At 37.9% G+C, this 144179-nt stretch overlaps 2 long non-coding RNA genes across 2 annotated transcripts; both read right to left on the minus strand.

Moving 5' to 3' along the window:
- Nucleotides 1–12985: 12985 nt before the first annotated feature.
- Nucleotides 12986–104957, minus strand: LOC105499719 (uncharacterized). Its single transcript, XR_011623307.1, has 5 exons — nucleotides 104715–104957; nucleotides 41710–41804; nucleotides 36778–36917; nucleotides 14388–14588; nucleotides 12986–13077 (listed from the first exon to the last, which is right to left on the minus strand). It is a non-coding gene; the product is annotated as an uncharacterized lncRNA (long non-coding RNA).
- LOC105499718 (uncharacterized) lies at nucleotides 21819–33865 on the minus strand. The gene is made up of 3 exons (XR_011623305.1): nucleotides 33705–33865; nucleotides 24436–24485; nucleotides 21819–22024 (listed from the first exon to the last, which is right to left on the minus strand). It is a non-coding gene; the product is annotated as an uncharacterized lncRNA (long non-coding RNA).
- Nucleotides 104958–144179: the final 39222 nt, after the last annotated feature.

Here is a 144179-nt window from a genome sequence, read left to right on the forward strand (position 1 = left end):
TGAAAGTGAAAAACAATGAGCAGATACTAAGCCAACTAAATATTTAAATAGGTTAGAAATATTTACCATTTTAAACAGCTGCATACTGACACATGGGCTAAGAAAGACTAATGGGAGAGTGGTGAGCCCTGGGGGCCGCACAGGGCAGCAGGGCAGTGGGAATGCATGTTGAACCGATGCAAACACTGAGATGCTACTCATTTCTCCAGCTCTGATTCACTGTTTTACCAGAGGTCTAATCAGGCCTCTATCTGCCTCCTTCTTGAGTAGGCAAAGACATCTCAAAAGCCTTCCTTCAGCAGCTTCCTACTCCAGGTGGCCAGACGGGAATTCCAGACCCACATTGTCTCCTGGGGCACTAACACAGTGGCAAGCTTATTGGTGCTAAGGCCACCACAGTTGGTGTGACTGGTTCAGGGTACAGCATTGGAAGAGCGTTTGGTTGCTGGATGATTGGCTATGCCAGGACCCATCTCCAAAGCAGGAGCTCTTTTCCTGTGCCATCCTGGGGTTTGCTCTGACTGAGGCCACCAGTCTCTTCTGTTTGATGGTCGCTTTGCTCATCCACTTTGCCATGTGAAGCTTCATGGGGCTCACATACCCATCCTTGCTACTTCAACTCCAAGCCATGCCCAGTGCTGGGGTGTTTGAAGCTTTACTATTAAAAACCACACTCCTCTAAGCTATTTTTAAAAATGCAACAAAAATAGAAGGTCCTGAAATAGATTGAAACACAAATAGTAATTCATTTTATACTAAATGTAGCAATTCAATAAATGATACTGAGATGGTTATGTCCTTCCCACTGTACATCAGGTTCAATACCTAACATACAATAATTTGAATGTGAAAAACATTAAAGCACAAGAATACCAAAAGAAAATTTTACCTTTTTATACCTCTACAGAGGTAAGGACCATTCAAATTGACTGGAAATAACCCATAAACTACAAAAGGAAAAAATTTTAAATTTGATTTATAAATTTTGTATTACGCAAGAAAAATCTACTTTGTGGACAAAAAAAACCAACCAACCAACCAAACAAAAAATCTGTTTGCTGTTCTGTTATAGACTGTGTTAATCTCCTAAATTAAAATAAATAAATAAATAAATAAATAAATAAATAAATAAATAAAACACCTCCTGGAAAAAGTAAAGACCAACAACCAGTAGAAACTGGTCAGAGTAGACTAGTTTACAGAAAAGGAACTACAGTGACTCTTAAACATACAAAAAGATGCTCAACTTTAGCTGCAATTAAAGAAATAAAGACACAATCTAAAATGTGGTACCCTTTTCACCTGTCAAAAGGGAAAGCATTTGAAATTTTGATTAGCACTTTTGGAATCACTATCAGCAAATAAACATCCTCATTCATTACTGGTCAGGTATCCTATGGAGGACAAGTAGGCAATACTTATCTGTATTACAAATGCATATACTCTTAGACAAAGCAATACCATTTTCCAGAGCTATATTAGTACATGTGCAAATGACATGCATAGAAGATGACTCGTTATAGAATTGTCTGGAATAGCCTAAGTTCAGGTACAACCCAAATGGCCATGTACAGCACATAGGTTATACAGGTTAGGTTGCTTCCAATCAGTTAAGTACAAAGCAGCTGTAAAATAAAAATCAAGGCAACTTTCTGTCATGTCATGGATGTTAAATGAAAATGAAAGCTATGGAACAATGAGTATAATTTGCTATCTTTTATATAAAATAAGAAGGAAAATAAAGTCATGATTATTTTAAAATAACAAGCACTACACATTGCTTTTTAAAATCTTTTTATTTATATAGGTCATATTTGAATACATTTTGAAAAATTCTATTTTTTTAAATACCCTAAATATTTTTAAAATACTCATTACTATGACACATAAAGTAAGTGTGTGTTTATTTACAACCCACTCTGACAATTCCTTGTTGTAAAATTACCTTCTCCTGCCCTTCCCCACTTACATCATAGAGCACCTTGCAAAAGACTTTGTACCTACATTTGAAAGATAGTATCAATAGTAGTGATACCAATTGTAATGATTGCTAAAAGTTATAAAGTACCTGCTGTTTTTAACATTTAAATATTAAAGGTGTAAACTTGATTTAATCTTCAAAACAATCTTATGAGTTAAGTGACAGAAGAATGGGAAGGTCAGGGCATTATAGAAGTGGAGGAACTTCCACCCCAGAGCCTGTGCCCTTCATCCCCCTCCCCCTTTCTCTCCACCTCTTGGAAGCACTCAATCAACACTTGCTGAATGACTAAATAAATAAATAAATAAATAAATAAATAAATAAAAGTATTTGCATTTCAAGCGGACAAAATTGAGATGGTGTCACTTAACAGGGCTCACAGTCCTGAGGAGCCATAAAAATACAAACAATTATCAAGATGCTACCTTTCCTTCAGTTGGAGACTTTCTGGTGGAAAATAAACTGACTTAAGAACAAAGGGGATATGGATATGCATTATCTGAAAAGTTCCAGGGGATACATTAGTCATGGCTAGATCCAAGGTCACAAAGGATATAATCCTGGCTTGATCTCTCTAGCTGTCCTCCCTGCACCACCACCACCACATGCCATCAGTAGTTCACATTCTCTTTCTTTCCATGTCTCAACTCTGCTTTTCTCTAGGTTGACTTCATTCTCAGTCTCACTTAACTGTACCTAAGGATCACAAGCCACTTTCTAAAATCTAACTTTTCTTTCCTCTCTTCACTGTTTGGAAGTGAATTCGACTTCCTTGTGACTTCATTTTACATTTTATCTTTCTATCGCAGTGCCACGTGTTTGCAGAGGGAGAATAACATGTCAGTGAATTTCTACAGAGCAGTGCCAAGGAAGGACAATAAAACAACAGCAAAACCTTAAGTTCCATATAAGAAACAGAATATTAAGAGTAATGCAATTTTCGTTTTGTTTTGTTTTGAGGCAGAGTCTTGCTCTGTCACCCAGGCTGGAGTGCAGTGCTGTGATCTCAGCTCACTGCAACCTCTGCCCCCAGGTTCAAGCTATTCTACTGCTTTAGCCTCCCAAGTAGCTGGAATTATAGGTGCCCACCACCATGGCCAGCTAATTTTTGTATTTTTCGTAGAAACGAGGTTTCGCAGTGTTGGCTAGGCTGGTCTCAAACTCCTGACCTCAGGTGATCCACCCGCCTCAGCCTCCCAAAGTGCTAGGATTACAGGTGTGAGCCACCGCACCTGGCCACAAATGTTTACCAAAAAGAGAAGAAGAGGTCATTTTAAAAGCAAAGCATGTTTGTCTTAAGCAAACTTGCCAAAATCATAACTTTTAAATGTCACACCAGCAGTTTCACCTTTTCATCTCATCTGTTGAGGGTACTAAAAAAGAAAATTGTAGCAAGCTAGCTATCATCAAAAGGTAAATGGAGAGTTTGGATGCTATGAGCTTGGGTTGCCAGGTCAAAAGTTCCTCTCTTTGTGTTGTTATTTGCTTTTCTTGCTATGCCAAATTAATCTGAAATTTAAAATTAATTTAAAATCAAGTGAGAAAATATTTAGGTATAAAGACCTAATTGTGAAAACGGAATACTTCCTCCACTGAGACTGAGATTTATGGCGAATTTTCTCTTCCAAGATGAAACCTTCATTTTCCCCAACATACTTATCAGAAATTCATTTGGATGGTCTGTTTTCTTTTTCTTGTAGATGCCTGAATACTACATTATAGTGTCTTTTTCTCATTCATAGAACAGGGAATAAAACCTGAGATAAAAACACAAAGTCAATTACAAGAAACTAAAACTGTGTTTCAAGGAAGAACACTGAGTGTGACCATTGTGGTTTGTCTAGAATTTTCCTGGTTTTAGCTTTGAAAGTACTGAGTTACAGGAACTCTCTTAGTTCCTGGCAAATCATTCTGTATCTTTTAACTGGCTTGGTGTGAGATTTGAGACAAAAATCAGAAATGGTCACATAAACCCTGTATTAATATTTGATGATGGTTTAGCTACTCTAGAGGAGTGGCTGTTTTAAGACCGCACATTAATTTATAATGCCAAATTTTACACTGGGCCTCGGGAATTCTAACAAGACAATGTCCAAGAGCCCACTTTTAAATGAGTAAACATTTAAAATGAGTAAGTTAATACTCTCATATAATATTTTTAATGTTGCCGAAATTTACATAAAATACACAAAGAAGAAAGTTAAGCTTCAGTAAATGGCATGGTTTATTGACTGATATATAAAAATACCATGACAAATTTCTCTAATGTTCTTTTGGAGTTCTCTGATTTTGATGCTAAGGAGCAAACATAATGAAAAATTTGACAGCCTTCTTTTTAGAGAACGCTCTGCAAGCGAAGCAGCTCAACGACACTGACTATTCTCTGTCAACTTGATTTCAAATTGCATTGTCTAAATCTTGCCATTAGGAAAAAGAATAGATATATTCTTAATGAGTCACGCTTCATTTCTTCTGCTGTATTTGGCAGAGAGAAATCTACTTTGACTAGAGAGTAAAATAAGAGCGGACGGAATAAAAGAAAGCTTTGTATCCTATAGGAACACAGAAGAGACCGTCCCTGGGACCAATTGTCCGCATGCTTCCTGACATTTTCCAGTCTCCCTTGCAGTTAAGTGTGCAGTTAACTGAAGCCCAATGATAAGAATGCGAATTGAAGTCTGATCTGAAGCAGCTAAGAACAGATGCCAATTCTCCACTGATGCCTTGGCTGGAAGTGAAGAACTCTGAAATGGAGTCATTGGAAAACTGAAGCATCTGGATTCCTGAGACGTCACTGGAGAACCACCAAACCACTAACACCTGACTTGCCTCAGATTATGATGTGAGCAAGCAGAAAACCTTGTTCACTCAGTGGGGTTGTATTAAACTACCGAGATTCTGGGGTTTGTGTTTTTGACCTATGAAATTGCTTTCTGGAAATTATAAAAACTAAGATTTTCCATTTCAGCACCTCTAAAATTTCTACTTTGAAAGATATATTAGAAAATACATATAACATATTATATATATTATATACACACGTACGTACCTTGACTTTGACTCTATATTACCAAGTAACAGCTGAGCATTCCATACCATAATGAACTCTAGAATAGGTAGTATAATGAACCGCAAGTCAACCAAATGAGGAAATGGGCTTAGGGTGTTCAAAGGACAAGAGTATGAGACTGACAAAGATTCTCTGCTTGGTCAAACTCCTGAACCTTTCCTAGGCTCATCTATGTACTTCCTTGTAAAATCCAGTATGAGCAAAGAACCCTATCAAATTTGAAAGAATCCTTCCCACAGCCTCAATATCTGATCATCCTCAGTGTTTGATCAGCCTTCTTATCCTCTGTCATCCTCCAGGTGATGTCTAATCACCTTGACTTGTCTTCAGCAAGAATCCTGTTAGGTTAGTTTAACCAGAATTGCTCTTACCCCTGATGTTTCCTCTCAGTAATTTTCCATCACTGACCCCTACCCTGCTCCTTGGCTATAAATTCCTACTTTGCCCAAGCTGTAATCAGTTTCTAGTCCAATCTCTCTCCCCAACTGCAAAATCCCATTGCAGTGGTCTCAATATCTACCATGAAGGTCCTGAATGAAGACTGCCTTACTGTGCTTAAAAAAAAAAAAAAAAAAAAAAAAAAAAAAAAAAAAAGGTGTCATCAGCTCTTTTTCTTCTTAATAAAATTCTTACTGGGAAAACTGTGTGTTCAGAATGTTGCAACTGGATCACCCAGTTTGTGGTACAGGAACATTAAAAATCTTTTCCTTGCATGACACAGCTAGTCTGAATGTCACCCAGTTTTTGGTACAGGGACATTACAAATCTTTTCCTTGCATGACACAGCTAGTCTGAATGGCCACTTGTTTTTACCTTTTCTCCCTCAGTTCCTCTTATCCTCTACTCTAGCCTTCATTTTTCTATTCAACATTATTGACTGTCATGTTGCATTCAAATGGATATGTTGATTGTTTACTCAAATGAATATAGTGGTAGTAAAACAGGCGAAGGAGCAGCAGAGCCTCAATAGAATGTTTTCCCTTGACTATAATCCTGTCCTGGGCTCTTTACACAGTCAGTCACTGCAGCTGTGGTGTTAAGGACAGATTCACACAACATGCAGTCAAGCCTGTGCTCCACTACTTACTAGCTCTGTGACCTTAGAAAAGTTACTCAACTACTTTAAATCCGAATTTTTAATCTGTAAAATAAAAACAATGAGATCTACCTCTAAGCTGTTTTAAGAGATATAAACAAGATAATGCTTGTGGAAGTGTGTCAAGCAATACTTGGCACACAGTGAGTTCTAAGTAAATATGTGTTGAATGTTCATGAATTCATACAAAGAGAAACCATAAAACAATCGAAGTATGCACATTATTTATAAGAGTTATGCACAGTGGTGTGCTGGTAAACATGAACAATTTGCTCTCCTGGGGTTGGGGACAATTTCAAGCAACAAGGGAAAGCCATTAAATGTGGAGTTGCACATCATTATATGGTTTTTCCACCCAATAGACATTAATAACCTCAAGAACACATATAATGATAAAATAGAGAAAAGTAATGGGGGAGATATAAGTTTTGAATTTTATTACCTTCTAAAAACATAATATATTAAATTTTAAGTTTATAGAATTTAATTTGTATTAATGTCTATGTATAACAACTGGCACTTGAAAATTTAACTATCAGCTCTTCTGAGCTGGTACAAGCCCCCATTGTGTGTGTCTACTTACATTTGCTTAAATTAACAGTTTGTGAACTGCACATAATTTATTCCATTGTGTGACTCAGTCTTGGCATGATGGGAGGTCATATGCTCCAGTAGGGACGATGAGCTGAATCCCAGCTCTAAGACATATTAGCTCTGGGACCTTAGACAAGTGACACCATTTCCAAAGCTCATTTTATTTATTATTAGAGTTGAAGATTGGGGCTAAAAATAATACTTAACCCATAAAATTTTTATACATTGAAATAATTCATGTAAAAAACCTGACATGGTGCTTAACATGACATGAATTCAGTAATGTTAGTACCATCCTCCATTTCTCCCAATCTTTTTTTGACGTCACAATGTCTAGAGGTAAAACAAGCAAACCAAGGAATCAAATAACAATACCCCTTTGGGCCTGATTTTTTAAAAAGTCCTTGAACCCAGCAACCCCACCTAGATTGTGCCTTTGTGTGTTTTTGTGTCTTTGTTCTCCAGTCGAAAGCAAGTAACTAGGAATTGGTGCCACATAGAAGTAATTACCATTTACATGAAGCAGTGCTTACATCAATGTGCAGATAAGAAACAACCTTCCGTGGCTCTTTTGAAAGAACTGGGTCCTGAATTTGGGTCAAGTGAGATGTTACGTCTGGGTGGTAGATGTGTACAAAAAAACAAACAAACAAACAAACAAAGCCTTGAAAATGCTAATGGCAAAAGAGAATTCAGGACCCAAACTGAGAACGTCTTTTATACATTCATTCCTGACTTTTACTAATTTCAAGCATAAGAGATTGATATTTAACATGTATTTCTAAATTTAAAAAAATATGAATTTATGCTGTGTGGAAAAAAATCACTATTAATTGAATATTATACCCTTTTCTTCTTCATATTTTAATAAAGGGCTAATTGTAACCCTCAAAAACAACATAAAGTCGTGAGGGTTGTACATTGACATCTACTGCACCAGCTGCTCAAATATTATTAAGAATTTCTATTTAAAGAAAACCTCCAGTGCATTAATTTTAGCCTTAGCCACAGGAATGTTTTCAAAGAATGAAAATATCCTTTTCAGATGACAATTTTACCTTTGTGTTTTGTTCTCACTCTAGCTGGATGTACCCAGCTAAATGTCATCAACATGTCCCATCACCAAACTACCTGGGAGCAAGTTGCAAGCTACTTAATCCTATTTCTCTTTTAAAATATACTACCGGATACTGCCAGTTCCCAAACGCAATTTCTAAAAATATCATTGACAATAATTAAATAATACAAATAGTTGGGTACAGAAATAACTAAAATTTATAATTATATGTGATATTTTTCAATGACCCCCCATTTCTTCTTCTCCTAGTTGACTTGGTTATTTTACTGCATATTGTTCAGCACCAAACTTTGAACCTGGGAAATTGGAAAAGTTAAAATTCCAAAGAGTCAATATTTCAATTTATTAATAACACTTTTCTAAAAATTTGATTAAAACTGCGCTTTACAATATTTTCTAAAACTGGGTATTGGAGAGCTTAATAGTTTCTTTCTAGCCAGAGTTATGAAAAAGTTGCTCAAGGTAGGTTTAGTTTTTAACAAGTTACCCCCTCTATGCCTGTGCACCTGCATCTGTATATCTGCGCCTGTCCTTGTGCCTGTCCTGGTGTAGGTGTTAGAGCATGTCGGTGTGTCTGGACTCCTGACTCTGAGAGTGGACGATGTGTTTTGGATTCAAGGATGAAGAGGAAACCCGACAGACCATGACTCATTTTGAATCTCACGGGCCAGAAATAGTGATGTCAACTCAAAAGAGACATTTGCGGCATTCCTATTATAGTCTAGTCCTACTTCTGGATTCTGAATCCTGGGTCACAAAGATGAATAAAATTTGTGCATATTGAAAACAAATAAGCACATACATGTATTTTTAATACAATCTACTCTTCTACTTATATTAACAAAAAGAAATGTACACGCTTTTGTTGTGGTGACACATACTAAGGCGATGAGGGGGCCCTTTTATTTTTAAAGGACACTTGCCTGTTGAGTAAGTGAACAATTCTCTCTAAATTAATTCACTAAAGAAAGGAAATAATTTGTTTTGCTAGTGTTAACAGAGCAGAAGGGGGAATAGAAAGGATCAGAAGATGAATTTCCTAGTGCATCAGAAGTTGAGTACCAATGTTCTTTGACACACACACACACACACACACACACACACACACAAGGGCACAAAGGATGTGGAAAGGAGAGAGGAAGACCAAGCCTGCAGAGCCTCTTAGAGGAGTTTTCATTTGTCATAAAAGTAAAAATTCCTCTCAGAGGAGTTTCCATTTGTCATAAAAGTAAAGTAAGAGCTCAACAAGCAAAGAAGGGGAAAAGAGGGTAAAGAACTTCCCAGACAGAGGGACAAAGCCCCAAGCAAAACTGAATTAAGTGCAGAGTCCTTAGGAGACAGAGAGTGGTCTGCAACACTGGAAATAAGGTGTGCATGGGGAAACTGGAAGGAGAAGGCTGGAAGAATGATTGCACGCACTTGGTTGCTTCGTTGAACACGGGGCCGGAGGTTAGATTTGATTCCTGAAATCTGTGGGAGGTTTGAGGAATGGCACAGTTAGGTCTGTGCTCCCGTGTTGCATGGACAGCAGTGTGGAGAATGGGTGGACAGGCAAGAGGCTGCAGTGAGGGAAGTGGGGTACGAAGTCCTTTGGAACCTGAAGTGAGGTTATGCCCATGGGATTATCGAAAATAAGTCTTTTGAGAAAATATGTGTTAAAATTGACAGAGGTTGGAGATCTTTTGGATGTGGATGTGTGAACAAAAGCCAAGATGGGGACCAAGCCAAGATGCTGCAGGGGCCTCTGGCTCAAATGGATGCTGCTGGCCTTAGTCCAGATGGGGAGCTAGAAGAAGCAGGTGTATGGGGAGAAAGTTGGGTTTGGTTTTGATGATAAAGCAGTTTAAACACAACAGCATCCATGAGGTGGAAAAATAGATGTAAGGTCATGCTGTGCAAGTCAGCAGCCACTAGCACACTGAGCATTGAAATATGCCTATTCTGTGCTGAGATGTGTGTAAGAGTAAAATATACACCAGATTATAAAGGCTTGGTGTAGATAAAAGAATGTACAATACCTCTTTCATCATTCATGGTGATTACATATGGAAATGATAACGTTTTGGATGTAATGGGCTACATCATAAATGTTAATCAAATTAAATTCACCTTTTATTTTTACTTGTCTAATGTGGCTACTAGAAACTATTAAATTTGCACATATATCTCATATTTCTATTGGACAGTGCTGATGTAAGTGGCACTACTAAGACTAGAATCCATCTTGGCCATGCTATAAAACCTATACGTTTTTATTTTGTTTATTAAAACTTTTTTTTTCTTTTTTTTCGAGACGGAGTCCCACTCTGTCGCCCAGGCTGGAGTGCAGCGGCGCAATCTTGGCTCACTACAACCTCTGCCTCCCAGGTTCACGCCATTCTCCTGCCTCAGCCTCTCCAGTAGCTGGGACTACAGGCGCCCGCCACCACACCCGGCTAACTTTTTTTGTATTTTTAGTAGAGACGGGGTTTCACCGTGTTGGCCAGGATGGTCTCGATCTCCTGACCTCATGATCCACCCACTTAGGCCTCCCAAATTGCTGGGATTACAGGCATGAGCCACCACACTGGGCCAAACCATAGAGGACTTTCAATGCTAGACTTAAAGAAATAGAACTTAACTTCTAGATTATCAACTCTCCCCACCCCACCCCCAACCCCCACCCCTAGAAAGCATTTGGCAATCTCTGGAGATATTTTTGCTTGTCACAACTGGATGAGAGGGGTTTGCTTGTGGCACCTAGGGGTAGAGACAAAAGATGCTGCTAAATAAACAGCCTACATAGCACAGTCCCCTAAAGCAAAAAAAAAAAAAAAAAAAAAAAAAAAAACAACAACAACAACAAAAAACAAATTCTGGTCCAGAGTGCCAATAGTGTTATGGTTGAGAAACCTGGCTCTAGGTGATGAGGGGTGATTCCAGATTGATGATCCACAAGTAGATTGCATTTCTTTACATTCTCAACTATATGTAATATATGTGCATTTTAATCAAGAGAGCTGAACAATTTACACTGTGTCCTCCACTCTTGCATAGTCCATGGCTACAAATATGCCTATTTCCTTTTTTTTTTTTTTTTTCGTTATGTCGATTTTTTTTTGGCTGTTTTTTTTATTTTATTTTATTTTGTTTTACTTTAAGTTCTGAGATACATGTGCAGAACCTGCTGGTTTGTTATATAGGTATACATGTGCCTATTTGATACATGTGCCATGGTGGTTTGCTGTACCTATCAACCCATCATCTAGGTTTCAAGCCCCACATACATTAGGTATTTGTGCTAATGCTCTCCCTCCCCTTGCCCTCAACCCACCAACAGGCCCTGGTGTGTGATGTTCCCCTCCCTGTGTCCATGTGTTCTCACTGTCCTACTCCCACTTATGAATGAAAATATGCAGTGTTTGGTTTTCTGTTCCTGTATTAATTTGTTGAGAATGATGGTTTCCAGCTTCATCATGTCCCTGCAAAGAACATGAACTCATTCTTTTTTATAGCTGCATAGTATGCCATGGTATATATGTGCCACATTTTCTTTATCCAGTCTATCATTGATGGGCATTTGGGTTGATTCCAAGTCTTTGCTATTGTAAATAGTGCTGCAATAAACATATGTGTGCATGTGTCTTTATAGTAGAGTGATTTATAATCCTTTGGGTATATACCCAGTAATGGGATTGCTGGGTCAAATGGTATTTCTGGTTCTAGATCCTTGAGGAATCACCACACTGTCTTCCACAATGGTTGAACTAATTTATACTCCCAATAGTGTAAAAGTGTTCCTATTTCTCCACAGCCTCACCAGCATCCGTTGTTTCCTGACTTTTTAATAATCACCATTCTAACTGTCGTGAGATGGTATCTCATTGTGATTTTGATTTGCATTTCTCTAATGACCAGTGATGATGAGCTTCTTTGCATGACTGTTATTCTTCAGGTTGATGCTTTGTGGAATTTTATTGAGCCTTGGAAAGAGAACACCAATAAGTGGAAAGAACCAACCTGTTCCAATAAATAGAATGCTGATTTAGAAGTGACCAAAAGTGAACTCATGAAAGTCAGGAATGTATTTGCACTAATTTGGAATTTTATTTTCAATTTTTCTCTGATATGAGAGATGTTGAAATAGTAAGAGACAGAAATTGTCCTTATTGAATTTCCATCTGGAAGTAAAAAATAATAGAAATATGAGAGTAATTCCCTCCCAATTTTGCAAATTCAAAAACAGAACCCTGGAATGAACTATTGTTTGTAAAATCACTGGCACATAGTAGGTATTTAATAAATGTAACTTATTCTCTTCGCTTTACCCATTCCAAGAAAAATGTGCCTGGGTAAAATGATTCTGACTTCTTGAAGCGGACACACATTTTACAGGATTTTTGCTTTCCAAAACTAGGCCCAGGATATCATTTTTAACTAAAAAAATTCTCCATTTCCTACTTACTTCAAGCTAAAAGTAGGAACAGGACAACAAATCAAAATGCTATCAAGAAATATGCAAAAAGCATATGTCCCACTACCTAAAACTCTATCTAGCAAAAACAGTCCAGCAAATAAAGAAGCCCTCTGAGCACTAACTGGCAGATGGAATACAGCAAAAAAATGTTCTCTTGATGAGTTTGTTCTATCTAATGGCATTCAACCTCACCTGTATGTAGGTAAATATGAGATTTTTATCTCCAACCTAGACCTCACCCCTGAATTCTGAGCTCCCATAGTCCCCTGACTTGTTGGCATGTCTAGTTCAATGGCCACATGATATTGCAAACCTACTATGTACAAACCAAACTGCTAATTTCCATCCCCAAACATGCTTCTCTAGTGGCTACCCCATTTCAATTGATGGAAATTCCAACCTTCTAACTCTTTAAGCCGTAATCCTTCACTGCATTAACTTCAAAACTATATCCAGGAACTAATCCTTATTGTTATCACCTCATTCTCATCCTTCCTACTCTACGATATCTCTCTCCTCTGCATCACTGCAATCACTGTCTGAATCAGGGGTGTCCAATCTTTTGGATTCCCTGGGCCACATTGGAACAAAAAGATTTGTCTTGGGCCACACATAAAATACACTAACACTAACAACAGCTGATGCGCTATAAAATATAAATATATATATATATATCTCTCTCACAAAAAATCTCATATTTTAAGAAAGTTTATGAATTTGTGTTGAGCCACATTCAAAACCATCCTGAGATTCCACGCTTGCTCCTGAGTCCATTCCCGTCACAGCCACCCGGATAATGTTTCTAAAACATAAGTTAGAGTAAGTTACTCCCACCATGGTCATTATATTTCACTCAGCATAAAAGTTAAAGTTCTTGAAACAGCCTTCGATGGCCAACATCAGGAACCTCAAATTTGTTTGTAAAGGGCCAGAGAGCAAATATATTAGGCTTTGTGGACCAGATGGTCTGTGTTTCAACTATTTAACTTAAAGTAGCTAATGAGAAAAGTGTAAATGAATGCTGGGGGCTATGTTCCAATAAAGCTTTATTTACAAAACCAGGCAGCAGGCCAGATGTGGTCAGTTGGACGTAGTTTGCTGACTCCTGCTTAATATTCTCGTTTCCTGCTTTATTTTTCCTCATTACACTTAATACCACCTGGCATACTGCTTATTTACTGGTTTATGTCTTTTCTAATTAGAAAATAAGATACAGGAAAGAAGACACATCATCTCTTTATGCAGTATCCTCAGTATGTGAAACAATGCCTGGCACATAGTAGGCATTCAAAAAATATTTGTTAAATGAATGAGTGAAGATGAAGATGCAGCCATGGAGAAAATCACTGGTCTTCTGGCCGGTATATCACTGTACATGCAAGTGGGGCAATAAAATGTACAGTCCACTGAAAATACCACCATGCATCTATGTCATTGCATTAGGGAAATATTTTCCCACACCATCATCTAGATTTCTTGATCATAAGCGTACATAAGGAAAACTATAAATTAGAATAACAGAGAATAATTTCTTATGTTACTATAAGAAACATGTTTGAAAACCACTCTCGATATCTATCATCTCATTTCATCCTGATAGTAGTCATATATATAAATATATATGTGTGTGTGTATATATATATATATATATATACACACACACATATATATATCCCTTTATCCACATTTACTAATTAAAGAGAAGACAGGGAGGTTGAAAAGCTTTCTGAGAGTCAAAGAATTAGTTACACCTCCATAGAGCCAAGGCTAGAGATTACGTCTAAGGTTGTTTCCACTGTGCAATTACTTTGCAATGAGGTATTTTTCTCTTATGGTACATTTGATTCTCAGTAGTTAAGGTTTTATGTTGTACAATAAAAGAGGAATATATTCAGGGGGAAAAAATGAGAAGAACTTTGTCCCCTGAACTACTTTGCGAAGTTGTAGGAGAGAGCAAGGCAGTTAAATTTACCCATCCTTGAAAATAATAACTCTCCCTCTAGGTTTTAATAAGAGAATTATGGGGTGCTAAATGACAATTGGCTAGTAAGAATGAAGAATTAAGGCACTATTTACTGGGAAGGTAGTAAAAACTTTAAAAAATAACCAAACCTTTAAACTTCTATGGCCTCTGTTTCTCTAGGGATTTTTCCACCGGGTTTTGGCAAGGGCACTCATAGTCTTGAAAACTCTTCTGAGAGTTCTTCCAGCCTCTTTCTTCATCATGGGTTTGGGGATCCAGTATCTGTTTTCTTAATGGCAAAGGGGCAGGCAGTGAGATTTCTGAATTCCTGTGTCTGAGGTCAGTCATATCTGAAGGGAGAAACAGAAATGTGAAACAGTTCTTTCTCAGTATGACATTCTGATGTATGGCATTTGGTGTGTTATGGCACTGCTTCTGTTGGAGATAGAATCAAGGTAAATTTAATGCAAGTATGCCTTATGTTTTCTAAACTAACAGCTGAAACATGTAACCTCTCAACACCTGAAATGCAACTTAAATATAAAAGGACATTTCAACATTTTCTGGCTTCCACATTGGGGATCCTCCCTTCTATCAGTCATCTACAACAATAAGATCAGAAAAATCTGTATAATCAACAATTCACCAGTCAAAAATTTATAATGGTATCCTAGAGAATAAACTCCTGATTTGAAATGGCTCCTTGAGCAATGGATTCAGAGAGAACTGGAGCTGCCTCTGGGCTCAGCAGCAACAGAGAGGTGGCATGGTTGTGGAAGGGGGAGGTAGAGACACAGTGCCATACGTTTGTCTTTCCAGAAGCTCTGTCTTACAATCTTAACCTTTTCTTTTTTTTTTTTAATTATTATTATTATACTTTAAGTTCTAGGGTACATGTGCATAACGTGCAGGTTTGTTACATACGTATACTTGTGCCATGTTGGCGTGCTGCACCCATCAACTCGTCAGCACCCACCAACTCGTCATTTACATCAGGTATAACTCCCAATGCCATCCCTCCCCCCTTCCCCCTCCCCATAATAGGCCCTGGTGTATGATGTTCCCCTTCCCGAGTCCAAGTGATCTCATTGTTCAGTTCCCACCTATGAGTGAGAACATGCGGTGTTTGGTTCTCTTAACCTTTTCTGTCAACATCCCCTTTCAGTTCAGGCTCTCTCCTGCTGCCAAGCCATTCTGTGGTCATGCTTCCCCTGGTCTAAAACTTCCTTGTATACATTAATTTCTCTTGCATTTTTTGGGTTTGTAGTTGCTGTGAAATGAAATCCAAATTTTTTAGCATGACATGCAAAGTCCTTTCTGGTCTGCAGCTAGCCTACCCCTCCAGGCTCATTTTGCACTGTTCTCAAGGCTGCCATTTCCCCTCCCTACATTACCATCCCACAACACAAACACACACACGCATACATCTTGCAGATTAGAGCAATGCTGAACTACTTGGCATTCCTCAAGTTTGCCTTGTTTTGAGAGAGAGATATATATATGTTTTTTTTTTCTCTTGACATCTTCTTACTTTTTTCCTCAGTCTGCATTGCCATCTCCTTCCTAAGCTATGTAGACCTTTCATCTTTGCATCCTTGAAGATTCACCTTAATGACAACTTCTCTGTAAAGTCTGTTCGATTATGCCCATCCAACGTGGGGTGCTATCATTGCATCTTACACATTCTTCTATAGCAATGCTTATCATAGTGTAATAATAAAATTTACTTGTCTGTAAGTCTTTTTCTCCCCCCCAAAAAAGCTTCTTTTTTAAGAATGAGATTCTTAATGTCTGTCTCTTCTTCATCATCAGTTAGAAGCATTTAATAAATATGGATCACTGTATAAAATTCCAAAGGGATTTTTAAAAATTAAAAATGTAGAAGCAAGGGTTTCCCCTCAGAGAGTCCAGAAGGTCGAGGCTGCGGTGAGTTGTGTTCCTGTCACTGCACTCCAGCCTGGGTGACAGAGTGAGATTCTGTCACATAAATAAATAAATAAATTTGACTAGTAAAATGTGGTTAACCACTTAAGAAGACTCAAAGAGAACTCTAAGCAGCCAAGAATATGCAGCCGCAGAAAAATCAGCTACTACCTCCAGACTTAAGGAAAGTCCGTAATAAAGAGACCAGAGACTTAGAACAGGGTTTCCCCAAGACTGAGATTCAGATCTCTTCAAAGAGGGTGCAGTCTAAGGGCTCCACCAAAGCTACCACAGACCCTAGAGCTTCTCAGAAGCTGCTCGTGATTGGGGAAAACCTGACCTGAAAATGCGGCGGAAGTTGATTTACAAAATAGGGAACCAGAATCAGTCTTCTATTGATAAAGCCAAATGTCAAGCCCACTGGCAAAGGAGAACAGTTTACAGGGTCCAGTTCCATTTTCATAAAGCAGAACAAGAAAGCACATATTTGGAGCTAAAAGACAATAAATTTAAAACTGACACAAGCGTCAGTGTAAAATTAAGATATATATATATATACACACACACACTATATATTATATATAATCATATATATGGATATATATCATATATGTGTATATATATGATATATATATGTAAAAATAAATAGAATTGATATGGGCAGAGTTTATCCATCATATTTCATCCCTGAAAGAAAATTATAAATGCTTTTGGATATTTTTATAAGTTAACAAAAATTTTAATACATAACAATGCAAAAGTAATACTAAAAAATAATACTAAATTGGCTACAGGTTTTTAAATCCCAGGAGTTGAACTTAATTTTTTAAAGTTATAGTATCAAAAATGTTACAGAAAGTTAGGTTGATATAACCTGAAATGATGAGTTTGAAGTAACTAAAATACTATAGGGATTCTCCCAGACTATTTTAGCCAGAACCTGCAATACAAACTGTTTTTCTTAGAGGAAAGTTATATCTTTTTTTCTGTTTTGGAGAAGATGGAAGGCTGAAAACAATAATGGGGAATAAAAACATATCAATTTATTTTATTTATTGACGGCTAAGCAATGATAATTTTATTTAATAGAATGAATAAAACAAATTTTGTTCATAAAAATAGATAAACTTTTCTATTAGATATTGTCTACAGGATAGAGTACTAGAAGATCATAGAATCACAGCTTAGGTTTATTCCCTTGAAATGTACATAGAATAAACTGTGTCTATTCAATATCTGTTGTGTTTTCCCTAAATTGTTCCATTACCCATGGATTTAGATTTTGTGAGTGCAGTTCGGCATATTATGTGTGTCATTTTCAGGATGTGTAATCTGGGAACATAAAATCAATTATGAAGCAAAATTGCATTACTGAATTCAGAAGACCTAAAGAATGCTAAGAAATTTGTGGAACTGACAACTTGAGAAAATTTTCTTAATGCAACTCATATTTAAAACCAGTTTCTTAAATATAAACGAAAATATTGTCTAATATTTGTTTCCAATTGACATGAAAGAGTTGAGACCTGGCAGGCTATGGATATTAGAGCACTGACATGAGGGATATTAACTGTTGGTTGTATTTTTTCCATAGAGGCTTTTATAGCAAGGGCTATAACTGACTGTGACAGGCTTAGCTTGGTTAGGTTTCTCTTCAGTTTAAAATCAACACCATGCATCTTCACTGTGCTCTTTCTTCTTTATCTTCCCAACATCAGAAAAATTCTTTCTTTCATTTGTCTTGAGTGACCTCCAGACACAGGCCACTGGTTTTTACTAAGGGATAGGACAGAACCCATTAGAAATGCTTATTTGTTTTTCTGGCAAAAATGGCACCCATGATGCTTTGCTGCTTCTCAGAGCGCTAACTAACCGCCACACATATGCCATAGGACTCATCTTGAAAGGGCAGATTGTCCTTGTTGAAAGAAAGTTGTTCTTTCCCTTTGGAGAACATCTGGGAGTAATATTCCCATGTATCAACTCTGTTAGCTCCTGTCTCACCCACACCAAGACACCTGGCTGCCAGATACACACACTGACTTGTCAGATTCCATCAATTCATCGGCAGCACAGAGAGTCTTTGGATTGGGGTGGCCCAAGGGTGTAATGCTAACCAAAGAAAATATCACATTTTATCTTTTCTCACCGAACAATAATTATCTGAGAAAGTTGGTCAGCCAACCCTTGTTATTGTTCTTTGTGTCTGGTAAACACTCACCTGACCCCCTCATCCACTTTGTTGAGCATCTACTGCAAAAGTGAACTCAGATCAAATTTCTGAAGAACTTATCACACTTTCATGAGCATCCACATGTGTTTTTCTCAAGGTAAATACAGTCAGCCTTTATGCATCTCTGTGCATGAATATTCTTGCTGTTTTTGATAAGATTCATTATATAACTTAAGAAGGATTGTCTGTATGCTTAGATAGGGTGCTGGAGATTTTTAAAGAGGCTCAGGTATTTCAGCTGTTTCCAAAGAATTCACTATGATTTAAATTCAAACCAGACTGAACTCATCAACACATTTCTTTGATGAATTATTATTTATGTGAACTGACAAAGCAGTGTGATTTTTCTATCAGTCATCAAATCTGCCCCTTCACAGTTGGCAATAAATCTTTATTCTTTTCAGTAAGAATGCTCTTAATATGCTTGCAACCTGCTGTTTGTTGTGATTTTTGAGGTGGATAATGTTAATTCATTTTTTAAAAAAATTCGATTCGAACATTATCTAGCTCTTCATTGGGTTCAAAACTAGAAAAGACACCTTTCTGCAAATTTACTCCTATGATAAATGCTCACCAAGGACTTAATCATGTTGGATTGCTTTATCTTAACAGGTACTCAAGGCTCAAACACACTGTGAAGGAAATTAAAGAAGATAAGAAAATAGGATATCTTTGCCAATGATGGAAACCAGATGTAATAGATCACCTCTCAATGAACATGACTGTACAGGACACCTGTCAAATAATCAGGCAGATGTGTCAAATATTTGCTATGTTTGTTTCCTGATAAAGTAGAAGCTTAGGGATTATATCTTTTTATCTCTTTGTACCTTATTAATCCATCATTAAAGATTTCTTAATGAACAGCTTTGTAGTTTGCTGTATTTTAGAACTAGTGAAAAGTATAAAGATTTCAAGATTGCAAAATTGTCATCTAAACTGGATAAATCTAGAGAAAGGTTTCTCAACCTTGGCACTGTTGACATATTGGGTCATATAATTCTTTGTTGTGTGAGATCATCCTGTTCATTGGAGTATCTTTAGCAGCATTCCTGCTCTCTACCCACTAAATGCAGGTAGTACCTCATCTCCCCTGGTTGTGACAAATAAAAATGTTTCCAGAAATTGCCAAATGTCTCTTAGGACATTTTCTTTCCCCTGGGCAGAAAACTCACTCTAGAACATCTGATCCAGAGTAAGATCTCCATTACACATCAAATGGAGAAAAAAAAAAAAAAAAAAAAAAACTGATGCAAGTAGGCATTCCTCCAGAAGCCGACACTGAGACAGGGATGGGAGTGCAAATAGTTTATATGGGAGATGATTTCAGGAAGTGTCAATAAGGGAATGGAGATGATACAGTGACGGGAAGAAAGCCAATAAAAAAATGTGTTGTCAAGCTGGGTACCTCAAGGGTAATTAGGGCTCACTGTTGCTTAGAATACAGTGCTAAACACTTCTCGAAATCATTCAAACTATGGGGAAGGGAACAAGAGTATTTTTATCCTAGGTCTGTCTCCAAGAGTCATTAACTTTTCCACCTTTCTAGCCTTCCCTGCAATGGGCTGCAGAGATTCTGGCAACTACAGAAAGCCTCAGGCATGGAATTTCAGAGCTTACCTTTGGAAATTGTAGGGGTTGCTTGCCTGGAAATGGTGAGAGCCTAAGGGGAAGTCACCCGCGTCTATCTTGATTACTCTTAACTCTGACTTCTTCTCCGCACTCTCATCTGTCTCTGACCTCATGCATTTTCCATGGGAAAGGGAGCAAAACTTACCTTTTTTACACTGTTCCTTTCATCTAAGCAAGTCCTTACTTTTTCTTTCCTCTTCCACTCCTCTTTCAAAATTTTATAATCTATCAAGGTCTAGCTCAAATGCCACTTATTTCCTCAAGGTTCCCTATGCTCTTACTCTAAGACGTCACCTCCTGACCCCACCTTTGAACTTCTAACCAACCTCTACTGCTTACCCTCATTCTACCTGGAATTAAAGTTACTTTTGGGCCCCTTCCCATCCACTAGATGTATGTTCCTGTAGAAAAAAGGAAGTTCCTGTAGAAAAAAGATTGAGTCTTATACAATGCCATACTTCCCAGGTGGTCTCGCATAGTGCTTTGAATATAGTAAGTGCTCAAAGTTATCAATTGGAAGAAAAAATATTTTTATCCTTCGACTCTTTATTTCTTTAGAAGAAAATTTACTTTTTGTCCAGCTCAATTCCTGGGTCAGTGTAGGGCATAGTGGGAGCACTTCGTGAACTCTGGCTTCCTCAGAAGTGGTGAAGACCACAAACTATCAGTTTGGGGAAACTCCACAATCTCTCTACAGGCATCACGAGAATAAAGATTCCTCGTACTTTTTTAATCAGTGCTAATTATTCGTTATATTATTATGGGTATTCAAAATAATATACAGATGGCCCTCTCCGAAGAATTACAAAGGATTGCCTAGGCCCTTTTGGTTATCCAGGTGTTTTCTATTTTTTTTCCACTGCCAGGGTGACTTGTGTTAAATCTGGAAAGACAGATAACTTACCAAATGCAGAGCAACTCCTGAATGCATTGATGACGACAGTAAGGTAATGATTTCTTAACTTCCTTTGCTTACTGATACTTTCCTGAATAGTTTCAGTAAAGGAGCTAGCATACCAGGGAAGATTTTCTGCAGCAGATAAACACCGAGTATATTCTACATTCTGAATCAGTGTTGGTGTTGTTGGTCAATGATTCAGGAGGAAGAAATAATTCTCCCTTCTGCTATCTAAAAATCTAAAGTTTGGAGGAACGGAGATAGCACTTTTTAAACCCGGTCAAAATCGTACAACTTGTAAGTGGCAGAGTTGGAATGTGAATCCATGCCCATCTGATTTTAGAAATGGACAATGTTGGCCGTGCTGCCCACACATAACCCTCTCCTACCAACATCTTCACCATTCTACCACTCCTTTTTTCCAACAGGCAGCCCTTGCTGACCACAGGTAAAAGTATGCATTTTGCCATCAGGGAAAACACAAAGGGCATGGATGGGCCCTAAGCTTCTAAGGACAGTCATCAGCCCTGAAAAATCCTCTAAATTACTATATTGACTACTCCTAACCATGAAAAAAGAAATAAATGTAATATTTTTCATTGATATCATTGTTCCATTAATCCAAGCTGTCAAATTATAAAATGATTTTTCCAGGAGAGTGAGTCCAGCATTATCTTCAGTTACTGGACCAGTGGTCGTGAGTCCTCAGTGGTCTGAATGGATTAAGAAAAGAGCATCAAGATGGAGACTTTCTGCCATCATGTTTTGTCATTCATGTCTAATTGGATTCATTTTATTTTCAAGTGGCTGATTACACCTATAATTATTTCCAAAGTTATTTGCATCCTCAATATAATGTAGTTAACTTGTAATTTATTTTTACATCCATAAAACTAGTTCCAAAATTGTCTTTATTGAAATATATAATTAACATGACACAAACTTGTTAATCCACTTCACCCATTATGCATGTTTGTAGCTTGATTGTAGTCTTTCAGGAAAAGAAAACTTTTTTTAACTTTGTACGAGATGGAATATGTAAATCCCCAAACAACTGCCTTTGTTCTTCACTGCTGGAACATGATTCCCTCCCCAGTTTCCTGTGATAGGAAAACAAAAAGGGATCAAACATGTGGTGTTTTGTTTTTGTTAACAGTATTAGGTCATCAGCTCTTCCTTATTTCACATATTCATACTTGGAAAAGGATGTAATTAATTATCTATTCCTAATGCTTTCTTCAAGAAGCTTCTAGAAATAGAGACTTGAGACTCTTAGAGAAATGGAAGCAGCAAGAGGAAGTTAACATTTATATGCATGGGCCATAAGAAATATATCCTTCTTTATTTCAAATTGGCAACAAAACAAGGAGAATAAGAATGTGTATATATGTAGACCACATACTGTTTTATTTAATTTATACAGAACATAGCATATCATATGCATCTCTGCTTAATATTTTAAACCTCTAATTATTTAGAATTGAAACATTCCAGAATGTAAATGTCCAAAAGGTTAGTTTTCTCCCAGCTCTCACCAATGATTCATTATCTGGAACAACTGCAAAATCTGTGTAGATCTCAGCCTAAGATCTATTTATACTACACAAACACACACACACCCCCCTATATATATATTATATACATGATGCATGTTAAATGTAATATATATGATTTATACCTAATATTAGTGATAACTCAGTTAAAATATTTAGTTAACCATAATACTGCATTTACTAAGCATTCTAGAGAACAGAATTTGGCTTCTAATAATGTTCTTCAAATTTAAATTATATTTTACTATAAGATTTATGGTATCTCTCACTTGACCAGCAGAAAACTTGAATAAGTGGGTACTTCTGTTTTAACCCAACAGACCATAAAAAACTCCTATATATGAAAGACAGGGATTGGGAAAATGGCTGGTTCGTTTGCTTGTTTGTCTGAATCTTGGATTCTTTACCTCACCTCTGTACAGAGAGGATTTGAGAAGACTGAACGATTAAAACAAAAAAGGTAAAAGGCTAAATAAAATTATAGCCCTAGAAATATATCTAAGAATAGATATTTAAGGGCACATTGGGATAAATATCACAAATATGGGAGCTCTAAATGTCTTTGTAGTTTAATGGTCAAATTTTAATTCCTTGTAGCATTCTCATTGTATTTTGTTTTTTTGTTTGTTTTGTTTTGTTTTTTGTCGGCAGCGGAAGCAACAAGAGATGAAATGTTACATCTTTTTTATAATAAGGAAAATATTGTTGTGTACTTTCCAACACCCCAATCTTGAAAGAATTTTGTTCTCTGAGTTTTAAATTGGTAAAATCCATAGCAGTGTGATCTGTCAGTTGTGACAGAAATAATATATATATATATATATATGTGTGTGTATATATATGTGTGTATATATATATGCCATTGAAGCTGGCAGTTTTATCTAGCACTGTCCTGGAAAGAAAAAGAAAAATTTGTTCTTGAATGAAAAAGCAATGCATGTTTTCTGGCTGGAATAATGTACTGAGTCCTAGGTTCTGTAAGAAATTTCTCTTTAAATTATTCATCCCTCTTGGCTCTGCTTCTTATGTTTCCTCAGCAAATCTAAATACGGCAGGAAAAGCAGACCCCAGATGGAGGACACTGGCATTCCAGATTACGAGTCAGACTCTGAGGAGCTTGATAAGAGTGAGTCAGCCTCCCTGAGTCTGATCAACTTGGGAACTCTGACGACCCTGTGATAATTTTAGTAGAAAGACATATTTCCTGCCCCTGGAGACATCCAACCCCATCCTCACCATCCACAAGTATTCTTATCATTAGAGAAAAAGAAACAAATCACTTCAGGCAAGACTGTCTTTTCTAGTGCAGATTCTGTAAGAAATTTATCAGGTAAGATTTTGCATCGGATATTCTGGCCTAAGTAGTAGATGACACCTGGAAACACAGGCAGAGGGCAGGTGGTTTTTATAGTATCCTTTGATCAGAACTGAGGGCTGCCATTAGAGCCTGGAGAAAAATACTTCAAAATAAGGCCAAGATAATGTGTTCCAAGTGGTACCATGTTTTCAGTGATCTGGACTAACACATAAATGAAACTTTGAGTGCCTAGGGAATTGCCTTCCAAAAATCCTCCAGATGGTCACTTCCTCAAGAAGAGAACCTAGAGGCAACCCAGGATTACATTCTCTATGAAGAGTCCAGAGTCTATAAGGAGAATTTAGTCTAGAGGAAGGGCCTGAGATCCTTATCCTGAGTTTGTTGGTTGAAGGAGCGTCCTATACTTTGGGATTTGGGAAAGGGGAAACTTACTCAATTTCAGATCCCTGTTTGGAAATAAAGAATCCTAACCAAGACCCTGGCCTCAAAGGTGAACTGCTCAGCTTCTACAGAGAGTGACTCAATAGACAAACTAATGGAAAAGTAGAAATTTTTTTCTAACAGTTGTATTTATTCTCTTGTAGCAAACAAGCAAATGGCTGACTCCGCCTCTGAAGATCACCACTGTGATGAGTTTTACCTGGGAAGCTTCTGGAGCAGAAGTTGCCATGAGCATCTGTTTCACTGTGCCTATGGAGACACAGCAAGGAAACGTGTTAAAGGATATTAATTTAGATGAATAAAATGTATTTAGTTGAATAAATATTCTAATTTTATATTGAAATTATTTTTATATGATTGTGTTTGATGCACTGATTTCATCAAGCAATCTCACTAGTTACTATGAACAAGCCACATTTTATTATAATGGCAGTGGACATTATAAATGAATATAAAATTCTTCCAAGTCTCTTACAGCCTTTATTTGATGATGCCCTTTGTTCAGTAGAAATGTGGTTGCTCCTGAGGGATTTAACAACATGATAACTAATGTCTTAGAAAGGTGAAAGTAATTTAAAATTATTTTATTATATAGTTCAGTTATGTTTATTATAACTATGATAAAATGCTGACAAGAATAAAATGTCAAATCACCCATAATCACAACACCCAAAGATAATATTTTGGCATGTAACTTTATCCTCCAGTTTATAAAAAATATATTTTGTAAAATATATCAAGAAAGAAAGAGAGCTTGTTGGTTTCCAGGAGTAATGGAGAGCAACGCAGCCCCCAAAGCTGGCTGTCTGATACTGACTAGCTAAGTGAACTGGCACACATTGTTCAACTTCTCTATGCCTTCACTGTCTCATCTCTAAAACAGATGCACATTGTCTGGTAGAAATGGTGTCTATCCCCAGATCCCATCTCACCAGACCAAGTATTAAGTAACTGATAAAAGGAATAAAATGTTAGTATCTCTCTAGTGCCTATTTTCTTCTTATTTATCCTACTTGTATTATTTCTCACTTCCTTTCATTCCTCCTTGTCTCCTGGATTTTTAAAATATAAATCAATTAACTAAATTTACTTTCTAATAATCAGCCATAAAACTTTGTGTAGCCCAAACTCTTTTTGCATTTAATGTAAGTTTTAACTCTCTTTTCAGGAAAAAAAAATTAATAGTGTATGGAATAATACAAGCAGGTATCTGGATAATATTTCAGGCCATTCATAGCCCATACTCAATTCCCTAAAGAAGCTAGAACCCCTATTCTGGCTTGCTTTCTTTCCTCTGTTCTCTATTTGGATTTTCTTGTCTGATACTCCTCTCAATAACGCATTAGAACCTTTCCTCTTCAGGGCCCAAGGGAGAGCTTTCCCCTTGGTCCTCTCAAGTTTCCATGAAAAAGCAACTTGCAAAAGGTAGATTAATTGGAGAAAAGGCTTACAAATGTATTTAATGTGCATACACAGGAGCCTTCAGAATAGACACCCAAAGATACAGAAGAAATTGTTCATTTTATGCTTAGGTTAAACGAAGTGTGGATGATTGTGTAGAAATATGATTGGACAGGAAGGGTATGACCTCATGCTAACAGATCGAGTGAGGAAAGCCAGCAAGGCCTGTCTGTATTCTTCTTGGCCCCTTCAAGCATGTGTTTCTTCTTTCTAGGTATGAGTCAGGACCCTCTCTGGAATGGAGGTCTTATGACCTACAGTCAAACAAGGTATATCAGATAAATTATGGCCAGTTTTTACACAGAAAGATGTGGAGAGGGAGTTAAAGTAATATTTTTAGGTTTTTATGACTGGTTTTGGGGAAAAGGGGTTCTGGTTTCTATGACCTGCCTTGTAGAAAAGGGATTCTAGTTTCTACGATAGTCCTCCAGGGAGAGTGGGACTAGGAAACAACAGGGCAAGAGGTCAGATAAAAACTTTTGCTTCTGAGGCTCCTTCTGAAGCCTTCATTTGGGGGTATTGTTTTCTGAGTCCCAACACCCCTCAGTCCACTGGTAGAACAGACTTTCCATTTGCTTCTGCAGCTTACGGTCAGCAGTTATGGGGCTAGTGGACAGGGATAGGGGTGTGGTGTTTGATATGGGAGAGAAAGGGGAATACACATCACTCAGTTGCTTCTTACAACCTGCTGGACCTGCAGATGACCAGTTCTATGTACAGTCAGTGCTAAATGTGACAAAAACACTTGTGACTCCCAAACATGTGGGGAAATGAAGAGAAAAAGATATAGTATAAAAGAACGAGAGAACAGTCTCAAAACTAGTAGAAGGTTCTGCATAATATGGGAAAGTCTTTGTGGGCTCTGGCTACCAGATGCTTGCTATTCAAAGATTTCATTACTGTGCAATTCATAGGCATCTAAAATACCAGGAAATATACTAATAGCATTTGCAGTCCATCCCAAACCAGGAAGATTTCAAGAGTGCTCCATGTGAGCTCAGCCTTTTGCTTTGTTCATAAAGCAACCTGATCGCTTGCCTAAGAGAGAAAATAGAATGCTTTTTAACCTTGCCTTGAAATTGTAAAATTTCTGTCATAAAAATAAGAAATAGTATATGAAGCCTTGGGGTCAGAACGCCCACTGGTTTTCAGGAGTTCTCAATAGAGTTATTAGGCTTTGAAGTAACAAGGTGAATGGAGATTATGGTTTCATACTAGTATTTGAATTTCCTGAGATTTGTTTGCTTGAGAAAGACATTTAAACATTCATTAAAAATGTTTAAAGAATTGAAAGAGCTGTTTTCTTGTTTGCAAATCCAGTTTTTAAAATAGAAACCTCTAAGATGGAATGGAACAGTCACTGAACTTAAAACTGCATTTTATATGTTTTTTTCTTACCTTATAAAAATACCAATCCCAGGATTCAATTTGTATAATTCTTCTGTTATACTCCAGTAACATCCTTAAATATTAGAAAATGTTTACTTTGTGGCAGAGAGGGAAGAAAAAGATAACAGATCCTCCACCACATGATAAACCATGATATTTTCCTCAGTTGTTAGTCACATTGTACTTTTGGCTATGCCCCAGAAACCACAACCCTCAATTACATTTGCTTTCAGACATGTGGAAGAAACACATGCTAAAGTAATTAACAAAATTATGACATTTACATTTTTCCCCTGTCAGTCCCTGTGATTCTTCAGCATATGATTCTATGTGAACCAAAACAATCATACATCAAGCTGACCACGTTTATCCCTATCTAGTGCTTTGAAAATGTCAAAAAGTAAAACAGAAGAAAACAGTTTTTTCATAGACTTAGCACACTCTACTCCCTGTTTGGCAACAAGAACCACATGTGATAATGGCGGAAAGGTAGCATCACGTCTTATCCCAAAGTCATTGCACTCTGCAGACAGCCAACTGAGTTTGATGACTAGTAGCTCTGAGCTGTCTCATTTGCCCTGCGTTTGCTGTTCCTCCTTCTCTGTTGATAGATTCTAGTGCTCATTAAATGGAACGTGTAGTACAACCTGAAACTAATGACCTTTAAGCAGAAAATGAAAGTAGAACATCAAATTTTCATAGTATCAGGAGATTTGTTGTAGCAATGGTAAGTGTATCTTCTAACTCTATCAGCCAATATGTAATAGAACATCTCAGAGAGCAGTAAGAGTGTTGTGCATTTGCTTATGGCCCTATAACCCAATTTACTTATAGGACTTTGATAATTGTTCACCATTGACTTCATATCTTCATAATCTCACAAGCATTCATTAATCATCTACTGTGGGCCAACCACGTAGACACTGCATGCGTAAAGATGAATAAGGCATGGCCTTTGCTCTCAGGAAGCTCACAAAACAGCGGGAATGACAGACGTATATGTTAATGATATTGCATAATGGGATAGAGTTATAACCAAGCTAGCTAAAACACTCTATGAAGCACAGATAAAGAGACTTCATCTGTGAGTCACAAAGGAAGTTGTGACCCTGACCACAGCCAAGAAATATGTCTTTAGTAATCATGCTATCTATCTTTTAGTTTGCCTTTCTAGATCTCCTCCCTACCTTTCTCCACCCTGTTCTTGACCCATGAAGCTGACCTCTAAGGACTGGACCAACAGGCTCTTTTGCCCTCTTGGCAAGAGATAAGAGGATTAGAGGAAGAGATTAAGCCATTTGTTCCCCTCTACTTCCCTGCCTAGTTTCCATGGACTGGTGGCATCTTTCTACCAAAGGCTATAGATCTTGTCAGAGCCCTTTCCACACAGCTCCCGTCTCCAGATTCCCAGTCCCACTCTTCCCTTCCCCTTTTCAGCCTAGGAGAAATAATGGTCCGTTGTTGGCTTCCTACACTCTGCCCACACCTAAATAGAAAAATGACCCTTTATTAAACTCTCTTCAGTTATCCAGTTTGAAAATTGTGTCTGCTTTTTGCCAGAACTCTGACTACTGCAGTAATCCTCTAGGAATTTAAGGTATTCAACAATTTCAGTGTTACTCATGGAGAATCCAGTTTGGGAGCGCAGAACTAGGGTCTCACCAGTCACCGAGCAAACCCATTACAAATGTCCTCAAAAGATACCCCTCCTAATAATTCCAGTCCTTACCCAGGAGAGCCACTTGACTCTAGAACAGGCCCTACCTCATCAATCCTGCCATAGGCAAGTTGAAGTAACAACAGAGTTCAGGACATGCTACACCAAAATATGGCACCCTAGCATGTGAGGAAACAGCAGAAGTAGGATATGGGAAGAATTCCACTTGTACCTTTTCCCCTGAAGTGGGCCATAAAACATCCCCTGAAAATAGGTCATAAAACTCTCATTCCAGAGGAGTCCTCTGTATTCCTGGAAAAAGGAATGTCACAGAGATATCAAGAAGCATTGGGACAAAGAGGCCTTCTTAATTTCCCCCCAGTTTACTACCATTAGATCATACTCTTTTGTTCTCTAATCATATCTCTCTGTATGACTGTCCATAAAAATATAGTTTTCCCTGTTTCTTTGGGTCTTTATTTCTGAAGGCTACCATGTCACATAAAATTTGTATTAAATAAATATATATGCTTTTCTCTTGTTAATCTGTCTTTTGTTATGGGGTCTCAGCCATAAACCTTGTGATGGGTGAGGAAAAACTACTACATTTTTTTCCTACACTAACACCCACCATTCTGCAGTGAGGTCAGGGAGTAGACAGAATTCTAAGAGACCTCCAAGCTTCCCAGCCCCTGACACACACACATTTTTCCCAGTAATTTAATCCATGCCAATCTAGTTGCTGCTATGAAAGAATTTTGGAGATGCGACTAGGGTCCCAAATAAGCTGTCTTTAAATTAGAACTATTATCTGGTGAGCCTGATATAATCTCATGAGCATTTAGAAGCCAGAGAGTTTTCTCCAGCTGATTGAAGGAGTGAAAGTCAGAAGTATATGCTCTGGCTGACCGGGAAGACCAGCAGGCATCCATACTGTGAACTGCCTATGGAGGCCACATAGTAAGGAACTGAGGGTGGGCTCTGGGAGCTGAGAGAGGTCCTTGGCCAACAACCAGCAAGAAAACAGGACCTCAGTCCTACAACTACACGGAAATGGATATGTCCAACAATCACTGATCTTAGCAGAGGACTCCAGTACTCAAATGAGAACCACAGCCCGAGCTGACTCCTTCATTCAGCCTGCTGAGACCCTGAGCAGAGAATTTGGCTATGTCATGCCAAGATTCTACCCAACAGAAACTATGAGATAATAAATTTGTGGTATTTTATAGCTACTAAGCTTGCAATAAATTGTCAAGCAGCAATAGGGAACTAATACAGGCAACAGGGTAGCTTTGCTTTGTTTTTGGGAAATGAATTAACTTAAATACACCTTTATTCAGAAAAATAAAACATGTTCCTCTCAATGAAAATACTTGGATATATTAATATATTATCCATTTATTTGTCTTATTATAGAATACTTAGTGTACTGCCTGATATTGAAAGAATCTAACAAATAGTTGCTGAATGAAATATATATAGGAATCATTTGGCATTTTCTTCATTCCTCAGATTACTAAATTCTAAAGCATCTATTATTTACTAGGCCCTGTGAATGACTGGATTACTCATTCCCATATCCACTGTCTTTCACTGGAAGAGGGTTATGCTTTCCCGTACCTTTGAAGAAAGGCTTGGCATGTGATTTACAGCAGCTAACAGTAAGCAGAAGCAATATGACCACCACCATGCAGAAGCCTTAAGAGTCCTTTTGTGCTTTGCCCCGCATTTTCCCTGCTCTCATCACTAGCATGTTTCCAGGTAGGGGATAATCTACCTGAGGTTTTGGGCCACAGTGATGCAGAGCAGAGCCCCAGTCAATCCACAACTGTGATGCAGTGTGACCAAGAAACAAACCTTTGCTGTTCCAAGGCATTGAGACATTGGGGTATTTTGGCACTATGGCATAATCTAGCCCATGTTAACTGATACAAACTCCAATAATACTGATGTCTTCAAGAGTTATTAAGAAGTATATGATCTCAGGCTGGGGGCGGTGGCTCACGCTTATAATCCCAGCACTTTGGGAGGCCCAGGCAGGCAGATCATGAGGTCTGGAGTTTGAGACCAGGCTGTCCAATATGGTGAAACCTCATCTTTACCAAAAATACAAAAATTAGCTGGGCATGGTGGTAGGCACCTGTAATCCCAGCTGCTCGGGAGGCTAAGGCAGAAGAATCACTTGAACCCGAGAGGTGGGGGTTTCAGTGAGCCGAGATCGTGCCACTGCATTCCAGCCTAGGTGACAGAGCTAGACTCTGTCCCTCCCACCAAAAAAGTATATGATCCCACTTATACGTAGAATCTTAAAAAGTCTAATACATAGAAGCAGAGAGCAGGACAGTGGTTACCAGGGGCAAGGAGGTGAGAAAAAAAGGAGAAATGTTGATCAAAGGGGAGAGTTCTTGGACCTCTGGAGATTCACTGAAAAATCAACTCACAAAAGGTAAATTGGAGAAAAGGCGTACAAATTTATTTAATGTGTATACCCGGGAGCCTTCAGAATGAAGTGCCAAAAATACAAGAAAAATTGTCAATTTGTATGCTTAGGTTAAACAAAGTATGAACAGCAGTGTGGAAATATAGTTGGACAAAAAGTTATGATCAAATGTTAATTAGATCCTTTTCTCTTGTGGGAAAACGCAGAAGGGCCTGTTTGTTTAGATTCTTCTTGGTCTCTCTTGAGTGTACATTCCTTCCTTTTTGGAGGTGGGGCAGGACTCTCTCTGGAATGGATGTCTTATGACCTCAACAAGATCGATAAAATGATCTCTTTATGGCCAGTTTTTACACAGAAAGGTGGAGGAAGGTTGAGTAATATTTTTAGGTTTCATGGCTGTCTTGGGGGGAAAAAAAGAGATTCTGGTTTCTGTGACCTGCGTGGGGGACAAGGGGGATGCTAGTTTCTATGGCTAGCCTTGGAGGAGAATGGGACTGAGACAGTGGGCAGAAGGTCGGAGAAAAACTTTTGCTTCTGAGGCCTTCATTTTGGGGTATTGTTTTGTGGCCCTAACACCCGGTAGTACTAGGTCAGGAGGCTGATCTTATTTTATGAAATATGGACCAATTGACATCTTAACATCAAAGACCTCATAATCTTGCTTTTCTCATTCAGTGTTTTAATACAATTCAATACAGACAGCCTGGTTTCTTTACATTGCCCTCAAAACTTCCACCTGAGTTCATTTATTTAATTTGTTTCTCTCATCTGGGATACCCTTCGTCTTTCTCCTTCATTTTAACAAAGCCTTTTTCCCAACCTCAAGTCCCTTGCATGTAACCCCCAGAGACTTTCTCTGCTCTGAATGCTCTGTGGTTGAATTGACAACTGCAGTCACAAAGCACAGAGTTATCTGCATCTACAACGTGCCAAGAGCTAGGGCTTGAAATAATGGCAGGACGATCCTTGCAAGGCTTCCCATGCTATCAGAGAGAATGAGATGGATATTTAAGAAAATAAATATCAATATATTCCATCAGCATATGCCACCTTGTCTCTATCCACAAAGCACCGTGGCATGACAGAGTGGTCTGTGTCACTCATTTGACACTTAGTATTTGTAAAAATACATACATGATGTCTTCCAACAAACACTGAGGTGTTAGTTGAGATGTGGTGATATAAAAAAGCCTCTCTTCAATAATATACAAGCTTTGTGAGGTCACACCGCTCTGTGACCCTTCTAGTTTCAAGATCAGTACATCACACACGGCCCCATGTCACAATGAAGAGTGCAGACTCTGGAGGCAGAAGTCCTCCGTCTGAATATAGCTGAGCCACATAGCCACTTACTATGTGTGTGTTCTCAAGCAAATTTCTCTGTGCCTGCGTTTTCTTATCTGTAAAATGGGGCAATAAATTTACCTACCTCATAGAGGATTCGAGAAAATCGAATGAGATAATGTAAGTAAAGCACTTTGCACACTGTTTGGCACATGGCAAGTCAATAAATGTTAAGATATTTTTGTATTATCTCAACATATCTAATGCAAGTGACTGGCAGTCCAATGATATAGTTTCACCGCCTCTAAGGAGTTAGGGGCGCAGCTGTAAGTAACACTTTCTGCATGATGGATCCTCTCTGAGTTAAGTAAAATAAAATAGAAATTTCATGCCTAAAATCTCGTCTTAAATATTATATTTTTAAAAGCTTCATTCCCTGTTGCCCGAGGGACCTATTGCAGGATTCGGGTATAAGCTATCCCCACTCTGACCAGTGGGCTGGAAACTTTCAACTGGACACATCTTCAGTCTTGGCTCTGCTGGCGTGAGCAAGGCAGGGTTAGGGACAGGACAACCACACATCCTGATTCGCCCAAGACCCTTACAGGTTAGGCTTGCTGTCCCAGTGGAACAAGCACTTCCACTTGTTTCTTAGACAAGTCTTGGTTTGGACAATAAATTACTCAGCCACCCTAGTTATAGAGTCTGCTCTTCTGTCCCCCATCAAAGAGCAGAGTGTAAAAGGGCTGAGTTTAAACCCAGCTTTGACACGGCTGCTCGTTAGCCACAGGTCTGCGGGCAATTGCTCAATTTGGCTGATTGGTAAATATCTTAGTCCATTCAGGCTGCCCCCCAAAACCACCATAGACTGAGTGGCTTATAAAAAACAGAAACTTATTTCTGATAGTTTTGGAAACTAGGAAGCCCAAAATCAACACGCCAGCAGATTCAGGGCTGGTGAGGGTCCACTTTCTGGTTTACAGATGACGTCTTCCAGCCATGTCCTCACATAGTGGAAGAGGAAAGGCTTTCTGGAGCCTCATTCATGAGGGCACTAATCCCATTCATGGGACCTCTGCCCTAATGGCCTAATCACCTCCCAAAGGTCCTACTGCCTAATACCGTAACATTGGTGATCAGATTTCAACATATGAATTTTGGGAAGACACAAAAATTCAGACCATAGCAGTAAACTTTGCTCATTAGTAAAACGAAAATAATGGTACCTACCTACCTCACATGGCTATGAAAATCACATAAATACACAAGTAGATGTCCATATATGTGAATTATTTTGCCTTTCCTCGCTACCCTGCATGCATGAACAGAAAGCAGTCCCAAAGGTGCCTGCTTTTGAAGTTACACTACATCAGCGGGGCGCCTGCTTTTGAGGTTAGGTTGCATCTGCAGGGCGCCTGCTTTTGAGGTTAGGCTGCATCTGCAGAGCGCCAGCACTGCCGGTGCAAGGTACGCGTGTTTCCCCAGGCAGTGGGGAGGGACAAGGCCTTCCTAGGGCTGTGTCCCAGAGCGCTCGGGGGAAAGAGAGAGACCCTATGGCTCCTGATTACAGGCTTTAGCTGTAATCATTCAATTACACCCTTTTATGTTCTATTTTACTGCATCTGAAAGAGGCAGGGATATCTGGATATCTAATAGCTACATTTACTGGGAGGTGAGCTACTAAAAATAGTCCCACAATCTGTGGGCGGGTTTCCAGGAAATGCTTGACTTGTTAGAGCGAACTGCAAAGAGTCTGTTAATCAAGCCCTTCATCTGAATCACTTGCCCAAGCTGCTTGCCCAGGGCTGGAGGCTTAGCGCTTGCTCATAGCAAGTGAGATAGTATAGCAGAATCTTAAAGGAATATAGGCAATTAAAGGGGATTTGATGATAAATACTGAAACATGTATGGGGATTGTACAGGAGTGACTTTAAGCCATTTTAAAGTATCACATCACTAAAACCACAAGGACCAAATGTAATTCATTATTTTAAGTCTCTCTGGATGAGATTTTCTCTAGAATTCCAAGTCTTTAATGATGATAATGTGTTTTCATTTGTGGATCCTCTCATACCTCAAGTTGGAGAGGCAGAGGGCCCATGCCCTTTTTAAAAATCAAAACTAAATACGATGAAGTCTTTTAACTTCACGGATGGATGCTACTGACCATATTTCAGAATATTTAACATAGAAGATACTCCAGTTTTCTTACAATTCTTACAAAGGGCAGAGACAAAGCCTGATTAGAATGAATTTGCGTTGTCAGAATTTTTGAGTGTGGCATTTTCCTTGAGTTTAAGTGCTATAGCAATAAATTCTGAATATAGTTTGATGCCACTAGTTTTTCTAACTTGAAGTCAATTATTAAAAGGTCAAAAATTATTAATATATTTTAAGGAAGAATACTGTGGAAATGAAAATACAACACACACATAATAAGCACCTTTTTTTAAAAAAAGTACTTAGCGTTAAAAAATAAATGATAAAAATACAAAATTGAATTACTAATTTATTTTGAACTTTAATAAAATAAATTAAAATACAATACCATTTGGAATTAAGGGCAATTAATCATCTGCTAGAAACAAAAAAAAATTAAGGTTTTTTAAAAAAATTAATTGAACCGTTAATTCAGGGTGCACTTTAAGACATCTTGTAAAGAATTTTTCATGCTCCATCTTTGACAAAACAAATGGTGGATTTAGGTAAAGGGATACAAATGGCAGTAAATCCGTAACAAATGTTTCATCAGGAGGAAATAAACACCTTTACATGTAGTAGACAACACTATTTTGAAGTGGGAATTGATTCCACCTTATACTTCAGTTTTGTTTCAAATTGTTTATTTCTGTTAAGAGATAGGAGGGAGTTCCCGACAAAAATCTTTCAATCGGCTGTCAATGAGTCACCTGTGGTCAGGTTCACAGACAAAAGACTTTTTATTGACTGAGCTGGGTCAGGTTTCCAGACTTTTCCTACCCTTTTTCATACCATGAAGACAAAACAAGGCAGAGGAGGCGTGCTGTGGGGCTGCCCGTCATCTCAAGTTTTTGAAATAGGGGCAGCCATCGAGAAAGTTGCTTCAAGGATGGGATCTTTTTCCGGGTTTGCTATGAACACTTTGATATTCTGGTTCAATCTTTGTATGTTCAGGGCACAGCATTCTCTTTCTGCAAGTGATGTCATATTTGGAGGCATAGTTGTAAGTGAACAGGGCCAAGCCCGGGACTGTTCTGTCTTTGTTCCAGTTCTGCCCTCAGTAGCCATGTGGCATTAGCCATGTCTTTCAACCTTCATATCTGTCAAATGATCGGTGATCAGGCCTCTTCTCAGGTCCCTTCCTACTAATTACTGATTCTATCTATATTTCCTGTTGTTTATAATCAATATATAATGTGTGTGTGTGTGTGTGTGTGTGTGTGTGTGTGTGTATAGTTTAGGTTAGAGAATTACTCATATATTGGTAAAAATTAAGAACTATATTATTTATAATAACGCAGTTTCAAAATTCAAAACAAACTTTTTACTTGATTCTTGGTCTTGTGCTAGTTTAAAAAATCACCTTTTACCAGGTTTTTTGAGGCTCCAGTCTTAATTTTAATCACAAAGAAAGTGGTAATTTGTTAGACCAAATAACAGAAAATAGTAAAAATAGTTTAAAAAAAAAATGTGAGGAGAAACAAAAGGCAGACCAGGGTCAAGAAAGTCATTTTTTTTTCTTAAGCAACATCATGATATGTGGTAAATAAGGAAGTGTGTTCATACACACTGTGTATGTGTGTATATGTAGAAAAGGAGGTGGTGGGTTGCTAAAGGAGAGTTGAAAAGATGATTAAAGGTCAGATGTCAACCATTTGGCTGTGGTTTTTATGTACCTTTTACATTTATTGCTCCCCCATAAAAGTAAAATGTGACTAGTTAAATAAGTGTTGCTAAAGCAGGATATTGAAGTTGTAATAATGGTAAAGCATTGCAAAGAAACCTTAGAAAAATTCAAGTCATTTCACATATTAATTTCTTAAAATTGATTTTTTTCTTTCATGTTTCTAAGAAAAAATTCACTTATAAATAATTAGGACTTCTACATTTAGAGCCTATATATATAGTGGCTTAAAAAAATCAGTTTGAAATAGAAAACTGTCCTCATATCCTTCGGTATGCAGAAGCTTTGCTTTGGAAGGGAAATCTGCGGCTGAGCATGCTGTGATTTTAGTTTTATGTTTTAAGTTATTGTAATAAAATACCAGACACTGATATTCACACAGTTTAAAAAATCAACCTAAGACCTTTGCTCACATCTGTCATACCTCTTCTCCTGGGGAAAGACAACGTGGCAGGGCCTTGCTTCAAGAGTCCAGAGAACTGGCTTCTTGTTCCTGGTCTACCACTTACTGAGCTGCTGCAAATTTGATCCTTTCTTAGTCTTCCTGGTTTCTAATTACCATGTCTGTAAAACAGGAATAAACAAACTTCACTAAAAACAGGGGACCTGATCAAATGTCTCTTGACTTCACTTAGGATCCAGTGAATGTGTCAACTCATGACTAAAAATGCACTGAAAGGGGGAAAAAAAAAGAAAAGCAAACCACTCCTGGCATTCTCTGAAGCAGTCAGCAGAGATTTCACTCTCTCACTCTCACTTTCCACCACATTCTGCTCCCTGTTTCTCCCCTATTCTCTCACCATCCCTGCCTAATTTACTGGGCTTATCAGTTAACACCAGTGGTCTACTGGCTGTGTCCTCCTGCCCCTCAACTCCCTCTCTCACACACCACTCACTCTTCCCGAAAACAGTTGAGATCATCATGTCCCTATCTCAAATCTTATGTTAGAAAATTCAGAATTGGTCTGCCACTGAAAGCCCTCCATAGTCCAGCTACAGTTTTCCTTTTTAGATCTACAGCTCTTCATTCACTGACCCACAGAAATTATTGGCTTCAAACAAGTGATATTATTAATTTGGCCTGGAATTACAGTGATCATATCCTGTTGCAGAATTTTTTCCCAAACCATCTCTCTGTCCCTCACATGCAATGAATTGGAGAGATTATCTTAGTTGGAGAGAACATCTCCAACTAAGATCATCTCAGCTATGCTTTAATTTCAGGTTCAAATCCTGCCACTGCTAAAGGTTCTCTTTCTCTCCTTCCTCTGAACTTCATTAATTAATCATGTCTTTATTATTCATCTGGCTTTTTTGCACTTACTCTTTTTGTTAATAGTTTTACTGCCCATAGACTCATGTTTCTTTCCCCAACTGGTCTATAAAGTCCTTGAAGGATGGACCCTAGGCTTGTCTTTCCCTGTCTCCCGCACATGTCGGCTATAGGACTTCCTGAGTAACATAAAAACAAAGATAAAAATGTGTCTATGTTATGCTTACATTTAAAATGAAATTGCCCATTACTATGAGTATTCCTTATTCCTTGACTAGAACTGTCATCACATGAACTATATACTCACTTGGTAAAGTGTGAAATGTACAGAAAACGGAACATGCTTGCATTATTTATTCTTAAATGTCAACAGCCTCTCAAGTTCTTACATTTGAAAAGATCAATGGCAAATGATAAGCAAAATTATTAAAGTGTTTTTTCAATATCTTTTAAATACATAAAATAGAATTCTAATATTTAGTCGCAGCATTTATTATAATTACTTTCAGTACCAAAAATTGAACACCTTCCCCTTATCTTATTTTGCCTTGGAACCAGTGTTCCAGAAAAAAAAAAAAAAAAAAGATAATGATTATGTCATAGCCAAAATATTCTTCCTGGTGATTCAGAATTAAAATGTACTACTTGCAATCTTTTATATCACTAACACCCGGAAAAGCATAAGACAAAGCCTAAGTGGTTTTAAGAATGACATTATTCAGATATGATTATTGTTGGAAATGGTCACAACTTGAGCTAATTGAAAACGGTAAGGGCTAGTTTTCATATTACCTTAATTTTCCCCATAATAAGGGGGAAGTCCTATTTCAAAGAAGTCTAAAGGTCTCTTATATTATAGAAATTAGGTTGCATGCCTAGATCATGCTTTGCTATAATTCACCTTGTTTTTACATTATGTTTTATGACCTTCAAGGGGAAAAAATAGAAAACTGTAATGAGAAACTAGAAAGGTTGAAAATGTAGGTGATTTTCCTGGCTTGTTCTCCAGTGATTTTCTGGTTGTGTACCCAAGGCCTTTAAAACTATCTAATGGAGAACATTGTCTTTATCTGAGGCTTCTTGCTAAAGAAACCACAGGGAGGGCTCCTCAGCCTCCCTTGGTGTCCCTAGCTGGAATTATCACTCTTTCTTTAAACCCAGCAGTGCTTATGCCTCTCAAAATCCCATCCTTAGAGATGGGCAACGAAGATGCCTGTGGAATTCTCCCTCCTGTATTAGTTTAAAAAGCACGTTTGCCAGATTTTCTTTAGGCTTCTTAATCATTATTGCTTTTGCATTAACATTTCTTAACGAGCTTCCACTTCATTTGTCTTTTGACACCGTCAAGTTCTGCTCCTTTGAGGCCTAAAGCTGCACTTGGAAATTTCCCAGCAGGTGCATCTTGAGCCCAGGCTGGCAGACAGCACCTGTGGAACAGTCTTTCGAGCCAAGTGCCAACAGGAACTTAGAAATTCCACATCTCAGCCCTGAAGGTATATGCGCCTGCATGGAGTGCTGGAAATGTTAGGGGCTCTCATGAAGAAGGACTGACTTCTGTGTAGAGAGATAATCCTTAAATACAGCTACCTAACATCATGCTAATTCCTCTCTTCTGATGTCACTGTCTGGAAATATCCTCAAGTCATCTTCTATGTTCCCCAAATCTCTTAAGAAGGAGGCAGGAAGTTCTTCAGACCAATTGTATAAGTTTTGGTTTAAAAGCTTGATTTTCTAGGGAGTAGTTATGAACACAAAACATGTATTTCATATTTAAGAGGCATTTGCTCTAGATAAGTTTTTGGAAACCATTTAATTTAGACCAAAATCACTTTCAGACTTTGCCATGAAGAGTCCCATTGGTGTTTGTTTAGTGATTTCCATGTGTAAATGTGGCTGTTCTGTTAGTTGTCCTCATCCTGTAATCTGCCCGGATGAGTCACTCTTAATAAGTGGCTCTCCAATGATCAGCTCCACAGTTTTCACAGTGGTTTCACAGGCCCTAAAAATGACCCCATAGGAAAAGAAGACTCTGTATGGGCTACCTCCCCCAACTGAGGAATTCACAGAACCTGTTAGCTTATTAAAGTTTTGACAATTTCAGCAGTGCAGAAATGTGATTGGCTTTGTGTAACAGTGCTTCCAAACTTATTTGGCCATGAAACTGAAAATGTGGATTCTGATTTTCATCCAGAAAAACTGATATTTCTCAGAACACAATTTGGTAAATGCTGGGTTAAGCATCTTGCCTTACCAAAAAAAAAAAAAAAAAAAAAAAAAAAAAAAAAGGAAAGACATGAAGTTGTTTTCAACACAAAATATAACAAATAAATAACTATTCTATTTTTATCCTACAATCATTTTCCATTGTCTAACCACAGATTTCTCACTATTGTTTCAGATGGTGTGATCTCAGGTACTCTAAGTATACATGGTTCATTTTAGTCCAGTTTTGAGGAATGTGTGTTTAAAATGTGACTTTAAAAAATGTGTCTGGGTACTGGGAGCAGTGACTCACGCCTGTAATCCCAGCACTTTGGGAGGCCTAGGCGGGCAGATCATGAGGTCAGGAGATCGAGACCATCCTGGTTCACACGGTGAAACCCCGTCTCTACTAAAAATACAAAAAAATTAGCCGGGCGTGGTGGTGGGCGCCTGTAGTCCCAGGGAGGCAGAGCTTGCAGTGAATCGAGATAGCACCACTGCACTCCAGCCTGGGTGACAGAGCGAGACTCCGTCTCAAAAAAAAAAAAAAACCAAAATGTGTCTGGGGATTCCATATGCTGTCTGGAACTGAGAAGGGAGGCAAACAACTTGGGCTTCCACACACACACCCACATACTCTGTCTCATTTCAGCTTTTTGCTACATTGATAGTGGGGCAACGGGACAGATAGCCAGGATAAGTTTCTTAAACATCAGTGGAATTTCTAATGAGATGATTGAAACTACACACTACTAAATATTTAAGGCTTAAAAAATGATTAGAAAATAGGATCATCTACACAAAAACTGTGAGGGTGGAATTTCTAATTTTAAAAAAGACAATCAAAAGGAAGAACTCCAGGCTCAGTGGTACTTTCTTCATTAATGTATTCTGGAATAATAATAACTTCTAGTTATATAAGGCATAGGACAGAAAACACACAATGCTAATGATCTGAGTGCCTCAAAAACACTAAATGAAAGGTGGAAACTCTCCTCTGAAGGGACTGCAGAAGACAGAGAAGAAGAAGGAGCTGAGTGGTCCCCAGATCCATGATCTTGTATGTTCACCAATGTCAACCTATGCCAGAAAATGATGGGTCGTTCCTCTGCAATGTAGCAATGACCCTAAAATCCCCTGGTCTATTTGAATTCTCAATAAACTTATCTCTTTTATAGCCAGTTACTTTTTCAACACTAAGGTTTTATTTTCAGAGGGTAAACTGTGGAGGAGTCAGAGAGAAACCACAGGATACATTTTTTTTAAATCATAGTTTACACGCTACCTTATCCCAAAACTGTATTGCCCCTCTAGTTGCCCACGAGCCTACTATGAACCTGGACCGAAGCATGGGTTCCCGAAATCAGGCCTTATTTATTTGCTTTGCAAGGAGAAATAATGGTGAAGTTTGGCTTGTGAGTTTCATTTCTTTCTTCCCTCCTTGCACTTACTGACATTTTGTTATGTGGGCATTCCTGACACCCAGACTGCTTTCTCAGGCGATCACAATCCAACCATTAGCCTAATTGCCATGCCAGGATAGTGTCTGATACTCCACAGAGTGCAGCAACAGAAAGAAGTGCAGGGCCAAAGGGAGCAGAACCGAAACACAGAGAAAGGGCATCTGGGGAGTGTTGGGTAAGAAAACGCCTAGAAACCGCTGATTTGATTTGGGTCACGCCCATGGTATATAACAAGGAGGGAATACGTTTTAAATAATACAAACAAATCTCATAACTTAAAAAAAGAGAAAGGCCATAAATGAGATAGACTTTTCTTTGAGCCCTATTTCATATGAACTTAAGAAATAAAAAGGATGGAGCCTCATGGAAAGGGATGGCCCACATAAGTGGGTGGAGTATTATACCCTTCAGTGCTTACCATGACTGCCTGAGGAAGCAGAAAAGTGGCTTGCTTGGAACTGCAGGAAGTCAGATTCTTCCATAAATATGAGAGACAGGCCTGGGGTCTCAAGTCTGCAAGGTAGCAATGTGGGTTAAAATACGAAGCAAAAGTCTAGATTTATACAGAGTAGTAAAGTGTAATAATTAGATTGGTCAATATTTATTTGGTGCTTTACATTTTAAAAATATCCTCCACCTTCATTGCCTCATTTGATCCTCAGAACCCCACCATGAGGGGGGTTCTATACGAAATTCATTCAAAATTGTCTAGGGGAATCTTTGCTTTAAATATCCTAAACCATTTCTATTAGATTCACTTGAATTGTAGCCCCAAGTCAAGCATTGTAAGACCCAATCTCTAGGAGCTAGTTTGATTCTCATACCTGAAACTCCCATAGGAAACCTTTGTCAGACTCTATGTCCCAATTTTGCATTCATAAAATCTTTTCTCATTTCACAGTTGAGAGTACGAGAGCCCAGAGACATCAGACTTTTTGCCCAAAATAACGTGCCCTGAAATACAAACAGAGGTCTTTTGATTCTGGAGCTATCTTTTGTCCCTTGTACCATGCTTTCTCTTATGGCACGCCTGCAGATTCTGTTTGGGTATAGTGGAAGTTCCTGGTACAAGGCCTTACTCTCTGAGAGTAACCACAGAATATGTGCTGAATTAGTTAAAATGAAGTAAAGCTTTCAGCAGTTTCTCAGGGCCCTACTTGAGTCATCTGTAAGGTCAGAAATGAGGCACTCCTACATTGCCTAAGTCTATGGGCCTGAAATGGAGTTCAGCAGGCACTTAAAACACCACCTGGTGAGAAAAGTAAGAATTTCCTTAAATATTGAACTAAATGTTCCCTGGCTTATGGTATCATGATGCAGACATGGTGAGGCTAACAATTAAAGTAATAACCCAAATTTGCCCTCCCCACACATATCCCAGTGAAGCCCCTGTAAAGTCTCCCCAGGACATTTCTGGGAGTCTGAGGAGCTGTCTTAGGTGTGCCCCTTCAATGGCCGTGAGCTCTAAGGCTTTCCTTCTTCACCAACACACCAGTCTGCCACCACTGCTCATAGAGCCTTCAGTGCCACCTGAAACAGAGCTTGACACACCCAACACTTCCAGCCATAGTGTACTAGGGCACACTGTCCTCCCCACAGAGGCAAGGAGATCATTCGGCTCCACACTGTCACACTGAGTCACTGCAGATCCCTTTATCCCTGCCTCTCATGATCTCACAGAGACCTTCCAGCTTTTCCTGTCTCACCCCAATGCCTTCGTTCATGTACCCTAGACAACAGGGAGGTTAAGGAAACACATCACCACATGAAAACTCCATTGTGAAAATCTCTACCGTCCCGTTAAGCAAGGCTGGTGGCCCACCAACTTCTCAACCTCATTAGACAAACCCAGATATGTCTCAGTGTTCTCTAGGCCCAGGCTGGATCCTCCCTCCTGGATCCTCAAACAGTTGCAAATGCAGTGGCTGAGGCTAAAGTTCTCTCACTCTCTGAGCCACAGATTGCTAATTGAGGTATCCATTCCCTTGTTGCTCCACTTTAAGCCTGACCTTGATATTCATCTTACCCACAATTCTCTGAAAATATTGAGCACTGTGCTGTAAGTTATTCTCTGCCCCAGGTAGGAACTTCCTCCAGAGAGGGACCTGCCCTTCATCACAGGGCTCTAAACTGCTCCAGGCCCCACTCTCAACCAGTACTTCCAAAATTTGGAGTGCATTCAGAGAGATGTTAAAGGACAATTAAATACTTAAAGTACTGAGAATATTGGAGGAAAACAAAAGGCTCTGGGGTCACTGGCAGCATCCTACAAGAGAAGGAACATGAGTTTTATAATCAGAGAGACCTACATTTAAATCCCAGATTTATCTTAACAGTTGTGTGACCATGAGCATTTACTTTGCTTTTCTGAGTTCCAGTTTTCTCACTTCTGAGATGAAAATTAAATGTACTTATTGATTCCCCATGTTGCCTAATATCTAATGAGAGATATTAGAAACAATGGGAATTTTTTATGTGTGTATAATAGAAGCCCATTTATTCTTGCTCATGATTAAAGGAACATTGACTTTAGAAGTTTGGAAAATAGGGGAACTAAAATTCTTGCATTATAGAAATAACAGAGAAAATGCTCTACCCTCCACCCAAACATAAGCCTGTCACTATGTGGGAACCCCTGAACTGAAATATCTCTCAGGGTCTCAAAATACAGAAATGTTACGATTGGTCTAATCAACTGTCCTACACCAAATAGTTCCTCCCCTCCACCTTCTAGTAGCTTCAACATGTGAATCCATGTGAAAATATAGAATGATCTTGCATTTTCGGATAATGTTTAACAATTTTAAGATTAGCAAATAAATTCAATTTCAGATTAGCAAGCAAAGTTTTAAATTAAGCATAGGCCAAGCACGGGGGCTCATGCTTGTAATCCTAGCACTTTGGAAGACTAAGGCGGGCAGATCATGAGGTAAGGAGTTCAAGACCAACCTGGCCAACATAGTGAAACCCTGTCTCTACTAAAAATAAAAATAAAAAAATTAGCCAGGCATGGTGGTGCACTCCCGTAATTCCAGCTACTAGGGAGGCAGAGGCAGGAGAATCACTTGAATCCAGGAAGCAGAAGTTGCAATGAGCTGAGATCATGCCACCACACTCCAGCCTGGGTGACAGAGCAAGACTCCATTTCAAATAAAATAAAATAAAATAAAAATTAACAAGCATTTCTTTCTGTATTCTGAATTTAAGTCTACCTTATTTTTACCACTATAGGACAGAGGAAAAAAGACTATACATGTGTATGTATGTGTGTACGTATGTTATGCATGCGTGTGTGTACATATATACATACATGCATATATATATACACACACAGATACATATGTGATACACATACGTGTCCATAGGTGTGTGTCCTGGTAGCCACAGTTTATATTAAAAAAGAAAGAAAATTCCATTATAGTTGATCAGTACTTTTCGTGAGCTTTCCTTTGAAGTAAATGGCTTTGTTGCACAAACTCACTTCTCGATTTATTCTCAAGGTACACCTTGTATATGAAAGATCATACAAAAGAAAAGAAACTCTCAGAAAAATGAAACGATATTCTTGCTATAGGAATAAAATTGTGCTTGAATTATTTTTTATTATTTTATAATTATATATATTGAACAAATAAAAATACAAATTAAATATTTTATATTTCATATTTGCTTGAATTATTATTGTATTATAGGTAAATAAATATAACAAATTATATTATAGAGAATGAATAATATTGGAAACCGGCAAATTGTCCTGAGTTTTGATAAGTTAATAAGATGCACATTGGCGGTCATCTTAAGATGCTGCCTGCTGTTAGAATAAATGAATTAGACATCCCTCAGAGGCCTCCAGCACTTCTCCACCCTTTACCCTGGGAGGATCAGCTGAAGCGACGTGCCAGGAGAAACACACACTGGATGTGCTCCGAAGTTCCCTCTGTACACTAAGCACTTCACTATTTGGGGGTCATAGACCTCTTCAAGCTAGGATAAGTATGCTAGGTATAAATAAATATGATTTAAGGTATACATGGCATTGATTCTACTCCAAACTCATAAATTGTATATATTTTTTTTCTCTCCATAAAGGAGAGACTAACCAGTTTCAGACACAGGTTTTAAGGAAGAAGTGAGGTTTTCTTTTCTAAAGGTCTTCAACACTATGGTGGTTATGATATAAATTTTAAACTGAACATTGAAAGAATTCATAATCCATAAAATGCCCGTGGCGTTTCCAGGAACACTTTTAAATTGCGACAGTAAAAGTTGAATATGTATTTACGCTTTTCTCAGGGGACTATTCTCCCTTGTTAACTAGACTGAGAAACGACAATAAAGTATTCAGCTGCCTAGTGAAGTCCTTCTGATAAAGAATTCAGCTATAACAGCTACTCGACCAGCCAATGTCTTATTCAGGGACAACGTTAGAAACTCTCAGCCCACAAATCATTGATAAAAATTTATCTACTAAAGAATTGCAAATGAATGAAAATGGAAACATCTCAAATTTGTCTAAATAATCAGACGAGGGTTTCATTGTCTTTTTCAGTGGAGAAGCTTTTATTAACCAACTCCCTTTGTTCAGCATTTACTTTGCATTCTCTCAAGTCATGAGATTTCTCTTTTGGAAATGTTATTAGTTTAGACCAAAAGAGTCCTGGTAGTGCTGCTTGAAGATTTCATAACCATCTGAAAGAGCCCATGTAGCTTTGAAAGGCAGCTCTTAGAAGAGGGCTGGGCATCTTACTAAAGAGCTGTGAAGAAAGGCCCACAGTACCTTCCAAAAACTTGCCTGATAAACCGTAGTAAATCAGGACTCAATGCAGAATTATGTTGATCTTAGTTAATACCAAGAGCACAAATACTGAAAATCACCAGATAACCTCAAAATATTGCTTGAATAATTGGTTTTGAGTTTCTCTCTTTCCAAGATTTTCTTAGAGCTGCTAAACATTCTAATAAAATAAAAGTAACATAATAAAATAATCCAAGTGGTTAAGTTGAGCTTCTCTTCATGTCTGAATTACTAAAAGGAAAAAGAGGACCACGTATGTTAAAAGGAGAATAAAGGAACTAGATAATCTGTATCTGAAATCAAGCTATGAATAATTTGAAAAAGATGAAGGTAAAACTGAACATAGGACCAGGAATGATTTTTTTTTTCTTATACAAATCCTAATATTCAATGATGTAAAAACACCGTATCCTACAGTTCATTATTTTAAAATTTAAAGTCTGTGTTAGTTAATTGTTGCTAATTGAATGGAGGTCAACTTTTGATCTCACAGTACTTTGTGGAAAAAAAAAAAAAAAGATAAATATTTAGTTCCAGTATATTCACAAAACCATTCATTCCAGCCTCCCTACAACTCCTGTGGTTTTACATATTTTGGTAAATGTGAGTGAACACTTCCCTAATCACTTTTACTCACAGTCATCGCTCTGTGCTTCTGAAGCCATCAGTTCTGAAGTTATCCTTTTTTTGACACTTTGCACACATAGTTACTCTGTAATTTTTCTTATAAATTGTTTCTGTTGGGGTACCGTGGCTCACGCCTGTAATACCAACACTTTGGGAGGCCAAGCCAAGACAGGCAGGTCACTCGAGGTCAGGAGTTCGAGACCATCTTGGCAAACATGGTGAAACTCTATCTCTACTAAAAATACAAATATCAGCCAGGTGTGTTGGCACATGCCTGTAATCCCAAGAACCTGAGAGGCTGAGGCAGGAGAATCTCTGGAATTCGGGAGGCGGAGGTTGCAGTGAGCCTCTGAGATCCCACCACCGCCCTCCCCCGTGGCTGACAGGGTGAGACCCCATCTCAAAACAAAACAAAACAAAACAAAAACATTGTTTAATTTTCCTTGTATATATATATACATCATGCTTTCCTAAATATCATTCAAGCTTTTCAAGATCAAAAGTAAAGTCTTGTTATATCCCAAGCACATAGACCTAAGTGTCTTTCAAAGGCTAGGGTTCCACATGTGTGGAACAGAGAAACTCAAGGTCATTTCTCAAGGAAATCCCATTTCAGAGCTCCTGAAACAACATTGGCCTGCCAAGATGCTCTCAGGTGAGCCCGAGTAAGAGAGCGCAGTAGACTCTGAATGTTAACCTTAAACTTCTTGTTTTGTTTTCTATTTCTAATGCATTACTTCTATTTCCCAGGCCACAGTACCTAGGAAAGTCAAATGAGAAAGTGGGCTCAGACATCCCTGCATCATCTTTTTGGCCACTTTCCACGTTCTCTGGTGTCTGGTGATGCGTGGATTAGACAGGTAAGGAAACTGAGGGTATATTTTATGCTTTTCTTTTCTTCTCTCACCCCATTATCAGTTTTCATATTAACAAGGTTCTCATGTGCTTCTCACTAAAGGAAGAGTTCAAGAATGGAACTGGATATGCGCAAATGAATTCATTTCTTCAGTCACCCACGGATTGTGGAGTCCTCCTGTGTATTAGGTAGAGTTCCAGGCATTAGGATTGCAATAAGGAACATAGCAAACATGATTCCTGCTCCCATGAATCTTCCGTTCTAGCAGGGAGTGGCTGACATGGCAGAAAACAAAAAATAAGCGAGCACAAAAAATGAACGAGCGATAGTGCTTAATAACCATACATGTTCCAAATAAAAGAAAACAGAATGATGTAGTAAAAATAAGGGGTGTTGATGTGTGTGCTAACTTAGGCAAAGAGGCCTGGTAAGACCTTGCTGAGAAATAAACATGTAGATGGACGGCAGACTGATGCGCAGGAGCCAGCCCCAGGGGTTCATGGAGCAGAGAATACACTGCTGAAGAAAGGGAAAATGTCTTACTGACCTTTGGATATAAAGAACAGAGAGAAAACCCATGTAGCTGTAACATGCTGAGCAACGCGCAGAGTGTACAGGATGAAGTCAAAGAAGACAAGCCAGGGGATGCAAGGCCTCATTCCCTTGGAAATAATTTGGGATTTTATCCTAAGTATGGTAGAAATCCAGTGGAGGGTATAGCACAGATGTGACATACATATAGATTTAACTTTTTAGAGATCACTCTGGCTGCTATGTGGAAATGATCTGGGTTGAGACAGGGACCAGTGTGGAAACTGGGATGTGGCATCCCAGCAGTCAACCGGGCTTGAGCTAAAGTGAACATCGAGATAAAGAAGAGTTGGTGATTTCAGAATACGTTTTGCAGGTGGTGCTGGAGAATGGAAGACAGAGTAAATGGCAAAAGGAATCAAGGATAGCTTTTGAGGTTCGCACTGAGCAACTGGTATTGAAATGGGGAAGAAACAGACTTGGGAGAGGTAGAGGTAGAAAACTGTGTGACTGTGCCAAGTTTCAGGTGATTGTTACACTTCTGAGCAAAAATTTCAAATCCAGAGTCAGTTCAGAGACTGATAAAATGATTTCAATGATCAGCGTTTTCATCTTTGGGACAATAGTCCTGGAGGGGACAGAACTAAACCATGTTCCCTTCCTTGAGGAGCCAACAGAATGTTGGAGAGACAGACGTGACCACAGCTAAATGTTATAGGCCACATTTTCTGGCAATTGCTCTACTAGGCCCCAAGGAAAACACTTTGGGAACATTAAAAGGAAGATATTCACTTTGATTCATGTTGCCTTTAATATCCCACTGCTAAGTTGTTTTGCTCTGTTCATCCTTAAAACGTCTCTACCTTCAACTTTGATTCTTTTGGGCCAGAGTCTGTAACTGTTCCAGGCTCATCATTTTGAAAAGGTCACTAGAAGAAATTGAAATTATTTTTCCATGACTAATTCTTCAGGGTCACCAACATGCAGTTGAGTCAAAACTATCTGTGACAGGGTTGTTGGATCGAGCTTCTTCCATGGACCTCCAGATTTTATGTTTTAGAGGCTTTCAAATACTTTTAGGTCAAATACTAAAGCACAACCTTAAATAAATTGTAGGAGCTTTTACCACAACCTTAATACTATTCTGTTTAAAGTGTAAGTGTCTAGGACCATACAATCTTTAGTGCCTAAATTCTTAAAGCACCCTACAGCTCCAGATGCAACATTTTTGCACAAATTTCTTTATTCAATGAATGCTTTACAAGTATTCAAAAAAGTGAGAGGTGGTGAAACAAAATACAAAAAATAAAGTTTATCTTAATGCAAAACAATTTTCAATTCCTCACGCTTTTCTTAACATAAGGTTTAACTGTGCCTTGATATATGCAATGATAGCCATTACAGACTCTGAAGTCAAGAGTCTAAAAACTCACTGGTAAAAATTTACATCACAGGCCGGGTGCGATTGGCTCACACCTGTAATCCTAGCACTTTGGGAGGCTGAGGCGGGCGGATCACAAGGTCAGGAGATGGAGACCATCCTGGCCAACCTGGTAAAACCCCATGTCTACTAAAAATACAAAAATTAACTGGGCGTGGTGGTGCATGCCTGTAATCCCAGCTACTCAGGAGGCTGAGGTGGGAGAATCGCTTGAACCAGGGAGTCGGAGGTTGCAGTGAGCTGAGGTCATGCCATTGCACTCCAGTCTGGTGACAGAGCGAGACTCCGTCTCAAAAAAAAAAAAAATTTTACATCATGAGTGAACAGGCTTTAGAAAAAATTACAACAAGATACTGAGCAAATACACACACACACACACAAACACACCCATGCAATGTAAACATATGTCAAACTGTGTGGATGGTACTTACTTATAAATAATAAGTCTAAAATAACATGTCTGATTGAAAGGTAAAAAAAAAGTATAGATTCCCATCAAAAATAATTTTTCAAGTATTTTTTTTTTTCAGTAGAAAACTGAGTTTTGCTAAGGCTCAGTGTGATTTCCAAACCCCCTGCCAGCCCCGGTCTTGGGTTCTGCCTCATCTCAGGGGTCATCCTTTATTAGAGCATCCTAGGATGTCAGGCCTAGAAAGAACCTCAGAGATTGATTATCCAAGTTGGCCACCACGTCCACCCATATGCATGTACTTACTCTATTCACACTCTTCATTCTCCTAGGAGCTGTTGCTGTGGTTCATTGGGTGAATCTGCCTCCAGGATGTGCTTCCTCGGGGGACTGCCCTCAGGGAAGCCAAGGGAAATCCAATCCACAGGACGCCATCCTCTGCCCCAGCCCCATCCTGTGAAAGAATGCGGCTCTGCCACTGGGGAGCTGCAGGATGATATGAAGCTCTGAAGGGCAAATATGGCCAACTGTTTTCTCAGCTTCTACCAAAACAAGCCCCCATTCTTCATTTATTTCTCAGAATCTGGAAGTCAGCTCAAGAAACAGAGGCATCTGCTCCCATTTAAAAACAATTTAGAGTATTAGATTCAGCTTTTTTTTTTTTTTTTTTTAAGGAGCTTTAAATTTGGAGAAAAGCCTTTGTTTAATCACATCAAGTCTGTGTCACAGGCTGAAAAATGCCAGGAAATTCCAAGCTAAAGGCAGATACTTCATCTATAACTCATGCCACAGGACTTTTTTTTTTTTTTTTTACTATTATTCTTTCATATGCTTGCAAAGGCTGAAGCATCAGAAAAACTGATTTTTTTCTTTTTTTTGGTCTTGTCAGTTCATGTCATAACCTTGGCATTACTCTCTCTCTTTTTTTAAATTTAATAAGAATATGAGATTATACTGATCCTGTTCTCCTATTTCTTGTTAGTGCTGAACAAGCACTTCTGGCTCTCACAACTCAAATTCTTGCCATGTTGCTCTGTGCCTTAGTATGTTTGGCTATGAAGTAAAGCATCTTGACCTATCATCTATCTTTAAAGTCTGAGAAAGAAATTATTTTAGCATTCCTGTTCTTAGCTCCTATATATAAATCTGTGATCAATGGCACATCTGCAGCTCTGAAGTTAGCACAAAACTATGAAGAACAAAAAGAGCAGAAGAGATGGAGTGGGGTAGGGTAGGGCTGGGTGGAGGGGGCAGTAAAAATCAACAAAACCCACCAGCAGAAGAGTATTAAATCTCCTGCTTTATGCCCAACCACGGGTTCTGGATTTTATAAATGGGATGAAGAATGTATGTAACTCCAAAAATATGTAAGTCTCCTTTAAATGTGGAAAGTGTTCATTTTTCAATCTAAGTGCCCTGAATTTCTATGTTGCTTTTAGAGTTGTGCGGTACATAATAAAAATATGGAGCCTGCCCCAGACATAGCACAGTTCACGTTTTCAGGGATTTCTTGAAAGCTTGATCACTCCAACTGTCTGTGAATAAAAGGGAAAAAATGAAGCATTAACACCAGGCATAGCCTTTTCTGATTATGATCATCAGTCATTATAACAGAAGAACAAAGCATGCTAGAGAACAGTGTCAGGAAGATGGCTTTAGTGAAATAAAGAATGCTCCGTAACAAATTAAATGTTAAGATCAGTTTCCAATCAATTAGTAAGTACTTATGAAGGATCAACCAACTAACTACATGTTTCATTTACTCTAAATAGAAACCATAAGATCTGCTTTCAATGAGCTTTCAACTTAGTTTCAGTATGACAGTACAGAATATAGAATATAAGGTACGGGATCGTGCATATGTAGCCACCGGGACGTGGAATCCATGTATAGGAACCGTTCACAAAAACACCACAATCACTCCTGCAATAGTGTGTCTGTGACTTCCATGGTACAGGCTTGGTTTTAAATCTCACTTTAACTCACTCTTTCAACAATATTTACTGTGTGCCCTGCTGCCTGTCGGTTTCTGTGGTGCACCCAGGTGATGCAGCAGTGGAAGTGAAATAGCTACAATCCCTCCCCTCACTGAGCTTTATAGGATAGCACATGACACATATGTGAACAATCACACAAGTTTACAATCCCAAATTGTTATACCAATATGAGGTCATCAAGACAGTACTGTCTACCGAGGACCCAATTTAGACCGGAGGCTCAGGCAAGGCATCTGTAAGACGGAAGCCAGGGAGAATATCATCAGGCCTGCTGGATAGTCACAGGGCACAGGAGTGATCAGAGGCAAAGAAAATGATTTGCAGGCCAAAAAAAAAAAAAAAGAAAGTGCAACACTTTGGATTGAAATAATCTTGACCATGTATCAACCTGCTTGAGGCCCAATATTCTCATGGGGGGGTGGTGAATATATCAATACTTCCCACAGATTTATATTAGAAAATAAATAACAACTAATATCTTTACTGATACAGCAGAATATCCTGGGAAAAATTACTGAAATTATACCAAAGCCATTCAATGCCTACTGCAGAGCATCACAGACATAATAGGGGAAAACATATAAAATATTTAATAAGGAAGAAACAATCCTAAAAAGTAAAGACAAGACATGATGTCTGCAGTGGGAGATAATTAACAGCAGGGCCCATAGGGGTCAGCACTTTTTTTTTTTTTTTTAGGTTCAATAAGTACTGGATTTATGAGGCAGTGCGTTCAAAAGTTCATATAACTAAATACACAAACTGGTTTGTTTGTTTTGGATCGTCCAGTGTCTGAGAGTGAATTATTCATTCAAGCATTAATAAATTAAAAATTTTCAATTTGGCAGTTGAGAAAATTTACTTAAGGGAATAAAAGAGATATCTACCAAGTTTGGACTGGCTTATGCATTTTTTTAAAGCTGGCTCAAGTCTTGAAGAGTAAAAGAAAGTTCAAGTTATTTATTAATGTTAGTCTTTTACTCTACTGATTTAGTGTACATGTAAAAAAAAATCCTGAGATTGGTTGGAACTAAAACATGAAGGCAGCAAGAGTATACCTGCATTTTATCTAACCCAGTTATAACACTGATTGTGATAGGTGAGAGAATCTGCTATAAGAAGAAAACCAATGCAGTTCTCCTTTATCATGGAATAACTTTTAATGACACCCCCATCCCTTTAAAAATGTCACTCCTGCATCTTTTTTCCCTGGCTTAAATATCCTTTTAAAAAATTATCTACTGAAATATGTTTTGGTGACTTCAAACTTCTGAAAACAGTTACACTTTTGGCATATTTTATCTGGAAACAATAGAAAAATGTCATTCTATCAATCACTTCACACATATACAAAAAATCCCTCTGATAAGTGATACATAGTTTTTAAAAAATCCCCTGATAGGTGATATGTAGTCAAAGGTCCATTAGAGTTCAAATTTTTCTTAGAATAAAAAAAGACTATTAATTTGACTTCCCCACCAAAAAAAATATAATGGCTCTTAACTACACATTCATTTTGTTTTCTCCTACATTACTTACTCACTTCTAAAAAAAAGTCTTCTAAATTTATTTTTTTCTACTTTCTTTCATGATCTTAAGAGAAAGTAAAAGAACCCAGCATGATTTCTCTGTTTGCTTATAAATTGCAGTTTGCACACATGCCCTGCAATTTTTACAACTGTATCACAGAAAGTATTTCCTGGGACCAGTCACTACCTGTTCTTTTCAGCGCTGTCAGGCTTTCTTTTAATGAACATCAACGAATATGTTTGTCTTCTATTATATCTTCTAAGATTGAGGGAGAAACAAAACCCCATAAAACTGAAATTCCAGAACTGCTGCATCTGTTTAAATCTGAGTCTCATCATTAGAGTTGTATTCACCCTTGCGCTATCTACAGCTTAACAGAAAACCACATTTTTTCTCTTTAATTGGAGAGTTTATATAAAATACGTTCCAGACCCCGGCACGTAATGTTCACATGAAACAATAGTTCCCTTCGCTTCATCCTTTTCAGATATTTTGCTGCACCTCTGATGCATTATTGCTAGACAACTGATTTAAACTGTAGTTTAATAAAATTATACATGATTTCCTAATTAACAATCTATTATATATATAATATATAAATATATATGTGTTTTATATATGTATGTTTATATATGTTATATATATGCATGTTTATATGGCACAAGTATGTATGTATTTCCTTGAGTTTAACCTGTGGATTTGAACCAGTCCTTTATTTTGGTTCTCACTCATTCAAAACGTCAATGTCTTGTTTTCTCAATTTGCCTTTTTCCCACCTCCTGTCATGCTAAGTTCCCTTGCAACATTCCCTTGTTTCAGTAGCTGCTACCAAAAGGTGTATACTGGATACGATTTCAAATCCTGTCACATACCCTCATCAGTCAATAAAGGCCTGCTCTCCAGTATGAACTGCCTACTCTGTGCTAAGCCCTGTGTTAGATTCCGGTGGGTATAAAGATACGTGTCACATACGGACTTGATACTCAGGACCTAAAGTCTGCTTGAACATAAAGCAATTGATAAAGAATTTAGTCCTAAATTTTTTAGTTGCACTAACTAATGTGAAGCAAATTGAGGAAAAAAAAGGGATAATTAAGTGCGAAGTAGACAGGAACCATATAATTCATTTAGCAATAAGAAAATTGAGCAGGTGGAAAAGTAAGACAGTTTTTCCTTTTGAAGGAGTTCGTGATATCGAGGGAGAGCCAGATATTAACAAATGTACACATACACACAGAGCAGTAAATAAAGGAGGGAGGGAGGAATGATGTTGGGTGCTGACGGAAAATGGAAGTGGCCTACCTCAAGGACCCAAATGGAAACTCCGGTGTTATATTTGAAGTCACTGATTTTCTTTTTTTTTTTTTTTTTTTTGAGACGGAGTCTCGCTGTGTCACCCAGGCTGGAGTACAGTGGCGTGATCTCGGCTCACTGCAAGCTCCGCCTCCCGGGTTCACGCCATTCTCCCGCCTCAGCCTCCCAAGTAGCTGAGACTACAGGCGCCCGCCACCACGCCCGGCTAGTTTTTTGTATTTTTAGTAGAGACGGGGTTTCACCATGTTAGCCAGGATGGTCTCGATCTCCTGACCTCGTGATCCACCCGCCTCGGCCTCCCAAAGTGCTGGGATTACAGGCTTGAGCCACCGCGCCCGGCCTGAAGTCACTGATTTTCAATCCCATTTCTTAGGGTGTGGAAGTTGAAAAATCTTAGCATTCTTATTTTCTTGCATGTCCATCATTTTACTGGTCAATCATCTCCCTTCTAACCACAACATTCAATACTGTCTTCTATCCAGGGGAGTAACGTTGGGTCCTGAGGGTTTCTGAAAGTGAAATTCGTGGACCATATGCCTGTAAATAACGTTAGTTATCTGTTGAAAATGTGGCTTTCTGCTACCATACTTTCAACACATGAATCATCCATTAGATGTTTCTGATGAACATCAAGGTTTACTAAGAGGAACATGGGACTGGAAATCACAAAGCCCTCATTTACCTCATATCTAAAATTAATGATTGGATTAAATAATCATAAATAGTTCATGATTTTAAGTTAAACATGTCTGTTATTCTGTGTATTTCTTCGGGATACTTAGTACTATTTCTCTTGAATTTTTTTCTCCAGTGCCTAATTCTATAAAGTTTTTATCCCTCTTAATTTAAAGTTATCTTAACTTAGGAATATTTAAAAAGCAGAATGTTTTACTTTTCCCACGTGGGCAACGATATATGAAAGTGATTTAAGGAATAATAGAAGTACTGGACTCTGAAAGAAACATTACTCTTAAGAAATTAGTTTGGTTTAAACCCAGAATCATGAATTTTTAAATGTGGAACAGGAGTTTATTCTTATGTTTTATTTATTACTAACTCAACCCTCTAAGACTTGTACTTTTTTTGCCATTTATCTAAAATATGGATGCTAAGCACATAATTAATAAATAAGAGATGTCCTTTAAACAAGTATTTTAAAATGCCTAATCAGAATTAGCACTAATCTTGCTCAGCTACAAGCCTGAACATTCTACCAGACAGGATACTCAATTTAAACAATTAAAGGTTTTCAGAATGAGTGTTTATTAATTGAGCCATAGCATTACAGTGCAGTCCCTTTCACTTCCTCTTGTCAAACCTATTGAGGATGCAATGCAGAGCTATTTGGCAGGTGGCCACATTGAAAAGCAGCAGGATGTATTTGGCAGATTTATATTATATGTTGCCAGACTTTTGCCATTTGGCTTGCTAGAATGTTACTTTCTTCTTCCTTTCCCTTTCTTGTCCCTTACATAAATTTTTTTTCTCAGCAGAATTATAATTCATAACTATAATGAGCATCAAGTTAATTATCAATAATTAAATGGAAACATGACTTCACAAAATATTTTGCAAAACCTATGGAATTCTCTCAGAAGAATTTCCTCAAGATTACATAGTGTCATTTCTAATGGGAAGGTAACTGATTGGTATTGATCAGCAAGTATTAATGGTCAATGTCTAAGTTCTCTGCAAAACCCCCATCTATCTCCAAAGTGTGTAAATTATACCTAAAAATGTAAATTATATCCAGTCAGCCTTCCATATCCATGGGTTCCACATTTGAAGATTATTAAACCAACCATGGATCAAATATATTTTTAGAAAATAAAATAATAATAATGCAATAAATAATGCAAATTTTAAAACACACTATAACAACTACTTATGTAGCATTTAGATGTATTAAGAATGATAAGTAATTTAGATATGATTTAAAATGTACAGGAAGATGTGTGCAAGTTATATGCAAATGTTACACATTTTATGTAAGGGATTTGAGCTTTTGCAACTTTTGTTATCCACAGGGGTCCTGGAACCAATGCCTTGCAGATATCAAGGGATAATTAATATGTAACTACAAAGCAACTTGAAGCTTTCTTTCCTCCTTTACAGAAATTTAAGTTTAAGTGATTTTGACCTATCCATCATTAAAATATGTCTTGACTAAATATGATTGCATATTGAATTCCCAAACTGATTTCTTAAGCCCTCCATACCATATGTAAAAACAAACAAACAACAAACAAAAAACGTACCCTGAAACTTGGACAACAAGGCCTCTTGCCTTGGGTCCTATATTTTAAAGAATTCTGCATATAACAAACAACAGAAATAATTCATGTTAGAAAACGTGAGAGCCTATGTCACTCAACATGCAGAGCTCAGTTCTAAAACCTGAGCTACACCAGCACCCTAAACTTGCGCTTTCTTTACTAATACCATCCAGGCCCCAGGGAAACACTTCACCACCTCTCTTGCCCTGTGTTCTCAAAAGAGAAGGCAGCAGTGCTCAAACATGTATGGGCTGTGCCAGTGCCTTCTAATTTAGTCTATTTGTGCTTCCATAACAAAATACCACAAACTGTGATATTTATAAGGAACAGAAATTTATTTTCTTACAGTCCTGCAGGCCGGAAGTCCTAGACCAAGGCACCAGCATTTGGTGTCTTGTGAAATTCTCCTTGCTGCATCTTCCAGAAGGGAGGAAGGCTGTGTCTGCACCTGGTGGAAGGCAGCACACGAAGCCTCCCTTCCCATTTAGGATGGAGGAGCCCTCAAGGCCTAAACACTTCTTAAAGGCCCACCTCTTAACATCATCATATTGGCCATTAAGTTTAAACACACGAATTTTGGAGAAAGCACATTCAAACCGTAGCACCAACATTGAAGATATAAACACACTGCTTCAAAATGCAGAGAAGATTTGGGAGGCAGATGCATTAAGAGATAAGAAAAATGAATTAACTTGCCAAAGAGGATAGCATGAATTCAGTAGATTTTTGCATAATGAAGTATGGTTTCCCAATAGCGTTGAAGACATTTTTATTCTTCTTTTCTTCTTTTTATTTCCTAATTCATACTTCTAAAGATACTTTTACTCTTACATTTGTATATATGTTGGTTAAATAACACGCCTAAGGTATGCTAGCAATTCTTTACAACGGCAACTAAATGCGTACAGAATGCTAGAATATTTTTTTAACAAAATGTTTGTTTCAACTGATTTTTTAAACAAATAAAAAGAATCTCCAGGCTGGAGTGCAGTGGCATGATCATAACTCACTCCAGCCTCAAACTCCTGGGCTCTAGTGATCTCACTTTAGCTTCCTGAGTAGCTGGGACTTCAGTGGCACACAACCATGCCTGGCTGCTTTATTTTTATTTTTATTTTTGTTTTTGTAGAGGGTCTCACTACATTGCAGATTGGTAAAGAACTCCTGGCTCCAAGTTATTCTCCTGCCTCAGCCTCCCCAAGTGTTGGGATTACAGGCATGAAAAGTATTCAAATAGTTTTCTTAAAACTTTTGGTGTACATAAATTAAAACTTGCATTTGTCCTGTAATGTTTAATAAATAAACTTAGTATTTTAAGAGATATATTCTTTGAAAACATATATGACAATTAATTTTACTGTTTTACATTTACTTTAATTTACATTTTGTGGATAATTTTAATATCTTAGCTCATTACTGTCAATACAGAAAAATCATGTAAAAATTTTGATTATAGCAAAATAACTAGAGCTGAAATGTTCTAGAATACGTAATTTATGCATTTATATTACTACTCACTGAACATACCTGGCTTATCAAGAGGGTATCCACATATGTGCAGTAACAAACCCAGTAGTCTTTGACATCTTCTCAAATTACAATATATAAAAATAATAGCTTTGCACAAATTCTTTTTTGAATAAGTATATTTGACAAAATAAGAGGATTGAAACAAATTTAATTACCAGTTTAATAGCTGGTTTTATATCTTTTAAATATTTAGACATACAGCATATGTCCAATATACAATTTTATTCTTGTCTTCTCCTCTCAAATGTTGGGGTATATTTGAAAATGTAAATGTTTACCACAGATGGATATTGAGTCAAATTAAGCCTGCCTCATGTAAGTGGAATGCTGATTTATATCATTACAATGCATACCATAGGAGCTAAAAAAAATATTAAATCATGGAGAAAAATTACAATGCATAATAATGGTTGGTCCAATTTATTCACTGAGTACATGTTTTATGTCAATGATTTATAAACAGTAGACTAGAATTTATTCTCAATTATCACAAATACTGAGGAAGATGATAAAATTGGCAGAGTTGGGGCTTAAGAACTATCTTCACAGAACTTGTGTCTAAAAGTCTATTCTCAGTTAACCTCGGCTTGACTTCTAAAAATCTTCACGTACTAAGGGTTAGTCATTTGATGAATAAAACATCTGTTGGTATATTCAAACTTTGTGGGAGACACTTATTCTTCCACGTTAATATCTATCTTAATCATGAACAGTGGTCTTTTCCTCAACTATCTTTTTCATGGCAATTATAACACCCAAGGTGCTAGGTTAATAGAAATGGAGAATTGAAGGACAGATTGGAAGAAGAGTCAAAAGAAAACATCATTAAACTTTAAGTTCGTCACTACAGAATGACATTCTCAAGAAGATATCCCACCATTTTCTAAAACAATGATTATGTGTGCAAGACTTACCAATCCAACAGTGGATCTCAAAAGATATAAATTGATACAGGCACAACAACCTGACTTTGATTACTGTAAAGAATAGCTTTTTTTTTTTTTTCCCAGAAATCAAGGATAAATTCCAGTAAAAGTAGATTTTGAAAGCTATGTCTTAACATTAAATTATGAAAATACCTATAGGCTACCTAAAAGTAAGGGCAGTGATTATTCAACTATACGAAGAAACACAAACACACACACATACACAGACACACACACACATACACACACATACACACAGAAGGTGCATAGTTGGTTATATAAAATTACAATTATTATTCAATCCAAAATAAGTATTCTTTTCCTCAGATATTTTAAAATCCTAGGTCAAAGTAAACCGTAATATTCCTCCAACTTCTTCTGGCCTCCCCTATTTCAAAATATCCTATGAAAATATTGAACACAGGTAGGCAGTTGATTGTTTTCTTACTTGCTAACTCTGTGTGTTCCCTAATTCCCAGTGTGAATCTGTGACAGCGGCTTGACAGAAAGCACTCTATCGCTTTGGCTAATAATCAGATTTCACTGATTTACTCTTGGAAAGAAAAGGCAATCACGTGCAGTAAAAAATATTTTATTTTACACATTTTGTAAAACTATGTAACTCCAATTGACTTTGAGGGAGACCTGAAAGAATAATGTCATATGTCCTTCCTGGAAATGTTAATGTGTTACTTCCTTAAATGTGGATGTACTTTTGTTTTTTTGTTTTTTGGAAGTGCAGTGGCGTGATCTCGGCTCACTGCAAGCTCCTGCCTCAGCCTCCCGAGTGGCTGGGACCACAGGCGCCCGCCACCACGCCCGGCTAATTTTCTGAATTTTTAGTAGAGATGGGGTTTCACCATGTTAGCCAGGATGACCTCATGATCCACCCGCCTCGGCCTCCTTAAATGAGGATGTACTTTATAGTTACCAAAGAAATAAAGGTACTAAAAAATCTTTATCATTATTATTATTATTACTATTATTTTATCATCATTTTTAAAGTACTCTTCAAATAACAGCAAATAATTGCTATAAGCAAAGTAAGTTTTTCCAATACTTACACATACTTATTTATTTATTTAGTGACAGGGTCTCACTCTGTCACCCAGGCTGAGTGCAGTGGCACCATTGTGGCTCATTGTAAGCTTGAAGTCCTGAGCTCAATGATCTTCCTGCCTCAGCCGCCTGTGTAGTTAGGACTACCGGTGAACATCACCATGCCTGGTAAGTGAAAAAAAAAAATTTGTAGAGATGGAGGGGATGTGTCTTGCTATATTACCCAGGCTGGTCTCAAACTTCTGGCCTCAAGTGATCCTCTCACCTTGCCCTCCAAAGTGCTAGGATTACAGGTGTGAGCCACCATTTCTAGCCACACATATTTAAATAAATGTTTAGGCCATAATTGATTCTTAAGCTTGCTTTGAGAGTCAGAATTATTGTAGTATGCCACAGTTAATATTACTATTAAAGTTTAGTTTTGTGAGGTATACAAATGTGAAGAAAGCTCTTTGGAAAAGATAAACAAAAAGTAACACCTTTTTACTTCACAGTATTAGCATTTTTTTCTTCAAATATTATAAATGATATCCAAAATAAAACTGAGGTTTTTTTCCCTAAATGTTTCCTATTTGTTTAGGATTTGCCTTCTGTTTTCTTTCTACAATAAACAGTACTGCAAATAAGTATGAAGATGGAATGACAACAATATATTTTATAGAGCAAGATGGCATACAGAACTTTGCGTGGTAACACTGAGAAAATGTGCTTCTTTGGAATTATGTGAATCATGCTATGTTAGGATAAGTTTTATATTTGCATTCACTTCTTTGTTCATATTCAAAGCCATTATCTAACCACTTTCTGTTTATGTTGCATTGTATACTGTCTGCAATCAGGAAATACTACTCTTTAATTATCACTTTGCAAACTTCATATACTTCTGTTTTTATTTCTTTTCATTTAAAATTCTCTTGGTTGTATTTTTGCATTTAACTGAACATACTTAGTATAGTACAAACATTGCATAGACTACAAACTACCTAGAACTTATGGGACATATTTATATTAGTTCAACATCATGGTCTCATCCATACTTATTAAATTGCATACTTTTCATAAAGAAATTATAATATTTCTGGCTTTTATCACACATTAACTTCAAAACATAAGGAATACATCAGAAAACGATGCCTTAAATCTCCAATTTTGCATTGATACTTAAAAGATTTTATGCTAATAATTCTATAGAAAAAGAAAACAGGTTGGTTTACATTAGTGGAAATGTGGGGTGGAAGGACTTCCGTTAACTCAAGCTGCATTCAAAAATCAGGGGAAATGGTCATGGATTAAGTCCCCAGGGAATCACTATTGACAAATTTCAAAGTTCCGTTGGCCTCGTTTTTTTCTTTGAACAATCCTTGAGATTGCTCACCACTCAAACCAGGGTCCACTTCTACCAGCTTAGAACTTCCCAGAAGACGTTGTTGGAGCAACCCTGCCCATGAGACTCAGTGGTCACTGCAGGGATATTGCCTTGACCTTATGAAGTTTCTATGCAGTTCTGCAGTTCTATGTATTCTTTATATGCTTTGTATAAAATTAAAGACTGCCCATAAAGTAAGAGTGTCTAGTTGACTATAACAACTAAAAATGTTATCTAAAGAATGACAGAAGTGATCTATTGCCTTCTTATTTAATGTGCAGTCCTCAGACCATCAACGTCATTGTCACACAGCACCTGTTACACATGCAGAATCTCTGGTTACACCAAGATCTGGTGAATCAAAATCTGCATTTTAACAAGATTCCAAGATGATTTATATGCAGCTTAAGGTCTGAAAATCATAGATATAGAGCAGTTCATCTCAAACTGTCTATGATTTTAAATGTATTTACCGCATACACTTTTATAAAATACAATAAAAATAAATTATTAGAATAAGTTACAGAGAGAAATGAAAGAAATGAAGGCATAAAAACTATATATGTCATTTTTCTATTATTATAATCACACACAAAATAACATTCTATCAAACTTACAAGGTGTTCTCACTTTTCACAGATGTGCAATATAAAAATTTTTGCTTATTTTATTGATAATTGTTGTTTCATTATGTAACATAAGAATTTACAAAATATCTATTTTTTCTCACTTCCAACTTTTGTTTTTGCCTTTCAATTTTATCTGTCACTGAAAAACAATGCATACAAGTATTAAGATCATTCAAAAAAATCAAACATACTAAAGAGACAAGAAAGGGCCGGGCGCGGTGGCTCAAGCCTGTAATCCCAGCACTTTGGGAGGCCGAGACGGGCGGATCACGAGCTCAGGAGATCGAGACCATCCTGGCTAACACAATGAAACCCCGTCTCCACTAAAAATACAAAAAAAAATTAGCCGGGCGTGGTGGCGGCGCCTGTAGTCCCAGCTACTCGGGAGGCTGAGGCAGGAGAATGGCGGGAACCTGGGAGGCGGAGCTTACAGTGAGCCGAGATCGCGCCACTGCACTCCAGCCTGGGCGACAGAGCGAGACTCCGCCTCAAAAAAAAAAAAAAAAAGAGACAAGAAAGACCAGTGGATCAATTCCTATCTTTAAGCAGTTGGAACCAAACTGTTTCTTATCTTGTAGAAGCATGAAGACTGTGTTTCATAATTTAAATTCTTCAAAGAAATTTCATCTTCTCATGTCGTCTCATCTTCTCACCTCAACATTCAATAGCAGTCGTTTATAATCAGCTTCCATGATATCTCATAATAAAGAGAACAATTTCTAATTTAATGCATTAGAATTTACATAATTCACAATTTTTACTACATTACTAGGGGCAGTGCTTAGTTGAACTGTGTTTTTACTTTAATAGAAAGGCTTACTTGATGGAGTTGCATTATTTGCTTTCTATCCCAGCTCCTCAATCTGGATAACTATTTGGAATATTGCTATATTCATCACACTAAGAATATGAAAAGAACAGGTTACATTCACTTTAGACAATTTTATTATGTGTAGGCAAACAGGATTTAAAATATATATATATATGGTGGGAAGATATAAGTTAAAAGTAACTAGGAAAAAAAAGTGGGCTCTTTTTATATTTGTCATTTTTATATGCTCTTGTTCACTCTATTCCTCACCGTCATAAACAATGAAAAGCACTTGATGGTTAGGCTGGATTCCAACTCTAACTTCCTTTTGTGAGCCTCCTGACCCTGAATAGCTACCTGTTTTCCTGTGTTCTGACTTTCCTTTTCAAATTCATTTTGTTTATGAATTCATCCACTCACTCTGAAAATGATTTGATCACTCTGAAGTGTTATTGATTTGTTTTTACTTTATGTCCTTTGTCATTTCATCAGGGTAAGTAGCTAGATGTTACCCTTTCCAATTAAGCAATGTATTTATCTGTGAAGTAATACTACTGAAAGGCACATCATAATTTTAGCACAATATATTCCTGGAAGCCATGTTACAAAGCAGATTATTCTAAAATGGAATCTACATTTTCATAGAAATAATTTAATATCAGAAAATACTGGGTTTCGGTTTCTTTATATTTATTTAGGTATGTTTTTCCTAGCCCTAGCTCCTCAAAATAAGAGAAATAAAAAATAAAATTATCTTCCATTTCGTGGCCTAACTTTGTACAAATAAAATTTTAGAAGCAACTTTTAGACTTGCTTCATTGATGAAAATTGGTGTGACTGTCCACCACCAAAAAGAAATCCAGTGCATAAAAATACGATTTTATTCACTTACATTGTAGACTGACTGTAACTTATATGTTTTCCAAATATTTAAGGCGAATTCACTTGTTTTCTGATTTAGAATTTGGGCAGTTTTTGGACCTGTTTGGACCTGTTTATTTCTAAGCATTTAAGGCTAATTAATTTGTTTTACCATTTAGAATTTGGATGGCTTTTGGGCCTGTTTTGGGTGTCTTTGCCAATTGAGATCATTGTGCAGGAAGGAGAACTACAGCTTTATTTTTCCCCTCAAAAATAATCTCATCAAAAGAAAAAACCTTCAAAATTATCCTATAGACCTTAGAATGTTTTCAAAGTTCTAAAATAAATAATATTTATTATTGTTAAACTAGTTGATGTTACTTAAAATGAAAAGTAGGCTTTTAAAGTAAAGAAGAACCGAATAATTTTCTCCATTTTCTTCTATATCTCAGTTTATAGAAAACTGAAGGTAAAGTTCTTTATCTGAAGTCTCCTGATATCTGCTTAATAGCCAGCAGAAAAAAAATAAGTGCCGTTATTCTCTTCATTCTCCATTGTTAAAAGGCCATTTTGAGACTCAGTTAACAGTTGTCCTGGCCTTAACACTTTATTAAAAAATAAAAGCTATGTAAACAAGTACCCAATAACCCCACTATGTGTTTAAATAGAAATCTCCAAATTGCACTGAAAGAATTGTGAAGCTTGGACTAAGCAGTACTAATGTGTTAGTAGTTACTGAGGTTTCAGAATGCCAAATAGCAAATAAAAGGCATTAGAACTCATGGTGTGAATGTTAATTGGTCAGTAAGGAATGAGAGACATGGCCAAGTTTAAAGTTGTAAGAAATGACTGTAAGTAGCAATCCAGCAAAGTACTAAAAATCACAGGCTCCAAATTTACTATCTGTGTCTTCCGCTGCTGCTTCTACAGAACTACTTCATTTTGATTCTCCAGCACAAGGATAGAGTAAATCATAAAAATCAACAATTACTTGTTTTGTTTCCAAATTGTTTCAATTCTTATGCAATAGCTACAGTTTGCTCAGTTTATTATTTAATTATGAAAACAATTCATATTTCTTGAAAAGTATATCAATGGTTTCTATCAATATATATAACAAAAAATTTGTATCTCTGAATTTTTGCATTTGGCATTTATTATAGTTATTTTGTAATTTGGATTTTTCCCCTAAACGCTGGGCTTCTGAAGGTGAGGATCATGGTATGTTTTCCTGCCTATGCCATCAGCATCCCCATCAGTGTCTACATAAATAAGATGCTCAAATGTATGTGGAGTTGTCTTCTTTTAAATCCATTCCACTCCACAGATACAAGACTTTCTGTTTCGTAATTGCATACTCCCTCCTTTTTTATTTTTCAGTGTTATTTCCTCCTCCACCCAGAAGGTTGCATTGATGAAAGTTAAAAATAACAAAAATCTGCATGCTTTGTATTTGCAAATATCCTCATGAATGGAGTTCACATCTTTGATCTATTTCTTTTCTTTGTTCACATCTGTTGTCCATTTTAATAAAGTCTCTTTCAGGGTTTGAACTGCAAGTTTGATTCACCATGATGCTTTTGTCTAAAGGTCCTCAGCATGGGGCAGTGAGCACAGGGGGGAGGAGAAGTTAAATGAAGAGTAAACTTCAGGTGACCTTCTAAAGAATAGATTTAATATTTTGACCATATTTTCCTTTAGAATAGGAGGATATTTTTGGAATAGGAATATCACAGATACTTAGAATTCTGTTTTGAAGCGCTACACTGGGGTTCATTCCTACCCAAGAATAGGTAATGGTTAAACTGGAGATTAAATGCCTGTGTTAAAAATTAAAAATCCGTATGCAGCCTGTGCAGTTGCTCACGCTTGTAATCCTAGCACTTTGGGAGGCCGAGGTGGGTGTATTGCTTGAACTCAGAAGTTCAAGACCAGCCTGAGCAACATGGTAAAACCCTGTCTCTCCAAAATAATACAAAAAATTAGCTGAGAGTGGTGGTGCAGGCCTCTAGGCCCAGCTACTTGGGGTACTGAGGTGAGAGGATTACTTGAGCCCAGGAAGTTGAGGTTCCAGTGAGCCAAGATTGTGCCACTGCACTCCAGCCTTGGTGGCAAAGTGAGATCTTGTCAAAAAAGAAAAAAGAAAAATCCTAAGAAGTCAATCATGATCAGATTGCAAAATGATTGCCAAAATTAGCTATTCGCACTCAAATGTGACATCGATACCATACCAAATTGCATGCATGGCATGTATTGGTGTTTGTATGCATCTCTAAATCTTGAGATATGAAAAAAGAAGAATTAGTCAATAAGGCATTTAGGTAAACAATCCATTGGTAGTGTTACAAAGAAAATAGCCACATAACCAGCTAAAACTTTTACTCCCCAAATAACTGTTAAAACATTACATAAACATCTCTTTAAAAGAGAGTCTGATTGTCTGGTTTTGAAAGCTTGGACTTGGTCCTCTCGGGCCCCAAGGTTATGGTTTATTCAGAAAATTCTCTGTTGGTTGGATCTTTACCAGGTCCCTGGAGTTTTAATAGAATATATGTTTATATAATTCTCCTTGATAATGTATTCTTATTATTTCCAAAACAAAAGGAAATGAGCCCAGTAACCTTCACTGATTGCTGAGTTCATCACGCAACTCAGCATCATCACTCATTCATCAATGAATAGTAACTCATTTGAATAGCATGTCAATCTCTTCCCTCACTAACAAGAGACTGTTCTAGCTCTTGAAGTGTTTGTGAAAAACAGGATCGAGGAAGGAAGAAGCAGAGATTTGTAAGTAAATGGAAAGGGCAAGTTAACATGAGATTTCTTTGGAAGGTTTGTGTTTAGGGTTTACATCTGAAGAAATTGATAGGAAGAAGAAACACTGGTTGCTGTGGTCTCACCTCACTGACCATTGTCTTTGAAAGATATCCTAATGACATAAACAACATGATGTCTCTAATACAGAGTGAAATGGGAAGAGATCAAGTTGCAGTTCAGCATAAGAAGATAGAGAAATGAGGACTCCTTAGTTTCTTTACCACTATGTCCTTTGACTGTCTTCTTGGACAAGGACAAATTGACCTCTACCTATAGCACTTCTTGTTGATTCTAGTAGTTACCATGTCAAAGCAAAGAATTCTGGGTGAATTGGTAGAATTTTCTGGATTTTCATTTCAAAAAAGGATTGTGGAAAATCCAAGTAAATATAAGTATTTCACATTCAGATTTATCCACATGGTTGGGTAAAATGTGGTTCCAGTATGAACTTGTAGGTTCATCCTGATTTGAACATACTGCCTTTGCATGAATATAAATCCCTCTTACCTTGGCCAGCTGTCTCACAAATGTGTGCTATCATTCATGGACCCTTCAGGCACATGTGTTGAGGAACACTCATCTTTACTATCCGAAAGTCAACTCAAGACACCCATCCTATTTTGAAATATATATAAAATATCATATTATTTTAGGAAATTCATAACAAAAAAAGTAAAGGCTCAGTTTAGACATCACTTTTTTTCACTAGCTTTCTATCATCCTAAAAATTGCATAAAACTGTTTAGTTGCATCGATGAAGTTGTAAACCTTAATATATCCAATTTGGTAGTAATACTATGCAATACACGTGTTTAGGTTTAAACACATGTATGCAAACTTCAAAGTACTTGGCTCTTGACTGATGAAGATTCCGTGTCTTATTGATTTTGGTTACTAGAAAACTAGAGGATTTGTTATTTTCTATGAGCTAGTGGCATTTGAGAAACATCTGCGTAAAAGACTTGAAAAATTTATATATACATATGCATGAGGGCAGCATTATTGATCTCATATGAAGTGAGTTCTCCAGGTTTTTTTTTCCCCCCTGTGGGTAAGTCATAACTCTTTCACTTGTTGCTTATAACATAATAGAGAACTAAAATCTGTTATGTTTGTTTTTAAAACCAGATGGAAAATTCTGAAGACTAGATAATTCAATGTAGATACAAAATATACACAGCAAGATCCTTTTATTTTTCTTCTTGAACTCTTTTTAGAAAAGAAATTATTGTTGAGGGATTAGTGTTATCGTTATTGTGTATTTTCTTTACTTTTTTTTTTTTTTTTTTTGCAAAGGGGAAAAAGAAACTTGTCTAAAAAAGAAGACAGGACTGTATAGTGCTACATGCTGGCTGCTGAAGGCCCACAGTGAGGTCCAAGTAAAGTTCAAGAATGAAAACACATCTCGATGCATGACGAACATAGTTTCTTTCATCGCTGTAGTGTTCCATGTATTAATCTGAGTGCTGGAGTTCTTTTCTGCATTTTGGTTTCTGTTTTTATAAAAAATAGAAACCATCAATATAATGACAAGAATAATTTTTGAAGCCACTAATGTACTTTTTGGAGTCAGCACAAATTACTGTCATTGGCACTGTTTCCATCATTGTGTGTGTTTCCACTCTCTACCCTAAATCTGAAGACTTTCAAGTTTTTTTTTATTTCACATATGAAGTAGAAGTTTTATCAGCAAACAACTTATTACTTATTTCTAGAAGGTAAAATTTTTAAACAAATTCTCAGCTATCTAATAAGGTAACAGCTGTCTTTCTTAGAGTCAGCTCATTGGAGTTAACAATGTCTTTTGGCATCTTTAACTTTTAAAGTCTATATTAAGACTCACAGTAATTTGGTAGACATACCTATTCCTGTTTTCACAGGAAAACTGATGAGTATGCATTGGATCTCATACTGCAAAATCATCTGGGTGCCAGTGGCAGTGATGACATTAAAAGCCAATATTCACTGAGAGCTTACTACATGCCAGATGTTCTTCTGTGCCTTACATAAATTTGTCTACATTTTGAGTTAGACACTTTCATGATAACCTTGTTACACATGAGAACACTGAGGCATAAATGACTTACTTAAGGTCACTGAAACTTAAGGAAGTGGCGGAGCCAAAATTCTAACCTAGAAAGTCTGGCTTCAGTGTCATAAAACTCAGCTGAATCCCTATGGACATAGAAGGACCCACGGATCTTATAATGACCCCATCATTCAGGGGCTTCTGGCCTTGTCAAACAAAGGAAAGGCCTATTAAAGCCATCTTAGTCCAATGATTGGTGGGTAATGCTTTTGGAGAGGATGCTGTATACCGAACCAATGACCTCTATACTGTTATCTCTCCCACAGGCCAAATATAGAGATCTAGGAGACAAGAAATGTAAGTATAGGTGGCACTTTTTACACCTGGAAAAGTGGCTCTTGGAAAAATTTTGACTGACAATTCCAAAACAAAAAGCTTGATAGATTAGAGATGAGTTGCCTCATATTATAATTAATAATCACATGAGGCTATTTAAATTCATTTAAATTAATACTAAATAAAATTAGAAATTATTTTCTTCAGACGCACTAGCCATATTTCAAATGCTCAGTAACTACATTCTAGTGGCTTCTGTATAAGATAGCAAAAATACACTTTCATTGTCATGCAAACTTCAAACCTTCATTTACGGTTTGGCAGTGAAGGAAACATACAGTCTGGCAGTAATGACTGGCATAAGTGTCCAGAGGTGGCTGTGCCAGGCAGCATCTACATCTAATTTCCTTCTATACAAATTTCTTTCCTGTTTAAGTTTGCCACAGTTGTTTTCTGTTAGATGCAACAAGAACCTTTCCTAATAGAATGACCTTTACTTAGCATTATCTGAAACTGAACAACCTATACTATAGGAAATTATTGCTAATGCTGAGCTACTGCAAATTTACCATAATTGTTCTTGGATCTCACGGGATAATTATCTAGAAGAAGGCAGGTTTGTGGATAGAGCTATGCAGGCCTGAGATTGGTGTGAAGGGTAATTTTTTTTTCCTAGCAATTAGGTAACTGAAGGACACTGTTTAGTGAGGGTAAACTGACCCTGCCGCATGGAAAAATCTTGGGGTTATAGAGGGGGTTACTATGTGACAGTCCTATGGCCTGCAGGCTTCAAGGGAAACCACATCTAATAGCAAAAGATCCCAAGCCTTTGACAAATCTCAATGAAAGTTACAGCCTCTGCTATAGAGAATGTCATGAAGATTTTGTTCTTTGCTAACAATGGAAGCAAAAGGAAGCTCAGAAGCTCCAAAGTGTGGCTCTAAGTCACAGCCAGCTGTGCCTGGCAGAGCAGCCGTCTTATGAGAACCATCAGAGTTCCAGCCAGTATCACGGCAGATTGACAAGAGGGCCAGGGTGAAAATCTGGGTGACATCCATAGGGAAGCATGTGTAAAACAGCACTCTGGGCAGGATAGAAAGTACCTGAGAAATGATCTAAAAAGAGACTTTCTCACAAGGGTTCATAGGGACCCAAAGCCATCATAATTTGAGTTTTAAGGGAAATACAATCTCACAAATATTCACAGGCTGAAAAGGGGAACAGCACTTGGATTTTTTTAAAGAGGAACTTTTTTTGCCATCAGATACATTCAGCAGTGGGGTGGACTAACTTGTGCAGTAATGAGGTACTTATCACTGGAAGGGCTTGGCTGGAGATTGGTTAAGGGCCTAGCAGCTAGCCGGTGAAAAAGATTTCTTGGGGGTGGGATTTCCAAAGCTTCCTCTCACCCAAAGGCTTTGTGAATCTCTGATTCTAAATATAATAGAATCTGCAATCTAATCTGATTTCAAATTGCAAAAGTAGCAAATTTTTCTTCAAAACCCAAGGAAAACCAAAAATAGCCATTAAAATACTTGGAATTTTGTGGCTGGACTCTTCAGTTTAACTCCCTTAATGGCTGACTCTTTTCATTTTCTTTCTGTTTTCTTTCCCTGTAAAATAAACTGTGGGTTTGAGTAAGGTGGAAACTATTAAAATGCTTTAAAAGAAAGGTAAATGATTCTTAATACTATTAAAATTTTACTTAGAATATGGTGACCAATTCTTGTGGAATACTAATCTGATATGCTACAATGATTAAAACATTTCTCTCTAGAAAAACAATCCTATAAATTGCTCTGATTTCTGCAGTATTCTGAATATTTATGTTTCCAAGAAGATTTTAGTCAGAGGCTGAGCCACTTGGGGCAATAGAATTAGGGCTGGATTTTCCAGGACATTCACATGTGCAACCAGCTCTGTGGCTACGCTTGGAATCTGCTCCTGGCTCAGGATCAGATACATACATAAACTCATACCACATTTGCATGCTATCTGTTTCCAAGAGTCATTCTTCACAAATGCTGGAAGCTTGCTTTATGTTTTACTCATTTATGAAAGACCTACATAATCTATAATTTTTCATACATTTGGAGACTTTAGGTCTAGCTTCATCTCTGCCTGTTCTACTTTTCCCATTTGGTTTTCCTGTTGTTTCCTCTTCTATCATATACTATAATGAAATATCAAAATAAATACTGTTATGTTTTACATTTTTCACAAATTTATGTAGCAAACATTTATTTCGAAAACTCGTTGTTTAGATAGATAGATAGATAGATAGATAGATAGATAGATAGATAGATGATAGATAGATAGATAGATAGATAATAGACAGAGAGATAGATGGATAGAATTTACCAAACAATGTTTATCACCATAAGATATTGCTTTCATTGTTGTACATTTTCTTATTTTTATTTGTATATGTTCCTATTTCCTGTGAGTTTTGTACTTTGTCTCCATAACTAGACTATAAGCTATTTGAAAGGAACGAGATCTCTCTTGTACCGTAAGATATGTCTGGTTTCTGCAACCATTCATGCATTTATTTAATCATTTATTTGTTCAGCAAGCATCTATTAAGAATATAGTCTGTACAGACTGTTGCACAATTGGCTATTGTCCTCTATAAAATCAAGTTACCGGAAATGAACATAGCATCCCAGACATACTTGACCATGATGGAGTAGAGCAGGACTATTAATTTACCTGGCTCTAAACCCAGAGGAAAGCTTACACTGAATTTTACTTGGTATTATACCATCATCCAATACTGAAGGATATTATGAGAAATACTTCTGTCCCCAGATTGACTGTAAGTATATTTACATGATAGCCTTTCTGAGGATCCTAGGAGAAACCTCTCTGGTTGCATATCAGAAATAGTTGTGCTTCTTGTAGGTATCTGGTTTGCATTTATAGCATAGACATACTGTGAACATTATAAGGGATTCAATTCCTAGTTATCTGCTAGCATTAAGAGGAACCCCTTTTCTTCATTCCTCATTCAATGACTGGACCAGCAGTCCAGTGGACCACCCAAGCAGGTATACTGAACTTCACGCCAGGCATGTTTGGTGCACAGCCCTTTTTCCTTTCTCTAATTATTATGTCCACTTTTTTGTTAATTATTTGTATCTTGTTAAAAGCAACGTTTGAAGAAAGAATAGATTATTAACTTGATATCTAGTAAGCTAGATGGTAAATGATGGTGATGATGATAGAAAAAGATAGATAAGTAAATAGCTAGTCCTTTAAATTTCCTTGCGTTTGATTCTATACTTCTATCACTGCTGACCAAAATTTCACCTGTTTATAGGTTTTAGCCATTATTGTTCTCTACTTAAGCGTATTCTTTAGCACTAAGTCACAGTAAACCTAAAATGAATGAAGTCCTTTTGAGTTTTTCCTCTATTATGACTCTCATACACTTTCTTTCCTCTCTAGTCCCATTGCCACCGTTCCTTTTTAAAGTTCTTGAGCTAAGGCAGTGATTCTTCCAAAGATGTCTACAATAAATTCACATTGGGATTTTGCCCCGTTTACAGTGATTCCTACCGTGATTGCCTCTGTGCTACACGCACTTTCTTCTTCGAAGGAAGCCGATTCTTCTCCCTCATCCTGCTGGACATATGCTCTGAAGAGTAGTTGCCAACTTCATGCGTGGCTTCATCTCCATGACCATATTATTTTGGCTAGAAGTATTACAACCCTTAGAAAGATATTTACCTAAAAGCAATCAAAAACTGTCTAACAATAGCTTAAGCAAAAAAGAGGTTTTGTCATGTAACAAGACTGAGATATTTGTTCACATTGGCTATAGTGGCTCAAAAAATTAGGGCCTATGTCTTTGCAATTCCTTTGGAATTTCCCACATATGTATTAACTCATGGTACTAGTTGGTTTCTACATCTCAAGATATTATATCTGTTCTAATGGAAAGAAGAAAAGGAGAAGGGGGAAAGAGGGCCTGCAACCAAATCCAACCGCCTCTATCAAGAGAGAAAACGGTGTCTTAGAAACTTCTGCAACACACTTTCCTTAGAATCTCATTGGAAGTAAGTAGGTTTCGAGGATAGCTCCAGTTGCAAAAAAATAAAAAATAAAAAATAAAAAAAACTGGGAAAATAAAGAACCAGATTGTAATGCTTAGCTAAAATTAATCATGATCAATTGCATGAAGTTTGGTTCCCAACGTCTCTACATAAACTCAGAGTTTTGTTATCAATTAAGAAGTTGAGGCTGGACTCAGTGACTCACGCCTGTAATCCCAGCACTTTGGGAGGCCAAGGCCGGCGGATCACAGGATCAGGAGATTGAGACCATCCTGGCTAACACGGTGAAATCCCGTCTTTACTAAAAATACAAGAAATTAGCCAGGCGTGGTGGCGGGCGCCTGTAGTCCCAGCTAGTCGGGAGGCTGAGGCAGGAGAATGGCTTGAACCCGGGAGGAGGAGGTTGCAGTGAGCCGAGATCGCGCCACTGCACTCCAGCCTGGGTGACAGAGTGAGACTCCGTCTCAAATAAAAAAATAAAATAAAAAAGAAGTTGGAAAAGGTATTGAAAAGGCAGGTGAGCCGCAAGCCTATCAAAACATCCCATCCCTTGACCTTGTGATTTGTTTATGGATTGAAATACAACCCCAGGCTTGCCAACAGAGCCTTTAGAGGAAATTTTTTAAACTCTGGCTGAACAGCTGCCTATAATCACAGATTTTGCCTAATAAAGAATGTTGCATCAGAAAAGGAAGCTAACATAGAAAGAAATAGAAATAAGAAATGGAAAAGAAACTCCAAATGGCACAGCTTCTTACAAAGTCATTAAGACCAGTTTTACTTCTGTTCTTGGATATAGGAGCCAATCAATTCTCCACAATGCTCAAAATAGATCATTTTAGATTACAACCAAAAACTCCAGACTAACCTATTTCTTGGCAGATTCCCCTGTTTCCAACTTCAGTCATTGCAGCACAGAGCCCTTAAGTTGTTTTTCTCAAACACAAACCTGATGATGTCCCCAATTTAAAATCTGTGATATTTTTTCCATCACCTGAAAGATGGAGTTCAAACAGTTTATTGTATTAAGAGTTTTTCATAACCTAGCCCAGACACACACACAAATGTATACTTTGGCCATACAAAACTTTTCAATACTCCTAACACATGTCATGCACTCTCATGCCATGACTTTCTCTCTTTCCTTCTCTCTCTCTCTTTCTCTCTCTCTCTCATGCCCTCCCCCATGTGGTTCAGCCAAATAAATCCAGTCAGTTTCTCAGGACCCAACCCTGCATAGCCTTGCCTCAATAGCTTGCACTGACCTATACCAGCACACTCACACATACACGTATATACACCTGAGTAAAAGTCTTGTTTGTTGTGTTCTGTTCTCAGCTCCAACATTCCTTCTTACACACCTTTATCACAGCACAGCTCACGTAAGAGTGTAGTTACTCCTAGTTAGATGTGAGTATCTCAAGGACAAAGAATGATAAAATTCAATGACAGTTTGTTTAATTGAAGTAAGTGGAATATTTGCACAAGTGGAGGAAGAAAAGAGTTCCTAAAATCAGCTGAATTTTTCTTCCACTTGGCTTATATTTGGTTAAATTCTTCAGTCCTTTTTCCTTTGAACTGCTATTGTCAGCTTCCATCCTGTTATAATGTTACTGGTATTTTGTAATTTAAAGGTAGAGCTGTATGACTATGTGTCAAGAAACTGACATTGTGTTGTAAGTCTAGCTTTATAGCTATAAAATACTTGATAATTTGATTCTATATTTGGAAGTTATCCTTTCATATTATTGTACAGCTTTAAAAATTATCACTGGTACATCTTTATAAAATATATCAATAATATGTTAAACAGCATAAAATTTAGAGTTGCATAGGAAATCCACTAAAACCTGCACTTAAAGTAGACATTGATCCATTGGTCACTAGTCCTTGAGCCTAGTTCTTTATTTCACTGTGAGTCCATCTAACTAGAGTTTCATCCAGGCTACAGTATATAACATTGCTGTCAAGCATTCACTAATTTTGGAATAAGGTTGAAAATACATAAATAATATGTCTGTTTCATAGTAAAAACAAAACTTAGTTTCAGAAGAGCTACATGACTTATCCATGCATTTAGAATGGGTAAGTGGGAGAGTTGGTAGCTTTTCTAAGTTCAGTGATTGTTTCATCATACAACAGCCCCCTTAACTGAAACTCTATCAAATGTCCTACTAAAATAAAACACTGTACCTGTAGCATTTTTATCTATCACTTTACACATTTTATTTAAATAGGAAATTATGTTTTCCTGGTGGGATTTGTTTTCAGTGAATCCACGCAATTTCTAAACATCACTTCTTTTTCTACATACTTACCAACCATCTATTAATAATTTATTTTAATCCTAAATGCCCTTTCTGGTTATCCAAGATATATTCAGACAAGTATTTGCTCAACTTCTTAAAATCCCAGAGTCTGTAAAACTTCTGTAGATTTTTCACTTTTGTGAAGTGTTTTGTTCAGGAGTCATACAATATGAGAAGCCTCTGTGTTACCAGAAAAATATCAGTTAACAAGTTGAAAACCAACCGCAATTTTTTATTTTTTATTCTGAGGAATATTCTCTCCTAGACCATTGGCATAGGCAATTTCCACACTTCAATGTAAGAAGAGCTTATAGGCAAAAATCTGTTTGGAAGAGGACACATATTTGTTTTGAATTTGTAAGCATAGTCAGCCCACTGTTTGTTTTGACTTAAATTTTTTGTGTATTTGGTATGTTTGGAGGACTTACGGAGATTGGACTAGAGGACTAAATCACTGCCCCTGGACCACCATGTGTTGTCATTGGATCCTGAACAGTTGCTTCACATGCCTGAATTTCTACCTCATCCAGGTAACATGCTTGCTCTGCAGTTACAATAGTCAGTAAGACCAAGTGCTGAACAGAAGTCTGCTAATTGTCCAAACCACTCATGTCTGGCTGCCAACTGGCAAGTTTCTCCTGGAATAGTAGTGCACTGCTCAGTGACAGAAGTCACTGTAGATCAACCTGAGACAATTCCCTCCCCCAAGGGGAGCACAGCAGAGGACTCAAAGACTTTGCCAACCAGAAGTCTGAAGACTTAATTTCTCCTGGGAGGAGCAGCTGCTGTACAAACTGATAAAATCACACCCCAAGAAACCCAGACTATAAAATACCTCTTTGTAAAATTCACAGTGTAATAGAGATAAAAGGATTAGATTTCTGCTTCAGTCTCCTCCTTTTGATTGCAGATGAACAGGAAAAGAATGAAACTTATTAGGTAGACTGGGAAAGTTAATCAGTTTTAAAGTGAGAAGTATATTGGAGAATATGTAAGTTCAGCCTTGATACATATTATACTTCTTGTCTGTGTTTAGCTACATGTCATATAATTGATTACACATTTTATAATAATTTATTATACATTTATACACACACACACACACACACACACACTTTGATTTAGTGGGGGAAAACAACACAAATGTAGAAAACCTGTTTCCCAGCCAGGTCAATGGGATAAAAAAAAGATTATTGTTCAGTCTAAACCAATGGCCTTCCAAGCTAATAAACTTAAAAGCATTTCACTCACTGAATAGTGTCAGGGCCAACTCGGGGGCCCACCGTAGGCAAATTTTGCTCTGTGTACCCATTCATAATAAGGTCAAGGTAACATTATGTCTTGAATTGAAGACTTTCTCTTTTGGGGGGGCAAGGAATATAAACACAAAAGATGCTTCTGTGATGGGGACAGTGAAGAATTAGGAAGTAGAAAGAGTGGATTTCATTGTTTTGTCTGGGTTTGATGAAGGTAGACTGAAGTAGGAATACTATTGCTTGATCTTATACCTGTGGGCCTTAAGTATTTTTAATGTCTCTTGGTAAACCAATTTTCTTCTGCTTTATAAGCAGTATCTCAAACACCATAGCAGGAGTCCCCTAAGTTGATAATTCCATAACCTTCATGTGATTCCATAATTTCCATGTCCAGGTGACCCAAAACATGATATTTATAACTCAGTTAAATAATCATATGTTTCCATACTTGTCCCAACCTTAGAAATGATGATGTTATTTGATTCAATTGATTGGTCCCTACAAGAAACGGTATACCAGTCAATGTTTGTTTCCAATAAAACTTTCAATTATTTCAACTTTCTCTTATTCTTTTTTCCAGTTCTGAAATTGTTAATATAGTGAAAGGTTACTAAAATCAAGTATTCATAAAGATATGTTAAAATATTCTGTATTCTGGATAATTGCCCAACAAGCCTGTATGGACGCTAAACTGTATCCTCAGTGTTAAGTCATGACCGTTCTCAGAGGCAGGGGGCTTTCCTTAATGTGGAAACTAAAGAATTAGATGTTCAACTCTCACGACATCCTTTTTTGTCTGCCTTGTAGGTTTGTTCACAGAGCTAAACACTTGGAAAAACATTTTGAAAAAAGAAAAAAGTGAAATGCTTATTCATGGGAAATCTTTACTCCACCCAGGAAAAGATAAATGGCACTTAAGAACTACTCTTTAAGAGTGAGACATTTATTGAAATAAGGGAGGCTAATTGTCAAAAATGATGAGAAACAAATGTGAAAAGCCCTATGTTTGGAGCTCTGGCCACATGGAGCGTTTAAACAAGCATATGCTGTGTTTCAAAAGAAGAGACATAGTTTGAAAGTTGCCATTTTTTGGAAAAGAAATGTTCAGGGAGAGAGAGAGAGAGAGAGAGAGAGAGAGAGAGAGAGAGAGAGAGAGAGAGAAAACATGGCTGCTAACAGCAGTTCCAGAACATAGAATAAGAAGAGAGAACATGGCTGCCAATGTTCTCTTCTCTGAAAGGTTGGAACTCCACTTTGCTTTCAGTTTACCTTTCTAACAATATTTTCATGACAAACCAGAACCAGTTCTGCTGGAAACATGTGTTAAAGGGGGTGATGTGTGATTGCTGCTAGAAATAAGATCGTGTTCTCTGTAGATGTGAGATGTATAGTTCTGCTTGGTCCAGTTCTTCATCTTTCCACTGTTTTGCCATGAATTCCCAGATCATTCTAGAATAGAGTTGCTCAAACTTCACACTGTTGACATTTTAGGGAGCAAATGTGTTATTGGGAAAGGGCTGTTCTGTGTGTTGTCAGATGTTTAACAGCATCCTGGCCTCTACACATGAGATGCCAGTAGCAGCCCCCACCCACTTGTAACAACTAAAAGTGTCTCCAGACATGGCCAAATGTCCTCAGGGAGGAGCAAGGAAAGGAGAGAGAATTTACTGAGGAAAGCTTTTTACATTTATTACTCTAGATGATAAAACATAAATTTAGGGTTCTCGGATAAGCTGTGTATTTTATGTTTACAAATGTATTCAGCAAATGTATTTATGCAAACTTCATGACACCAGTATAGGGTAACCTTGGTCTTAGATGGTCCCCATTAGAAAAGGTCAGTAAATTAGTGATACTTCTGTTCTTCTCAGGCAATAGGCATTATTTCTGGTGCCTCTATAGATTATCTACAGCCTACAGTAGGCTTTGGAATCAGACTGACCTAGATTTTGATGCTGACTCCCTCACAACCAGTGTAACCATAGGCTTGTTATTGGACCTCTCTAAACCTGTTTTCGTCATCACAAAATGGAGTCAGTGTTGACCTAAGAGGATTATTGTAAGGATTAAATAAAATAGCACACCTTCATATTTACACTTGGTAATTCCCTAATAAATCATCATTTGTTATGATGTGGTGCAATCATATTCAGGTTCAATGAAGTAGAGATGTCATTTCTTTTGTTTAACCACTAAACCAATTATGACTGACAGATCTCATTAAATAGAGTATGTTTAAATAACCATACAGTAGAACCTACAAATAATTAGAGCCCTTGCCAGCTTTTATTTTTGACTTGTCTTTAGTTATCCTCATGTTGGATGCACATTAGTCGCTTGTTTCTGTCCCATCAGCCCAGAGTATTGTTTTCAGTGGGAGTGCCCAGTGAAATAATCAGCAGGAACTTTAATTGCAGCTTGACAAGCTGCAGAGTTGTTTCAATAAATGTGCAACATGCTGAGCTGTATGCACTTAGAAGTCAGCAAATGTTGACCAGTAATATCTTATTTGGGACCCACCCAGTCCCCATAACCAAGTGATAGCATTCCTCTAAAATTAGGAAGAGATTCAAGTTGCTCAATGCTTCATTTTAAACAGAAATACACCAACAATATACCATCTGCAGGAGAGAGGATGGGAAAGAGTCTCACAGCAGTCAAGAGCAGACAATGATCCAAGTGACAAGAAGATACAGGCCCATTTGGGGTGTCTCCCATTCATTTCTGCTGAACTTTTTCCAAAGACTATGCTGCTCAGAATTGTGAAAGGGAACCAATGACTATTATGAGAAAAAAAAATATTCTTCTTTACAAAAGCCTCCCAGAGGAATGGGGATGTTTACAACTCTTGGAGAATGGCCAAGCTGATGTATGTTTTAGTACAATGTGGAGATATGTTCAAGCCCAGTTCACAGCCTATGGTTTGTACATAGGCAAAGCACACCAAATGTCTCCCTAAAGGTGGTGTTATCCGAATAGCCCTTTGAAGGCGGCAACATGGGGGACATGATTGCCCATTGACAATCACCTCCATTTGAGAGACTCATCTGCCTCAATGCGTTGTACAACTTCAGGAAGCTTCATTCGAAGGCCTGAGGCAAACACTTAGAGTGTTCAGCTGAGTCAAGCCAAGTAAGCTAAAAGAATGCCCACTGTGCCCCTGATCACTTCCAGCCTCATGTATAACTCAGTGGTAGCTTCTCACTAGTACTGGTAGTACCTCCTGAGAGCAAGAAACAGAAATACAACTCGTGACAGTTTAGGCCTAATGAAAGGAAGACTCCCCTTAATCAGGAGAAAGAAAATGTTCAAATTCCAGCATCATAGTGTGAGTGTGGAGTGAGCATTTCCTAGAAGGTAACTGTTGTTTTGAGCATATAAAACAACAGATGTCCACTCCTACTTTCTGTCATTTCCCACAGGTGATATTGACGTATAGCAGTATCAGTGTTGTAAATCAGGTTCACTGCCTGCTTTTATAAAGGTTTTTGTTGTTGTTGTTTTTATATACAGCCAGGCCTATTCATTTACTTATAATTTCTGGTTGTCTTTGTGCTACCATGGCAGAGTTAAATAGCTGCTCTAGAGACTATGTGGTCTACAAAGCCTGTATCTAATATCTGACTCTTCACAGAAAAACTGCTTATCCCTGCTTTAAATCATTCTCTCAGAGAATATCTAGATTTAAAATTTGGCTTAAGTAAATCCAAAATGGTTACAGGTTTAATAAACCTTTCCAATCCCTATTTTTTTTTAAAGGGACTGATTATACATTTTTGTATAATATATTTGATTATATACCTACTTGTATATATTTATTGCTATAATTACCCTGAGATAGTTTATTTAGTTGTTTGTCAACTAGTTTTTAAAGACTAAAACATGTGAGATTTATAATAGATTTAAACTTCAAAAACTGATCATTTAAGAACAAATAATTAGGCTTTCCTTCTATCCTAAATGTTCAAGAATTATATGTAGCATGGCTGTGACTCTACTTCAACTCCTTTTTATTAATTAACCAACTAATTTCAAATCATAAACAGATAATGATGGTGTTTCTATATATTTAAATATCTTACAAAGTCTGGACAAAATTTGACAAAAGTATATACTTATATTCTTGCTGATGTAATTATGGCTGACTAAAATAATCCTATTTTCCCCAGCCTTGACTTAGATGGTCCTGGAACTTTCTATAACTAAAGATCTCTAAAAAACCGGGTACTAACCGCTTATAGGGAACTTCCTTCTAATATTCCATTTTATCTCCGTAATTGCTAAAATCACCTGGGAAACTAACTAGATTATTAGTTCATGAGAAGACTTTTATGGGTTTCCTAATGATCTAGATAGTTTATGCCTCACTCCTTCTGACTTCTCCGTGAATGCTGTAACTTAATGATGAAACGATGGAAGATTAAATAAATAAATAAATAAATAAATAAATAAAAGTCCTGGAAGGAAATTTACCCTTTTTTGCCTCAAAGCATTTTATTGATGCTACAGTTCAGATTATTAATGATTTTAAAACAATGGTAAAATTTAACTTTAAAAAAAGTTTATTTTATTTCAAAAACAAAGATGCAACCTACCAAACAAAAGCATGTAATGAGGACCCGCTGTATTTCAGCAAAGCACTATAAGTGGTGGATGTAAGAACATCTAAGACAATGTCATCTCCAAGGAGACTCCCAATTTGGGAGGAAGATAAAACAGATAGACCACAAATTATAATGGAATTCAGACTTCGAAAATGAGAGTTTTGATGGAGGAAAAGGAAAGTGCCATGGAAGCATGGTGTAGAGGGCAATTAATTCTAAACAAGGAAGGAGACCGGGGTGCCCCAAAAATGTTTCACGGGGAACATGCATTGGAATTCAGTCTCGATGCTCATGGTGTGTGAAGGGTGGGAATGAGGACTCTGGTTCGCTGTAGACTTCAAAGAGAGAGAATATCATTACCTAATGCAAAGAGATTTGTGTGCTTTTCTTAATCAGTTACCATATTTCATTGAAATGAGTTGTTTAAGGGTTTGGTTTGCCTTTCCTACCACACCTTAAGTTCTTAAGAAGGTGTCACATCTTCACTGCACTACCAAAGTCTCACACAGCGGTGTTCCTTGAATTAAGCGATGACCCTAGTATGTGATTAAATCCATTTCTTATGCACCTTGTCTTCAATTGCAATTCAAGCTTTTCCAATATTCAAGCCTTTAAGGAACTATGAATAATTTTAATGTAACCCTAAATCTTACCAGTTTACTAGGACAATATATCTAACCTCTCAGATCCTCAGGTTCCTAATCTACAAGTTGGGAAGGGGAGAGTAGAGAGGGATGTGGCAGGGAGAGAATAATGTCACTTACATCACAGAGATTAGGATACAATGAGGCAACACGTGTCAAGTGCTCAGCTCCATGATGAACCCATAGGAGATACACTCATTTCTTTTAAAATAAAGAACAATAATTGCATTTCTCACATGCTCAATACTGACATACGATTTTCTAAAACTGTGTCCCAAGGACCCAATTTCCCTGTGAGCTCTTCCAAAAGCATTTCTGGGATGCAGCACATCATGGTCAACTCTTGGAGAACTACACTGTGGGAATTACACTGCACAGTCGCATGTTAAAGTCTCAAGGAAGTCCTGCAGGAAAGAAGTCTGCTTAACTTTCTTGAGTCCAAAGTTTTTCAAATTTATTTGAACCCAGATTTTTTTCCCATGATGCTAGTATCCATCAAGACACACTTTACAAATTCAGATCTAAAAATTATACAGGGCCAGGTGTGGTGGCTCACACCTATACTCCCAGCATTTCAGGAGCCTGAGGAAGGAAGATCACTGTAGTCAAGGACTTCAAGACCGGCTTGGGCAACATAATAAGACCCCACTTCTACAAAAAAAAAAAAAAAAAAAAATTAACTGGGCAAGGTGGTGCATGCCTGTAGTCCTAGCTACTTAGGAGGCTGAGACAAGAGTTCAAGATTGTCATAATTCCACCACTGCACTCCAGCCTGGGTGACATAGGAAGACTGTGTCAAAAAAAAAAAAAAAGAAAAAGAAAAAGAAAGAAGAAAAGAAAGAAAGAAAGAAAGAAAGAAAGAAAGAAAGAAAGAAAGAAAGAAAGAAAGAAAGAAAAAAGAAGGAAGGAAAGAAGGAAGGAAGGAAGGAAGGAAGGAAGGAAGGAAGGAAGGAAGGAAGGAAGGAAGGAAGGAAGGAAGGAAGGAAGGAAGGAAAAGAAAAAAGAGAATACGGTATGGTAGGCCCATTACTTTCACTCTGCCTGCAAATGTCCTTGCCCTTCTTCACATTCTATCACATGTTTAAGTAAAAGTAGCAGGAAGGTGGTTTTTTGGTTTGGTTTGGTTTTGTGCCTCTGAAATAACCATTTTACAATATCATGTGTTAAAAGTGAGTTATATACTCCTCTTTCCATGAATATTGAGCATCCTTTTTAAAAATCAAAGTAAAATAATTAAAGGCCATATGATTTTAACGTTTCATTTATAGTTTTTGTTCTTTTAATTTTTTTTTAGTTCTGTGCCATTTGGATTTGCTTATTTATTTTTAATGCAGAGATGAAAGAAGTTTCAGGAAAATCTCTTGAGTGACTCTCACCACCCATGGTTGCCTGGACCTTTGATGCTCTCACCTGGGCTCCACACTTTCCTACCTCCTGCCACCAGCCCTGGAAAGGACATAACGCTGTTATCATTTGTCATTCAACACTAGCTAATAAGTTTGTTTTGGATTCAAACCTCTTTCATCACACTTTTACTTTTTACTTATTTTACTTTCAGTTTATCCAGGAGTCCCAGTCTGAGGATAGTTTCATCTTACAAAAAATGTCGTATGTGATAATGATGCCACTTCTCTCATGCTGTGAAACTAGTAAAATAGAAATGTATCTCTCATAAGCTCTGAACTCTAGTAAAAAAGACTGAAAAGATTTTTAAGTGATAAAACAATAGTAGCATAACATTAAACACACAAATATGTTAAATTTTAATGGAAAATATATGTAGCCTGCATATCAGATTTTAAGTTGCTCAGTGGCTGAAAAAACCCCTGGTTTATGTTGTTATCCCAGGCTTTAGTACAGTGTCCTGTACACATGTATTCTCAAACATTATTCATCGAGCTAAATTTAGCTCTTTAAAGAGTTAAGTCTTCCAGTGTAAGTTATTGCAGGAACACCTGGATCTTTGAAGCATAATGAACTGTAATTACATATCAACTTACTGTGTCTTCACATAACTAAGATCTAAGTCGGTGAAAAAATAAGGTGGCCCAAATGTCCTGAAACTCACACCATTCTTGATCCTTTAAATTAGAACATATAAGAAAAAATAAAATGTATTTTACATTTGTGTTAGAAATTTTCTTAGCTTGCTAAATAAGCATCTGTATTATCCAGAATTTAAAAAGGGATTGTTATCTTGCCAGTCTCAACTTTCATAAGAGGATATGGGAAGGAGAAAAAGAAAGTGGAGGAGGGGCAAATAGAAAGAGAGAAAAGAAGGAGGGAGAAGAAGGAAGGAAGGAAGGAAGGAAGGAAGGAAGGAAGGAAGGAAGGAAGGAAGGAAGGAAGGAAGGAAGGAAGGAAGGAAGGAAGGAAGGAAGGAAGGAAGGGAGGGAGGGAGGGAGGGAGGGAGGGAGGGAGGGAGGGAGGGAAGAAAGGAAGGAAGGAAGGGAGGGAAGAAATCTAGATTTGTTTATTTGCATATTTCAAGCAGATTTTACAGTTTGTCCAAGAGTGAATCTAAATTAAACTGAATTTCCCTATATCAGTTTTCCTCAAACTTCAGTGTTGTACAATCACTTTCAAAAGAGAAAAGTTTGATAATTAACTTATTTTTACATCGGTCCATTGTCAATAAAATTCAATAGTGAATCCCAAAATATAATAATGTAAAAATATCACTAAATTTAAAAAAATTCTTGTATTTACTTTTGCATTTATTGCTGTTGCACTTTTCTAAAATGCCTTGTTACACATATAAAGGCAAGATCCCCAAATGACATTTCCTCACAGCCTGCATATCATGAGTATCCTGCCTCCTGTTTCGGGTGGGGCTCTTTTCAGTTCAGCATGTCTGCACATCTCTGTGACAAGGGAAGGCCGCAAAGTACCACTACTTCTCTCTAACCAGTTATGATAAAACCATCTCCATGATATCATTTGGCCTTCACATGCCACAAATAGTTTATTTATTTATGTAGTAAGTCACTCCTAAATTTTCTTCATTACTCCATAACAGTACGTTCCCAAATTCATTTTTATGGATGGCATCAGACGAAAGTCTAAATTTTTAAATAAGGAATTAAAATCTTAGTCAACTAAATAGTTCTTCTGTTGTACATTCTTGTTTCAAAAGAAAAGTTCTATCATCATACTGGCAAAAGGAACTCATCTCAATTTTTTACCTTAAGACAGATATTTTGACATGAGTTTGGGCCCAGGATATTAAGAGTTAAATACTAACTTCTTTGATGATCTCTCAGCACTGATGCAACAGTAACACAAATAGAGACCCTGAATCTCTATAGCAATCTTAGGTGATCTGGCATAAGGAACATGTACATTTTTTAATTCAGTAAAATAAGAAAAAACTAAGTAAATAAGTTCTCATAGAACTTGCAAGCTCTGAAGTATACATCAGAATATTTCAATTTGCAAAGCACTGCCATTTTAGATCTACAGTCTTACACATCAAATTTATTATTTAAATAATGATCCTTAAATACTTTTGGATTCTTGTTTTGTTTTGTTTTTGTTTTTGTTTTTGTTTTGTGAGATGGAGTTTCACTCTTGTTGACCAGGCTGAAGTCCGGTGGTACAGTCTCGGCTCACTGTAATCTCTGCCTCCCAGCTTCAAGCAATTCTCCTGCCTCAGCCTCCCAAGTAGCTGGGATTACCGGCGCCCGCCACCACGCCTGGCTAATTTTGGTATTTTTAATAGAGACCAGGTTTCACTATGTTGGCCAGGCTTGTCTCAAACTCAACCTCAAGTGATCTGCTTGCCTCGGCCTCCCAACGTTCTGGGATTACAGGCATGAGCCACTGAGCCCAGCCCTGGATTCTTAAATTATCAATTTTTGAAAGTTTGATAAAACAGTTTTTAAATAAAAGATGTTTTTTCCCACCTAAAACATGGTTTAATCTGCAGTTTTATTTGATTAATGTGCTCCACTCCCCAGGAGTTTTTTTCTGTTGGGTTTCAGTTGCTGAGACTTGCAACTCAGCATCTGAGTAGTAAAATAATCCATCCAAGACCTGTTAACAAGGAAACTCATCAAAAATGGCTTGTAATATTTTCTGCAATTACATGATACTTCTCCTAAACTAATCTTATCATTGTGTAACTAACAGGATTTTTTTCTTTCTTTTTCTTTTTTTTTTAGTAAGTAAGAATTTTGCTTTGAAAGTAATATTTTGTGCTCTATGTTGTTGACCATTTCCTTTTTTTCTGAGTTGAATTTTTCCCTTGGAGGTGGAATCATTCTTTCAGGGAAACTATCACTTTATCTGACCATGTTGTCATTCAAAATGTGTATGCCCATAAAAAGATAGAAAATGGAGCAACATGTCAACATGTAATGAAAATAAAAAACTATGTGACTCTTTGGAATTTGGTTTTTTCTTTGCAGAAAAACCAAGTTTGCTTTCCAGAACACCAACCAGATAAGCATTAAATTGTATTAACTGTCCATATGGATCTACTCCAAAGAACAAATTTCAGAGTCACTGAGTTTTCTGACTTTGAACAAGATCGTATCATTTCTTTGAGCATAATTTGCTGAAATTCAAATTTAATACAGTCTAAACTCCTGGCCATTACCTACAAATACCTAGAATTATCTTGTATTATGAGATCTAGCAAAATTTTTGTTTTACTCTGATATGAACAATCTTTACTTCTAGGATATTAATTGATATAATAGGGTAAATGTATAAACAAATATGAAATTATCCTTGAGGCATGGAAAATTTGCTCCTCCTAAAGAGTTCTTTGGTTTGGTGTTGCTTGGTTTGCTTTCTTTTTGTTCTGAGAATTAGCATGACTCAGCAGTCTGTAATGCTAATTGCAATCCATACCAACAAGTTAATTCCGATAAGGAAACTTCAAGAAAATCATTAAAGTGCCAGGCTAGCTATTAATGATGATAATAACAATAATGATATTTTATGTGCCTATAGTTACTTTTTATATGAACATTTCAGAGGACTTTGCTAATAAATACTTTGATTTTACACAAATAAAGCTACTTTTTCAATTATATGCACTTCTGTAAAATTGCTTCAAATATCAGTATGAATCATATACATAGAATCCCTCAATTTTAGCCCTTGAACCATTTATGCACTTAGTTTATTTAAAGAATATCAGTATTTTTTTATGTTCTAGAAACAGCTTCCATCCTGAAAATTGATTACAGGTGTTATCAAAGTTAAACAGCTATTATTACAAATGACACAAGAGAAAATACAGATATATGCATCTCTTTTCTAGGTCAGAAATGGAAATTCTAATGACCTAGAAAAGAACATTTTTGGAAATCTGTCTCATCTCAATGAAACTTAGGCTTTTTCATTGTTGTTCCAGGTTGAATACTTTAATAGCAAAACTCTTTGTCTTAAAAAATATATATACACATACACATGCCTTGGGTTCAGGGGTGCTCTGACACACTGTAAGGTACCCCAGATGAGAGAGTATCCTAGGAGTGATCGTTCCTCCTCTCTGCTGAGTGAGCCCCTCCAGTATGGTGCTGAGCGGTGCATTTATCCCCTAAAAGACAAATTTAGCTCTGCGGTGAAAGGCATCGAGTAGTCAAGGGTCCCTAATAAAACCTGCACTCAGTCAGGCGCTGTGGCTCACTCCTGTAATCCCAGCACTTTAAGAGGCCGAGGCGGAATATCACCTGAGGTCAAGAGTTCGAGACCAGCCTGGCCAACATGGTGAAACTCCATCTCTACTAAGAACACAAAAATTAGCCGGGCATGGTGGCACGCACCTGTAATCCCAATTACTCGGGAAGTTGAGGCAGGAAAATTGTTTGACCCTGGGAGGCAGAGATTGCAGGGAGCCAAGACCACGCCAGTGCACTCCAGTCTTGCAGAGCAAGCAAGCAAGCAAGAAAGAGCAAGAAGAAGGCCTCCGTGGCTGGAAGCTGGTAACGGATAAAAGATAATCTTACAAACATAGGGGCCAAATCCTATGGGATCAAGTAGGTTACAGTAACGAGTTTCAATTTGATATTCATTTCAATAGGAAGATATTAGAATGCTAAGAAGATCACCACAAATGTAGTTGTTTGAAAACTAATAATAATGGTAGTAATAATAGCAACAATTCAAAAATAACAAACAGTGGATTGGATTTTCTCTCCCCAGCCCTCACTCTCCTCCAAATGAGATGAGAAAGGCATCACAGTGCCAGGGAAGAATAATAATATCTGAAGGGGTAAAACCTGTGCAGAGTCCTGAAGCATTGGCAGAGCCTGGCCTGGTGGCCAGCAAAAGGGTAAAGGTGCCAATTACCAAAAGAGAGAGCCTGGAGATGGAGCAGACTCCTGGAATATGATGATGGAGGAGACTGACTCATTTTTGGGTATTTTATGAGTGAGTAGTCCATTGGAATATCCAGGTGGATTTTTTCAGCAGACCTTTATAATAATGTCAGTAGAACAGTCTAACATTATTATAAAGAACTTAAGATAGAACTATAGATTTGGGAGCCCTAAACATACACAGTGCTCAGCATGTACTTTTTGTATGTTGTGAATTAAACATGGTTTAAAAACATTTAACAGTCTATTTTTTGAGAGAGTAAAATTCCTATGAGGCAGTATTTTAGAAGATATTTGCAATCTGGGTTGTAGTAACCGACAGAGTATATAGTGGCTACTACAACCCGGAAGCCTCTTTTTTTTTTTTTTCTTTTTGAGACAGAGTCTTGCTCTGTTGCCCAGGCTGGAGTGCAGTGGTGCAATCTCGGTTCACTGCAACCTCCACCTCCCGGGTTTAAGCAATTCTCATGCCTCACCCTCCAGTGTAGTTGGGACTGCAGGCACGTACAACCATGCCTGGCTAATTTTTGTATTTGTAGTAGAGACAGAGTTTTGCTGTGTTGCCCAGGCTGGTCTCGATCTACTGGCCTCAAGTGATCTACCACCCTCAGCTTCCGAAAGTGCTGGGATTATGGGTGTGAGCCACCACACCTGGCCAGGAGTCTTTCTTCTTATCAGTTTTATACAAACAACAACAAACTCCCTTACCCAATAGTATTACTAAAAGGACTAGACGCATTAAGGTTTGAGGACATTCCTAGCACAATGCCGGACACTTTATGACCTTTTTTACACATGAGAACAAGACCACTGAAAATAAAACAAAAACAAACAAAGAAAAGCAAAACAGACTCTGTAAATAGAAAATTCACTTGCTACTTAATAGCCAGGTCTCTCAACCTGAGGTTCATTGGACTGCTTTGTCTCTAGAGAGGCTTCAGGTAGTCTGTGAATCCTTTGATTTATAATCAAAATAGTGGAGGTGGGGGAAAGATGTACATGAAAATTTTCTTAGAGTCCATCTCTCTCATCGGCGACTCCAAGAATTTCTAGACTCAAGAGAGTTTAGAAACCATTGCCTTATACTGATAATGTTGTTGTTAGTAACAATGATAACATAATATGAAAATTCCCTCCTTCATACCTACCATACCCTCACAAATTCACCAAACAACAACAAGAACAAACAAATAAACAAAATAAAAACAATATTTGGTAATTTGGTATCGGTACTGACAATTCCCTGATGATTTTAAGTGTAAAGGAAGGTATATAGCACACAGGTGATCCACTACTTGTCCACCATCCCTTGGATACACTCGCCTGGTTGATGTATTCTTGTTTCTCCATTTCTCATATTTGTTAATCCTCTTCTGCTAATTTCTGGGTATAATATAAATTAAAATGTTGATATATAGCTCTTTGGGCAAGGTGAATATATAGAGTGTCTTGAATCCAGGTCCCTAGAATTTGTAGAGCAGCCTATAGTTTAAAAGTATTTACTGTGAGTTAGGGTAGAATTCATTTCCATTTTATAGATCAGAAAATAGAGTTCTCAGGGATTAGATGACTGGTCTAATTTTATCCAGCTGGTGTAGAGACAGGAGTTAAGCCTAAAAGTTCTGACTCAAAATTCTTGTTCCATCAACTGAGACAGCTTTTCCCAAAGGAATGAAACCCAGCCCTCCCTTTCCACAATGCTCCATTTAAAAAAATTCCAACATCAAATACATGTCAATTAATGTGGCTCTGTATAGGGAGATTTTAAAGAATCTGAAAACAAACTAACCAAACAACTGTTTAAACTTTCTCATCCTAGACATGACCAGAAGACCTTCTATTGAACAAAAACACTGCAATGATGTTATACTACATCCAGCTCTATCTTTGAAAGTAATCTCTTTGGGGTGGAGAGTTGTGGTGGAGAATAATATTTTCATACCCTCTTCCCCAATAACCTTGAAACACGTATTTTGAATGAGTTAGCCACCAAAAGAAAAAAATGTGCTTCCTCTTTTTTCTATTTGCTTTAGTTTATTAAGGTTTTCAATCAGCACTCTTCCTTATTCAAAACCCTTCTCTTACTTCCAGTCTTTTCCACCTAATACTGTTACTGGTCTCCCTAGGGCTATTTTTCTACTACGATCAAGTCTGCTATTTTTTTTTTTTTTTTGACAGATAATCCTTCTAAACACAAACCAAATGGCATCAGTCTCTTGCTCAAAAACACTGATCATAATCTACTACAGAATACCCTTAATGAGCCCTTCTGTAATCTGGATTCAAAATTTTCAGTTTTGTCTCTTTCTGTTCTTACACCAATGGTGATAAGTATGTGGAACATTTATCATTGTTTCCCCCAAGCTCACATATTCATTCGACATATAGTTGTTGAATACCTGCCACATGCTACGTTCACTGCAGGGTTATCACAGGCATGTGACCGTGACCTCATAGAGCTCATCATTTATAAAAGACAGACAATTAGAAAGAGAATAAATAAACTATAAGGATTACTAAGGAAACTGAGTGACCGTTGAGATTTAGAAAATGAGGATGGGGTTTGTGGTGGAAAAGAAGGGAATTATTTAAATAAGATGATTGGGGAAGGCAAAGGGGAGGATGTGACATTTTAAATAAGAGGAATTTGGGCCAGGCATGTTGGCTCATGCCTGTAATCCCAGCACTTTGGGAGGCTGAGGCAGGCGGATCACATGAGGCTAGGCATGTGAGAGAGCATGGCCAACATGGCAAAGTCCTTTCTCTACTAAAAATACAAAAATTAGCTGGGCGTGGTGGCATGCTCCTGTAGTCCTAGGGAGCTACTAGGGAGGCTGAGGTGGGAGGATCACTTGAACCCAGGAGGCGGAGGTTGCAGTCAGCAGAGATAGCACCACTGCACTTCAGCCTGGGCAACAGGGCAAGACTCCATCTCAAAAAAATAATAAATAAATAAATAAATAAATAAATAAATAAATAAATAAATAAATCTAAAAGGAAGTTACAAATTTAGGAACCAGTGTGTGTGAAGAGCCCAAGGTGGGAAAGAGTTTGCAAAAGTTGAAAGAGACTCTTCTGGATGGAGAGTAGGGAATTGAGACAGTCGCCTCCAGTGAGAATGAGTCCAACTCCTTCTGGTCCCTAAAGGCTAAGGGGACAGTTTGTTTTTTATCCAATGCAATGGAAAGTCAGTAAAGAATTTTAATCGGGGAAGTGCCACAATTCAATTAATAATTTTGAAAGACCAAGAAGGCATTGATAACCAAGACAATCCTCTGCCTTTACAGAGAATTCAAATTGTAACAGTACTGATCTTGAAAAGCACAGATATTATGGTATTTGTAAAAAGGCACCATACATTGTACAAATATGTATTTGTTTCAGATTTTATTCTAACAAAAATAAGTCTGGAAGATTTTAGAGGGTTCATTTCAGGACTGGAACTGTATCAAGCATATCTTTTCTGGATCTAAGGTCTAGAGTACAGTACATGGAGACAAGGAAGTGCTTTCAGTCACAACTTCAACTCTTTTGGCCGATCAGTTGTAAAAGTCTAGAGAGGGTATAATATAATGCAAATTTCAGAATCTATTATAAAGCAAACCTAGTTTGACCTTCAGAGCATGAAAATACATGGCATACTAAGTGAATTTCATATATAAAACTACCTAACATCTAAGAAAATAATTCTAGACCAAAAATTTTATTTTAATATTTAGAGCAGATAATAGCCCCAGTGCAGCATAGGGTATATGTTCATGTGTATTTCAAATTGTCCTCATCTTCCTGATTCTATGCTGATTTTATTTTCAAGAAAGAGAAAAGCCCCCCTACTTCACCCCCTACTTCCTTCCTATCACATTCCTGGAGAGTACCCCTAACTTGATAATTATAATAGACAATATTAATTTAATGTTTATTTCATGCCTGGGACTGTTCCAAGCACTTTATGTTATCTGACTTTCAAATGAGGACACTGAGGCTGAATGAGGTTAAATAATTGCAGAAAGTCATAAAACTACCAAAGGTTTGAGACAGGATTCAAATCCAGGTCTAACTCAAAAACCTGTGTTCCTACCTACTATGCTAGGGGGAGATGGGAAATAGTTTTTTAGAATTGTTCATGGGGAAGAAATCATTCTAACAACCTTAGGATTTCAGCTCCATACAAGAAGAAATGCTCAGCAAATGGTTCACAGCAGCAGCACTCGCAGGTTAAATATGAATCGCAGATGCCATTTCCAGTCTGTGGATATGAAAATTCAGTGACAGTAATAAAGATGGCTTTCTGTATGTCTTTATGAACTTTAACTGTACTTGAAGGCAATGTTAGACATCCTTAAGACATGGCAGGTTTTGGCAAAAGCTGTACTGTAGTTTCTTATCATGGAAGTCTAAGAGTTAAAAAAAAAAACAAAGTGACTAGTCAAACAGTAAACATATGTGTTCTAAAAGTTGGGAGATAAATTTAAATAAAAATAGAAGAGAAAGAAGATGTAAGTTTCTAGTTGGTATTTTTTAGAAATATATGGAAAAATAAAAAAGATCTTAACACATAAACCAGAGTTCTCCAAAGAGGATAGGATACTTAGCACTGCTAGAATACAGGATGATTTTACAAGATAGCTGAATGAATATGTTCCCTATTGTGATAACTCCATCTTTACTATAATGTGTATTCAGAAAAATACTACATATATGTGTGTATATACGTATACATTTATACATACATGTATCACATTAAATCTGTGAATTCAGGACTATAATCCTTAATACAAGGTTCAATAAAAATGTAATTTTATTTATGAAAAGAATCATTTAAAAATATGTAAATAGCAGTAGAGTAGTATGATGATATGCCAAAAATTGTGAAGATGGTATTTAAATAATTGATATTAACGAACAAATTTGAAACCTGCACCATAATACTCATTCCTAAATTAGTGAAAATGTTAGTTTAAAAAAAAATAAGGTCCTGTTCCATTCATTAAAATAAAATTTGACTTGCACACATCTTCAAGTAGATTTTGTAAGTAAACTAAGCAGACCCCTGAAATATTCAGAAGAGAAAGACCACAGCGTTCTCATCAATTCTGAGTAAGATCTCAGAGAGCCAGAATCAAGTCTCTGGTATGTGGTTTGTAGCCTAACACTAGAGATTCTTTTTTTAAATAAAAAGTCTGATGTAATATTTCATTTTTGACAAAAAGTGGAGTAGATCCTAGGAGAAAAGTATGGCAATTAGATCTTAAACAAACGTATGTTCGAAGCAAGCTGAAACCTAACCAGAAAGCAGCACTGCCGTGTTAGGAGTCAGGGCTGTGTTTTCAGATGGCAAAGGCCCTTTAACATCGCCATTGACTTTCTTTCATGCAGGCCTGAATTGTCCTACCACTGAAGACACAGCATGAGGTAGCTGACCCATCCCTGAGACTGCTGTGTGGGCCGATGTCGACATCGCTGGCCTTGCTGCATGGATTCCACACTGTTTTTACCATTTACCCTCTAGTTCCTATGGCTCTCAATCAATAGCTTCTTTTTTGTACTGAAGCTTCTCTAAAGTGGACAAGGTTAAAAAGAGAAAGTGTACCTTTTCAGAGTCTAAAAGTGCTATTGTCCACCACATAGAACACGTGTCTGAGATTGCGGCTGTATATGATAGGATGTGGAGAAACTGGACAAAAAACAAAATCTGACAACACTTTACAAGAGTTACAAACACCAGGAATGCAGAGCACCGGCTTATCATCTATTGACTCTAGCATGACCAGCTCCAAATTTGCCTTGTGTCAATGCAGCACAGCCCCCAACTACCCCATAAGAAGGCAGACACGATGTGGAGATTCAGTCCTGTTCGGGTTGTTGTTTTCATGATTCTAACAGAGGATTTCACCCTGACTTAATTTCTTGAAACTTTTTTTGATCAAATTCCAGGTAGCTATAGCAATCCCAAACTCAGCCGATTGAATTTGAAGGTAATGCAAATAATCTTCTACAAGCTGTTGCAGTCCTGAAAGCAATGGTTTCCTACTAAGCACTGTGGACTGTTTACAACAGCCTAGTAAGCCTTTGATTAGCAGTCTGGAATCTCTGGTGGGTGCTGTACAGCTCTTGATATAAAATATCACCTACCCAATACAATTTGTTTGGAATCTAGCATGGGACTACTTGAGGCAGAAGTCATACTCTAAGGAAACACATTCAAAATTTGATTCCACATTTGTGTGATATGGTGAAGATGTTTCTGTAACCTTTAACTAGCTATATTCCTCTTAATTCAATCATCTTTTTTGATATACCAATTGGATCAGGGTCGGCCAAAAAGCTTACGGCAGCAGCTGCCATCCCTGTTTCTTAGGAGTAATTCATCAGAGGAGACACATGCTGCTGCTCACAGAAATAAATACCAAGAAACAACATCAGAGGTTCATCTTCCTTAGGAAGCTGCATGAAGATGGAAGGCACTGTTTTCTAAGTGGGGGTGGGGACTATGGAGACACAATGTCATTAAGAACCTAGTGGAATTAGAAAAAGAGGTATGTGATATAATAAAAAAAATACATTCAAAATACATTCTCAGATTAAAATGGTTCAGACTATGTCTTGTTTCTTCTATAATAATACCTTGCAAGATACAAGGTTTTACATTTTTAAAATTTTTAATCTGAAGCCAGGCTACTTAGAATCCTGGCTTTGTCACTTAGTAGTAGTTGAACTTAGGCAACTGAATTCAGGATACCCAAGTTTCTTCTGTAAACCAGGGGGAAAAACTATAGGAACCTTATAGAACTGATGGGAAGATTAAATAAGTTAATGTATGTAGAAGACTAGAACAGTATCTGACCCACCATAGAAAAACGATAGTAACCCTGTAATCCCAGCACTTTGGGAGGCTGAGGTGGGCAGATAACTTGAGGCCAGAAATTTGAGATCAACCTGGCCAACATGGCAAAACCCTGTCTCTACTAAAAATACAAAAAAAAAAAAAAAAAAAAAAAAAAAAAAAAAAAAAGCTGGGTGTGGTGGTATATGCCTGTAATCCTAACTACTCGGAAGGCTAAGGCATGAGAACTGTTTGAACCCAGGAGGCAGAGGTTGCAGTGAGCCAAGATCACACCACTGCACTCTAACCTGGGTGGACAGCAAAGTGAGATTTCATCTCAAAACAGAAAGAAAAAAAGAAGGAAAGCAAGCAAGCAAGAAAGGAAAGAAAGAAGGAAAGAAAGAGGGAAGGAAAGAAGGAAGGAAGGGAGGGAGGGAGGGAGGGAGGGAGGGAGGGAGGGAAAAGACTACAGTAATAGATGCTGTAATAGTAATAGATGGATTGTAATAGATGCTGTTGCTATTACTGTTAGGTTGGTGCAAAAGTAATTGTGGTTTTTGTCATTGCTTTTAAATGGCAAAAGCTGCAATTACTTTTACATCAACCTAATTTTACTATGTTTATCATAGTCTTCATGGTTATTGTCATTGTGTCATGGTCATCATCATCATCACATGTCATCTTTTTGAATTTCCACAGAAAAACCCTAAAGAGCCATAGCCGATGCATCCCATTATATATATATATATATAATATATATATAATACATATATATGTAATAATAATAAATATATATGTAATATATGTAATAATAAAATATATATGTAATATATATATAATACATATATATATACATATATATATGTAATTACATATATATATATATGTAATTAAGGTCTTTCTGGTACAAAGACCTAAGACTTTCCAACAAGTTAGAGCAGGGTCAAACTAGAGTGCTGGGCACTTCACCAGCAATCAGAACTTGCTACAGGAGAACAGACTCCAACACCATTCAGTGCTGCTTTTTGAATACCCTTGTACCATTTTCTGGAGTCACTGGTTGTAAACTTTACATCCCCTCCATTTTCTCTTCCCCTTCTCCTGAAGTCTTTAATGGAATTGCTAGTGTTGCTAGTGTTGCAAGAAGTTGCAACCTATAATTTCCCTGACCCCTAGACGCTACTCACTATTCGTTTTACTAACATCTTTTGTATTGCAAAGCAGTTTATACATATTATCTCCACATTCACTGTCTAATTCTCTCAAATATTTTCCTACTCTAGGTAAATTGATTTGCTCATCTTCTTGCCATAGCTAGCCCCTCCCTGCTTTCTGTGAAGGTTCATTTGCACTCTCTCCCTCTCTCCTTCCCCTCTCTCTCTCCCTCCCTCCCTCTCTTTTCCTCTCAATCCCTTTCTCTCTCACTGCTATGGCTCTCCCTTCTTTCCCTCTATTTTTCTAAAGCATCGTCAAACTATCTGTCATTCTTTCTACTTCAAACAAGAAAAGATCTTACCTTGGTTGTCAGATCTTTACTTTTCCTGTGTCTTTTCATTAATTCACACACATTTTCCAGTTATTGGTAGTATCTTCAGCTCCCCCGACTCATCCTTAGATCCTACAATCTAGCACTTTTGTTTGTCAAGAGTATAAAGTGTTTTGCCTGAAAGTTACCAGAAATCCACTTGTTATTGTCTTCAATGTCCCTTTCTCAGCCACTCCTTCCCTTAATCTGTAGTGGTGACACTGGAACGAACCTCACCTCTTGCTGTGCACCCTTCCTTTGGATTTCACTGCATCTCTCCTTCCTGTTCTTCCTCCCAGCCATTCTCCATACTCCTTTGTCTCCTCTAATACTCACCTTCATTTTCTCACCCACATTTTTCTTCAATTAAAAAAAAAATCATTCTAGAAAGACCTGTCTTTAAGCCCTATACACTACTCTTCCTGTATTTCCCATCTGGGCTATAAATCAGTCATTTGAAGCCTCTGTCTTCTTCCTAAAGCTTGTCACCTCCTCATGATTTCCTGATTTCTTCTCCTTCTCATGTGTGGCTCTCAAGAAGCATTAGGGATAGAGGAGACATTTAAAGTAAACAATTCCTGGGATTAAATGTTGGTTTTGTCATTTACCACATCACTCAAAAGCTTCCTAACATCTCTGAATTTTGGCTTATCATGCATAACATGGGAATTGCATGAGGAAACTACAAGTAAATAGAGTACCATTCCACCAAGGGGACCTGGGGAAGTGACCTCCTCTGCCTGCTTCCTACTCACACCCACCACACACACCACCCTTTTCCCAACCCAGACTTCCAGCATTGACATCATTTGGCTAGACTTGAATCCTCCCCAGCCCCATGGCCACATCCAGTCTGTTGTCAATTCCACCTTTCTAGAATCTCCTGCATTCTTCCCTTCCTTTGTGTTTCCTTCACCATCTCCAAAGCACAAACACTCATTGCTCATTACTTGATTGTCACAAGAATCTTCTAACAAGCTTTACTGCCTTCGATTTCTTCCAGAGCACACTCATTGCTCATCACTTGACTGTCACAGCAGTCTTCTAACTAGCCTTACTGTCTTCAATTTCTCCCATTTTTCAATCTACCGCAGACAGACTAACACACACACTGCTTCAATTGATTACTTTCTCAAGGAAACTCAGCTAACAAGTGGCATACAGAAATTCAAGCCCAGATACTCTGCCTCTAAGTCTGTGCTCAGAACTGTAAGCCTGTACCGTGTTAGTATCAATGTTTGGCACTGAAATTCAACATTCTTCATGATCTGGCCCAAGGTACCTTTCCAAGTTTTCCATCCACCAGGCCTATATGCCAGGGGTTGATTTACTCATTCTTCCTGAAATAAGCTTTCTTTGTCCTTTAGGATGCTTTCGCTGGCAGCAACCAAAAACACAAAGTGAGAACAACAAAACTCAAGTGGCTTAAACACTAAGACGATTATTATCTTTTTATTATAACAAGCCCAGAGGTAAGAGAGTTCTGGAGATATTTAAGTATTTAACATCACCGCTTAACATCAAATATAGATCTCGGATTCCTTCCATCTTCTTGCTCTGCTATGTTCAACATGATTTCATGTGAGCTCCTTTCATGGTTGTAAGATGGTGCCACAGTTCCAGGAAGTACATACAGACATGACAACATCCAGTAAGGAAAACAAGAAAAGACCATATCTCCTCTGTGTATCATGCTTTTGAGTGAAGAATTTTTTCCCATACTCCTACCCTACGTCTACCTTCCCCAGCAGACTTCCCTTGACGTTTCGTTGACCAGAGCTATATTACCATCATCAGGTGATTTACAAACAAAAAGGAACATACATTTGGACAAATTCTTCAGCTTCCAAAGTTCTTGAGATACAACCTCAGGGAAAAGTTGTATACCCTAACTCAGTATACACATAAATACATTTTAGATGCATACATAAACTACAGATGAAAGTTTCGAAAATAGAATTTGGAATCCTTATGTGCAGTACATCCAGATATTTTCCATTCTATTTTATTCTTTATATTACTCAATTAATTTAACAAATTCTGATTCAAAGTACTACATTGATCATTGATTTAGAATTTATTAATAGACTGCTTCCTGCACTTAAAAAAAAAAAAAACAAAAACACTGGTTTACAAATACCATTTGACCCAGCAATCCCATTACTGGGTATATACCCAAAGGATTATAAATCATTCTACTATAAAGACACATGCACACATATGTTTACTGCAGCACTATTTACAATAGCAAAAACTTGGAACCAACCCAAATGCCCAGCAATTATAGACTGGATAAAGAAAATGTGGCACATACACACCATGGAATATTATGCAGCCATAAAAAAGAATGAGTTCATGTCCTTTGCAGGGACATAAATGAAGCTGGAAACCATAATTCTCAGCAAACTAACACAGGAACAGAAAACCAAGCACTGCATGTTCTCACTCATAAGTGGGAGTTGAACAATGAGAACACATGGACACAGGGAGGGGAACATCACACACTGGGACCTGTCAGGAGGTTGGGGGCAAGGAGAGGGAGAGAATTAAGACAAATACCTAATGCACGCGGGACTTAAAACGTAAACGACAAGTTGATAGGTGTGGCAAATCACCATGACACATATATACCTATGTACCAAACCTGCTCATTCTGGACGCATATCCCAGAACTTAAAGTAAAATATTTTTTTTAAAAAAAGAACTGGTTTATACTAATCAGAATGTACCCAAGTCATTTTGGACTCAAGAATACCATCTAGGTCAGTGTGAGAGAAGGGGAATTGGCTGTTTTGAAGACAATACTTACTCAGTTTTGTGTGTCTTAAATTATATATTTATCTTTTACCAATGTCTATGACACCTTTCACTCAATACTCAGTGGCTAAAACTGAGATGTTTCAAAACCAGGCTGTTTTGACTTATTGCTTTAAAAGCTGGAGTTTTTATAATTTCAAAAAATAAAAACTGATGTTCTTCAGTAGTTTGTAAGTCACAGAAAATATATCAAGAACTTTTTAAAATTCAAGATCTAGTTTCTTTTGATGATATTAGTAGGGTAAAAGGTCATGAGAGTTCAATTAATTTACTTTAAAATGCTCCTTTTAAATGATGTCCAAAGAATAAATCATCAAAGATTAATCAGAAAAGACTGAGTCTCTCCCCCTTATTTAGAATGTCTAAGGATCTGGGAGCAGCTGGCCCCATCTCTGTTCTCTCTTTCTCTGATTCATCTTGTGGGTGACCCCAAGAAGAGGTCAGTCTGTGGCCCTAAATCACATAAGCCTGCACATGGAGCCTGCCATTTTCTCTCTGTAATTACCCCACCCTTGAGAACCTTGCTGAGCTAAGGCAAAGGTTTTAAAGAGCCTGGGTTTTGTATCCCCAGGCCTGCTTTATACCCTGCTGAGCCTGGCTCTTTCCAGACCTATGGTCATTTGTATTTTTACAGTAATACACTGATGTGTCCAATATGCCTTAGCATCTGTTAGGTACAAAGCACTGAGCAAGGCTGCAGGAAACCCAATGTGAAAAAGCCCATAGTCGCTATTCTTAAGCAGCTTGGAGTCTAACAGGAGATAAGCCTGCAAACAGCTGTATAAGATATCATTTAATCATGGAGATTTCCAAGAAGGGATGCTGAATAGCATTTGTGGAGTACCTATGGGTGCCGGGTACTTGGCTAGGCCATTTATGCAAACTACATCATCAAAAAGCCATAATCATTTTGCAGTATTATTACCTCCATTTTGCAGATGTGGAAACTAAGGCTAGTTATTCTTCCAGGGAGATACTGTTAGTAAGCAGCAGAGCCCAAGTGCAGAATGAGATCCTGTAGACTCTAAAGTTGTTTTATGAGTGTGTGTGTGTGTCATTTTTTTTTATTTTTTTGCATCTTTAAGCATAAAAGAATTTTATCTGCCTGAAAGGAAGGCATTTAATGGACATTTATTGAATATCTGATGAAACTCACTACTTTTTAACCATGAATCTAATAATGCTTTGATCAAGGCATTCAGTGAAACCCTGTCTCTCTGCTGCCATTAAAATAATTTACCACATCTTCACTGCCTGTCCTAGGCTATACTTGAGTGAAGATACCCTGAAACTATCATGGGTGATTTTATGATATTGGTAAGAATTAAATGAGTGGAAGCTTTTTCTTTGGAAGCTAAGCTCCTTTTACACCTAGCTGTGATGCCTTGCTTCTGAACTGCGGTTTCCAGGCAATGACTCTTACTAGAAGGACAACAAAGGTGGAAATGAAGGCCACAACTTGAAGCCTTCAGGGTGTGGAGCTCGGAAGAGATGCTGTTATGAATGAATTGCTGATCCTACCTTACTTGTTGGAGAGGGAAGTCTAGCCCCAAGTGTTTGAGAGATTTTGCCCAAGGGCCTCATTAGGGTTAAGAATCCAACTGTTTTGCTTTACAAATCAGAATCCTGTCACTTATGTCACCATGATGCAGAAAAACAAATGAAAATTTGTCATTGTAAGATAATGAATCTCTCTCCTGAAAAAGTTATTTTGTACTAGACTATTGCAATAGTGCAGATAAGCTTTAATGTGTCAGGTTTGGCTCAGGCACCGTGTTTCCAGGGAATTTTCTGGTGATCCCATGCTCTGTACCCTGCACCTACATCGGCTATGGGAGACCCTTCCTCCCATTCCCCTCTGTATTTGTTAATATGCTCACACACAGTATTATAATCATGTTTGTACACCTATTTTCTCCACTAGATGTTAAATTCATGGAGAATATAATAGTATAAAATGAAGATTGTTAAATGAGCAATGAATAAAGAAAATGTAATAATTCAATTTTTTTTTCTTTTGAGGCAGGGTCTCGCTCTGTTACTCAGGCTGGAGTACAAGTGGCTTCATTATAGCCTTCAATTTCTGGGCTCAAGTGATTCTCCCACCACAGCCTCCCGAGTGGCTAGGACTACGGGCACACGCTATCACACCTAGCTATTTTTTCTTATTTTTAACTTTTCATAGAGATGAGGTCTCTCCATGTTTCCCAGACTGACCTTGATCCCCTAGGTTCAAGCAATCCTCTTGCCTCAGCCTCCCAAAATACTGGGGTTAAAAACATGAACTGTCATGCCCAGCCCAATCTTTTTTTATTTCAAAGCAATAAGAATAATAAGATTGTTAAGATTGTTGTGAAGTTTAAATGTGATGTTTTAACACTTGTTAAGTGTGCTTCACATAAGGCATTTAACCATGTCAAGCTACATATTAGTGTCTCAGTAGCATCTATCTATTAAATGCTTACTCAGTCTTCTTCGGAAATCACCAAAAATTGTTACTATCTTTCTATATACTAAAGATTACACTTTTAGTATCCACTGATTAAAAAAGAATAAATGGTGCTTGACTTTGCAGCTCTGCAAAAGTCCAGGGGTCCCTAACCCATAGGTGAGAATCTCATGAACTGTAGATTGCCCCAGGACCTAGACTGAAGCTTATAGCTATCCTGAGAGCCATCATGGCGGAGGAAAACTCCCACAACACAAGCAAAGCACAACAGTCTGAGAGCAACAGAGGAAGTGACAATAAAGGAAAGACAGCAGGTCTTCATTGTTTCCTATTCTTCAAAATCCCCACAGATTCATAGGTTATTGCCAGCATGCAGCTATTTCACTGTCTTCCATCCCCTGCTTCACAAAAATACCTACCGTTCCTGGGCAGCAAAAGAGAGGACACACACACATACTCAACAGTAGCTCGACGAGGCTGTGTTAAAATAAAATAGACAACCTGATTATGTTTCTGATGAGCCTGAAGAATTCCAACTAGATTTCTTGTACTCTTTTTTTTTCTAAACCTGTTAGTTAGAACTATCCCAATTTCACATGATGGAAATGCAACCTTAACTGTTTAAACAAACAATGTGGAGACAGGTGTAAAGAACGTATTAATTCACTGAAAAGTCCAAAAATAGGATAGGTTCAGACACAACCGGGTCCAAGAACTGAAAAATAAGTCACCGAAACTCAATTTCTCTCTCACTGTGATTTCCTCCAAAGGAGGTAATACTTTCAGCCAGGTTCTCCCCACATGACAGAAAGGTTAGCTGATAATAACCACAGCAGAGAGTAAGGTTCTTCCTCCCAGTGGCTCCCTCAAAAACCCCATAACTGGCAGCCAGGTTTCTACACTTTAGGTCAGAACAAATCACAGTGATGGAGGGGACATATAGTTTGGACCAACATAGTTCACTTGTGGGATACCAACCATTCTGCTTTTCTCGGGACTGTCCTGGTTTTAACATTGCAAGTCTTTTGTCCCAGAAAACTTCTCAATTTCAGGCAAACTAGGATGTTAGTCACCCCAGTTTACATGTGTGCTACTAGGCATGGAGTTTTCTCCAAACTACAGCGCTCAGTGGGCATAATAACAGGATCAAATGCTAAGTGAGGGGAAAATGTCCCCTACGTTGACCTGTGAACTATTGAAATGTGCTGACATGGTGGCCACATGCTCATTGAGCACTGAAATGCAGTGGTCTACAATTAAGTTTGAAGGCTGAATTAAGATGTTCATTAAATGTAAAATACCAACTAGATTTTAAAAATTTACTAGAAAAAAAGAATGTAAGAGATCATATTAATAAATTTATATTTGCATGTTAAAATGATAATGTTTTGTATATAGCTAAATAAAACATATTATTAAAAATTAACTTCATTTTCTTTTTCCTTTTTTAATATGGCTATTAGTAAATTTTAAATTACGCATGGCTCACATTATATTCCTGATGGATGGTACTGTGGTAAGATTTTTTAAACAAAGTTAATAATGTATTTATGTTATGTATAGGCAGAGTACGTTAAAAAGATATTTTGAGTATGCAAACACCTTAAACAACAAACAATAAATGAATTGGGTAGAAAACATCCCAGGCCCACAAAAAATGAGAGACAATAATGTCAAACTCAATACCAAATTCATGTGCTCAATCATTTCTGTCCTCATTGGTACCAGGACCAGCATAAGTTCTGAGGTTTCAGGATCAAATGACAAAAGAGGTTTGTCCTTCAGAAACCCACAGACCAGAAAGGAAAAGAGACAAGTTTTAAAAAATTATACAAAATTATGTTGTGAGTAATAAGATAAATTCCAGCATACCAATCTGTTTTGATTTAATTACAGTAATTACATCATCTACATAATTTTTGGTTTATTCAATCCATACTCTACATGTTCTTTTTCTATTGCATGCCAACTTCCTTGAGACCAGGAGTATCGCATTAATAAGTTTTATACAACCAATTGCATTTGTTTCAGTGCTTCCTTTTTATTTAATGATCAAATGTTTCTTCATCTCATATTTACTCTCCCCAGAGTCAGGTTAGCCCAGTGAAACCTAATGGGCTTAGGGTCAAATATTGCCAAGGTCCCTTACCAACTTGCTTACCTACTGGGAGTCTGTAACCCCTCTGTGCCTGATTTTCCGCCAACAACATTGAGAAACAAGATACACAGTGCCTCTTTGACACATACACACTCATATTCACACACACACAAATTCAGATCATTGCTTGCAATTTAGCTTATTATTGTTAGTCATCTGAACATATCAAATGCTTTCAAGTACACCAACTCAGTGGAGTTGTACTCCCTCAATATATCTATTTTTAAGCACTGGAAGGGGGTTCTACATGCCAGCAGTTGGGTTCCCTCTAAACATCCTTGAAAATGTTTATTTGAAAAGGTTACCTTGTTGTCCTTCAGGATTAAGACATGGCCACTGCAGACAGAGATGATTTGGAAAGATGGCAAGCAGTTTTTGATAGCTCCTCTGAGACTTCCCTTGTTAAATGAATATACCTACAGAAAAAACGAAATGCGTTCCAGCCCACACACGTTAGAGACATTTTTCAAACACCTAGATGAGAGAAGATAGCTATTACAAATAACATATTTGTTGGAGAGAGTGAAGAAATCACAAACTCGCTTGGATAAACACTATTAAATGCATACTTAGCCAGCCGATTGCGACAGTTTCCCTCTGGCACTCACTGACAAGCTTGGCTCCAGCTGTAAATTAGGTTGCAAAACTTCCTTGTCAGAGAACTCGCCCTGTAAGGAGGACTCAACCCTGGCTCTGAATCTGCAAGGACAGAAAAATCAATGTGACAGAAAAGCAGTTGCTTGTGTCAGGCCTCACCAAGGAGAGAAAGGGCTTTAAATTAATCATGATTTAAGGATGCTGGCAAAACAGTGCAAAGGCACATTCCTGGTGTCTGTGAGAAAAGGAAAAAAGGAGCCTGGAGCGCTTTGCGGATGCTCCCCACAGATCCTGCCCTTCTGTTATAAACAGGATTCAGTGTTTACTGTGGGAATGAGAAAGCACTATGGATCTCGTGTAAACAGAAAAAAATGCAACAAAATTGACAAAAGTTTGGTGAAGCAGTTATTCACAGTATTGGTCAGTGTGTAGCATGGGGATAAATGAAAGTTTCATCTTCTCTCCTAGAACCTATGAATGAATTAAATCACCTAGGAGGATTTCTGGTGATATAGCAAATTTTGATGTCCCACAATAAGACAAAGCTGGCTTGAACCTCTTATCTGGAGAGGGGTCAAAAATCGCCTTCTGGGATGCCTTTTTAAAAAATGTCTCCCCTGTGTTGAACAATGGGGGCATTTGGATGAGGGAAATCAATTTTTTGCCTGGCTTATGCTTTGGAGCAGTGGCTTTAAAATGGCTAAAAAGACCTACTAAGATTACTGTTAAACTGCCACCATTATATGGCACCAGTGAAGCAGTGAGCCCCAAAGGTAGAGGTAAGCTCTACCTCAGATATCAATCACTGTTGGCCAAGGCAGATCACGTTAGGAAACATCTGCCTCTGCTACCAATTTAGGCAATCGAGTCTCTGCACTAGAGAAAATGACATCCCGGACAGCTGATTTCAGACAGACTTTGTTCCTGTGTCAGGTACCACACCTTTCCAGTTTGGGTACAAGAACTCAAGTCAATGAGCCAGATGCATTTATTTTCACAAGTCATCTGTGACTACAAGACCAAGGTTGCTCTGGGACTTCAACTGGCCTCAGCTATGTCAGTTGTTTGTCATGATGACACAATTGTTATTCCCCAGTATTTTTCCTCTACAAGTGGAGAGACATCCAGTGAGGACCCTATTGTTAAAAGTTTACTTTGGCTTTATTTTATAGTATCATCTCTATCATCATAAAGCAATCACGAAACACAAGGTGTTTCACCAAGCACTACACAAGCGAACTACATAGATGTTGTACCTACCCACTAGAGCTTGTGATAGAAATGACAGAGCACTTAAACTATGCAAATATGACAAGTCCCTATAAACAACAGAGTACAGAGGCTAAATCAGCAGGAAATAGAAAATGCAAGCATATACAGAAAACTGAGTGGTAGGGATGAACAATACTGGTAAATATTGTTACTATACACTTTTTAAAAATAGGGAATTTTGAAATCCAAGATAAGAAAAATTTAAAAAATTATACAGCTATGCTGCACTAGAAACATGACCAGTTAACACATAACTTCATTGTAATATAATCTTTTTGGCAACATTGGGTAACAAGCAGCTTCCAAATAATGCCGTTCCAATTTTTTATTAAAAAAAAAAAAAGAATTGTAGCCAACAGTGCAGTTTTCTTTGAAAATGAGCAGCCTTCATTTGTACCAAGGGAAATTACCAGAAAAGCTGTAGACACTCCCTCTCAGGAGGTCTTTATAAATAGTATAACTTTTCACCTGTTTTGTGTGGCCATCTCAGAAAGCAGATAATAGGCAAGGAAATCCTTTCAAAATCCTCTTTTGTTGTCTCATTCTGGGTTATTCTTCAGTTATTCTACCTATTTGCCTTTGCCTCATCTTGCAGTCAACACCCTTGAGAAAGGACAGTTAAAAAGGAAGAAACAAATAGGTGTCAGCATTCCTGAGAGAAAACTAGAATAGTTAATAAATATACAATCCTTTCTATATTCCAAGAGCTACTTAGCGCTCTACCAGAGTTTTCAAATAGAAGAAAAATCTGTTGCAATCTTCTTGTCTAGACCAAATCCATAGCCAACAAAAACCTTTCTATATGCCAAGTCCTAAGCTGGACATTTTATATGAGTGGCCTTATTCAATCTCACCACAACCCTATGAAATAGGCATTTTATTATTCCCATTTTATACATGAGAAAACAGAGTCTTAGAAAGATTATCTTCCACAAACTAACAGAAGTAGGATCTGTTGGAGGTAAGATTAGTGTAATTAGTTTCCTATGGCAGCTGTAAAAAATTATAATAAACAAGTGGCTTAAGATGACACACATTTTTGCTTCGGCCCGGCAGTTCAAGACCCGCCTGGGAAACATAGGAAAACCTCATCTCTACAAAAATTAAAAAGTAGCCTCACATGGTGGCGCACACCTGTAGTACCAGCTACTCGGGAAGCTGAGGCAAAAGGGTTGCTTGAGCCCAGGAGGTCGAGGCTGCAGGTCGAGGTCGAAGCCATAACTGCACCACTGCACTCCAGCCTAAGCAACGAAGTGAGACTCCCGTCTCAAAATAAATAAATGCATAAATAAATAACACAGTCTTCTTCTGTTACAATTCTGGAGGCCAGACTGCCAAAATCAGGTACAGTGGGCTAAAATCAAAGAACCAGTAGAGCTCTTTCTGGTGGCTCTGGAGGAAAATCTGTTTCCTTACCTGTGCCAGGAGGGATGCAGTCCTCATTCCCTGGCTCGTGGCCTGGCATCACATCCCCTTTCCTCTTCCTGTTCTTTCATCACATCCCCTTCTCTTCTTTATCAAATATTCCTCTCCCTCCCTCTTATAAGGATATTTGTGATGACATGTAGGACTTACCTAGATAATCTAAGACAATCTCCCCATCTCAAAATCGTTAATTACATCCACAAAATCCCTGTTACCATATAAGGCAGCATTCGTAGGTTCCCAGAATTAGGACCTGGATGTCTTTGGGAGCTGTTATTCTGCCTAACACAATTAGCATTCCAACTATCTCCCATTCCCTTAAGCAGTATATGATCTTCTTTCTAGATGAGTAATTCCTAACAAGTTGAACGACTGATTGTCAGCAAGTGGGTGGGTATATCATCTAAATTAAAGAGGTAAAAGTAAGTCATTTGTATGGTTGGTAGCACATTATTGGCAAGAGCCCTGGACTTGCAGTCAGAAAATGGATTTTACTTTAATTAGCTAGACATGCAAGCTTGGACCAAACACTGCATTTCTTGGTATCAAGCATAATAAAGAGGTGCCAATTCTGATCAATAGAAGTAGAAAAGGATTCCACAAATCTCTTCAAGTTTCATGGGAAATGTTGGACCCAATTATCAGTGTCTGCCCTACTTAATCTCCAGCCTTTTTTTTGTTTTGTTTTTGTTTTGTTTTGTTTTTTTAGAGTTGGGGGTCTCCCTATGTAGCCCAGGCTGGTCTCAAACTCTTGACCTCAAGCAATCCTTCTACCTCGGCCTCCCAAAGTGCTGGGATTTATGAGCCACCACGCCCAGCCTCTAGTCTTTTTTAACTCTGATTTTATGTGATTCAAGCTAGGATTGCCACCATCTGCATGCTTAACTGGGGCTGGAGAATCCACTTCCAAGATGGCTTCCCCACATGGCTATTGGTAAGAGGCCTCATTTTCTTGTAACTCAGAGCAATCCACAGGCCGCTTGAGTGTCCTTACAACATGGTGATTGGCTTCCCCCAGAGCAAATAATTCAGTGAGAAAGCAAGGCAGAAGGCACAAAATGTTTTATGACCTAGCCTTGGAAATAACATGCCATGCCATCACTTCTGTACTGCATTGGTCATGCACATTTATCCTCATACAGTGTGAGAGGGAGCTGCGTCAGATCATGGATACCAGGAGACGGAGTTAAGGCCATGCTAGAGGCTGATTGCCACAATAACCCATGTGGATTAATGCTTCCTAATAGCACTTCCACGTTGGTGTATATCTGGAGACCTCATCAGTGTTGGGGAGAAAAAGTATTCTTTTCCTCACCTATGAGTGGGTTCATGGCCAAGATCACTCTAATGAAAGACAGATTTAAAGCATATGAATTTATCTAGTGTTAAGTTGCATGAGACACAGGAAATTTCAGAGATGAAGACCCAAGGAAACAGGGAAATCTGTGTGTTTTTATGGTTAGTCATGCAGAAGTATCACTGGAAGACAAGTAGGTATGACCCAATGGTAATAAACAGGGGAATTTAGCAAGGCCAGTTGGTTCAGATTCTTTGATATGTTTCTGTGTCTTCATTCATTTCTTCTGGGCCTCGGGAGAATGCCTCTGGAATGAGGGTCTTACAACCTACTGTAGATGTAGGTCAGAGAATTCTTTTATGGAATGTTTCAGGGGAGAATGTCCAGAGAATGTCAAAGAGACTTTTCCACTTCTGCTATTTTCTCAAATGTCAAGGTGTCATATTTTGGGGTAGTATATCCTGAACCCTACCAAAGCCCATAATTCATTATACTTTGTGGCTTTCAAGAAAAAGGCTAGCATCATAAAACTTGCATTTTTAAGAAGACAGCTCTGGCAGCAGAGCAGAGCAGAGCAGTGGGGTAATGTGGATCCCTACTGCCTCTCAGATGCCCAAGACACTCATGCAAACTGCTAGCCTGGCCTTCTAGCCCCACATGTGTCCCCAGCCTGTTTTATCCATGTTTTCCATCTCTAGCTACTATGACATTCTTATTATTCCCAGGACATGCCTGGTTCCCTTCAGACCATGCCTTAAATATCCTTCTCTGCTTAAAATGCCACATTTTCTACAAAGTCTCCTCCAAGTCCTGAGATGCAGCAAGTAGCTATTTCTAGTGTTTCCATAGCACTATGTTCATCTCTCTGTCATAGTATTCATCATGCTTTTCCTTCAATAATTTGGTTATGTTTCATTCCCCCAAACATTCTCTGCATCCCTTAATGGCAGGGACCAAGGCTTTGCCCTATGGCCAGAATATCAGAGTACACAACAGATTTATTTTTGAATTAATGAATAGACTTCTTTCAATAAGTTATCTTTCTAATACACTTAGTGAACACCAACTAAGTAACAGGCACTCTGCTCGATCCCAAGTTACACACTAGTGATCAGTATGGTCAGGTCCCTGCTTCCAGGATGCATAGAGAGTATCCTTTTATGGTACTTCATCAATGACAATATCCTTGTTCCCTCTCTTTCTCACTGTATTTTCTATTTCCCTACCACCTTTCTGTCTGTTTCCAACTGTCCTTTTTTCTCTGATGCTTCCCTAAGCATGACATTGCACACATGGGCATTGCTTAGATTGCTTAGTGTCTCTAGTGAAGAGATAAATATCATGGCCAACAAGTTATCCCAGGTCCAGGTTTAGATTACAATCTGCATGTTGCCTGCAATGGGTACATGAAAATCTATTCCCATTTCCTAGATATCACTTAGAGAAAAATGAAGGAAAAAATAGGTCTTCCCATGGCTGCATGACTTGAAATTTTTATCTTTTCTTTTCTTCACTGTCCCAAGTGAGTCAAATGTTCAAAGTTGTTACTGTTTTTTAAAATGTTGATTAAAGTAGTAGTGTTAGTGAAGATGATATAAGTACCTAGAAGATATATGCTCCATCACTGCAGGAAATTTGGTCTCTTTTTACCTTGATAGACTCACAGTTCCTAGAATATTGCTAGCACACAACAATGCCCATTGGACATTTTAAAATGTGTTCCTTGATGCTATAATTTCTTTTCCATTCATGCTAGGTTTAAAGATGACCTGAGCCGGGCGCGGTGGCTCAAGCCTGTAATCCCAGCACTTTGGGAGGCCGAGGCGGGCGGATCACAAGGTCAGGAGATCGAGACCATCCTGGCTAACACGGTGAAACCCCGTCTCTACTAAAAAATACAAAAAACTAGCCGGGCGAGGTGGCGGGCGCCTGTAGTCCCAACTACTCGGGAGGCTGAGGCAGGAGAATGGCGTGAACCCGGGAGGCGGAGGCTGCAGTGAGCTGAGATCCGGCCACTGCACTCCAGCCTGGGTGACAGAACAAGACTCCGTCTCAAAAAAAATAAATAAATAAATAAATAAATAAATAAAGATGACCTGAACTCTTTTCCATTAAAAAATGGCTTATATGGCTCAGTCAGGTCACTAAGCCTAAGTCTTGGTTGTCTTTTGCATGAAACAGGACCTCATTAGTATCTCCCTCTCATGGGAATATTTCATGTCGAGTATAAGAGAAAATGCATGCAAAGTATGTAGTCTAATGTCTTCCTAGACTACAAACTGAAGAAATGCTTTGAGGCTGAATCCAGGGTCTATCTAATAATCTTTTATTCTCTGAACCATCGTTTAAAAAAATGCTTATCCCGGGTCATCCATTATACACTGAGTAGACTGGTTTTCTTTAAAGTTAGGCTCTTGATAGCTTTTTGAAACACATGATATATCAAATCAAAACTTATTAAGCATTTATAATGTACCGGTTATTATGTTAGGTTCTAGAAATACAAAGAAAAACCAAGATATACTCCTTTACCTGAAGAACTTTACTATCTCTTAAGGAAAATAGACAATATATTGGAAAATTACAGAACAAAATGTGAGGTGTGCTAAGATTGAGACAGACAAAAGGATCATTTAGTGGGAGCAGCTGACTCAGCCTGGGAAAGAAGGAGCTTAGGGGAGGTTTTCCAGAGGATGTTAGTTACAAAGAAGTGGGGGTTAGAGGAGTTGCTCTGAGTGGAAGGAGCAGGCTGAGCAAAAGAACAAGGAGCAGAAATGACATGGACAATTAAGAGCATGCAGGTGACAGGTTTTTGTCTGGGGCATATAATGAAATACAAAATTATGTCAAGAACTAAAGTTGTGCGATTGTGAGCACAAGTCAGGTCTGCATGAGAGGGCTTTGTATGTCACACTGTCAATTTTGGACTGTGTCTTTATGGCCAATGGAAAACACATGAGTAATTTTAAGCAAGAGGGTATCACCAGCTTTGCACTGTAGAAAGATCACTGTGGTGAAAGTGTAAGGTTTTTACTTTACATTTTCTGGAAGGAGGCTAGCAGGGGTTCACAGCCTTTGGTATGCATAGCAATTACCTACAATTCTTTTTCACTAGGACTGGTTGGGTTCAAACATAGGGGATTTGGATGCAGAAAATCTGTTATTTATACTTTGAGAAACAGGAAGAATTAAAAACAAAAATAAACAGCAACAACAACAAAAAACTATTGCAGTAATCTAGGAGTTGAGTTACGAGGGTGTCCAAGGCAATGGTAGTGAGATTGAAGAAAGTAGTTGAACTTGAAAAATATTAACAAGAACTTGGGGATTAACTAGATGTGAAAAAAGGAAAAGAGGGGAGACAGAGGCCTAGGCAACTGGCTGGACTTCCCATGAGATGAGAAATCATTGGAAAATAGCAGGGCTGGGAAGAAAGCTAATGATTTCTTTCTTCATATATTGAAGAGGAGGTGCTTTGAACTATCCCTTTGGAGCTTTACTGTGTTGAAGTTTGAGAAGTCCAGTAAACATCACCCCTCTTTCCTACCTGAGTTTGGGACTAATTAAGAGGAATCTAGCAGTTGGAAAAGCTTTCACCTTTGTTACCCTAAAAGCTAGATCTGAAGACGTGACTTGGGTACTACAGTCCAGAATTGGGCAGATCTACACTCCTAATCACAAAGGACAGAGCAGGTTGTGTGCTTCCTGCAGACAACCGGATTCCAAAAACAAGATTCTGCTCTGGGAAGGTCTAGTTCCTTTCTCTAAACACTCCAAGCAGAAAGACCATCTCTTCACCCTAGAAAAGTAGTGTGTAAAGGAGATGAGAGAGGCCAGGAGTCTTGCTCTAATGGAAGATCCCTTCACAGTGGAGACACCTCAGAAGTAAGGAAACAGAGTATTCAGTAGGGACTTAGAGGGACACGCATGGGGGCACAAGAGGGCATTCTATGTGAATAGCACTACTAGGAGCTGTGTAAGGGCGGCCTCAGTTTTTTTTTTTTTTTTTTTTTAAAGGCGTATGATGAGAAGCAACAAGAACAGGTATATATTCATTTCCTGTTGCTGCCATAACAAATTACCTCAAACTTAGGGTTTAAACAATACAAATAAATCATCTTACAGTTCTGAAGGCCCTAAGTTCAATGCACTCTCACTGGGTCAAAATCAAGGTGTCAGCAGAACATGTTCCTTTCTGGAAGCTCTAGAACAGAATCTTGCCTCTCCCAGCTACATTCTATGGCTACATAGATCCCTACATTCTATGGCACTCAGTCCTCTTCCTTCATCTTCAAAACCAGCAATGGACAGCTGAGTTCTGTTCACATGGAACTACTCTGACCTCTTTTGTCTTCCTTTTCTACTTTTAAGCACCCTTGTGATTACACTGGGCTCACCCAAATAATCCAGGATAATGTTTCCATTTTAAAGTCAACTGATTAGCAACTTTAATTCCCCTTCCCATGTAACCTAACATATTCTCAGTTTCCAGAGATTAGGACAGGGACATGTCTGGGGACCTAGGGAGGACTGGAGAAGGGAGGCATTGTTCTGCCTACCACAAAGCACTTTTCCAAAATATGAGAAGCACCAGCTTTTATAGGTGTTCTAGGAACAGTATTTGGATGTACTTTGCGGTGAAGAAAATAATTGGGCTATGAGAAGAAATGTCACTAAAAGTACTATTGCCTGACTCATAAGTTACCTCAGGAGCGGGTAACTCAACAGAAATCACTTAAAGTCACAGACACACTGATGTAGCTTTGAAAACTGTGAAAGGGGAAAACCCATAATTTCTTTTTTGATAAAATGACATGCCCCAAGGGTGAGCTAGATTTGCTTTGACAAGGAAGTAAACAAGGAGCAAGTGAAAGGAAATGAAAAAAATATAAAACCAAGCTCTCATCTTTCAGCTGTTGATGCTGCCTATTGTCAGCTGCAGTGGAGTGTGGAATGGATTTGAAACTCTCACTCATACCATTAGGTGTGTACCTGATTCAGCTCTAGGTCTCCAGCCTCATAAAGGTTCTCCTGTAAAAGGAAAGAAATAATTCTGGCTTTAGTTTGTTTCTATATAGTGTTAGTAAAAAAGTCATGTTCTGCTTCATTAAGGTCACTCTTTTTAGCTTGGTAAAACCTTCTACTTCAAAATGTTTGCTTACACTCTCATTCTTGACTTTAAATCATGTAAATTGCATGAACTTCCTGCATGTAATTACAGATAGGGTACAACTTCCAGCCTCCCAACCTCCACTATATGAGAAGGTCCACAAATTCTATCCCCCAGAAAGCAAATAAAAAACTGAACAAAAGAATAAAAATAAACACACAAAAAACTGTACACTAATGTTTCTCATGAACACAGATATGAAAAGTCTTTAGCAAAACATGAGCAAACTGAATCTAGAAACATATAATTGATTTTCAATATTAAATTCAACTTATATTTCCTAGGATGCATTTGGTCATAATATACAATTCAACTAATATAATATACCGTATCAGTAGAATAAAGGACAAAAATCACATTATCTCAATAGATGCACAAAAGAATATTTGGGGGAAAAAAACCACCTTAAAACTGTTACCTTCTTGTGTTATAAAATGAATATTTGTGGCCGGGCGCGGTGGCTCAAGCCTGTAATCCCAGCACTTTGGGAGGCCGAGATGGGCGGATCACGAGGTCAGGAGATCGAGACCATCCTGGCTAACACGGTGAAACCCCGTCTCTACTAAGAAATACAAAAAATAGCCGGGCGAGGTGGCAGCGCCTGTAGTCCCAGCTACTCGGGAGGCTGAGGCCGGAGAATGGCGTGAACCCGGGAGGCGGAGCTTGCAGTGAGCTGAGATCCGGCCACTGTACTCCAGCCTGGGCTACAGAGCGAGACTCCGTCTCAAAAAAAAATAAAATAAAATAAAAAATAAAAAATAAAATAAAATAAAATGAATATTTGTATCTCTCTAAATTTCATACATTGAACTCTAATCCCTAACATGAAGGATTTGAATGTGGAGGCTTTAGGGGGTGATTAGATTATAAAGGGGAAGCCCTCATAAACGGAATTATAGTAGTTCCCTATTATCTATGGTTTAGCTTTACACAGTTTCAGTTACCTGCAGTACAACACAATCAGATATTTTTTGAGAGAGACATTATATTCACCTTATTTTTATTAAAGTGTATTGTTATTTTATTATTAGTTATTGTTGTTAATCTCCTATTGTGCCTAATTAAATATGAAACTTTATTGTAGGTATGTGTATATAGGAAAATATGTAGTATATATAGGGTTCGGTACTATCTATGGTTTTAAGCATCCACTAGGGGTCTTGGAACATATTCCCTGTAGATAAGCAGGGACTACTGCAGTGCCCTTCTAAAACAGACTTCAGAGACTCCCTTGGCCCTCCCACCATGTGAGGTTACAGTGAAAAGGCCACCGTCTCTGAATCAGAAAGCAGGCCCTCACCAGATATAAAATCTCTGGCACCTTAATCTTTGATTTCATAGCTTCCAGAACTGTCAGAAATACATTTCTGTTGTTGATAAGCAACTCAATCATTAGTATTTTGTTATACCAGCCAAAATGAATTAAGATATCTCACATAATATGCAAAAACTAACTCAAAACTGATCACAAATTTAAATGAAAAAGGTAAACTAGAAAGCTTCCAGTAGAAAATATAGAAGAAAAATCTTCATGCCTTTCCTTTACTCATAGAGTTCTTAGTCACCATAATCATGATCCACAGAAGAAAAAAACTAACAAATTGTACTTCATCAAAATTTAAAATATTTATACCTCATCAAAATTAAAGACACTTGTACTTCATTTTTGAAAATAAAAAAGGAAAGCCAAAAAGTAGAAGAAAATATTTGCAAATCATATGTTTGGTAATGGACTTATACCAGGCAACACAGCAAGACCTCATCTCTATTTAAAAAATAAATAAGGCCCGCATGGTGTCACACGTCTGTAATCCTGGTACTTTGGGAGGCCAAGGCAGTTGGATCACTTGGGTCAGGGATTGGAGACCAGCCTGGCCAATATGGCGAAACCCCGTCTCTACTAAAATTACAAAAATTAGCCAGGTGTGGTGGCACATGCCTGTAATCCTAGTTAGTCAGGAGGCTGAGACATCAGAATTGCTTGAACCTGGGAAGCAGAGGTTGGAGTGAGCCAAGACCGTGCCATTGCACTCCACCCTGGGCGACAGAGTGAGACAGTCTCAAAGAAAAAAATAAAAAAAAAACTTCTCCCACTCTATAAGTTTCCTGTTTGCTCTGATGACAGTTTATTTTGTTGTGCAGAAAGCTCTTTAGTTTAATTAAATCCCATTTGTCAATTTTTGCTTTTGTTGCAATTGCTTTTGGTGATTTCATCATGAAATCCTTGCCCATGCCTATGACCTGAGTGGTATTGCCTAGATTTTTTCCTAAGATTCTTTTTGTTTTTGTTGTTGTTTTCATTTTTTTGAGTCTCACCCGGTTGGCAGACTGGAGTGCAGTGGCGAGATCTTGGCTCACCGCAATCTCCACCTCCCCAGCTCAAGCAATTCTCCTGTCTCAGCCTCCCAAGTAGCTGGGATTACAGGTGTGCACCACCACGCCAGGCAAATTTTTGTATTTTTAGTAGAGACAGGTTTTTGCCATGTTGGCCAGGGTAGTCTCAAACTCGTGACCTCAAGTGATTGGCCTGCCTTGGCCTCCCATAGTGTTGGGATTGCAGGTGTGAGCCACAGTGCCCAAACTTCTTCCAGGATTTTTATAGTTTTGGGTTTTATATGTAAGTCTTTAATCTATCTTGAGTTCATTTTTGTATAAAATGTAAGGAAGGGGTCCAGTTTCAATTTTCTGCATATGGCTAGTCAGTTCTCCCAGTACCGTTTACTAAACAGGGAGTCCTTTCCCCATTGTTTGTTTTTGTCAGGTTTTTTGAAAATCAGATGGTTGTAGATGTGCAGTCTTATTTCTGAGTTCTCTATTCTGTTTTATTGGTCTATGTGTCTGTTTTTGTGCCAGTACCATGCTGTTTTGGTTATTGTAGCCTTGTGATATAGTTTGAAGTCTGGCAGTGTGATGCCTTCAGTTTCTTTCTTTTTGCTTAGGATTGTCTTGACTATATGAGTTCTTTTTTGGTACCATATGAATTTTAAAATAGTTTCTTCTGAATCTGTGAAAAATGTCACTGGTAGTTTAATGGGACTAGCATTGAGTTTATAAATTACTTTGGGCAGTATGGCTATTTTCACGATATTGATTCTTCTTTTCCATGAGCATGGAATGTTCATCTGACAAAGGTCTAATATCCAGAATATACAAGGAACTTAAACAAATTTACAAAAAAAAAAAAAAGCCATTAAAAAGTGGGCAAAGGACATAAACAGATACTGCTCGAAAGAAGACATTCATGCAGCCAACAAACATGAAAAAATGCCCAACATCACTAATTAGAGAAATGCAAATCAAAACCACAATGAGATACCATCTTATGCCAGTCAGAAAGGCAATTATTAAAAAGTCAAAAAATAACAGATGCTGGCAAGATTGCAGGGAAATAGGAATGCTTTTACACTGTTGGTATGAATATAAATTAGTTCAACCAATGTGGAAGATGATGTGGCAATTCCTCAAAGATCTAGAACCAGAAATACTATTTGATCCAATCCCATTACTGGGTATACACCCAAAGGAGTATGCATTATTCTATTACAAAGATACATACACATGTTTGTTCAGTGCAGCACTATTCACAATAGCAAAGACATGGAATCAATCCAAATGCCTACCAACTATAGACTGTATAAAGAAAATGTGGTACAGGCTGGGTGCCGTGGCTCATGCCTGTAATTCCAACCCTTTGAGAGGCCGAGATGGACGAATCACCTGAGGTCAGGAGTTTAAGGTCAACCTGGCCAACATGGTGAAACCCTGTCTCTACTAAAAATGTAAAAATTAGCCAGATGCAGGAGCGCATGCCTGTAATCTCAGCTACTCAGGGGGCTGAGGTAGGAGAATCACTTGAACCTGGGAGGCGGAGGTTACAGTGAGCCAAGATCATGCCATTGCACTCCAGCCTGGATGACAGAGTGAGACTCCATCTCAAAAAAGAAAGAAAGAAAGAAAGAAAGAAAGAAAGAAAGAAAGAAAGAAAGAAAGAAAGAAAGAAAGAAAGAAAGAAAGAAAGAAAGAAAGAAAGAAAGAAAGAAAGAAAGAAAGAAAGAAAGAAAGAAAGAAAGAAAGAAAGAAAGAAAGAAAGAAAGAAAGGAAAGAAAGAAAGAAAGAAAGAAAGAAAGAAAGAAAGAAAGAAAGAAAGAAAGAAAGAAAGAAAGAAAGAAAGAAAGAGAAAATGTGGTACATATACACCATGGAATATTATGCAGCCATAAAAAGGGACGAGATCATGTCCTTTCCAGGGACATGGATGGAGCTGGAAGCTGTTATCCTCAGCAAATTAATGCAGGAACAAAAAACTAAACACCACATGTTCTCACTTATAAGCAGGAGCAGAACAATGAGAACACATGGACACAGGGAGGAAAACAACACATATTGGGGCCTGTTGGGGGGTAGGGTCAGGGGAGGGAAAGTATCAGGAAATAGCTAATGCATGCTGGGCTTAATACCTAGATGATGTCTTGATAGGTGCAGCAAAACGCCATGGCACACATCTACCTATGTAATGAACCTGCACATCCTGAACATGTACCCTGGAACTTAAAATACAAATGAAAATTAATTATAAAACAAATAAAACTTTAAAAATTTAAATGAAAACTTACTATACAACATAGCAATGCCTAGGAATATGTGCAAGAAAAATAAGAACCTGTCACAAAGACATGTAGGTAAATATTCACAACAACATTATTCGTAATAACTGAAAACTGGAAGTAATTCAAATGTCCATCAATTGGGAAATGGATTTTTTTAAGTGGCATATCCATACAATGGAAGATTATTCAGCAATAAAAAGGATAGCACTACCATACATGCTACAATGTAAATTAACCTCAAAGAAGAAGTCAGGTGCAAAAAGCATAATTACTCTGTAATTCATTTATATAAAATGTTCAGAAAAAGCAAATTTATAAAAAGAAAACAAATCAGTATTAGCCTAGAGCTGGATGTGGAAGCAGTGATTAACTATAAATGAGTACAAGAAAACCTTTAGGGGTAATGGAGATGTCCTAAAACTGAAACGTGATGATGACAGCTCTGCTATAGAAATCTATTACAAATTATTGAATTGGATACTTGTAATAGGTGGACTTTATGATATACAAATTATACCTCCATAAAGCTGTTAACAACAAGAAAACTACATTACATTAGAAGGTATCTGGTCATAAACTACTTGATAAGCAAGGAGTCTACTGATTGTAAAGACATCCTCAGAATTTGAAAATTCTGGCCTAATTTTTAGTTTCTTTTAATTTAGTCCCAATCAAGGCAATGGAGAGTTAACTTACTTAGTTTCCCCTATTATGAACCCATCTTAAACGCGGAAGCAAAGAAAAAGAGTGAGTCAGCTCTCACATGACCCAAACTTGTTGGTTCATCTCTAAAAGTGAGTCATGAAGGCAACTTTTTCCTTGCCTATGAATGTGTTTGAGGAAAAACTATGTGCTTGGTTTAGCATCATTGACCACAATAATTATAGTGCATGAGAATTTATGTTGTATTTATAAGACTGCTAGATTGGTGGTGGGGGTTAAGGGGACTCAATGCCTGAGGTCTAAGTCTTTAATCCACAAAAAAATGATGCACTTTTTTTTTAATGGTCTAAACTGACAATTATGGGTTGTAGAAGTATTTGTGCTTCTTCAGATGTTCCATAACCAAGACTTTGAAGATGTACATTTTCCAAGTAAATCCAGTACTGAGGAAGAGTGTTAAATTGTCATACTGGAGAGCTGTTTCTAGTTTAATGAGTCACATCTCTAGCAAAGACAGGCCCTTCTTTTAAGACAGACCAAGCCTGCTCAGAAGTTAAGAAAGAAGGTATGGTTCAGGTTCTTGGAAGGGGAAAAACGTTTTCACTGATCATTTGAAATCACGAAATTATTATTGATGGTCACAGAGCAACTGTTAGACTACATATTGGTCACCAATTTGATTTCAAACCAATGGTAATAGCACAAAAGTTCCCATAGAGCAGCAGAGCAATCACATCTCTTCAGCAGTTACTACTTAAGCTGTTAATTTTGCCATTTTTTTCAAAATCAGTAAGGCACGAAAGCCAGTATTTCAACCCAAACTGGGGCACAGGATCAGGTACATAAAACTACTTATGCTTCTGGGCATCATCTATACAGTATCAAGGCTAAAAAGAACCGCTATTAAGTCTGATATTCTACAATCATTTTGAGACAACAGCTTCCCAATTTTTATTTCATATATTATTATCGTGGAAGCAGGTAGTCCTTTCATATAACTTCCCATATGCCTAAACTTTTTTTTTATTTCTGTTCCTCAAAGTGAGCAAAACCCATAAAGAATAGAGGAGTATTTAATCACACATCTAGATCACCTAGTAGCTGCGGTAATGTTAGAAAAGATAATTTTGCTGTCTTAATTAGTGGTGAGAAGAGCCATAAGAGGATGGAAGTTTCTCATTTCTGGTCCTTTTCCTCCAATCCAGAACCACAACTGAGCAACTAAAGAAGCGTCGCTCAAATTTTATGTGGCAAAACTCCAAACCCATGCAAAGTTTGTCTGAATTTAAGTTCAGCTACTATTCTCATCCTATCTGCAATCAAGTGAAGTCAGTTTCTATTGGCACGTGGAGGCTTAGACCTACACAGAGCCCAGAACCAGTCACCACCCAGGCAGAACGTGGATCAGAGGCCCGAAGTTGAGCCAAGATTTGCTTCACGAGGCTGAAACCATGGCACCATCACCTACACGTCCATCAAGCCTAGGTACATTGTGCCTACACCATCCTCTGGGAATTTCTCTTCTGTCAACCCAGAGTTCGTCATCTTGGATCTTTTCCTCCCAATGCTTTAGAATTCTGCTAACAACAGACATTTTACATGCTTTCCCGATGTGTTTGGACCAGTAACCTTTTCTGATCTTTCAGAATCCTCCCTATACTATTTATTTCTGAGACTCCTTATGCCTGGCATTTTTCCCAGTGACTCCCTACTCCGTGGCTGTGCCATGGTAAAAGAGGAATCATGTCACTGCAACAAGGACTTTAGTTCTATTGCACCATGGCTCCCTATAGAGCCAGCAGTAATTTGGCACCATGAGGCTTTGATTTAAATTCATATCCCATGTTTTCAATTTAGAAAACATTTGCTGATTTCTCCTTTCTGGTCCTTTTCCTCCAATCCAGAACCATGGGCTGATTCATATCCCATGATTTCAATTTAGAAAACATCTCCTCTATGTTAGATGCTCTGTGAAAATGACTACCTGCACCTTGCCCCCAAATTCACAACCACTTCCCTCCCCAAGATTTTTTGCTTTTTTGCTTTTAAATTAGACATGAGGAAGAGTTAGTAATAAGGGAAACAGCTGACCCTGCATGTCTCACCCTCTGAAACATGAACCCAAGGTTTTCTCTGACTTATGAATCATGTTTAAGATGACAATACCCTTTGAAGTTATTTTTCTTGAAGTATTAGTAAGAGGCATGTCCTCGCCTCCTCAGAGGGGTTTTGTGTAAATTAATGCTGCTTCTGGAATACATCAAAGGACGTACAAATGCACAAATCATATCAGAGTCTCTCTCCAAGGTGTTTACTTCCCAAGCATCTAGACCAGCACTGTCCAATAGAAACAGAATGTGAGCTACATATGTAATATTTAATTTTTTAGTAGCACCATTTAACACGGTAAAATGAAACAGGTAAAATCAATTTCAGTAGCACACTTAATTTAACGAATTATGTTCAAAATGTTATCATTTCAATTAAGTCTTTAAAATTCCTTGTGTATTTTATGCTTACAGTACTTCTCAGTTCAGCCAAGTCACAGCTCAAGTGCCCCATAGCAACTTGGGTCTAGTGGCTACCACATTGGACAGCGCAGTCTGTGCTCAGTTAGTGAAAGCCACCCAAAACTAAGCTATAGACTTAGAATAATTCTTTTGAATTGTTAAACTTTTGTAATTGACTAAACACGGTCCAGTAGCCATGCTATTAGATCTTGTTTAGAGGCAAGCAAACTGTTGACCTGAAATAATGTTTTTGAATCATCAAAGCTTGCAGAATTGTATAATTGATGAACTTGGGTCAATGACGTGCTTAGATTTTGCCCAAATGTGAAAGGTTTTCCATTACAAAAAAAAAATGTAGCTGTGAGAATTTAAGATGCCACACTTAATTGGGTAAGGATTTTGATACTGGGCTATTTCACTTTATGAACAGAGCTCTCTCAAATCCACCAGAGTGACTTATGATGAGAATCTCTGTACCAGCAGCAGAAAACAAGCTAACAATACTATTGAAGTCAGACTCTATCATTTGCATATCTTGTGACATGTCTGTGGTAACACTTTGCCCTTGGCAAAGGTCAGAGACACAGACACCGAGCCTCAAGGACTGGTCTCCAATCTCCTTATAATTAGCTTTGCAGCCATGAAATTCCCGACCCTGAAAAGAGAATTCCTCCCTCCACTGAGAAGCAGTATCTACTCTCTTCCTGTGTGAGAATGTTTTGCTTCAATGTAAACAAACGAAAGAGTTGAAAAATGAGGTGCAAATATGCTCTATTCCAAGTAAACAACCAAGCCAGTTAGAATATGATTTTCCTGGAATGTGTTGTGAATTCCAAAGGCAGGCACACACTTGTCAAAAGAACAGAACGTCCTGTGATGGATATGGACTGAAGTCGAATACATTCATGCATAAATTCCACAAATCCAACCATGCATTTACATTTTTATTATATATATATAATATATATTTATATATGTAATGTATAATATATAATATATATTTTATATAATATATATTTTTATATATAATATTTATATTCAAATATTTTCTAGATCTTAAGGCATAGGAAGTGTTTCTTTTAAAGAATTTTGTTTTGTGGACCATTAGAACCAATCTTATCTGGTAGCATCATTAAATATTACATCACCTTCTAATATCTCTGACGCCTGCTTGCTTTTTGTTTTTTTAACAAGAGAAATCCAACACAATGACTAAAAAAAGAAAAGCTTCCCAAACTACTTAAGTATCTTAGCACAATTTTAATTGAGTATGGTTTATTAAGCTACTAAACATCCAGCCAGGTAGGTATATATCCCCTGCTACTTATATTCCTAACCGGAAGGGCTTTTGTTAGTGTTACCCTTTGAGTGTTTTTCAGGACTGGGGGTAGGGTGAGGTAAGTGAGGCACTCACTTCAGGTGCAAAATTTGAGGAGGCATCAAAAAACTCAATAATCAAGAAAAATAATGTTTCTAATACAACATTTAAAAAAACAAAATTAATGCAAAAAAATATGATGAACAAAGTAACAAAAATGTAAATAAAGACAGCATGTGACCCTGCACCACTCTGCCTCATTTCCTTCACTCTAGATGTAGCACTGTTCAACCCTCTGCTTTGGAGGGAAGAGTGAATGGTCTGTGGGTGGATTGGAGACAAGGAATCAAGCGGTGTGCTCTTCCTTCAGAGTTGACCAACCTGCTCTGTTGCTCCAAGCTGTGGGCATCACCTGGTTAGGCCCCCACTATGGCAGGGCTTGCAGCTGGCCAGAGCTGCCGTTGTCTCTGAAGTACAGTTGTATGTCTTTCAGCAACAGGGACACTTTCTGAGGAGTGCATCATTAGGTGATTTTGTTGTTGTGCAAACATAAGTAAACGTCAGCATACTTACAGAAACCCAGATGGTATAACCTACTACATGTCTAGGCTATAAGGGATAGCCTATTGCTCCTAGGCTACAAAGCTGTAGAGCATGTTACTGTACTGAATTCTCTAGGCAATTGTAACATAATGGGGATGAATTATGTATGTAAGCATATCTAAGCATAGAAGAGGTACAGTAAAAATAAGCATAAAAGATAAAAAATTGTGTGCTTATATAGGACACTTACCATGAATGGAGCTTGCAGGACTGGAAGTTGCTCGGGGTCAATGTTAGTGTGAAACTGACCCAGTTGTCCTATACATTTGATGTTTATGGTTTCCTTGACTAAACGTAGAAATGGATCCTCCCACTTTTAAAACTTGAGAAAATTATATTTGTTTTCTTTGAGTTCCTTTCTCAGGAAACCCACCATCAGACCTCCCAGATAGTAGCAAGGAGCTGAAACTCACCAAATCACTTCATTTGGACGATAAGATGTCAGACCCCTCACCCCCATCATGATTGCCCAACTGACCACCTGCTTTCCGTTGACCAATTCCTCTTCCTTATCCCTCCCTAATTCCTGTTTTCCCATGCATTATTACATTTCTTCCCTGCTATATAAGCCTCTAATTTTACTGGTCCAGAGTGATGGATTTGAGACTGATCTTCCATCTCCCTGGCTGTAGCACTTAATTAAAGTCTTCTTCCTTGGCAATATCCATTGTCTCAGCAATTGGCTTTCAGTGCAGTGAGCAGCAGGACCTAGACCACACCCCTGATGTTTTGGTAACAAATGAGTGGTGAGTTACTGTGAAGGTCTAGGACGTTACTGTACACTCCTGTACACTTTACATACATTGTACACCTAGGCTAAACTAAATTTATTTTTAAATATTTTTCTTTCTTCTATAATAAATTAACCCTAGCTTGTTATAACTTTTTTATTTTATAAACTTTTTTATTTTTAAAATATTTTTACTCTTTTGTCAAAACAGTTTAAAACACAAACACATTGTACAGCTGTACAAAATATTTTATTTCCTTACATCCTTATTGTATAAATATTTTTCCATTTAAAAAATTGCAATTTTTTAAAACTTTTTGTTAAAAACCAAGACACACACACATTAGCCTTGGCCCACACAGGGTCAGGATCATCAATATCATTGTCTTCCAAATCCATATCTTGTCCCACCAGAAGGTCTTCAGGAACAATAGCATACATGGAGCTGTTATCTCCTATGACAACAATGCCTTCTGGAATACCTCTTGAAGGATCTACCTGAAGCTGTTTTATAGCTAACACTGAAAAACAAAATAACTAGAAGGAGTATACTCTAAAATACCAATAACAAATATGTGTAGTAAATACATAAACCAGTAACATAGTCATTTACTATCATTACCAAATATTATGGACTGCACATAATTGTATGTGTTATATATACCTTTGTAAGATTGGCAAGGCAATAGGTTTGTTTACACCAATATCAGCACAAACGTGAGCAATGCATCGCACTATGACTTTATGACGGTTACAATGTCAAAAGCAATGGAAATTTTTCAGCTCCATTATAATCTTATCGGACCAATGGTATATACACTGTCTGTCATTGACTGAAACATTATTATGTGGCACATGACTGTATTAGCAAGCCCACCTTGTTGAGAGACCAAGCATCAGTTCCCCCGACAGTCTTGGTGAAAACAGTGATATTTTCCTCTCCAACTGCCTAACTTTTGTGGATGTGTCTGTCTCTCAATAGATTCTGATTTCAGGCAAGGGAAAAGGGAGAGTTGGTGCTGAAGCCTCTAACGTGCTAACATTCATGTAGCACTGGAACTCCTGAACATTCTTGTAGTCATCATAACAAATAGTCTTATGTTACACAGATGTTGTGCATCAGTCACTCTTTCTTATGTGTTTTAGGATGATAGTGGTAGGGCCATTCAAATACCTGTATCTTAAGTTCCCCAGAAATAAACTAAAAACATTCTTTATTTCCTCTGGGTTTGCTTCCATTTCATTCTGTAGAGAGTACTTGAAAGAACTAGGCATATTTAGTTAGACCTTAAATGATCTTAGGCCTACTTCTCGTGACTTTCAGAGAGAGCCCATCACTGCCACCAATTGTCACTAGTTGTTGACTTCCCAAACATAACACAATGTGAATTGCATCAAACTCTATCTCTCTTCAATTGGCTTGTAGTCTGAAATAGGTCAAACCAAATCATATAGGCTGCATGGAAAATGGAAAATGTGTTGAATAATTAGTTAAAGGCACAGAAATATCTTCTTAATAAAGAAAATGAATTCTATTGCTACACGTCCTGATTTGAGTCTTTATTACACAAGGTAGAAATAAGACGGGGACCCATAATAGTGGCAGTCCCAGAGAAGAGGGGCTTGGTACAACAATAGTATTATGCAGTAAGAAAAATTAGATGTGCGTAAAATAGTAAGCCATGTTTTTCAAACTTTTGATGCCTGAAGAGAAGAGGAAAAGGGCAGAATTGGAGTGTACTTGGCAGCGAGGAGAGAGAATGACCTGAGACCAGGTAGGTGGGAGGTAGGAAGATACTGTCAGAAAACATATACCAGGCTCTAGAAATTATTGACAAAAAGGGACATAGCGTCCTTCATCCATAGCCAGCCACCTGCTTTCACATGTACCCTTCAACCCCCACACAGCCTTCATCACTTGCTTGCTAATGCAAGCAAGGATGGAATTCCTTTATCTGCAAGTGAAGGTATTTATAAAAAGTAAAATGAATAATCATTAAATTCAAATATATTGATATCACAAATGGAACTCAATCACACTAAAATGTAGGCAGTTAATCCATCATTAAACTCCTCATTCTAATGAGGCAAGGACTGAAATATGAAGATGAAGATATGCATGCACTGGTTACATTTGTATCCTTAGTACCTAGCACAGCATCAGGAATTAGCATGTGCTAGATAAATATTTGTTGCATGAAGAAGTCAAGGAAGGAATGGAAATGGGGCAAGATAAAGAGAGAGAGAGGGTTGAATGGGGGGGGGGTGCTGTGAAAAAGCAGGGAAGCAAGAGAGTAAAAGTGTGTGTGTGTACGCAGATGAGAGGAGAATGGCTGACTCATCCTGACAGGGATTTTTCCAGGTGCTTTGTATTTTTCCATGAATTTTTTACAACAGTCATGTATGTAAACCATTAAAGAACATGTTCAGCTTCTCATAGCAGAAAATCCAACAGACAGCAGCTTAAACAAATAGGGGATTATTTTCCTCTCCAACTGCCTGACTTTTGTGGATATGTGTGTCTCTCAATAGCTTCTGAATTCAGGTGAGGGGAAAGGGATAGTTAGTGCTGAATCCTCTAAAATCCGTGCAGATGATACTAGGACTTCTGCACATCCTTATAGTCATCATAACAAATAGTCTGTGTGCATCTATATGTGTGCAACATAACAAATAGTTGATGTGTGCATCAGTTACTCTTTCCTATGTGTTCAAGGTAACAAGGTCTATGTAAGTAGGTGAAGACTGGTGTTAGTTTAGTGGCTTAACAAGGCTGGCAACTTTATGAGTCTGCTTTATAACACAGCAGCTTCAGTTTCCTACCTAAGGTCCATATTCAGAGGGAAAAAATGAAGAAAAAGAGAGCACCAGTGTATCTTTCTACCTTCTCAGGAAAGCAAGTCTTCAAGAATCCTCATCAGATTTCCACTTGGAACTCGTTGTTTAGAAATGTGTCACCTTGTCCACTCTTCAGCAAAAAGATTCAGGAAAACAAATCCTTTTACTGGTTAGCTTGACATTCTGAATGAAATCTAGGTTTTGTTAGTAATGAAGAAAGAGGGGTGAATAGATTTTTAGGTAGGCAATAGTTTTCTAATGCAATGATAGAAAGTTTCCACAAATGTAGTAACTCAAAACAACATAATAGAAAAGAGAGCCTTCTCAAAAAAAAAGCCATCCCCAAACTCTGTGAGTGTGGAGTTTGGGGATGGCTTAGCTGGGTCCTCTGATCAGGATCTGAGAAGGCTACAATCAAGTGTCAGATGAGCTGTGCTCCTTTCCAGAGTTGGAGTCCTCTTCCAAGCTCACGTGGTCATTGACAGAAGTAATTTCCATACTGCTGTATCACCAATGCCTTCAGGTCCTATGAGCTGCCCACAGTATCCTGCCATGTCGCGCTGTCTCTTCACACCATTCACATCTCAGCAGCTTGCTTTAAGGTCAGTAGCAGAGCCTCTCTCTCTTTCCGTCTGCCTCTCTGTCTCTTCTCTTTCTCTCTGTCTCTCTCACTCTCATCTGCTGATATGGCTTGGCTGTGTCTCTACCCAAATCTCATCTTGAATTGTGTCTCCTATAATTCCCACGTGTTGTGAGAGAGAGCCAGTGGGAGATAATTGAATCATGGGCAGTTTCCCCCATACTGTTCTCATAGTAGTGAGTAAATCTCACGAGATCTGATGTTTGTATATAAGGCGTTTCCCCTTTTTCTTGGCTCTCATTTTCTCTGTTTGCCTGCCATCATGTAAAATGTGGCTTTGCTCCTCCTTGCCTTCCACCATAATTGTGGGCCTCCTCAGCCATGTGGAACTGTGAGTCAATTAAACCTCTTCTCCTTTATAAATTACCCAGTCTCTGCTATGTCTTTATCAGCAGTGTGAAAATGAACTAATACATCTGCCAAGATTAAGTCTCATATAACAAAATGTAAACATGGGAGTGACAACCCATCACCTTTACAGCATAACATCGTCTAATCAAGTGGGAGACATCTCATGGCTTTTGCCATATTCCTTTGTTTAGAAACACATTGACATGTTAGGAAAGGGGATCATATAAGGGCATGGGTCACTAACTAGTATTCCAATGGGGTCACCCTAAGGTGTGTCCACCACAGCAATAACAATGTAATAGAGAAACCAAAAGGGGATTCATTGAAGCTTGGAAGCCCACTGAGGTCACACAACAAGTAAAGAGGCAATACCAGGTAATACTGTCTGAGAACTCCAGATGTCCGACTAGGTGAGCATTTTCTAAAACATCTTTTATAGACCTCACTTTTACAAGATAATATCTGGTGTGTTTAGAAATAAACAGTTTTGGAATGCTAGAATAAATAAAGTTAAACAGATTTCTTTAATTAAACACTTTTTATCACTTTTATTGTAAATCTCATAGGAACGAAAGCCTTCCCAAATTAATCTGATGCGGGAACGCTTTTGTTCATAAAACAATAATAAGAATAGCTAACAACCATCAAGAACATTCTATGCCACAGGCATTATTCTAAACACAGTCATAAGTCAATAATACTGAAGGGGCTGCCAGAGGTTGTGCTTATGTGTGCTTGTGTGCATGTGCACATGTGCTGATATGTGTGGCTCCAGGACAATATATGGCAACATATGAATGGTGCAGCTTCTCCTTCTCCTCCCTCCAACCCCTACAACTTCCAATTTCCCATCAATACCTGCAGCAAAGGGGTCTAGAAGAGATAGTGGCAAGAGGATGAGAAGGATGAACCTGAAGCAGAGAAAAAAGACACAATTCCTCACATCTTCAGACACATAGAACATCATTTCAACAACCACTAAATGGCTCAGATCCAGATCTCCGATTCCAGGTCTAGTGCTTTGCCAGTTCTGTTGTAGCAATGTGTATTAAAGAAAAACAATGGCTTATTTGCTAATCATACATTCTGTAACAAGATCCGTTCATATCTAAAACTTTTATCTGGTAGTAAAGGGATAGACCAGAAGCTGTATATTTTATAGTCTTCTCTCTGAAGTTACCAAGATTGCTCTATGTTTTTATTTTGTTACAATCTCTCGCTTTCTTCCTGACTTCCTTTGGCTGGTTATCCATTCCCTGAGATTTGTTTTCTTAAAAGAAGGATCGAGGATGTTGTTAGTTGGCGGCCAGGAAGTGGGTGTCACCGCCACAAAAGGTCAGTGGAGGGCTACAGCCAGCATCATGGAAAGGGGCCTCTTAGCAAGGAAACATGGCCGTGCATTTCTCCGAGACCATGTGACAACCAAGAATCCTCTAGAGCTGGACAAGAAGAAATATTCCGGGAATGGCTTTGTGGTTGGTTGGACATTTGCACAAAGTCCTAAGAGAATTTTTAAGGGACCTGCCCAAACTCTGCCTGTCTATGTAAAAACTTTACTTGCATTATTTGCTTCTTCATTTTCTACATTAAGACTGATGTCAAAATGAAACATAATTGGGCAGTTAGCAGCATTGCAAAAGCAATGAACTGAGATGTAACCCATTCATAAATAAAACCTATTACTTAATAGTTTACATTCATAAAATTATTTTTAGTTTTTGAAAATAACCAAGGAAATTCTCAGAAAATGTCAAGAGCAAACCTCAAGAGAAAGCCTCTCACAGACATGCAGGAGTCTGATAACAGTTTACAATATTAATCTGACTTTTTTTTTTTTTTTTTTAACTTGTTGCAACATGAGCTTGCTCTAGATCATACTGTCTTTAATTGCTGCGTTTGCTTTGCACTGGACTGTTTGCCTTTCTTCAGTTAACGAAAGGAATTTTCCTGCATGAAATGATACAAACAAAGGTCAGATATCTGGGGTCAGAGTGTCAGCAGAAGCCCATGTTCTGGACTGTAAGGGGTAGATTACTACTGGTCACAAAGAAAAAGAGAGAGAGAGTAATTGGGTCTTGGTTTTCTGTTTTCCTGCAGGAAGAGAATTGTGTTTTTCACATGTCCATTTCCACTTAAGGAAAAAGTAAAACACATAGCAGATTACAGTTTTCCAACATTCTGAATTACCCTTCTTTATCTCCATTTTAAAAGCGAAAGTCGTTTTCTCTAACCTGTTAATTCCCAAGTTTCTGTCATATCTTCTCTCTCACTATGGAAGGATTTCTTCCTAGCACATGTTTATGTATTTTGAGGACTAACTAGTATTTCAAACTTCAGTATTCTTGCTTTTCTTTACCACACACTAATGAGAATTATTCTTGAATAACATTGTGCATTAATTATGGCTCCAGAGAGCAAGATTCTATCCAAGTTCAAGGTAGGTTAATTCTAATTAGCATAAAGGTTAGAGATTGAATTTGAAAAGCTGCTGTAATAAGCCATGAAACAACCAGGAAAACCACAGGTTTTCTCTATGGGTAGTGATATACTGTGTTTGTTTATTTGTTAACACAAGCCGTAGTTCAGGAAGGGGCTGGATCATCAGACAGCAATGAGACCTGGAAAGGATGTGGATAGTTGGACAGGGGCATGGAGAAGAGCGTACATTAATTGGAATTAACAGAAAATATAATGTGTAATCAATCCCTCAGCTCAGGAGACAGCAATCTTTTCCTGTCAAAAGCCAGAGAGTAAATATTTTAGGCTGTGTGGACCACATACAATCTCTGTAGCCAATTGTCCTTTGTTTGCTTGTTTTTCTTAGAATGCTTTAAAAGATAAAAGCTATTTTTAATTTTTAGACTGAACACAAACAAGACACATGCCAGACTGGGCCAATGAACTGTAGTTTGTGAACCCTGCTCTAGTCCATTTACACACAGCCATTAAAATCGACCTTTAAAAAAAAAAAAAAAGAATCACAAATAAAGACTCCCAGTTGTTTAAAAATAGGTCAATCAAGTCATGGGTCAAATATGAGAAAACTTTTAGGTTGTTAAAATATAAGCCAGGGTGGGTCAGGTGCAGTGGCTGACGCCTGTAATCCCAGCACTTTGAGAGGCCGAGGTGAGCAGATCACTTGAGGTCAAGAGTTCAAGACCAGCCTAGCCAACATGGTGAAACCCCGTCTCTACTAAAAATACAAAAATTGGCTGAATGTGGTACTGGGGGCCTGTAATCCCAGCTACTTGGGAGGTCGAGGCAGAATTGCTTGAACCCAGGAAGCGGAGGTTGCAGTGAACTGAGATCACGCCACCACACTCCAGCCTGGGTGAAAGAGCCAGACTCCATCCAAAAAGATAAAAGTAAAATAATAATAATAATAATAATAATAATAATAATCCAAGGTGTTATGTCAAAGAGACAGATTTATTTGTCAGTTTTTGTTTTCTTCCTCCACACCCCCAAAAAAATTAAACTTAAAAAGGTGATTGTAGTGTCTAATTAAAGTTTTGGACTTCAAAAATAGAAAATTTACTCTTCTTTATCTATTTATCTAAAATCCATGAAATACCTCATAAGAGATCATAGCTGCCTAATGTAGTCTGAAGATTGCCAGTTATATATCTCCCATAAATGCCAGGATAATGTTAATTCTTGGTTTGGCTATAAGAAAGAAGGAAGAGGATGAGAAAAACTAAGACAATATAATAACCACCAATAACGGATATAATTAACAAGCGTAAAGACTAATAATTAATAACCATTTAGCTGAACAGATAAGCTTTTAAAAAGCACAATCAAAGGTAAAAACTTTCTTTCTCATCACAAAAATGTAATCACACAAACACTACTTAATTCTTTAAGATGAGTCTTGTAAAAGCTAAGAGTCCTCCTCCATGGTGGGAGATGAGGTCACTGACCCAGGTGTTGTAGAATGAACTTTTTCTGAAATTCCCTTGCATTGCTTTAATGTTACGGGGAAATACTTTTGTTCTATCCCCACCTTAAACACCAAATTCCTTTAAAGTTTTTATGTGAATCTTGAATTCTCCCCTGTAATAGATTCTCACCATTTTCTTATCAAAGAATTGCCAATTCATTAAATTTCAATGAATGCTATTAAAATTTCAATAGGATGGCCCATGCCTACCATACAGTTTCATCAACTCCTAATGCCACACACCCTTGAGGTCACACCTTTTCCACATTGACTTGCAGGGAGCCAGCTGAAAGGGGCTGAAGAATTTCCACTGCCAAAATATACCCCTCTGCCCCAGTGACTAAGCGTTCCCCTTTACAAACTCTCAGCTCTTAGCTAAGGCTTCTGGTTAGGACACAATGGAAGACAAAATCCAGACCACAGGACCAGGAAAAATTATTTACATGACTATGTGTAGTTTTCCGAAACATACCTATGTCACAATTTGCATCAATTAGAGAATATTTTGTATGTACCAGAAAACTGCTACTGAAAAGACAGAAACTAGAAATCCCTGGGCAACATCTTTTTAACACCAATTTTAATCTATCTGCTTTGCTTACAACACTAAATTACTATTAAATCTAGTTTAGCGTAAAGCTTCTTACATATTTTAACTTTGGCCTAAAAATGTCTCTGTACATAGTGAACTGCAACCCAACTGGACACGTGAACAGACTGTAACCTATTCTTGTACCAATCACAGAGTTTTGGCCAATCACAGGCAGCCGACTGATTAAATCATGTTCCAGTAAGGGAAAACCCAAGCTGTAGCCAATCCAGCAGTTTCTGTACCTCATTTCCATGTATTGTCCATAAATACACTTTGACCATGTGGCAGCCCCAGAGCCCTCTTAGCCTATTCTTGTTCAGGGGACTGCCCAATACGTGAATTGTTCTTTGCTCAATTAGACTCTGTTAAATTTAATTTGTCTAAAGTTTTTCTTTTAACATAACATCATACTACAACAATGAGAGGAATACTACATTACTCCCACTTTACAGCTGAGAGAACTGAGTCTCAGAAAGGGTGAGTAACTTGCCCACAATACCAGGGCTGGTAAGTAAAGAAGAGTTTGAACCCAGGTTGTTTGATTCCACAGCCTCTGTTCTTTAACCCTCTGCTCTTGATAATATTATTCAGACACAAAACTACATTAAAATCAAAATATGTGGCCGGGCGCGGTGGCTCAAGCCTGTAATCCCAGCACTTTGGGAGGCCGAGGCGGGCGGATCACAAGGTCAGGAGATCGAGACCACAGTGAAACCCCGTCTCTACTAAAAATGCAAAAAATTAGCCGGGCGAGGCGGCGGGCGCCTGTAGTCCCAGCTACTCAGGAGGCTGAGGCAGGAGAATGGCGGGAACCCGGGAGGCGGAGCTTGCAGTGAGCCGAGATCGCGCCACTGCACTCCAGCCTGGGCAACAGCGTGAGACTCCGTCTCAAAAAAAAAAAAAAAAAAAAGTCAAAATATGTATGAGTAATTTAGCAACTTCTTACAATTATATTGCTTTATGCTGAAATTAATAATACCTCTCTTTAATAACCCCATCACTGATTACCATTATAATGTGAGCTGGCATATTATAAAGAGGAAAGAAAAAGAGTACTTCGCACTCTTAGCTTCCTATGGATCACTGATGTCTGGTAGAATCTAAAGCACTACTTCATTAGCTTGTACTTAATAGTAAATTGTTTGGGGCCTGCACAGCCCCCAGTGGTCTCACCAGCCACCTTTCGTGCTTCCATTTGTTAATGTTCAGCTGCTGCTTCTCGTTAATATGGAAACATGCAGTGATTTCCGCTTATTTCCAAATCTTGTCTTGATACCAAGTGGTCTCTTCTGTGGGGACGGGTCTTTGGGTAGCCACTGGAAGATATTTGTCTGAACTGTGAAATGTCTTGTAGTAACACAGACATTCCTTAGAAACTGAACTATCTCGTAACCCTGATAACAGAAGCGAAAGTAAAAGTTATCAGGTAATTTGACAATGCAACTATGAATCACCATGATCTGCTCTTCATTCCTCATGAACATTTGCTCTGACATAGTTCCTCCCTTCCTCCAATACGAAAAGCATGTGACTCTCTTGGATTCTGGCTGTAGAAAAATGTTTGGCTGATATGTTTCATGCTATCCTAGTGTTTGTTTTGTTTTGTTTTGTTTTTTCCTTTTAATTAGCTCTCAGATGGACGTTGTCAGAGTTGCCCTCATCTCGTTCAGCAGTCGTTTTTTCTTGCTGTATGAGTGTGAGGAAGTTAACATGTTGCCCCACTGTGATCATCTCAGCTTTCCAAACAAAAAAATTCACTCCCCAGCTATCAAGATGGGCAGAAAGGCAATTTGAGCTTCCTGCTTCTGCATGCTTTGTATCTGTGAACTTTTCCATCCAAAGTTCAGGGGGTTCCAGGGTAAAGGCACAGCTCCAGCATGCATCATTTCTGGTGTGCAGATACCAGACATGCAAGCAACCCTTTAAACAAAAGGATGTGTGATTTTAATAAAAATATTTTTTATTTTTTAGGAGTGTGAGAAACTGTCTGGGCTTAAAGAAACTCTGTTAATCTTGGATTGTGTGTCTATTCTCCTTCATATAGTTATAAGAAATAATATTACAGTGTCCAATTCTTTCAGTTTCAAATCAGAGTACACAAAAACCTATAATACAACTTGCCATTTAACCACTTATTTATTACTGAAAAGTGATAGTGTACAGTTAATTGTCCACACAAATGAAGCAGAATATTCTTATAATTGTTTATATTTATCAAAAGAAATGCTGTAGTATTGGCCTGGTTTTATGAGTGAGTTGCCTCTATTTCTACATTTCATTTTACATTCGACCAAGGGCAATTTCTAGCCCAACTCTTTAAATACCACCCTAACCCCAACCCTTTAACACCATCCCTGTGCCATTCCTTTACTCCCAGTTTACAGCTTATGTCCTTTCCTTTAGTTCTTACAAAGTGTTCATATACAGTTTTACTTTTGAATGTCACACTAAATGGTATGGATTGAATTGTGTCCCCCAGAAAATTCATATGTGAAAGCCCTAACCCCCAGTGCCTCAGAGTCTGACTGTATTTGGTATTTGGAGAAGGAGTCTTGAAAGAGGTAACTAAATTAAAATGAGGTCATTAGGTGGGTCATGATACCGTATGACAGGACCTTGTAATAAGAGATTAAGACACAGACCACACTTGAGAGGGATGACCATGTGAGGACACAGTTAGAAGGTGGCTATCTTCAAGCCAAGAGAAGAGGCCTCGGGGAAAAAATAAACTGCTGGCAGGGTGTGGTGGCTCACTCCTGTAATCCTAGCACTTTGGGAGGCCAAGGCAGGCAGATCATGAGGTCAGGAGTTCAAGACCAGCCTGGCCAACAGGAAGAAACCCCGTCTCTACTGGAAAAAAAAAAAATTAGCCGGGCATGGTGGCACGCACCTGTAATCCTAGCTACTCACAAGTCTGAGGCAGGAAAATTGCCTGAACCTGGGAGGGAGAGATTGCAGTGAGCCGAGATCGTGCCACTGGACTCCAGCCTGGGTGACAGAGCAAGATTCTAGAAAACAAAAGAAGTCCTGCCAATGCATTGATCTTGAACTTATAGCCTCCAGAATTGTGAGAATATAAATTTCTGTTCTTTAAATCAGCCAATGTGTGGTATTTTGTTATGACAGCCCTAGGAAAGTAATACACTAGATAAATTACAAAGTTTTCAATATGGAGAGGCAGACCAGACATGTGCATAACAGTCAGAGGTTCCAAAAACGAAGAGTTTCTAAAATCAAGATTCTAGTCAAGTTATTTACTTCCTACTGGTAAATTGCAACTATTACAAAATAGAGACATCGAGATTGTGTTGTGAGGATTAATGAGATCACATTGGCTAAGTGCTCCTTTAGAGATAACTACATAATTTACCACCTGGGTACATGATTTTTAAAAACCCAGTTTTCTTTCGTGTGCAATGTATAGTCAGTAATGCCAACAGCCTTCATTAATTTTTCTTTTTTTTTTAATTTACTAATGCTGTTATAGGAAGGGTTGTGAACCACGGCTAAAAATAAGAACTCTTTTAAAAAATGAAGAAAAGGCAGATAACTAAGAAGGCAAAAAAGAAATTGATTTCTATCATTTTTACTCAATACCTTAACCTTATAGCCAAATTCCACCAAATTCATTTGTCAGTCTACGTAACAAAATAAAATGAGAAAAAAAATTCAGAAGAAGATCAAACTGGAATCAGATCTACTGGATGGACATCTCTTTGAACTTCGGTTTCTCCATCTGCGGCTTCGGTTTCACTATCCACAGAAATGATGACCAAATGCTCCACCTCCATCTGCAAAATGCAATGACAAGCTTCCTTCTAATAATTATAGTCTAAGTAATTCAGATCTACACTCCTATGGAGAACAAGCAGTCAGACAAAATATTTAAAATGATGATAATTTTTTTTCTTAAAAGCATCAGAGAGATAATAAGATACTGAGGAATTATTGGGCGAAAATCTGGAAGACGAGATCCTAGAGAGTAAGGCCAGAACTCAAAGCTACTTTTGCTCTGAAGTCATGTGCTGATTTATTAAAAATAAAACCGTGGCAAAACTGAGCTGAGTTCTTGGCATACATAGAGGCTAGAAAGTGAAAATTTTAATCCCAAGGTGTACCAAAGCTGGGGACTCTGATAAACCATCCTCAGTGTATTAGTCAGCTCAGACTGCCATAACCAAATATCACAGACTGGGAGGCTTAAATAACAGAAATTTATTTCTTACAGTTCTGGAAGGTAGAAGTCCAAGATCAAGGTCCTGACAGGATTTAGTTTCTGTTGAGGGCCCTCTTTCTTGCTTGTATATGGTTGTCTTCTTGCTGTGTTTTCAAATGGCAGAGAGAGAGAGAGCTCTTTCTGATAGGATTAGGGACGCTAATCCTATCAGATTGGTGTCCCACCCTTATGACCTTAATTACATCCCTACTCCAAATACAGTCACAGTGAGGGTTAGGGCTTCAACTTATGAACTGATGGGGAAGGAGAGGGGAGACATAATTCAGTCCATAGCACCCAGTTAACCTGAAACCTCATAGCCTTTGGGCAAGGAAACTTGGAAGTTACCCAACTCTCCCACAGATCTGCTGTGTTCTGAGTAGTCCAGAGAACATTAGGCCTTGAAATGGAATCAAGAGATTCTCAGAGGCTCCTGGGAGCACTACATGTCTGGATCAATGGTGGCTCAACAAGTGTTCCTTCACAATACAGACTTTATATTTAATACACACTTTCATATGTGTGTTGTGTTTCACTTATAGAAGGCTTCTTGATATAGTGATAATGACTGCCTCTCAGGCTTATTATTGGAATTTAATGTCGATATCAAGGATTCAGCGTAGTATCTGATGTTTGCTCAGTAAGTCTTCATGTCCTTTTCCTTATCTCTATTTCCTTTCAATTTTTTATGGTTTCTTCTCCCCACTGACCTCTTCTCCCTGTAATACTCAACCTCCTATCTTAGATTAGCTGTTTCACCATCACGTGATGAGTCACTCTTGAATCATGTCACATAGGAAACAGTGTAAGGAAGGGGAAAAGGGAGGTCGTAACAATATCACAGCCACTTGAGAACATGAGTTCCAAAATTTTTTTCTTAAAATAGTAAATTTGAAAAGCTTGTTATAATGTTTGCAGAGCCATCTATTTTAAATACCTCCATTAATAGATGTTGAGCAGATCATACGTGACCAAAACTTGCCAGGTGCTGGAGAGAGTGGAGAAGAATCCTAAGAATGATATCTGCCCCCTTATAGCTACAGACAATAAATGAAAACATATTCAGCCTTAGAGAAATAAGGGGACTCCGAGAAGACTATTTGAGGGAAGTAGGACCTTAAATGGGAATTAAGAATGGAAGCCACTACAAGTGCTAAGGAAAGAAGAGGGAGGATGCTGCCCATGAGAACCAAGGGATGTAATACAGAGGATGGGAGCAGAAGAAATGCTGGCTAGAAGATAACAGTAAGCACATGAATTGAGTGCCTACTGTGTGCTGTGTACTTTTCTACACGTGTTACAGATAGCCTCCTGCTTTGTTTGCCTCGAAAAGCCTTATCAAGGAAGCATTAGCATCATTTCACAGATAATGTATTGAGACTTAAAATGTCCATACAAGAGCCTGTAGTAGTAAAGCTAGAATTTAATGCCAGGCCTGTAGGACATTAAAGCCTGTGTTCTTAACCACTGCCCTAGACCACATTTCATTAGGATCTTATCATGGAAAGTCTGTCAAGTAAGGCAATTGTGAGCTATAGGCAACAGTCAAATGGGAGCCACGCATTATGGATTCTTGAGGAAGAAAATGAAATGCTAACAGCATTTCTCTGATCTTGACACTGAGGGGAAATAGAATTTGCCTGTGACCACTTTTGTTGGACCACATAGAAGATTGTGAGCTCTATCCAGGATCTAATATGCTTTAGTTTTATTAGCATAGGGGTTGGCCACAAAAACAGAGAGCAATGGTTAAATCTAAAAATGACTTTAGAGGAAGAAAATAAGGAAATGTTGACATTGGCTAGACAGATGAAGGAGAAAAAAAAAGTCAAAGGAAATCTCAGAAGCAGTCCCAAAAAATGTAATACTGATAAGCAGACAATAGGCAGGGCAAGCAACCTCTATGAGAAGAAAGAGAGCTTGGGTTTTAATGTGTTCAGTTTGAGATGATTATAGGACATCTGAGGATAGGTTTATCATAAGCATTGAGAAGACCTTGGAGAAGAGATCATAGTTAGATGCTGGAGAAGCAGTTGAGCATGAGAAACCTCTGGTGTGGGTAGGATAACTGTTGGTACTTTGTGAAGCCTCAGAAGGTGCTTATAGGAAAGAGACGGCAAAAGTACAAAATGATAAATGATGAGAAAATTCCTCCCAGCTGCCGCTTTACGGAAATGGCTCTTCTTTTCATACTTTCCCCTCGTAGTGCACTAACTGCTAGGCATGGATGTCATGACACCACCTCCACTTCTAATTTCTGCCCGTTTGTTTGTATAGCTGTGTTTATACACATAATCCTGCTCTACTTCGTGCCATGTCAAATAATAAGGACAATAATGACTGGAATCTGTCCACTTTAGCCTATACAGCACTGATCGAGGTGATATACCTTTATACCATGTTATTTCGAGGTAAACATGAGATTAAACTCAATTACATTGAAGATTAAATTCCATTAAGTCAGCCTTTCCAATAAAACTGACCTCACAACTCCTTTGCATGGCCTGTGTTACATTATTTTGGATAAAAACTGAGATGCTATTTAAAAAAAAAAAAAAGCAAAAACTCAAAATCCGAAGAGTCAACAACATGGAATTTTATTTTTCACTCACATGCCAGTTCAAAAGGAGCAGTTACAGTCTGGTGAGATAGCTCCAACATCCTCAACTTATGGCTGCCATCTTAGGGACTAAGGTGGCAGTGCCAGCAATAAGGATATGGAGGGCAATTGTAGCTTCCTTTTTTTGAGAAGGATTGCAGAATATACATTCACCACTTTTGCTCACACTTCGCTGATCAGGACTTAGTTATATGACTCAGGGCCAGCTCAAGGAAGGCTGGGAAATACAGCTTCTAGCTGGATGGCCTGTGGCCACCTAAAATTGAAGGGGAGCTGGAAGATCAAAGTTAATTACTAAAAAGAAGTTTAGAACAATTAGCAGATTCTACCACATCTGGATTCAGATTCTCTCCTCACCCTGCTGCTCCTTATACAGTACAACTTTTCAGGTAGCAAACTAATTTTTAAAGCAGCAAGTCCACTTTATAGTGCTGTTTTCAAATGTAGCATGTTGCTATTTAAAAGAGCTGAAAGCAGAACAACTAAGCTTGAAATTAGGAAGTAAGCTGTCAGAATATGCATCTGACCCTTCCCTCTCCCTGTCCCCATCTCACTTTGTGGGAACCCCTTGATTTTGAGAAATAAAATTTGGAAACTGCTCTCATAGTGTTTATTATCAAAAATGAATATGCTATGCTTTCTAGGCAGTCAAATGTAACTAGTGAAAATCATTCTCTCCCACTTAAATAATGAAAAGACCTTTTCAAATCCTGGTTTACTTTCATCCTGTCAACAAAGTACACACCCATGGATATGAGTTCAGAGCCATTTCTCAGCCTGAGAAGGCTTCTGGCTTTGCAGAACGCCCTGCCAAGCATGAATTAATCACCATGTTGATGCAAAGAGTGAAGAAGGAGGCTATTTCTGCAATTTTCCTCACAAATCTAATCTGGACAAATGGAATAATGTTACGTCTCATTAGCTAATAAACTGTCCGGATTGGAGTTACTTGTAAGGACAGAAATGAGCTCAAATTAATGCCTGATACTCTTGGAAACAACTTTTCTTCTTCATTCAAGAACAGAGGGGGATGCTGTAAGTTTGATTGGATTTAATTAAAAAAAAAAAAAAAGAATAGAAAAAAATGAAACAATTCCCAATAGAAAAGTCAACAGAGCTCAAACAAGCAAACAAACAAAAACTAAGAAATATTCATTTCAGCCACTAATTCTATAGCCTCAATTACTGGAATCTAAGAAAACACGGCAAATACCTTGACCAAGTGGGGCTATGTCTCTAGTTATTTCAAGTCATCTGAGCCAAAACAAGGCCATGAAGTTTGGGGTTTTCTGATTTCATCAAGTAATTTTTGTGTTGTTACCACTTGGAGTTTATATTTTATTCTAGATATGTAACATAATGGAATTAATCATTTTGATTATAGACAGTTTTCAAAATATTTAATTGCTTGTTTTTAAGGAATCGTGCCATAGTTTCTCATTTATTCCCCTATTGCCTGATAAAAAATTTCTAGTGAGGAAATCTCTTCTTGAAATGCCCACATATGTAATACAGATCATTTTGCTTCAGATTGTGAATGTGGGAGTAAGTTGTATTCATCTACTAGTTAATAAAACTCCTAGACTGAGTTCAAAATGGGTTATGTCAATGCTTATCAAGGGAGTTCTTTGCAGGATGACCTCATTGCCTGAATTAACAAAATACAAGAGCTTTATTACAACGTGACTTCATAATGATCTTAGAGCATTTGGTTATATAACATTAACAGTGTCTTTATATGATTACCTGTTTGCAAATAGAAAACTCAAAATATTGATGCACTTTAAATATATTTGTGAGGCCAGGCATGGTGGCTCACACATGTAATCCCAGCACTTTGGGAGGCTGAGGCGGGTGGATCACTTGAGGTCAGGAGTTCGAGACCAGCCTGAACAACATAGCAAAACCCTATCTCTAGTAAAAATACAAAAATTAGCCAGGCGTGGTGGTGCACAACTGTAATCCCAGCTACTCAGAAGGCTGAAGTAGGAGAATAGCTTGCACCTGGAGGCAGAGGTTGCAGTGAGCCGAGATCATACCACTGCACTCCAGCCTGGGTGTCTGTCTCAAAATATATATGAGAAAAAAGTTTTTCTGTACTTTATGAGGGCTCTTATTTCTAATATTTAGGGACCAAATTAAAATGAAACACATTGGAGTATCTACCACTTACATTTTGTTTCAATTTCAATTGTTTTAATTTGCACAGAACTTCATGCCAAAACTTATCCAAGAAAATATTAGGGTTTCAGATATTACTTTACATGATTTCCATCAAACAATATTTAGATGAAAAAAATACTGTTTTGCAAGTCCTAGTCCCTAGAGAGCCATGAGTAACCACTTGTATTCAGGAGAGAGAACCATAGAAACAATTCTGCCTACAAGAATGCAACGTGTTATTTTTCTAGCAATTCATATTCTAGGTGTCTGATCAAACCAGCAATTAAACTATTTAAGCACTACAGAGATAAAATCAGATTAAAATCAAATTATGGCACCTGGTCAACTACTTCTCCAAATAAAAACAAGAAGAGGGTCAATAATCCCTTTTTAAAGATGCCAGATGCTTCAACTCTTAAGATAAATATAAATAGCATTTCACAAGTCCTAGCTCATAGAAGCAGTGCCTTCTCTAATGTATCCTACAGCCCTCACAATAAACTTCCTTTAGCCTATGTCTTTCTTTCTTGCTTGATTTTTTCAAGTGTGTGCATGTGTGTGCGCACGCACACACATAATAAGTGTTTTGAAGTTTATCCCTGTGTGAAATCACAGCCTCTTATTATAGTAAAATATCCTAAGCTACAAAAGGATAGGGGTAATGTCTTTCTTATGCACCTCAAATCGCCAGTGCTTGGCACAAAGCAGATGCTAAGTATTTTTTAACAAATTAGTGAATTAATAAACTATTGCCAGGATTTTTACTCTCACATTCTCTTTCACTCTATAAAAACTGTTTTTGTCAAGGTTACCCATAACCTCCATTGCTAAATACAGCTGTCAATTCTCAGTCCTCATCATATTTGATTCATCCGCTGATTTGACAAGGTTAATCACTGCCTCTTCTTTGATGGTCTACTTCTTACTTCATTGTTCACCCTTTTCAAACTCTTTTGCGGATTCCTTTTCTCTTTAAGCTTTGAATGTCAGGGATCCTCAGGATTTGAGTGGTGGCATTTTCTTTTTTCTTCGGTGACTTCACTCAATCTCATGGCTTTAAATAACATCACTAATTTGAAATGTATACTTGCAGCCTAAACATCACTCCTGAATTCCAGACTATCCAGTACTTATTGACATCCCTACTTGGATATCCAATAGTCATCTCAAACTTAACACTTCCAAACTTGAATTCCTACTTTCTCCCCATGCACAAACCCCCTTCTGGTCCAAATACACTCCATTCGCACTTCTCTCCATATCACTTGGTGATTTTCTATCCTCTAGATGCTCAGGTACTTGCTATTCCTACCACCAGCACAACTGGAGGTACTACCAGATGCAGGACAAATGACTTCTCCCTTCCTTGAATTTATATTGTTCTATCACGGTTTTCCATTGGCAGATCCTTTCTGGAAACTAGCTGGCAAAAGAATCAGGAAATAGTAGTTTGCAAGCTTCCAGCCCCTTGATAAAGAGGAGAGTTTAGAATGGGTGAGTGGAGCCAAACACTTGCAGACATTATCCACTGTAACCTTCTAAATGGTCCCTCCATTTCTACCCTTACCCCTCGTCTATCTCAACACTGCACTCAGAGGCTTTGTTTTATTATAGGAATTTTATATATATGTAATATATAATGTCTTTATTTTTAATTATTTTTAAAGTATATAATACATTACTATTAATTATACTTACCGTATTGTACAATAGATCTCTAGAACGTATTTGTCCTATTTAACTGAAACTTTAAACCCTTTTACCAACATCTACCCCAGGCCCAAACCACCCCCCAGCTCCTGGCAACCACCATTCTACTCTGCTTCTATGAGTCTGACTTTCTTAAATTCCACATAATAAGTGAGATCAAGTAGTATTGATCTTTCTGTACCTGGCTTATTTAATTTAATATACTGTCCTCCAGGTTTATCCTTGTTTTTGCAAATGACAGAATTTATCTTTTTTCCAAAGGCTCAATAGCTTTTCTGTGTGTGTGTGTGTGTCTGTGTGTGTATTAAATTTTCTTTATTAATTCACCCTTTAATGGACATTTAGGTTGATTCCGTATCTTAGCTATTGTGAATATTGCTGTAACAAACATGACAGTGCAGATACCTCTTCAATACACTGATTTCATTTTTTTTGATACGTACCCAGAAGCAGATCATATAACAGTTCAATTTTAAATTTTTGAGAAAACTCCATTCTGCTTCCA

This window comes from Macaca nemestrina, chromosome 5, assembly GCF_043159975.1.
Source record: "Macaca nemestrina isolate mMacNem1 chromosome 5, mMacNem.hap1, whole genome shotgun sequence".
Lineage (NCBI taxonomy): Eukaryota > Metazoa > Chordata > Mammalia > Primates > Cercopithecidae > Macaca > Macaca nemestrina.